We start from the raw sequence: 123,424 nt of genomic DNA, 5'->3' as shown, positions 1-123,424 counted from the left end.
TCTTTCTCCATGTCACTAAGATCAATGGGGTAGCACCGAACATGCTCTACAAGATTAAAGTTATGAGGATGTCGAAGCCCAAATATTAGTGGTGATCGATGTAACAGAAGTCGTCGCCAATCCAAGGCATCACCAAGGGTGGTCTTGATCCTGGTTCAATTCGGTGAAGGGTGTAAAGATGGGTGTCTTGAGAAAAAAAAAATTCAAAGAAAAGACGGCAAAATCTACCATAGATGGAGGTAAAGAAGTGTGGCTTGGAATCAGAGGTGATTGCAGGACTGGGTCGACAACTTTTTTAATTAATTATTAAATTATTAAACTTGATGCACATAACAGTCTTTGACAGAATTGTGATAGAAATACCACATTGATTTGAGACACCTATTTCTAGGACTACATTGATCGATTTTCAATTTCATGGACCATTTGTGATAAAACGACTTATGGAACCCATTTATATGTCACATCAATACATAACAAAATTTTTTACAAAATTGTGACGGGAGGACCACATGATTTGCAACACCTATTTTCAGGGACTACATTAATCAATTTTTAATTTCAAGAACCATTTTGATGGTATGGGTCAATTTTAATGACCATTTGTTAAAAAAAAAAAAAAACCCTTGTTTTAATAACATTTTGGCACATATTTCTGATAATCTTGCTTCTGTGTTGTGAAGCATGTATTTTCAATTATTGATGTTGTTTCTTCTATAGATGCATGTAACTGTAACATGATCCCAATTATCAAACTTATATGTTAATTCTGGCAATGGAAAATTATTAATTTAAATTTTTTAACAACAATATGTTTACAGTAAAGGTCAGAGGTTTAGGTAAGACGCAGAATGGTCTAGCCATAATAGTTTCGTATCGAATTCATGGAAGTTAATTATATATTAATTGATTAGTTAAGCTCAAGATATTAATTTGGAAATTAAAGATTTGGTGTGAAGAAATGAATCAGTTGAAAGACAAAGAAATCATATGTAGTATGAATATGTTGTTGATTATTTAATTAATATTAAGACTGATGTTGACCATTAAGAAATCAAATTAATTAAAAACTTAAGAGATTAAGACAGATTTGTGTAAATTTCTTAATTTGTCTGAGAGAGATCTAGAATCCAGCATAAAACTTGGTCAATTTAGCCGAACCAACACAAAGATAACAAGAATTCACCTAATCTCTACAATTGTAATTTTATCAGTTTCTTGCAATTGAAGTATCAGTTTCTTGCAATAGAAGTATAACCTGTGTTCACATGCTGATCTGAACATATTGTGATGCTGCAGGAAATGGGGGTTTGAGAAACTTGTGTACAGGGATGTGAAGAGAGGAATACATAGGGACCGGAAATATGCGGTGCAGCCGCGCAATGTGTACGCCGCAGGGGTACACAAGTAGCAGAAATTAGCAGGAAAGACGACACACATGACAAGGATCAAGTACTTCCATCACCGCAGAACCATTAACACCCGGCACGAGCCCTGCATACTGCTTATCAACGCGACCGAGGCTTATGTTGACGACATACCTTATGTTATGGACACAACCATGATAAGTCTTGCTGGCTCTGTGAAGGAGTTTGAGCTCAGGATGATTGGAGACAGATTACAAAAGACCAGACAGTAAGAGGCACACCATTTTCCAACTTTTTTGCATCTCTTTTTTTATTTATTTTAATTTTCTTGTTATTTTTTCATATGTTAATGTTTATTTACAGTTATGGAAAAGAAAATTCTTTGGAGGGTTTACAGTTCTTGATCTTCCTTGTATAATATTTTTTAGTAAAAGGCATATATATAATTGTTTTCAGACATGTCGCATGCTCTGAGGAAAAATACATATATTAGATTGTGTTACATTCTTTTTAGTATTTAATTTTCTTTATTTATTTAATTTTGAGGTTTATGTAGAACTTCTTAAATCTATGGTAGCATCGAACATGCAGAAATCAAAGAGAAACATATGGTACATAGGAAAATGAAAAGAGGAACCCTGTTGCGAGCTTGATTTCAGGTGAACTCCGCCGACCACCATCGCTGATCCAAGTCCAAAGTTCGAAGCCGCTCGCGCTTTGTGATCTGTGGAAGCTACAAACTCTCACAGTTACAGGTTTATCTCCTCTCTATGTACCCCATCCTTGTTTTATGACGAAACCCTAATGAGATCCCGCTTTAGGGCTCGAAACTGCCGCTCGCTCTTTGTGATCTTGTGGGCTTCAAATCTTTATACTTCTTTTCTTCTTTTGTGTTCCGTTGGGTTAGATTGGTCTTTGAGTGGTTCTTTATACACTCATTTTTTTATTTTCTTAAATAAAGGAGGACAACTGGTGGCAAGTTACGTTTATCCACTTCTTCAAGGGATACGAAGACTCACAAAGACATTTTAGCCTCTTCCTGATCACAAGTCTAGCTTTCACACCAACAGCAGATTTTTAAATAATTATGATACCAGAAAGTCTTTTCAGATCCCCTAAAATGATACAAGCCTGAAGAAGGCCCAAAGAAGTAAAGGAATACAAAATCATGCGGGTTTATACGCCAGCCCAATAGAACCAAAAGAAAGAGGCTCGACTGCTCTAGACGACAGGTCTGGTCGGGGTTGACCATCAACAAAGAAGTCGAGCATCGAGTAAGAAAACTACTTTACTACACAAAGCCCAAGGGACAAGCCTCTTAGACATCAATGCCAAGCTGCGTTTTGGTCATCCACAAAGGAGGAAACTTAAGAAGGGACATAAAGGTTGTCAGACCAATCGTTCGGGGTAGCGTTCCTTCGACACCTCAGGACCGAGCAAGGTGCTTGACACAGGTTGGACCAGGAAACATTGCAATTGGACTTGAGCAAACATCACTTCAATTCCGTGTGTTACTTAAGAGAGTGGAAGAATAATTGGCTGGTCAGGTATGTCTGCTCAAACCATTTAATGCGAGGACAGTGGAATACTTAAAGCTTGTTTGGTACTCTACTTGAATCCAACTTTTTAAATTCAAAAACAATTTTCAAGTTTTAGGCCTTAAAAACTTGTTTGGTATGACTATTTTCAAAAACTGAACTCAAGACTAACTAAAAAATATAATATATTCTCTAAAAACATAAAAAGTGAGTTTTTAGAGTTTTTAAACTTAAACTCTCTCATTTCTTTTTTCTCTCTCCTTCCCTCTCACTCCAAACCTATCTCTCTGTTTTCTTCTTTCTCTCCTTTTTTTTTTACCTTTTTCGTCTCTCCTCTAATCCGCTTTCTTCATTTTCTCGGTTCTTTCTCTCAACTCCCCTTCCTCTCTATCTCGTCCCATCATTTCTCTTCTTTTTCTTTCCTTCAATCATCTCTTACTTTATTTCCTCCTCTCTCCTCTTTCTCCCTCTCATGTGACCCCCTCTTTTTAGATTTCTTTGTCTAGTTTAAGTCTTAAGATTTAAAAATTTTAAATCACAAACCAATTAAGTTTTTGAGTCTTAAAGAAAATTGTTTTCAAGAAATGTTCTTAAGAAATGTTTTAAGAAATGATAAAAAATTTCAAATAAGATATCAAACAGGCTCTTAAGTTCCTTGACTTTTTGGCTCACCAACTGCCTATATATAGAAGAACAAGTACCTTACTTACTCATTCGTTCTTCTATATATAGGTCTTTGGTGAGCCAAAAAAGAAAAAGAAAACGATTGCACTATTATCAAGCGCTTCTTATAACCCGTATCATATATATATAGAGCACTGCAGTAGACGTAATTCAGTTTTAAGAGTGGACCCCTTAAATCTTGTTGTCCATAACATTAAATCTTTGTCCAGAGCCCACTAAAGGCTGACCATACAAATTTTTGTTGACCTCGCAATTTTGAGCGTTAACAAATTCTTAAGATTTTAAAATTAGATGAATTCCACCCATTATGTGTGTGCAAATAAAAAAAAATGTAATATATATATATAGAGAGAGAGAGAGGTTTGAGAGAAATATGTAAGAGAGACGGAGGAAGAGAGTACATGAAAAGAGGTTTAATTTTTATTTCTTAAAACATAAAATTAAAGATATAATATGATAACATGTGCGTGAGAGAGAAAAAAAAAAGCAAAATTGGTTTTTGCAAAATTATATTTTTACCCATAATTTTATCTTGTGATAGAAGATTAAATTATTTTTTCACTCTCAAAGAAAATTTTGTTAATAAAAAATGAATTCGCTCTCGAAATTTGAAATACAGAGTTGCTCCGTTGCTATCTCTCTCGTTGGAAGTGTCCAGAAAAACCAGAACGCATAACCCTCTCGGATCCGGCGGTCCTCCCCTGGAACTCACCCCTCCCCCTTTCCCCGGCATGTACCAGAGCATTTGCACAAAATATTCAACATCAATGAGCGAAGCTGCCAAGGTCATATCAATTTCAAATATTTACATTATTTCAAGTACATTTTTGCCAATTTGATGTGAATTTGACATGAAAGTACTTCACATGCTCGTCTAAAAATGTCAATGGTACGATGATACATTTGTTATTAATTATATATTTAGGACTTTGAAATGGATTTTAAATGAATTAGATAAGTGAATTATAATTTTAAAGATAATTGCTTTTATGTTTTTATATGCTCTGCAAAAAATGAAAGATTTGAAAGAGTTTGATTATTTCAAATGGACGTGCATGGCCAGGGTGACCTCTTACCAAAAATACATGCACGCACAAGATTACATAACTATATAGAAAACTGGACAAGGTCGATGTCATCTACTTATATTATACTCTATTTACGAGTCAATTATTCTTGATACACATAAATATTACTTCCGAAGATTAGACAATTGTAATTTGACATGTTCATTATTCATGTTAAGTGGCGTAAAATGAATGTTTAAAATGTATGTAAGGCAACACACGTACATGCAATTTGACAATTGATTTTCTTTACTTTATTCGATCGAAACAGTGAAAAACAAGTGTAGAATGTGTATGTAAAAAAAAAAAAGTGTTAAAATCAGTTTGAAGAAAGAAAATAGGTTGCAATACCAAATTATGGGCGTTGTTTTCCATCTTGAAGAATGAATATGCATTATTGTTCTGATGGTTTGAGTTAGGCTGTCTGGGGTTTTATCCCTCCTTGTTTTACCAAAAAAAAGAATGAATATGCATTGTTTCTTTTCATTCACAAATTGTCTTGCCAAATTAATGACATGACAACTGGTTAATTAGGTCGAATGAATTCATAGTGCGACATTAAGCAAAATCTTTTTCTTAATCTCATACTATATACTAGCAAGTCGTGATTTGTGGAGAATAATTGTGTGTATATTTTTGACACGTTATGGAAGCGGAGAAATCAATGTGAGAGAGGAGACAGAGATAAAACGTTGGATTTAGAGAGAGAGAAGTGAGAACCATCACAAGGTGGTCCAATAGTTGAAGACGAATTTAAGATCGTACACATGACACATTTTGAGTTCAATTTATATTGTTGGTAAATCGCATGATAGTGGTCAGGAGAAGGCTAAAATGATTTTGTGAGTATTTCCGGTTTTTGAAAGGGTTGACTACCACATCGAAGCCACCAGCTAATTCCCTTTTAAAAAGAAAAAAGGAAGAGGGATGAGGTAAATTGCGTTGATGACATGTGATGAGGGAAAAGGCAAAAACTTTTTAAAAAAAAATTGTGCTAAATTACCTTAATGCCCATAATTATGATTTTTCAAATATTTTTATTGAATTGTGATTATAGGACCAAATTATCTTTTCACCATATTTTAATTGACAAAGAAGATTTTGATAATAAAAAGTACAGATTAGTAAACAATTTCACATTGCACCTGATTGATATGTGATATTCGTTGAAACATAACATGGGGGCCTCCAATAACTAGGCCGATGACATCTCAATCATACGTACTCTCTAACTCCTAACTAAAAAAATTGTATGATTGATTTTGTTATGGATATTCACTTACATGATTTTGTTATGGATATTCGCTCACACACGCGAGTCGCGAATGACTCTTAAAGCGTGATTACATACGCGAAAAAGAAATTAGTTGAATGACAGTCATTTCCAAAATACTTTGTTGTTTACTAAATCAAGGAGAACGAATAATAGCGCGTCTGTCTCTGCTACAAAATTCTGTCGAGATCATCTGCATCTGTTGCAAAAATCAAGCGTATGAACAGAGATGAAAACCATACAGATTTCTTCAAACTGAACTTACATATCCGATGGGAACTTGACTAATGATTAGTTAATTTCTACCCCACTCGGATGTCTCATGGCAGTTGGCACCCAGGATTCCAGGAAAGCCATAGAGTTAGAGTGTGAACACTAGTCGTTTTCACAGCCTCAAATACTATTTCATAACACAAGTCGCCTATATATTTTATATACGCAGTTTCTAAATTCACGACCACGAAGGAAAAATCTTTTTCATTTTTAACTTTCTTATGTTTGAGTTAATTATGGACTCGTTTAAAAATTCTTTTAAAATGACTGAAAACGTGTTTGTTGAAATTGATTTTTAATTCTAAAAGCATTTAAAATACTTTTTGAAAGAAGCATCAGATATGTGATTTTTAATGAAACTGATTTAACTAAATTTTTTTTTTTTGTTGAAGATTTGATTAAATATAAATTTCAAAAATATTTTCACGTAAAATATTTTCGATTATTTTAAAAATATTTCTAAACGACATCTTAATTTCTCCAACGCGATTGAGGAAGGGACGTGGTAAATATACCCATGCAATACAACTTTTATTCAGAATAGAAAACACATCAATTGCTTTTGCCACGTGTCAGGCCGCGGTGATAGCGATTTTAGGTAAAAGAACAGTGCGGTCCCACGAGCCGATGTCGTATAAGTGAAGACAGGCCACAAGAATTAGGTGGCTTTTTGACAGCGTCGACATACTTATTCAAATTTAGAGAATCCTACACGTGTCGCTTCCTTACCATCCCTATCAATCCTCCTGCCACCGACGCGCCTGACTTGGATTCTGCTGGGGTGGGGTGGTGATTAACCGCCACCATATTTCTTAAACAATTTTCATGGCGATTAAACGTTTCAAAGTACAGAGTCAGTTCACTGATTAATTCACCATTAATCATACTCATAATTTGGTACAAAAAGGCACTTATTGACTTGCCACGATCTCATGTGAAAATTTGAACTAAAAATATATATATATTTGGATAAAATATATTAACACAACGACATCTTGATATTATAGAGAACGTGAACGTTTTAGAATATGTATAACAGCTCACTATTTCAATGGAAGGAGCATTTAAATTCATTCGGTTTTAAATTTGGGATATGCTTCAACGAAACATTAGCTATTAGGGACATGTTGATAACCATTTTGTTTTTTTTTTCTTTTAAATTTTGCGTTTGATATGTGAAGAAAATATATAGGAAAATGAAGGATGAATAATGGTGATGGGAAATAGATGAAGAATGAATGGAACAAATTTTCGTGAAAAACAACTCAAAATATGTGTTGCTTTTTTGTTTGTAATTTTTAATTTGAATGTCCTTCCTTCTGAATTTCTTTTGCAATTTTTCCAACGTCAATCATCCATTTCTTTTGCATTTTTCATTACATTCTTAATATGAACATCTATATATTGTGAGGTCGTAAAAAAGTGATTATAAAATGAGTTGTAAACTCTAATTCGATTAATATGTGCGGTTTGCGGGTAAATTACATACACATACTTATCTTTTGCTATTAAAATCTGATACACGTTTAAGCCTTTAGGGTGCGTTTGGTACGTGGGACGGGACGGGACGAAACGGGACGAGGCGTTCCGTCCCGCGTTTGGTGCGCCAAAAATGGGTGGAACGGGCTGTTCCACGGGACAGATTTTGAGTGTTTTTACGTTCCACCTCCCCCCCTGGAACGGGTTTGTTCCACGTCTGTGGAACACAATGTTTTACCATTTTAAGACAAATATACCCCATGTCTTTTTCAAAAATTACACCTTCGTTCCGTCCCGTCCCGTTCCGTCCCGTCCTGTCCCGTCCCGTCTGCGTACCAAATGCACCCTTAAGGAGTCATATGTGCAGTTTATTACAATTTGACCGGCTAAGGAGTTTGGATTCTCAGGCTAAAGAATAATGATTGGTAGATCAATTTTTCAAATCACATTTACAAATCATGTGATATGTCACTAATAAGAAATAATCTCGTTAATACACTAAAGTAATAATTTAATCATTAACAATCACGTCATATAATTTACAAAATATGATTTAGATATACGGTCACTCTAGCATTACCACTCACTCAAGTAAAAGCAACTTATAATCCATCGTTAGAGTTGTATTTAGGTTGCAAATTTGGCGAATAGTGTAACATCCCACGTCGACCAACAGAGAGGGGAATATGTGCCTTATATATACATACTCTTTTCCCTATAGTACGAGACCTTTTTGGGAGCTCACTGGCTTCAGGTTCCATCGGAACTCCGAAGTTAAGCGAGTTCGCATGAGAGCAATCTCATGATGGGTGACTTACTGGGAAGTTCTCATATGAGTTCCCATAAACAAAACCATGAGGGCGTGCTCGGGGCCCAAAGCGGATAATATCGTGCGACGGCGAAGTCGAGCCCGGAATGTGATGAGGGCCCTGGCCGGGATGTGACAAATAGGGTGACAATTAAGATAATTTTTATTTAGAAATTTAGTAAATTACACCACATAATTAAATAAATAAATAAATAAAAACATGAGTCCAATAATTAATTAGAGCGCAAGAAAGGCAACAAGTTAGTTTTAGATATTCAATCTAATGCTTGATTTCGGACAAACATACAAACCAAAAACAAAAAATAGATTTTGAGGTTTCTAATATCTTTCATTAGGAACCTTTAGGAATGGATAATTTGGTTTTGCATTCCACAAGGATTTGGTTATTCCATCCTAGTTGATTAATAATTTTGTTCTTAATGCAAACAATATATTTATAATAAAAATGGGGGATCATAATTAAGTGGTATAATAGGTCAATCATAATAATTTTGGAACCGAATGCGCTATTTCTAATTTTTTTTTTTTTTTGAACAAACAATATTATCTATACTAAAGTGGTGGATGAGTGGGTTAAGTCTTGCAATAGACTAATCATAATAATGTAATTCAAATTCGTCTTTAGCGGCAAAAATTTTCCTTAAGACCTCTCACTTACTTACAAGTGAAGAGGAATATCATTAGACCGTAAAACTAAATGATGTTATTTCCAAAATTAAATTTAAAACTGTTCACTTACAAATAAAAATAAATTCTTTCAGACTATAATGATAAGTGATTATTCTCCTAGTTGATTAATTAGACTTTTTTACCTTATTGATTAATTGGAATTTTGTGGCAGAAAGAAAAGATTAATTGGGATTTCATTTCACATGTCTTTAGAATATTCCAATTCACAGTGGCATTGGAACTATGGGCCCCCTAATTATTACATAACTGTCAATTACCCCCTGAAATTAGTTTTTCAGCTAATTTACCCCCAAACTATTAAAAGTGGCCAATTTAATCCTTACCGTTAATTTTTTCAGTTTCCCAAAACTATTCAAAAGCATATAAAACTTCACCAAAGCGGCGAAAACCCAAACCCTCCTTTCCTTCCATCCTTCCCCAAACAATTATTCCCTCAAAAAAATAAAAAATAAAAAATAAAACATGCCACTTAGTATTACGATATAGTAATATTCATATTTACTTATAAGTGAGGGATTTTAGATTCAATTATCGTTAAAAACGAATTTGAACCACATTATTACTAGTCTATTATGAAGCTAAACATATCTACTTCATTTAAGTGTAAATAATATTATTTGTTAAAAAAAATTACAAAGATTCGTTAAATCATAGCTGGAAATAACAGAAGCTCATATATATAACCCAAAACAAAAGAATTGCAAACGACACTCAGAGAGAGAGAATTTTAACTTCTTTCCTTTCTCTCTCTGGTTCAGTAGAAATTAAAGCTCTACCCACATCAATGGCGAAGGAGAAGAAGCTGCCCGTCGGAGTCGTCTGGAACTACGCCGCGGAGCTGAGGCTACTACTCACGGCTCTGTTAATCCTCTGCACGTTAGCTACTCTTCTCCAATTCATCCCTTCCCGCTTCACTTTCTCCACCTCCGACCTCCGCTTCTGCATCTCCAGAGTCATCTCTCCGGCCCAAGTCCAGGCCCTCGCCCAAGCACCGTTCCAGTCAGATATAGCCAACGCAACCGCCGTAGCTGCAGCACTACTCTCTTCGCGAGCACCGTCATCAATACCATCTTCCCCGCTGCCGCCGCCTCCGCCTCCGCCTCCGCCTCCGCCGCCATCTGTTGAGCTCGACAAGGTGCCCAGCAATGGTGTCCTGAAACGGGCGTTCAACCCGTACGGCTCCGCCGCCTACAGCTTCATCACCATGGGAGCTTACAGAGGCGGCATGAACACTTTCGCCATTGTGGGTCTGGCCTCGAAGCCTCTCCACGTCTTCTCCAACCCCAAATACGAGTGCCAGTGGGTCCCCAATCTCAATTCGACCCCACCCATTTCTTCAATCGGGTACAAAATCCTCCCGGATTGGGGCTACGGCCGGGTCTACACCGTCGTGGTCGTGAACTGCACATTCTCCCAGCCCATCAATGCTGACAACTCCGGCGGTAAGCTCCTCCTATTAGCCACCACCGAAAGCGGCGGAGACCGGAATTTCAACACCACTGACACAATACAGACCTTAACCGAAGCCCCCGGAACTCTAAACGCCGGAATCTTCACCGCCAAGCCAAAATACGACTATTTATACTGTGGGTCTTCGTTGTACGGAAATCTGAGTCCCCAGAGAGTGAGGGAGTGGATTGCTTACCACGTCCGGCTGTTCGGGCCGAGATCCCATTTCGTAATCCACGACGCCGGCGGGATCCATGAGGAGGTGCTGGAGGTTCTGAAGCCATGGATGGAGCTCGGATACGTGACGCTGCAGGACATCAGGGAGCAGGAGAGGTTCGATGGGTATTATCACAACCAGTTCATGGTGGTGAATGATTGCTTGCACCGGTATAAATTCATGGCCAAGTGGATGTTCTTCTTTGATGTGGACGAGTATATTTACATGCCTCCCAAGAGCAACATTAAGTCGGTGCTCGATTCCCTGTCGGATTACACCCAGTTCACCATCGAGCAGATGCCGATGAGCAACAAGCTCTGCCTCTTTGAAGATTACCGCAAAACTTACAGGTACCCATCTCATCTTTTGCTATCAAGCTCATTTTCTGAATTGGGTTCGCTTAATTTTTTATCCGAGCGATATTCTAATTAATCTAATTTAAACTACACGAGATTTCGGATTCAAATATTTAGTTCAGATTTTGAAATGTGAGATCTTTGAATTACTGCTGTTGATTGACATCTGGGTTGAATATACTGGTGTGCAAACGAAACCAAAATCCACAATTTCATGCGTTGTTGTGCATTTCAATTGGTCATTGGGCATTGGATTCTGGCAATAATTGCATGAGATTGTTTGTCACATTTGCTGTATATTGCAATGCAGTCATAAATTCATAATTATGGGTGGACTTTTTTGCAACCTTTTGCATTTAGACGTTGAAAATGTAAATTTTGATCAAGTTGTCTGTTGGCATGAAATGTTTTTTCCGGCACATTCCTCTGCTTTTGCTGCAGGGTCCTCCTAGTCCTAGTCGTCCTCCTCATTCATTTTACTAGGGCACGTGGGCGGTGGAGGGGTGGGGGCTTTGAACTTTGTTAAAGTGATTGTTTTTTTTAATTCATGAGGAGGACTCAACTATTCTTTTAGTAACATTTTGACCCTTCTTTCTTGTACTCTTGCTTTTTTGTTGTGAAAGCATATTTCTTCAGTTATTGATGTTCTTTTCTTCTATAAGATGCTGCATGTAACATGATCCCAACTATCAAAATTATATGTTAATTCTGGTAGCAAAGATGCTACTCTTACCACATTTGCACTATCTTTTTAGTAGAAATCGAACCCACATGTGTTGGTGGGACCTATATTTATCAGAGAGACGATACAAATACAAATACGTGGTAAGTGTATGATGCAAACTTTTGAACACAACGATATGTTTTCACTAATTGATTAGTTAAGACGCGCAAAGGGTAGAAGATTTAGGTAAAATGCACAGTGGTCTGGCCATAATAGTTTTAGTATCTGAATTCACCAAAGTTAATTATATATTAGTTTATTAGTTAAGATCTAAATATTAATTTGGAAATGAAAGATTTGGTCAGGGAAGAAATGAATCGGTTGAAAGACAAAGAAGTCATGTATGAATGTATCGTTGATTATTTAAGTAAGATTAAGACTGTTGTTGACCATTAAACAATCAAAATAATTAAAAACTTAAGAGATTAAGACAGTTTTGTTGGGACTTGAGAAATACCAATGGGTAAATTCAGCGGAACCAACAAAAAGAATTTACCTAAGCTCGACACATGAAAATCTTATCGGTTTCTTGCAATAGAAATATAATCTGTGTTCACATGCTGATCTGAACACATTGTGATGCTGCAGGAAATGGGGGTTTGAGAAACTTGTGTACAAAGATGTGAAGAGAGGAATCCGAAGGGACCGGAAATACGCGGTGCAGCCGCGCAATGTGTACGCCACGGGCGTTCACATGTCGCAGAATGTAGCGGGAAAGACGACTCACAAGACGGAGAGAAGGATCAAGTACTTCCATTACCACGGAACCATTGCCACCCGGCGCGAGCCCTGCCGTCAGCTGATCAACGCGACGCAGACCAATGTTGACCAAATACCTTATGTTGTGGACACAACCATGAGAACGGTTGCTGGTTCTGTGAAGAAGTTTGAGCTCAGGATGATTGGAGACAGATTACAAAAGACCAGACAATAAGAGGCACACCATTTTCCCACTTTTTTGTATTTTTTAATTTTTTTAATTTTCTTGTTTTTAATTTTTATATATGTTAATGTTTAATCACAGTTGTACGTAGAACAGAAATTCTTTGGAGGGTTGGGAGTTGTTCCTTGTATAATAGTTTTTAGTAAAAGGTATATAATAGTTTTTTAATTTTTATATTCTGATTCTTTTTATTTATTTATTTATTTATAGTAATAAATTAGTAAAATTAATTAAATTGTTTGGGAGGGGTTGTCGGTACGGAGGGAAGGGACCACAGGGCAGTGAACCCTTTGGAGGTCGGCTTTGGTGGCAAACCTGCTTTTCTAGGGTTCCTTTCCTCCTTTTTTCATTGATACCCCTCAACTTTTAATTCTTGTCCCCTTTGCTGGATTTATGATTTGGATTTTTAGCCTTTCTTTTTCTCTTGACTCTTGAGCAAATGGATAAATCCATAGATTAAAACAAGATTAACAGAGCTTTTTACATTTTCTGAGGCATCCAATGTTTGAAAGCATCATACTGTACAATATTGCGTGGTCCAAGAAGAAAATGGATCATTTCCGGATCTCTTTCTCTTAATCCATCAAGTCCGAAGATTCAAACCATTGAAATTTGATCCAACGGCTACAAACAGAGGCCCGCTTGAAAAGTTATAATAACTTTAGTCAATAGATTAAATTTCAATGATCCGGATCCCTGAACTTATTGAATTAGGAGGAAGAGATCTGATGATCCCTTTCCGTCCACGAAAAAGTTGATTTATCTTTTGGACTGCGTCCAATGTCTACATGCAAAACGTCATGCGTAAGATTATGTATAGATGTTAAATTGTGACTTGTATTCCATGCATGAATTTTTTGTGTCTTTAAAAAAAACCATAATAACATTGGGTTGGAAATCCAACGTCGGAAGTTCAACAAAAGAAGTTACAACTTATAATTACACAGTTCCGTTTCTAATTACATCGATGCTTTTAGGATAAAATTTATTCTTGCTGAACCAGATATTGTTAAGTTGTGAACAATATTGTTGCTCTACGATTTATCCTGTCTTTCTGAAATTTTGACAATTTATCAATGAAGTCTACCAAAGATAATGAATGTAGAAGATGGATTATATATATGGACATTTCCTACCAAGACAAGAATTATGGATGCTTTGGTGACGAGAAAAGAGTGCATATGTGTGTTGTGATTATAAATGTGGACACCGTGTATGATTCAAGACATCACAGAGGGTTAGCTTTATCTAAAACGAATGAAGTCAAAAGGAGGAGGTGGTGGGTGACATGGGGAGCCCTACCTTTAAGGCTTTAAGTAAGAAAGGGACAATAAAAGGAAATAAATAAAGGAGGGAATGATGTATCAATGGTTCGGTGAAAGTGTTTCATCTGTAAACGACTCCTATTAAGTCTATGACTCTTGTGCTGTTTTAGACTTTTTCTTATGTTAGTTTTACTTTTACTAGCCTTCATTTTGAATCATGGTGTGTTACGTACACATTTTAAATGAATAATATTAGATCATGTTAAAAGGCCCTATCAATAGTTCGGTGAAACTGTTTCATAAATGACTCCTAATAAGTCTATGACTTACGCTATTTTAGACTTTTCCTTATGTTAGTTTTACTTTTATAACAATGTTTGGCGAGTTGGATTGTTATAAAATAGAATCGCACTCATATTGAGTCGAAAAATCTGAGTTTAATAGGAATGAGTTTTATTGTTCGTGAAATACACAGGTGTCATGAGTTTGATTATTAAAAGTTACGACTCTCAGGTCTTCTAGCAAAAAAAAGGGAGTGTAATACTAATATATTGAACTCATATAGAAATTATACTTCTATGGTGGGCCGAGCCGAAAAATTTGGGTATGATATAAAAGCATGAGTTCAATATATCAAACTCATAGTGTGGTATCATTATTATTGAACTCACACTAATGTAGCAGTTGCGTTGTATAACTTAAACTCAAAATCCCTGATTCTTATAAATAGGTATCACACTACTTGAATCACTGTAGAAGACTTGACAACTATTAAACTCACACCAAAACATGAACAAAATTGTGTGAATCAAACTCAGACAACCTGATTTCTATATACAACAATCAAACTAATAAATTATATTGTCTAAGACTAAGGCTGGCCAACCTTCACAATCACGTTAATAAGAGGAAGGCTAGTTGTTTTACCTTTTCATTTTCTCTCGATTTATTCTCATCGTGCAATATAATGTAATGATAAAAATGAGTCGAATCATCAAATTATGTTACAAGATAATAATGTAACGAGTAAAAAAGTAAAAGAGAAAGGTAGCTAACATTTTCCTAAATAACAAATAACAAAGACGATGTTAGAAGGAATAATTGAAAGAAGATAACTTGAGAAAGGTCCAACTAGTCGCTTGGATTGAAAAAATATAAAAAAGGTCGTACCCAGTGCACAAGGCTCCCGCTTTACGCAGGGTCTGGGAGAGGTGAATATCGGCTAGCCTTACCCCCATTTTATGGAGAGGCTGCTCCCAAGTGGAATGAAAAAAATATAAACAAAAAAATAGCCAAGCATACTCGTGGAGCCAACATTTGAAGACCCCTTCATCCTCAGTCCGTCCCTGTAATTTAAACAAAAAAAACTAATTAATCAATGCCACATTAACCGAGTATGATGTCCATACGAGTCCAATATGAGAAAGTGCCAGATTTAAAGGGTTTTATTCGCAACTAAAAGAAATTATTAGGGTGGTTGAGGGACTGTGGGGTTGGGTTGGGTTCTTAATTAGACTTGGCAAACGGGTCGTGTTTATCGTATTTATGTTAAATTTATTATCTTAACTAGTTGTGTCGTGTCAAACTCGTTATCTTAATGAATTCTTAACATGTGACTTAATAACAGCCAAATTTATTAACGGTTCGTGTCGTTTCGCTTTGGGTTAACATGTCATGCAAGAAATTTCAATGCCTAACGTCTATCTCTTGTAAAGTATGCTCCCTAGGAAGACATAGACTACGTACATGTTGTACTCCTGGAAAGATAGAATATCACCGCGTGAGATCAAGCAAATGATGTCTTAGCGGTTGACCCCGATTACAACCCAACTTCTTAATGAGTTCTTAATAGTTGACCCAAAACATGTAATTTTCATATCGTTTCGTGCTAAATTAACATATCATGTAAGGAATTGTTTGACTTAGTTCCAATGGCCCAAATGCTTTGCATGCCTTTGAGGATTTTTATTTAAATGCGGTAAGTAGCGTAGTATTTAACATATACTTTATACCATATAGTCTGTCTTGTCTATATATGTGGTGGGGGAATAATGTCCTTTATGAGACGAATGAATTCGTTACTGGTATTTTATATAGATATTTATATCTCATGGGACTGCTGCTTCTGCCTCACTAAATTCAGCAGCTCCAAGAGTTACGCCTATGAAATTGAAAACTCAACGCCTTTTTCCAAAGGACAACCATGCCACGTAATTTTTTTGCAGATTCTCTGGCGTTCTTAACGTTTGTACATTATACTATGATGCAGTTTTATAATCATGCTTTGTTTCCACCGCGAAATGCTCAATCTGCTTTTCATGCAGAATGAGTTATATGAAACAAACCGTGACCTTTTGTTTTTAATAAAACAATGAAATATGAAAGTTTTTCAACATGTGATTTTGTGTTATTAGATCGGGACATCACATGAAGGTAAACTAGTTTCATGTAAGTTGCTCTCCTCCTCTTATGTTGTGTGTGTGTGTGTGTTTTTTTTCTTTAGAATAAACGAGATTTTATTAAATAATCAAACAAAGTGGGCATGTAAAAAAAAAACAAAGGGTCCCAGAGAAAGCCTTGGTGTTTCTTACACCAAAGACTCGAGACCAGCCACTATGTAGAGAAAAAACATAGGATGTACTGATCTATCAATGCCTAGTTGACAATTCTATATAAAAAACGTTTAGGATATGCGTATGAAAGAGAAAGGTCTCATGACTCTTAACTTCTTTTGATTACATTCTCTTCATTACATATTCCTTTTACTTATACTTTAAGCATGTAACATTTAAATAAACAGCTTTAAACAATAAATATTTGCCCTTATATTTAAACTAAAATAATTTTTTTGGATTTTTAATTAATTTTTTACATTTTTATTAATTTTTACATTTTTTATTAATTTTTCAACACAGCTAACGTCATCATGACGTCAACCTTGCATCATCGTGCCTCAGGCGCTTGGCCCGTGAATTCCTGTCTCTCCTCTCCCACAGGCCCCCCTTAACCCAATCGCCCACATGAGCTGGAGCAAACAAGGGAGGGGATTGGATTGAAAAGGTCCCCTGTCCACCTGGCCAAAGCTTCCGCTGGACTTGCTCTAAGCCTCAATGTCAACATGGGATACAAGAGTAGAATAGATATGTTTAGTCATGTCACATGGCAAAAGCTTTGGCTGTGATTGCTTTGTCAAGAAAAAAAAAATTACTAAAATAAATCATAAGATAAGTGAATCATGACTGGGACAACAATCTTGTTATATACATATTGGAACAAGAAACTAGCGGTGGATGTTCTAACACAATTTTTCTATGAACTACGGACTTCAATAACCAGTTTTTGGGGTGATTGCATATGTACTTTTGGGTTGAATATATATTAATTTTTTGTTCTTATTATTTTTGGGCAATTAGTAAAAATAATCAGTTTTTGATATTTGGTTGTAGAAATGATCAATATTTATTATGATTATAATATTATTGTTGAGTAATTGTTAAGTCATCGTTGAGTCATCAATATATAATAACTAATAAGTATATCGTCGTTACTAAAAACTGATCAATTTTGCAACCAATGTGAAAAACTGATAATTCCTGCTAATTGTGTTGTTGTATATAAGAACGTATGAGTATTTTATTGACAATTTTTGTTGTGTAGATTGTAGAAGTATTTGAATTATTTGAGACTGTTTCGGTCTCTCCCCGTGCAATTTGCAAATATGAGGCCCATGAGGAAGCAACGGTGGATGTTTCTTTGTATTGTAGAGCAGCTGGCTCTGGCGGCTTCGCTTTCAACTTTCGTGATGTATTAACCACCGTTAATATATTTATTAATCACGGATTCTTAAACAAGAAACAACAACAACAATTAGATGTTGTGACTTGTGAGTTACGTAATCATAATATCTTGTAACGTTAATTAATACCAAAAATAATCACCAAGGTTTTTTTGTTGACCAGATGATGCCACTACACGGTTTTGAATCTATATTTCCATCCCTAACCTATTCAAAGTATGAAACTGCAAATGACTGGTCCAATCAGTTATAGTTTGTTTGATGGTATTTGCTACTCGGATAACCGTAGCAATTCTAAAGTTAATACGTGCAACAAACCCCAACATTTGGAAGGGTTGCATTTATTAGATTAAAGGTGTGGGCTCTGTCCATTGCTCTGATGATTCACGATAACTCGACTGATCTCACAGCCTTCGTGCTGGTGATGCATCATTCAAATATCTTTCCGGTCAACTTTTGATGATAAGATAGTTTCCTACCTTGATGGTGATAGGAGACGAATGATTAGGGTTTGATTATCGAGAGAGAGCCAGAAAAACGGCTATCCCTAATACCCATTATTTTTGTAGTGAAAATATTCTGAGCAATATCATGAATTGCAACTACGTTTTCTGTATATGGGAAGATATAACGAATTCCTGGTCCAGCTTAAGACTTTACCTACCTTATACATTATAAATGGTAAAAAAGAGCTGGGGGTCATACATGAGATGAACACATGGTGGAATGGAGATGGTGCACGTAGCAAACCCATATCTAGTTTTCCATTTCTGTTGAACTGTTAGGCCTGAGCTGCAATTAAATCCATGCAGCTACGCTAACTGAGAAAAAAATTACGTAGCACGCATTGAACACGGACTATTACTTTACCAAGCCAATGTTTTTTCAGAAGCATGCAGCATTGATATGTGACCATGAAAATTACCAGAGTCCAGGAGTTGTAGGTGCGTGGAGCTAATATTACACCATTGGCCCCGTGTAATCGATGTTGTTGAATGAGCAGAATTCTATGTCGATGAATGAAAGAACCTATTAAGTTAATGTTCGGTTATTGTTAGTAGATAATATTGTGAATTTTTAATCATAATAATTATCTATTAAGAGTATCGGAATTACTTTGACATTTTCAACAATATAAATGGGATGCAAGGTATATAATATGGGAGCAAACAATACATTCCAAAGTAACTCGAGATTTTTTCCATGTGGACGTGTGGATTGGAGCAACATGAGATTATGATATAGTTGGATTGGGAGTCTTTAGCACGTGGTCTGGTTAGGATGGTGGTGAAGAATCTGAAGGTAGGCCTTAGCCTATGGAATTTTATGTGGGGAAAAGCAAGCCTCACAGGTGGTATTTAAATAGTGAGGATCCTCGGCTGATCCTCTTTGTGAGGATTTTGGAGATTCTCAAATCATATTCGTTTATTTATTTTGTGCGGTTAGAAATTATTGTAAATTTTTTTATTTAAAATTAAATATAAACAGTACCTGACGAAAACTGATCGCATGATGTAATATGAACGGATGTGATTGAAGGATCCCCGAGATCCTCACAAAGAGGATCCGGCGAGAATTCTCTCTCGTATTTAAAAAGCAAAATGGTATTTGAAAGAAGCATGGTATGTCAAGGTGATGGACACGCGTGTGCGTCAGTTGATACAGACAAAGCACTTTGGGGATTTAATCCTATAAATGCAAAGCTCTGAACAACAAACAACTCAAACGGTTTATGCGAAAATCCTCACTTTACATGAAACCTTCCCTCAACCTTGAGAAAAACTAATTATCATAACTCTTCCATCAACACTATTCAGTTCGTTGGAACATCACTGGGTTAGTAACCGGCAACATATTCAATTCGTTGGACCATCACTAGTACCATAGAACTAATTGCTCTGGAAGTACCTTCAATTCGGTGGAACATCACTACGACTAGTTCAGTCGATTATCTATCAAAGTCTCAGCCGGCGGAGAATGTTGAATTTCTTTGCCGAAAGAGGTCACTTCATTAGCTTCCCAACGAAGTGAAATGTTTTATGATTGGTTACTCTCATAATGCACTTTGTTTGTACCATACTTGACTAATCCCGAAACTACTGAGCACCGGTCAATATTATACCGTCAAGGACCCAGAAGAGTTTCCCTCTAACCAGGAGGCCAATCACAGCGCGACATATGTCGACATCAAAAGTCAATCATAGCGTGACACGTGTGAACATCAGAAGCCAATCACAACACGACACGTGTCAATGTCAGAATGAAACTATAAACTCTCTTTTATAAATAGAGATCATTCTCTCACAATATTTCCTAATGTCATTTGTACTAAATCATTCACTAGTACTCACTAAATGAGAGCTTGAACCTATGTACTTGTGTAAAGCCTTCACAATTAATGAGAACTCATCTACTCCGTGGACGTAGCCAATCTAGGTGAACTACGTACATCTTGTGTTTGCTTCCCTGTCCCTATCCATTTACTTACTTATCCACACTAGTGATTGGAGCAATCTAGCGAAGGTCACAAACTTAACACTTTCTGTTGTACCAAAGTCCTCGCTGATTTTGTGCATCAACATTTGGCGCCGTCTGTGGGAACGACATTTATTCCCACTCTTTTCAGCTTTGTCAAGCTGGTTTCCACCATTCGTACAGTCTCTTTTGACCAGGCATCCCTCTCCAACATGGGGAGCGAAGGAAGTCATAACATATAGAATGACACCCCTCTTGCACCTAGTGTGAAGCAACGAAAGAATGAAGGAAAAAAGGTTGCTCTTCAAGCTAAAGTCGATGAGCTAGAAGCTCAAAACAACAAGATGACAATGAAGAATGAGGTCTTCCAGGAGCAGTATGAGAAGCTCTTTGAAACGTTCCACGAAACTAGGCGTACTCAAACACGCGAGCTCGTTGGCCATGTGGACATCAACCATCATCTGGGTGCCCCCAACACGAAGGGTCATCTCCCTTCGACATGGGTATCCCTGATGAGAAGCGAGCTAATCATCAAAACATTGATCAACATGAGACTTATCTCAACCCAGATGCTTCGACCTGTAGTAGAAGAAGTGGAGGAAGACACCTCATTGCAGAAGGGTTGGAAGGATCGAAAGCCGTCTATCGTGACTGCCGAGACTTCCTAAAGCAACGTTGAGAGAATCCCCTCCACATATGCTCGAAGATCAATGACCCCAAAGGTTTCTGAAAGACTCGGTCCCCTCCTATGACCCAGGCCAGCTGCCAATCTAGGGAAGAAACGACAGGTCCCAGAGGAACATGAAGGTATGGGGGACTCTGAAGTATTCCGACAGACTCGCCCTAGAAGTCAGTACGGCAAGTCTAAGAAAAAACCACACACCATTACTCCAACTTTTCTACTTCCAAGAGGCGATGGAGACTTATGAAAGAAAATTCCAATGGTACATGACTCCACTCAGTACCCCATTGTCCTACAACTCATTGAGGAAGTAAACAAGTTGAAGGTCGAACGTCAGGCCGAGATACTTAACTGGAACCAACCCAAGCCTGGCCCTCTCACAAGAAGGATCATCGACACCCCTTTCAAGCGAAGACAAAACAAAAGCTTGGTTTACAACTCTATACCTGAAGGGAGGACCCAATTGAACACCTTAACCTCTTTGAGTCCACCATGGCATATCGGATGCACATCGACGAAGAGCGATGTCTTCTCTTCCCTTCCACCCTCTCTGGCGAAGCTCTAAACTGGTATTGCCGTCTTCTACCTGAGACAGTAGACTTATTTGAGGAAACTGTTTATCTCTCAACACATCTTCCAGACCGATCACTTGCATTCTGCAGATGACTTGTACATTATTCGCCAGAAGTTGGACGAGTCACTACGAGAGTATGCCGGTCGATTCAGCCATGAGTATTCTCGCTGCGCTGAGGTAGATGACAAGACCGCCCTCAAGGCCTTCACAGCAGGCCTACGTGATTGTTTCTTCAAGTACATGATCAATGCCAACACTTGGAAGACTTACTCTGAGGTAATGGTACATGCTTACAACCACGCCTCCGCCGAAGCAAGGACATACCAAGGGAACCCCCATATGGTTAACCCCTATCAACAAATGGGAATTGGAAGTCAAATTCTACCAAGTGAGGTGTTATTGGCCATTCAGACACCCATTGCATCATCTCATACCTCATTTAACTACTCACTAAGTCACCAAACGTATTCGTCTCTTGGTAAGAGGAAGGATTTTTACTCTCAGCAAGCCCATTACAACAAGAGGTATAAAAGTTTGTATGAAGACAACCAAGGGTGAACGTACCGTCGACTATTATGACTATGGGGCCAAGCCTCACTCTTTCAAAGTGGAGGACTAGGTACTGAAGGAAATGCTATTATAAGAAGGCATACACATTACAAATGTTTTGACTCTCAACCGCTTGAGATCTTTTGTCACACAAGCCATTCGGTAAATATTTAAAGAAGAGGGAATTCAGACAACTTATTCTGAGTCTTTTGTGTTCCTAGCACTGGAACACTTAGTCTATGCTGACCTACCCTTATACTCCAACTCAGAGCTTCAACATACGTACTTTGACACAAAGTATGTGATACTAAGTGTTACAACCAACATGGTTCACATATCAAAAGCATGGATCCCTTCATGCATAGCAAAACATTCATAAGCATCACTCATATCAATCAATATAAACATTATACATTCCAACACATTCATACATAAACATCATACATTCTAACACATTCATACTTAAACATCATACATTCCAACACATCCATACATAAGCCAACTGTGCTTCGAAAGGGTTCAACATACTTTGTGTCTTTGACACTTGCTACAATGTGCCTCGACACCTTGCCCTTATTCTCACCAACCAGGCGATGAAATGTGAAGAAAGAACTCATCTTCATGCCACCAACCAGGTGATGAAATGTACAAGCCGTACTTTCCTTTATGCCACCAACCAGGTGATGAAATGTACAACCTGTACTCTAATATCATTTGGCAACTTGCCACTCATGCTACCAACCAGGTGAAGAAGGAACTCATCTTCATGCTATAAACCAGGTGATGAAATGTACAACCCATACTCTCCTTCATGCCACCAACCAGGTGATGAAATGTACAACACGTACTCTAATATCATTTGGCAACTTGCCACTCATGCCACCAACCAGGTGAAGAATGAACTCATCTTTATGCCACCAACCAGGTGATGAAATGTACAACCTGTACTCTCTTTCATGCCACCAACCAGGTGATGAAATGTACAACCCGTACTCTAATATCATTTGGCAACTTGCCACTCATGCCACCAACTAGGTGAAGAAGAAACTCATCTTTATGCCACCAACCAGGTGATGAAATGTACAACCTGTACTCTTCTTCATGCCACCAACCAGGTGATGAAATGTACAACCCGTACTCTAGTATCATTTGGCAACTTGCCATTCATGCCACCAACTAGGTGATGAAATGTGATGAAAGGTGATGAAGGAACTCACCTTCGTATCACCAACCAAGTGATGAAAGCAACTCACCATTCATTCCACCTACCAGAAGACGAGTGGTACAACTTGTACATGTGAACTCCTAGCATTCACAAATAATAAAAAACCCTCAAGCTTGACAACTCAACTAGGGGAGCACTTATGCCCAACAAGAGTTATAGTCACCAACAAAGTCTTATTGCAAGCCCACAACAACTTCAGTGCATGGCATACAAAGATCAAGTTATTCAGCCCTCTTGCATCTGCTTTAAACATTTCCCCTCTGTAACAATGCAAACATTACAACTCGTCAAAAGCTTCACACACTCTTAATCAAGACAGTGTGAAGCAAAACCAATTTATGGTGCCAATAAGAGTTTCATCAATGGAGGGCAACCATAATTCTCAAAAGCTTCACACACTCTGGATCAAGACAGTGTGAAGCAAAACCAATTTATGGTGCATACAAAAGCTTCATCAAAGGAGTTCAACAACAATTCTCAAAAGCTTCACACACTCTTGATCAAGACAGTGTGAAGTAAAACCAATTTATGGTGCCAACAAAAGCTTCATTAATAGAGGGCAACTACAATTCTCAAACATTTGAAGCAAATTCAAGACTGTTCGAAGCAAATTCAATTTATATGGTTCATCCAAACCTTCGACTACTACAAGGTGTGGCTTGCATCACAATCTCTTGCTCAACAGTATGGAAGCAAAATTTGTATATGTTGTCTCTCCCACATTTTCAAATTTCTAGTTTCTCAAAAAAAAAAAAAAAAAAAAAAGGAAATTCAACAAAGCTTCATCAATGGAGGACAACCACTAATTCTCAAAAGCTTCACACTATCTTGATCAAGATAGGTGAAGCAAAATCAATTCGTGGTACCCAACAAAGTTTCACCATAAAAGCTTCACCAACAAAAGCTTCATCAATGGAGGACAACTACAAATTCTCAAAAGCTTCACACTATCTTGTTTAAGGTAGTGTGAAGCAAAATCAATTCATGGTACCCAACAAAAACTTCAACTCCAAAGCTTTACCAACAAAAGCTTCATCAATTGAGGACAACTACAAATTCTCAAAAGCTTCACACTATCTTGATTAAGATAGTGTGAAGCAAAATCAATTCATGGTACCCAACAAAAGCTTCAACTCCAAAGCTTCACCTACAAAAGCTTCACCCACAAAAGTTTCACCCACCACAAAAGTTTTACCCACAAAAACTTCACCTACAAAAGCTTCCCACTATCTTGATCAAGATAGTGTGAAGCAAAATCAATTCATGGAACCCAACAAAGCTTCAACACCAAAGCTTCACCTACAAAGCTTTAATATATATATATATATATTTTAGAAATTCGAAAATTTAAAAATTTGAAAATTCGAAAAAAAAATAAAAAAAAATAAAATTTGCCTAGGCCTCCTCTTCTTTGGGCCTAACAACTTTCATAACAAATGTATATGAAGAAGGAGTTTTGGGCTACCACTTAGAAAGGAAATGCCTCATTTGTCAACTCCCTCGACCGGAGACTTGGGGGACTCCTACCATATGTTACTGCACCTTGATACTCGGAAGTCTCACGACCACTCAGTGACTTGGATTTTCAAGTCTCCAAACGAGAAGTTTTCCTCACTCGGAAAATTAAGGGAGCACTACCTCAACCTACATGCTTCACTCACAAAGCTTCAACATACAAGCTTCAACAAAAGAAAAAAATCAAAGAACTTAGTGAAGAAGACATTGGTGTATTTAACACAATACGTTGAAATGAAGCAAAGCTTGTTTATTAATATCTCCGATAAGTTACAAAATATGTACATATACATGAATCAAAATAAACAAACAAGAGGGAGTCTTCACAAAGGTTGCTCAGAAGATGTCTCGGCAATCGGCAGAGCCCCAGAAAGAGGAGGCACTAGAGGGTGATTATTCGGAGCCTCAGTACTAGACAGAACCCCAGAATGAGGAGGCACCGAAGGTTGATCATTTGGAGCTTTATTATGCGGTACAGCCCCAGAAGACGAAAGCAATAAATGCCTTTGGAACAAACCCACAAACCTCTGATGATCAAGTAAAATCTGACCATCAGATTCCTAAAGCTGGTCGAGCTTCCTCTTCATGTTTGTAACATAGTCATGTGCGAGCCTGTGCAACTGTTTATTCTCATGCTTGAGCCCTCTGATCTCATGTTTGAGACTTATCACTTCAGCCGCCAATGATTCAACTTGGCAGGTTCGAGTAAATAGGCGTTGGGCCATATTAGACACAGAACCTACACACTGAACACTGAGAGCCAGAGAATCCTTAACAGCCAACTCATCAGACTGTTTGGAAAGTAGTCTGTTATCTTTGGGAGTGAGAAGGTTTTTGGCCACCACCGCATCGGTCATATCATTCTTCATCATAGAGTCCCCAACGGTAAGATGACCAGTAGGGGATAAGAAGGATGGGCGCCATATGTTGTCTTGAGAAGGCATGGCTGCCTCTTCACCAAAGTTCAAGTCAAAACGACGGTCGGATGGGCCAGACATTCTCAGAAATGATGAAGGAGAAATGAGGTGCAATAAATCTCTGAAGTAAGGGGAAAATTCCTACAAGCAATAACTTTCTGAATGTACTTCTTGCACACAATTGGTGCCCTTATAAAAAAAAAGGGCAACATGGTCGTTGGTTCAAAAATCGAAGAGGCACCACTCTCCAAATTTCGAAGAGGCACCACTTTCCACACGCAACATCAGCTCATCAGGTACCACAGATAACTTTACCAAAGATCTCTGACCAATTTTAGACACATAAATTTTGAAGGTCCAGCTACTCTACTATTACCCACAAGGGTAAAGGAACAGCACCACTGCTTGATAACTAGAAAGTCTCAATGTGTGTCAACCTCCGTGCTCCGTGGCAAGGCAAACTGGCAAAAATGCCCAACCTTTACTCACATTCGAGAAAACACTCTCAACAAGATTGCTTGCTCAAAAATCAAAGAGGCACCGCCCTTCGAATCTCGAGAGCCAGATTCCCAACGGGATTACTTTATAAAAAATCGAATAGACACTACTCTCCGAATCTCAAGAGTCAGACTCCCAACAGGATTGTTTTCTCAAAAATCGAAGAGGCACTGCTCTTCAAATCTCGAGAGTGAGGTCCCCAACATGATTACTTGTTCGAAAACCGAAGAGGCACTGCTCTCCGAACTTCGAGAGCCAAATTTCCTTGGATAAAGCTTGTCCGCAATCTTCACACGCAACATCAGTTTTCCATATACCACATACCATTTTTTCAAAGTGCTCTGACAAAGTTAAAACACGTGAAGCTTGCAGCTCCCACTACATTGTTATGACCAAGAAGGGTAAAGGAATAACACTACTACTTGTTGTTAGAGAGACTCCTATATATGTCGACCTTCATCCTCCACAACCAGGCAGACCTGCAAATAAAAAAATGCTCAACTGTTCTTCACATCCGAGAGGGCACTCTCAGCAGAGTCTCTCGAAATACTCAGCTTCTTTTCCTCCCGATAATACCTCTGCAAACAAACCACACCAGAGCAAGAGTATCTCATATCATCAAGGTTAAAAGCAAGAGTATCCCATATCATGCTTTTTCCCTGTCTTTTCCTTTGGCCTTGTTCTTACCTGCAAGACAAGGAGAAAGAGAGCAATCAGTCAGCACTTGGAATCAAGCTTCCAGTCAGGAACTGACTGCCTGGAACCCCTTGCCTGATTACTTACCTGGCATTGCTCTCGAGTACTCATCTTCAACAGAAGATACCACATCTGCCTGAGGAACAGATAGGGCAAATGAGAAGGATACAAGGAAGCATGTGGAGACAAGCGTCACAGAACACGTGCCGATACATCCACTACTTTGTCAACAGCAAAAGTATCCCATATCATCAGGGTTGAACGTACTTTAGATTTGATGGACTTGTTTTGACCCTCAAATTCTTGAGTTGGCCTTATACTCTGGAAAAAACCAGAAAACCCTCCAGCCCAGTTCAAGAATAAGCATGTGGAAAGTTACTTCTTCAAAAGCAAAAATATCTCATATCATATCTTCTCCATTTGCTTCTCCTTATCCTTGTTGTTGTTTACGACACAAGGAGAATGAGAACAATCAACCAGAAGCCGAAGTCGAACCTCCGATCCAAGTTGCTTGCTTGGAAGTCTGATTGTTTAACCTTGTCTGTTACCTCATTCGGCAAATCTCCTAGCTCAGCGACTTGGGAAACTCTTACTATAGGGTTTGTATCGCACTTGACCAAGCCCGAAACTACAAGTAAGCTTCAAGTGAAATTGATACATTACCTTGTGCATCTTCATCGGTTAAAGATACCACCCCTGGATGGAGGAAAAGTACTTCCAAAGAAGATGCCACATCTACATATGAGACAGAGAAGGCAAGTGAAAATGATACCACACTTCGGTACTTAGAAGTTTCGTGATTACTCAATAACTTGGATCTTGCAAGTCCCCAACCGAGGAGCTTCCCTCACTCGAGAACTTAGGGGAGCACTGTTTATACCATACTTGACCAATCCCGAAACTACTGAGCATCAGTCAACGTTATACCGTCAATGACCCATAAGAGTTTCCCTCTAACCAAGAGGCCAGCGCGACACGTGTCGACATCAAAAGCCAATCATAGCGCGACACGCATCAACATCAGAAGCCAATCACAACACGACACGTGTCGATGTCAGAATGAAACTAGAAACTCTCTTTTATAAATAGAGATCATTCTCTCACAATATTTCCTAATGTCATTTGTACTAAATCATTCACTAGTACTCACTAAAGGAGAGCTTGAACCTATGTACTTGTGTAAACCCTTCACAATTAATGAGAACTCATCTACTCCGTGGACGTAGCCAATTTGGGTGAACCACGTACATCTTGTGTTTGCTTCTCTGTCCCTATCCATTTACTTACTTATCCACACTAGTGACCGGAGCAATCTAGCGAAGGTCACAAACTTAACACTTTATGTTGTACCAAAGTCCTCGCTGATTTTGTGCATCAACACACTTATATTCTCAAGAATATAGTTGAGGTAGCCGAACCTGGTGCAGGAGATCCAAAACTTTGCAGTGAACTACGCAACCTTGTTTTCAAGTTTTAGAACCCTAGGCCGAAAGGTGCTCTTTTGCTCAAGTGCATAAGTCAACAAGCACATTCAACAACATCACCACATCAATTCCACTCGCCTAATCAAGCTCAGCTATGAGTTGGTGCGCCCGCTTCACAAGAAGGATGTAGTTGACTCATAATTACTTGGCATGTGCGCCACGTAGACTTTGTAATTTTTAGAGTTAACAATATTAATTTTTGACACTTGGTTCTTATTATTTATGGGCAATTAGTAAAAATAATCAGTTTTTGAAATTTGGTTGTAGAAATGATCAATATTTATTATGTGATTATAATATTATTGTTAAGTGATTGTTACGTCATTGTTGAGTCATCAATATATAATAACTAATAAGTATATCGTCGTTACTAAAAACTGATCAATTTTGCAACCAATGTGAAAAATTGATCATTCCTGCTAATTGTGTTGTTGTATATAAGAACATATGAGTATTTTATTGACAATTTTTGTTGTGTAGATTGTAGTATTTGAATTATTTGAGACTGTTTCGGTCTCTCCCCGTGCAATTTGCAAATATGAGGCCCATGAGGAAGCAACGGTGGATGTTTCTTTGTATTGTAGAGCAGCTGGCTCTGCCGGCTTCGCTTTCAACTTTCGTGATGTTTTAACCACCGTTAATATATTTATTAATCATGGATTCTTAAACAAGAAACAACAACAACAATTAGATGTTGTGACTTGTGAGTCACGTAATCATAATATCTTGTAATGTTAATTAATACCAAAAATAATCACCAAGATTTTTTTGTTGACCAAATGACGCCACTACAGGGTTTTGGATATATATTTCCATCCCTAACCTATTCAAACTATGAAACTGCAAATGACTCGTTAAATCAGTTATAGTTTGTTTGATAGTATTTGCTATTCGGATAACCGTAGCAATTCTAAAGTTAATATGTGCAACAAACCCCAACTTTTGGAAATGATGCATTTATTAGATTAAAGGTGCGGGCTCTGCCCATTGCTCTGATGATTCATGATAACTCGACGGATCTCACAGCCTTCGTGCTGGTGATGCATCATTCAAATATCTTTCTTGTCAACTTTTAATGATAAGATAGTTCTCTACCTTGATGATGATAGGTGACAGATGATTAGGGTTCGATCATCGAGAGAGAGCCTGAAAAACAGCTCTCCCTAATACCCATTATTTTTGCAGTGAAAATCTTCTGAGCCATATCATGAATTTCAACTACGTTTTATGTATATGGGAAGATATAACGAATTCCTGGTCCAGCTTAAGACTATACCTACCTTATACATTAGAAATGGTCAAAAAGAGAGGGGGTCATACATCAGATGAACACATGGTGGAATTGAAATGGTGTACGTACCAAACCCATATCTAGTTTTCCATTAGGAGACTTTGGATGCGGTCCTTAGTTATGAATATTCTTTGATTAAAACCTTGTTGGTTTTTAATTTTTTATCAAGATCCTTGAAATTAATGTGATAATTTATTTCTATGTACGTTACTATATTTTTTAAATTAAAAATTAGAAATTTTAGTTGTTTATATAAATGAGATTTTAAATTAAAAAACCATAATTTGTGAGATTAAAAATATTAAAAAATAAATATGCTTGTGTGTGTGTGTGTGTGTGTGTGTGTGTGTGTATAAGTATGGGTACATTCATCAAAATTAACCAAAAAAATTATTGTATCAAAACATGGGTACATTCTTCAAAAAAAAAAAAAAAAAAAGAAGAAGATATTAGGCTTAATAACATTAGTAAATTTCTTCGATTAAACTTGACATGGATACATTTTAAAATTTAAAAAAAAAAAAGAATGTACCCATATAAGTTTAAACATGGATTAGAAAAAAATTGAATAGATTTTATATAAAAAAAGGGTAAATTTTACATATAACAAATTGGTATATTTAAGAATGAGTACATTTCAAGATTAAAAAGTTTTACATGAATGGGTACATTTAGCATAATAAAAAGTACAAATACAAAAAAATATATGGGTACAAATACAAATAAACTTTAAAAAAATATGGGCACAAAAAGAAATTAATATATGGGTACAAATTAAAACTGAAAAGAAAATTGGTACAAGTTAAAAAAGAATTACAAATTAAAAATGGGTACAAACTAAAACTAAAAATATATGATAAAAAAAAATTAGTCATAAATATAAATATACTAATTGTAACATTTTTAACATTAAATGAATATATTTAGAAATAAAAAATATTTTATTCTTGAAATAATTAATGATGTTATTAATACGCAAGGGCCTTGATAAAAAATTGAAAAAAAAATAGGATTTTAATCAATGAAGTAGCAAAAAGAATAATGATAACCTAATTTCTCCTTTTCCATTTCTGTTGACCTGTTAGGCTTGAACTGTAATTAAACCCATGCAGCTACGCTAACTGAGAAAAAAATTACGTAGCACGAATTGAACAGGGACCATTACTGTACCAAGCCAATGTTTTTTTCAGAAGCATGCAGCATTGATATGTGAACATGAAATTTACCAGAGTCCAGGATTTGTAGGTGCGTGGAGCTAATATTACACCATTGGCCCCATGTAGTAGATGTTGTTGAATGAGCAGAATTCTATGTCGATGAATGAAAGAACCTGTTAAGTTAATGCTCAATTATTGTTAGTAGATAATATAGTGAATTTTTAATCATAATAATTATCTATTAAGCGTATCGGAATTACTTTGACATTTTCAACAATATAAATGGGATGCAAGGTATATCTTCAATATGGGAGCAAACAATACATTCCAAAGTAACTCGAGATGTTTTTCCATGTGGACGTGTGGATTGGAGCAACATGAGATTATGATATAGTTGGATTGGGAGTCTTTAGCACGTGGTCTGGTTAGGATGGTGGTGAAGAATCTGAAGGTAGGACTTAGCCTATGGAATTTATGTGGGGAAAAGCAAGTCTCACAGGTGGTATTTAAATAGTGAGGATCCTCGGCTAATCCTCTTTGTGAGGATTTTGGAGATTCTCAAATCACATTCGTTTATTGTATATTGTGCGGTTAGAAATCATTATAAATTTTTTTTATTTAAAATTAAATATAAACAGTACCTGACGAAAACTGATCGCATGATGTAATATGAACGGATGTGATTGGAGGATCCCCGAGATCCTCACAAAGAGGATCCGGCGAGAATTCTCTCTCGTATTTAAAAAGCAAAATGGTATTTGAAAGAAGCATGGTATGTCAAGGTGATGGACACGCGTGTGCGTCAGTTCATACAGACAGAGGACTTTGGGGATTTAGTCCTATAAATGCAAAGCTCTGAACAACAAACAACTCAAACGGTTTATGCGAAAATCCTCACTTTACATGAAACCTTCCCTCAACCTTGAGAAAAACTAATTATCATAACTCTTCCGTCAACACTATTCAGTTCGTTGGAACATCACTGGGTTAGTAACCGGCAACATATTCAATTCGTTGGACCATCACTAGTACCATAGAACTAATCGCTCTGGAAGTACCTTCAATTCGGTGGAACATCACTACAACTAGTTCAGTCGATTATCTATCAAAGTCTCAGCCGGCGGAGAATGTTGAATTTCTTTGCCGAAAGAGGTCACTTCATTAGCTTCCCAACGAAGTGAAGTGTTTTATGATTGGTTACTCTCATAATGCACTTATATTCTCAAGAATATAGTTGAGGTAGCCGAACCTGGTTCAGGAGATTCAAAACTTTGCAGTGAACTACGCAACCTTGTTTTCAAGTTTTAGAACCCTAGGCCGAAAGGTGTTCTTTTGCTCAAGTGCAGAAGTCAACAAGCGAATTCGACACCATCACCACATCAATTCCACTCGCCTAATCGAGCTCAGCTATGAGTTGGTGCGCCCGCTTCACAAGAAGAACGTAGTTAACTCATAATTATTTAGCATGTGCGCCACGTAGACTTTGTAATTTTTAGAGTTAACAATATGTGTAACGTTAAATGTAGCAACGTGATGAGTGCTAAACTCATACATGAATATGTACTCTGGCTGAGACCCAAGGTTTTTTTACGGGTAAGAAAAGTGCTTGAGACAGTCGCCCAAATGCTGCACATAAGAGTAAGAGTAGAGGGATGGATTACGTACAATTAACAAACAGAGTAGGTTAGAGTCATGTCACTCAACAAAATCTACGTACAATTAACAAAATGTTGCTTGTCCCAACTTTTTTCCCAACTTATGTGACACATTATAACCGTAACAATCATCCAAAAACCACCCACACCACAAAGAAAATTGGCAAATATGTAGGGTTGTAGAGTATCATCCTCTTCTTTTTTTCTTTTTTTTTCCTTAAAAATGAGACCGGCGGTTTTGTCATGACAATTCACTTTTTCGAAAGGCTTCCACCACAAAGAAAATTGGCAAATATGTAGGGTTGTAGAGTACCATCCTCTTATTGAATAGCTCGAGACTTGATTTGTTTACTTGATATGAACTCAAACTGAGTTAACCCGAATGAGACACGATGAAAACAATTGACAACAGGACGGGGAAAACCTTGTCGAGTCCAGTTGCCTAGGGCTCAAGCAAAGGCCTTGAGTAGCAAGAGCGACACAGTTTTTGTCTGTTGGGCCAATCCTTGGGGAAATTGGAAATTGTCTTTTGGGTTTAGTAGACTAGAGAACGACCGTGGCCATTACAACATAGCCGGCTTGCACGTCTGCATTTCTGAGTAAATTGTAGCTATAATACTCGAACTATTACCCGGTTTTTTTATCATACCATCAAAACCTGTTAGTTTTCTACCATGTTTAAGTGCAAAAAGGCCTACTCACACCATATAGTTCAAGAACTACAGTTACAAGTTTTGACGATAAGAACAAGCACAAGACCCCTAAATTTAGATAGAAAAACAAACGGACTAAAGAATTGCTTAATTCATGGACAAAAGTGAGAATCGGAGTAATAGGTGAAGGACTATAGCTACAATCTACTCGCATTATTTTGAAACATAGCAAATACACTCAATATACCAAAAAGCAGAGTAAGTTATGTACTCTGTGCTTCTAAGAAAGCTTTGAAATCATCCCTTGCTTTGCGCAAGCGAGGCGTAACGCAAGCAGTTGGTGATGTAGCATCTGATGATGTAGAAAACCGAACGTGGCGTGACGAGTCGTGCGATTTCCAGCCTTGTGCTCTCGTTGATGCGTTCTTCAGGGCACCCTTTCGATCCGTGCCAAACACAAAAGACGTTGAAATTGGCGATTCTGCCTCGTTGACGCTGCTCCGTATCAGCTCCAATGGCAGATCAAAGTAGTGACCGGTGGTGTCATCTTCCTGCTCATTTATCATAGCTGAAGCCCAAGAGCCACATTCAAACTTTTCCAAGGAAACTGTCCTGGATATGACATTTCCCAATTCATCAGGCTCTACCTTTCTTGCTCTCACTGGCTTTGCCTTGCCACCAAAGCCAGGAATGAACAAGCACAGGGCCCCACACGTGAATCCGTCATCATGTGGGTCCCTGTTCTTTCCATTTTTATCAGCACCTCTGTTGGACCTAGCTCTGGAGAGGCTGCTGTGGTACGTGGTGACTTTATCAGCGGCATTCGGTTTGAACAACCAGAGATCAAAGTCATCTGATGGGGCAAGTGCTCGTTGACCACATGACTTGGTCCGCCAGAACTCAATTTCCTGCTGCAGGTGGCTCAGATTCTCCAGCCGGGGAGACGCTTGGCTTTCTTCTTTCCATTTCTTCTTCACTCGCGGCGATGAGGTTGCTGAGTTTGGGAGGCTGAAGCTTAAGAACTTGGGCTTTGAGGGCGGCAACAGGGGCGGTAGTTGGTCAAGTGCATTCGGCTTTGGAGCAGCAACACCAGGCACCACCGCTACTGGGGCAGCACTCACCTCTCTATAAGATTCTTTCAGTGATATTGGATCTACAGAAATTTGCTTTTCTAGGTCTCCAAGAGTAAAATAGTCACTCATTTCGCCCGAAAACGGATAATCCATGGTAGAGAAAAGCAGAAATCCTGAGGATCAAGTCTGGGATTTGGACTACTTAAAAGGGAGGGAAAACAGACTTATGAGAACCTAGACGTGAGCAGCATATTCTCCACTAATCCAAACCAAGTAGTGATATCCATGTTCTCTAATTGCTCCATATAAACAAAGGGTCAGCAAAATTTAATATTGTATGAAGAATAGTTTAGCTGCTAATCTATATGATAACTCGCTTTTAATAACGTAAATCTTCATAGAAGAGTTGACTTGCAACGGGTTTAAGTGGTTAACTAGAATAAAATAAAACTATACTATAAGATCTGATGTGCTTGCATAACACCATATGCAAGATTCATACATGATATTTGATATTTCTAACTAGCATTTAGATGAACAGAACTCATGGGAAGATCAGAACGATATTCGGTATATTGCAAGGAATAAGATATCTTTACAGTGAAGTATGACAACGAGAAAGATTTCTACTGGAGCGAATTGTAAAACAAAATTAATACCACTGATACACCAATAATGACGGGGAAAGCTGTGACTAAGTACAGCGCGCCATAGCCCTGCAAGATAAGAAACCGCGTATTAGGAACTCGAGGATTAGCTAAACCAGTGCATATATGACAGCAGGAACTTGATAAAATCATTTTATCACAAGAAAGCCAAGGAAACAAACCAAAACCGACGGCACTTCGTTTTCATCTTTAAGATCACCATCATCAATCTCAGCAGCCGTATCCCAATCAATCTTCAGTCTCTTTGCAGCCTCTTGAAGATCAATACCAGTGTCTGTCACTCTTGCATATAGGGACTTACCAGGCTTTTTCTTCGCTGGTGTAATCTGAACCTGTACCATAAACAAAAGATAGGAACAGATTGTTAGGATGCTGTTAGAATGCCAAATGGCAGCAGCTAATTGTGACAGATGTAAGGTTGTGATAAAGGAATTAGTTGATGAGGTTGAGTTGTTAAGATTGTTAGAAGTTGTTGGAGGGTAGCTTAAGGAGTAAGCTAGCAAGTGACTATAAATAGTAGTTGTTGTAATAATTGACAGGTGATGTAATAATTCTCTTAATAATACTAGTTACGGTACAATTTGGGAAGACGTAAAGTAGGTGTATCGTAATACAGATTAGCAAATTGATATCCAGAGTTAGTTAGAAACATAGATAAAGGTGAAAAATCTGTGGTATTGTTTGTTATATATGCTATCAAAACTGGAAAATAAAGGATGAAATAGAACAAAAGTTCAGACCACCAAAATTTGAGACACCAAAACTGGATTTACAAACTATTTAATTGTAATTCAGAGCTTGGCTCTTTATCCTAGTATCCTTTGGTAGAGCTTCATGTTCTTTTTCCGTTTACACATAAATAATCATCTCTCAAATCGATCATTTTATACTTGAATTACAATAATACCTCTAGATTAGGCCATTGATTCATTTCCGCTGCCAGCAGTTTAAGAGCAAGTCGATTTTTTGGGATTTTTCCTTCATTCACCTAAATCACAGAATCACAAATTAGTGTCACAATAAATAGAATAACTTTTTCCGATGATTACCAATTTACAGATGCTAAAGAAATTTTTTCCACTCTCATGATTTGAGAAGGGTATAAGTATCGAAGCAAAGAGTTGTAATGGCATAACGTACAAATTAATCAAATTCAGGACACTCTGCAAATCATAAAGAAGCATATCCAGTGAAGAAGGAATTTCCAAAGTATCACCTATGTGAATAATCATAGGAATTTCCAAAGGGTTACTCCGCAAATCATTTTGTCTAGCATAAAGAGAGGGTCACTGATGGAGAAGCAAAAGTAGGATCTGTAAAGAAGCATATCAAATCAGGGTCTACCTATGTGAATAATCAAACTTGGAAGTTCCAACACTCTGTAGCTGGGTGCATCTAAGGATCAAGAATTGTAAATTTCATGACTTGCGCAAACCAGTGAGGATGGAGAGATTTTCTCCTACGACATGCGTGCTTTTGAGTTAGTAAAGATGCATATCTAGTTAATGGTCACCATCATAAGGTTTTCTGAAAATTTTCATGGCTGACATCTAACAGTAATGGAAGAAATGCATCTACTAGAGGTTGTTCTATTATAATGATCAACTAATTTGCTGAAAGGTTGCAGTTTGTGCTTGTCAAACCAATTGAAGATCCTTCAATTGATCTTGCTAGCTACTTTGCATTCATGAATTCATTGTGTGAAGGTGTGATACCACCCAAACAATGGAAATACATGCTAAATTCACTGTTTCACGAATCACATCATCAAAATTCGCCTAACATAGCATAATGTAGCAAGGGAATTAAAATGAAGGGCTTACTTCCTCAAGAACATCGGCCAATTCCTCCCTAGTAGGGGCATCAGGATCTTCGATTCCGAGGAGTCTCCTGCGCTCAACTTCTCGCAGGTCCTCAATCATAACAGTGAGCTTAACCTATCACATTGCACACCAACCCAAACTCGATCAAGACTCAAACTTCTGAACTTTAAAGCAAATGGAGAATGGAAGAATTACACCACACCTCACTGAAAATCATGTCTCTGTTCTTCCGCAGAAGCTCCAACACCTAACCAACAATAACACTGAGTGAAATACTGAAACGAAAAGAAACCCATCAAAGAATGGAAGAAAGCAAGATACCCTTTTGATTTGGCCAACGTATTCGAGGTCTTCCGGGTCAGGGTCCAATTCATCTTCCTCATATCCTTCGTCGTCTTGATATTCTTCTTCGTCATCCTGGTCTTGTTGGGTAGTTGAAGAAGATGATGAAGAAGCTTGCAATTTCCTATCTTTCCTACCGAGGAGCGAGAGTGCGGTTCTTTTGTACGAGCTGCGGGGCGGGAGAGCAAGCTGAGGCCGCGAGTGGCGGCAGTGGCAGTTGCGTTGGTTGAGCCAGAGTGGGAGGGTCTGGACCCGACAAGAAGATGAGGAGGAGGAAGTGAGTGGCGGCAGTGGCGCCACTTGGAGAATTTGCAAACCCATCGCCACTTCCAAAACTAAAATGGCAGTTGAAATCCTACATAAGCTTCTATCCCTCATTCTCCTGCTCTACTACTGGGTCTTGTCAATGGGCCGGGCTGGGCTTCAACAAGATTAAGGTGAATGCAACGATAAACACGCACTTTTTCTATCTTTTCACTTGTTTAATTTTGTTTATTATTTTCATTAGATTTATTTAATTTAATGATCTTAAATTAAAGAAGATGTGTAAGAAGTTAGACAGAGTGTGTGAAAATCAACGCCCATAAAACTACATGGTTTTTTCACATGTAAAAATGTTCAATTATAAGGATTTTGACAAAGGGAGCCAAAAAAAAAATTCTCAGTTTATTTTCTAGAAAATGACATTTTCCCGAATGTCAATTGAAGTGCTCATAGCCAATAACTAGCTTTACTAGGATAATGAAAATTACATCTGATCAAATGTTGGACGGTATTCTAAGTTTGAATCTCTTGTTTTCATTAAAAATAAGAAACATAGTAAATGTAGATGCGCATAATCAATTATTTAAGTGCTTTTTTTTTTGGTAAAAAGAAAGTATGGTAGCAGTAAATCGTAAAGATAATTACGAGTAACTATCACCTTTTTTTATTTCAAAAGAATTAGATGTAATGCACTTGAAATGATATAAAATGATGTAGAAACCTGAAAACAAGTCCCAAATTCAATTGAAGAATCATGAGCAATGAGAACTAAGCAAATGTTTTGAATGCAACGATAAACACACACTTTTTTTTATCTTCTCACTTGTTTAATTTTGTTTATAATTTTCGTTAGATTTATTTAATATGATGAGCATAAATTAAGAAAATGTGTAAGAAGTTAAACAAGGTGTATGAAAATCAACGTTCATAAAACTACATGGTTTTTTGGCATGTAAAAATGTTCAATTATAAGGATTTTGACAAGGGGAGCAAAAAAAAATATCTCAGTTTACCTTCTAGAAAACGACATTTGCCCAAATGTCAATTGAAGTGCTCATAGCCAATAACTAGCTTTACTAGGATAATGGAAATTACATCTAATCAAATGTTGGATAGTATTCTAAGTTCGAATCTCTGACTTTCTTTAAAAATAAGAAACACAGTAAATATTGACGTGCATAATCAATTATTTAAGTGTTTTTTTCTTGTAAGGAAAAAGTATGGTAGCAGTAAATCATAAAGAGAATTGCCGAGTAACTATCACCTTTTTTTTATTTCAAAATAATTAGATGTAATGTACTTGAAATGATATAAAAATAAAATGATGTAGAAAACTGAAAACCAGTCCCAAATTCAATTGAAGAATCATGAGCAATGAGATGTTTTGAATGCAACAATAAACACGCACCTTTTCTATCTTCTCACTCGTTTCATTTTGTTTATTATTTTTGTTAAGATTTATTTAATTTGATGATCATAAATTAAGATGATATGTAAGAAGTTAAACAGAATGTGTGAAAATCAATACCCATAAAAAAATGTTCAATTATAAGGATTTTGAGAAAGGGAGCAAAAAAAAATTCTCAGTTTACTTTCTAGAAATGACATTTTCCCCAATGTCAATTGAAGTGTTCATAGCAAAAAACAAAAAAAAAAAAATCTAAGTTTACTTTCTGGAAAATGACATTTTCCCAAATGTCAATTGAAGTGCTCATAGCCAATAACTAGCTTTACTAGGATAAAATGTTGGATGATATTCTGAGTTCGAATCTCTCGCTTTCATTAAAAATAAGAAACACAGTAAATGTAGACGCGCATAATCAATTATTTGAGTGCCTTTTTTTGGTAAAAAGAAAGTATGGTAGCAATAAATCCTAAAGATAATTAACAAGTAACTATCACCTTTTTTAATTTCCAAAGAATTAGATGTAATGTACTTGAAATGATATAAAATGATGTAGAAAACTGAAAACCAGTCCCAAATTCAATTGAAGAATCATGAGCAATGATAACTAAGAAATGTTTTGAATGCAACGATAAACACGCACCGTTTCATCTTCTCACTTGTTTAATTTTGTTTATTATTTTTGTTAAAATTATTTAATTTGATGATCATAAATTAAAATGATGTGTAAGAAGTTAAACAAAGTACGTGAAAATCAAAGCCCATAAAACTACATGATTTTTTCGCATGTAAAAATGTTCAATTATAAGGATTTTGACAAAGGGAGGAAAAAAAATTCTCAGTTTACTTTCTAGAAAATGACATTTTCCCAAATGTCAATTGAAGTGCTCATATAGCCTATAACTAGCTTTAAAAGGATAATGGAAATTACATCTAATCAAATGTTCGAAGATATTCTAAGTTCGAATCTCTTACTTTCATTAAAAATAAGAAACACAATAAATGTAGATGCGCATAATCAACTATTTAAGTGCGTTTTTTTTGTAAAGAGAAAGTATGGTACCAATAAATCGTAAAGATAATTAACGAGTAACTATCACCTTTTCTTTATTTCAAAAGAATTAGATATAATGTACTTGAAATGATATAAAATGATGTAATATGAAATGAACACAGTAACCAATTTTAATGGAGTAATAATGCTCTCGGATCAAACAGGTGATGATGATAATGATGATCCCTGAGTTGAGCCACTAGTCTTAGTCCACTGCAACCAGTGGCTGATGTCTCATGGTGTTGGCCAGACATTGCTGCTTCCATGACATGGTACGGGCATAGTTCCCCATCATTCTCCAAGAACGACTTGACCCCAGGCTTTGTACACGGCACCGGCGACGGCGTAGACCTGAAACCGGACATACCCCAAAACACTAACTGTGGTACCACATCGCCGTACCCTTTCTCCTTGAATTATTGCTTCCATGGAAACGTTATGAGTCATATATATCTCCTTAGACCATCTCCAATATCTTTGTGGATAAGGCTTAAAAATTTAAGTAATAAAATTTTAAGTCATAACTCAGAACTACTTTTCTCCTCCAACTGTTATGGCTTCATTTTAGCCCGATATTATTAAATAATGATTTTAGCCATTTTCTTGGTAACTTTTTTGAAAAAAAAAATTTATGTAGATTATCTTAATTTGTTTTTATGAACATACTATCGTTTGTTAAAAAAAATATTTAAATTCCTATAAGTAATTTAAAATCATACATATACATAGGTATTTATACAGTTTTAAGTGAAATTTGATTTAAATAATTTTTAAAAATTATTTTAAACATTTGATTTAATTTTGGGCCGTCAAATCTTTCTTTTGTACCGTTAGATTTGATTTCATTTTATCACAGCCGTTGGATTATAAGTAAAAAACAAAATAAAAAGTTTGAAATATGACAGTTTGGTGGGTCCAGAATAATTTAAGTCAGGCTTAACTCCTAGAAAAATTTAGCCCAAAGATATATTTTCTTTTCAGAACTTATTTTAGCCCAATGATTGGATATGGTTTGAGGGGGTTTTAAAACTTATATTTTAAACTTTATCCCATAAATTAGAGATAATCTTACAAGATTTTGCAAACATCATACGTGGATCTTTCTTTCTATTTCTCTCTCTCTCGCGCGCGCGCACAAACTTAGTTGTTTGGTGTCTATAAATAATGCGTTCAAGAGAAATAAAAATGCAAAGACATCGATCATATCATGCCACAAAGCAACGTGAAAATTCATAAGAGATTCACATTTTGGAAAAAGGGACAAGGATGCTTTCGTTGACCTTTTGGTTGTCATTGGCTTCTTGTAAGTATATATAACTTTGTTAATCAACAAAAGTAGACGTACACGGATCACCTCTCCATTAAATCATGCTTCTTCTTTGTTTATAACATATATATTGTTTGGAACGGAAAAGAAAAGCGAATGATATGTAAAAGCAGATCGAAGAGGTGCCGCTCTTTGTTTTGTTTATAAAATCAGTCGTTTATATATAAATAATAGATACAAGGAGGAATCAAAGCATCAAGCCATAGATACATTCCATGACGTGATCTATCTTTGTTTTCTCAAATTAGTGAACGAAAAATATGTGCATGCTAATATTTACGTCATATGTTATGACAAATTTTGCATTTTTATAGGTAATGACAATTTTTTGAGAAAATAATGTAAGTGCTTAAAGCGTCAAATTGGATTTGTTTTTTGGGTGGTACTATTCACACATTATTTTTTACCTCCTCACACCATTTTTAATTTCCGGTCATCTATTGAATGAATTAAAGAATGTCAAATGACAGAAATTAACAAGAAATATGTGAAAAATAAAAATGAGTATGTGGATAACACTAACTTTTTTTTTTTGGGTGGCGATTTTCACCCTCCTATTTTGTCCACTTGGACTTCAATTATCAAAACATAAACATGAAAGAGAAGAATGCAAATGGATAAAATAGGATGTGCAAATGCCGAACTTTTTTTCTTGGATGGAAGGATATTATATATACGAGAGATGCATATATGTTTGGAGGAATGGTTTTGAAAAGAGGATAAATATATTTGAAATGACTAATGCTGGGTAGACCAACTTATTAGATTTTATTTGGAAACCATGTGATATGTCATCAATATAAAATAAGCATGTTAATCAATACTAAATAATAATACAATCATCAACTATCATGTCATACAATTTACAAAATACAATATAAATAAATGGTCTTCCTAGCTTACCCCCAATGAAAGTATTGACAGTCCTTCTGAGTTCACTTGAAAACTATAATTAAAATTGTGTTATAGGTCTGATTAAACTATAAGAAAATGGGAGATCCACCTCTATGATCTCTGCCTCTCTTTATCATTGTTTTTTCTCAAAGTAATTTTTCTAGTTTGTAGTGTTTTTTACTTTTATTATTTATGACTCACCACTTACCAATAAGAAAGGACTCTAAAAGCCATGAGGAACAAAAACCAGACTAATGAGAGGGACTAACTTGTTTTCACTTGAAAAAATTTAGACAAGTCAATTACACCAATAGTAATGTCCAGCAATATACCATTAAATTGTAGTCTAGTAGATTAGATAGTCATTACTAGGCAAAATAAAACTTGTACCTTTTGCTAAATTTCAAGCTATCTTATCAGAAATTCTTATATGTCTAGTTTAAGGATTTTAGTTAAAGTTTAATTTCATTATTTACATGGGAAAAAATATACTTATGAATCCAATTGTTTTTTGTTCTATTTTTTAAAAGGAGGATAACTGGTGGCGAACCACGGTTATTCACTCATTGCGTGGTCAGAGGAGGCTATTTAGGAATTGCACCCTACCTGTGGCCACGATTAGGTAGATTTTACAGCTACAAAGTATCAAACTCATGGCTTTTTGTTATATAGACCTAATCAAAATGGTAAATGATACACAGTCATTTCAAAAACATTGTTTTTTGTAGGTCATTTCAATTACATTTTTCTTTGAATGAATGAAAAAATCACCTAATTCTTTGAAATGAAAAAAAAAAAAGGTGAAACACACTCCTTAAATATCTTTATGAATTATTTATAGAAATGGAGTGGTGATAAGGATTAATTTGGATTCAGATTGTGACAGCATTTACTGCTACCAATGCTTTCTCTTTACAAAAAAAAAAAGACACAAACATAATTGATTTTGTTTTTTTATTAATATCAAACATCCTTTTCTAATGTATATCTGCAAAAATTTACAACTAATAGGCTTCAACATTTTCTTTGGCAAGTGGATGTCCCTGCTAAAAGCCGATCGAGTCGTCCAACAAGAAATCTCTTTCATGCAAACAAACGATGCCAGATTTCAGAAAAGACATTTCTCAGCTCCAACAGGCTGAGAGCATGCAAAGACTTTTAAGAAGGTTAGTGAAAATCTCAACTCACATGACCTTTTTCAACTTATAGTTTAATCCCGCGTGTACTTATAAAGATTGCACCATTTTTTGCCCTTCACTATACTTGAAAAGCAACCACAATATTTTATGTGGACAGAATGAACAAGCTTTGTATCTATCCAAATTGCAACAGTACTTACTACATATAGATTGCTTAAGATTTCCTGAATCGATGTTTACCTGGATATCAGTAATAATTTAAGATAACTTTTATCGGTGATAGTTACGTATTATGTACTCATTTTCTTTTTAAAATTGGAGAAGAGTACATATGATTATTACGGTACGAATAATATCCTAATTCAAATCTAATAACACAATTATGACATATGCCATAACTTTTGATCCGTTTGCATGTCTATACACTACGTTGTTTTTGAATAATAAATGAGAGATTCGAACTTGAGATATCGTCCAATATTATTGGTCAAATTTAGTACTATCTTAGTAACTAGTTAGTTATCAGCACTAAAATTATACAGATATTTGTAGTTTATTATCATCAACTTCTAAGAGTTTCGTATAATAGGATCAATCACATTTCATCTTGTGATCACTGCCAATTATTTTAAAATTAACTATATAAGCAGCATAAATATATTCAGATTATAAAAATATTAAGAAACAAAAGGGAACAATTATGCTTCATGATAGATCCTTCCATTTTTCGAAAAGGTGTGTGTGATGAGGTGATCAACTTAGTGCCCCATTAAGATTCTTAATCGCTCTAATTAGGGTATGTGCAATGAGTGAATCCCACCATTTATGTTTGTTTTGATATAATTAATCAATTATCCCAACCATATAATATTATCAGCAGTAGGGCAATACTTAATATATTGTCCTACATCATACATGATAACGTGAGATTGGGTGAACCAAATTAACAATGTCCTCACTTGCACCATGGCATTTAATCGTTCTATATTCCTAGTGTAACGTTTGGCTCTGCATACTCCCAGTCTGCTACTGGTTATATGTTTGATATTCAGATTTAAGTTTTCCTTTATGTGGAAATTAAGAACGCAACTGTTTTGAGTGCAAAGAGTAGTGGGGGAATATATGCATAAAAAGCAATGAATGTACAACCATCATCCATCCTAACTTTTGTATGAGATCACCTTTAAATTTTGTTTTTTCTAGATTTTGTGAGAATAATCCTATCTAAATCAAACTTTTGAAATAGTTTATTGTAAACGGAACTTTATTATATCCAACCATATGGTTGATGAAATTGTAGAGTTTAATTGTTGGTAGGTAGTCGATTTGTGTAGATTGTAAGATGGATTTTAATAATGTATGCTTGTGTATAAGCGATTGTCGATAACTGATGTAATGTTAGCTAAAAAATTCAATAGATAAAACTTAAATGAAATGTGGTTTAGTGGAGTTTAGTGTTAAAGTGACGAGACTAATTGACAATGATAGCAACCAATTATGTACTTAAGCAATTAAGCCATGATTTCACACATCCAAATTTGTCTCAAAAAAAAACAAAACTCAATTCCAATTTTCACCAAAAGCATCATAAAAGTTTTAAATCAAACACTACTATCATTTAATTTATGCACATCCATCTCTATCTCTTGGTGGGTTCCTTCTTTGTCTCCATCTCCTTCACCACCATCTTCTTCCCCAATATCTCTAGCCTTCATGTAAAGGCCGTACACATAAGAACAGAAACCCCACCCACACAAGAAAGTGGAAACCGCCTTCACACCCCCAAACGAATCCCCATACACCAGAACCCCTCCCAACACGTTCATCCCTATCAGCGCCGTCATACAAATCCCACCCGTCAACGAAGAGGTCAAGAACACCATGCCAGCTGTCCCCATGAAGCAAAGCTGCCACGTCACAACGTTGCACCACAGAGTCACCCAATACACGTTTTCTCCTTTGTCATACACCCTCGCGCTCTCTGCCTTCATCTCACGAAACCCGCCGTTCAAGGCCATCCCTGCCATGGCGAACACCGTGGCCGCAGCCTCCATTACCAGCTGCATTTCGATCACCATGGCGTAGCAGTAAACCTTGCTGTATATCTTCTCCATGACCGGGAGGTACAGAGCAAACAACAAGCCTGCCCCGATTGTTGAGAAGAACCCTAGGAAATACTTGCTACGTGTAAGGCCATGTGGCTTGTCATGGTGGGACCCCAAGGCCAGAAGGACTGAGCTTACGGTTAGGAGGATAACACAGTTGAGATTTGAGAAAGTTACTTTTTGCTTGACAATAATCACAGAGAGGATGAGATTAAAAACGAGTTGTGAGGAGAGGAGGAGGGAGGAGGTTGAGACTGGTAAATAGGAGTTACCCCAAGAGAAGAGGAGGTTGTTTAGACCCAGCATAAGACCTATGAGAACTGATAGGACTAAGATTTTGGGGGTGAAGTGAGAGAAGGGTTTTCTTTGTGTGCAATGGAGGAGATAATAAGGAATGAAAATAAATGGAAGGAGGAGAGGGAAGCCGGAGCATTGAACCCAGGTGGACACCCAAATGCTTGAGCCTTTGTGGATGAAATAGTACTTTGAGAGGAGGCTTGAAGAGACTGATCCAATGAAGAGGCACAAGTAGTTGATCACCAGGAGAGGCATGGAGCGCTTGTTGCGTTTGATCATCGAGCCTTTGTTACTCAGTTGGGTTGCTGTGGTCTTATTGATGAATAATGATGATGAATTGGTTCTGGTTTGTTGGAGGTGGTGGTTGGTGGTGGTGGTGAGGGTGGGGCTGTCGTGATCATGGTGGTGGTGGTGTTGGTGGTTATGGGGTTTGGGGGAGTTTTGGGGTGAAGATTGGACTAAACTCTCCATTAATTATAATTAGCTGAAGAGGTATGAGGAGGTGAGGAGGTGAATCTCTTTTAAATGAGAATGAGATATTTATAGTGTGGACTTAGAGTTTCAGTGCTATTTATCCTTGCACTCAATATCCGGATGTCTACTACATTCAGAGTGAGGGTATTTTATATAGAAGGTTAGTAAAACAAAAAACTTAGTTGTGCTTTTCGGATTTTGGATGTAATTTCCAAATATGTTAATATTAATTGCTAAATGATATAGATCTATTCAATTAGAATTTTAAAAAGGTTTACAAAAAATTTAAGAGTATTCAATAGTACTCTTTTTTTTTTTTTGTTTTTTAGAAAACTTTGACGATATGAGGAAAATTTATTGATATGAAAAAAGAAGTTAAACCTTATCAGGAGCACATAAACTTTTTCCCTCATAGAGCAAGAAAAACAAAATACAAGAAAAGAGGGGTGACATACACCTTACCTCTTTTGAAAAAAAATAATTAACCACTTGTTATCTGAGAGTATTCAATACGTATTTTTAAGAAATTTATATTACACTATCTTTTTTGTTCAAATCATATTGCGGGATTTAAAAGTGAAGAAGTTTATTGGATTTAGAGGAATTTAATAGTGTATTTTAGACTTCTTTTTTTTGTCAAACAATAAATTTTATTAAATTAGATGTTAGATTAGCCGCTGAGGAGATTTGAACTCACGCCATCATATGCATTCAGTTACAAAGTAGAATTGTTGTGGAAGTTTTTTAAATCAAATATTTTATTTAACACACAACGTTTTCTTCCATATTTTCTTCCACTATCTCTTCTCCTAGTCAAAAGTGTTTTACGTAATATGTTGAACTAATTGTTGCAATTTCTTCATTTCGCTGTCAATCTCTACAACAATCTGAGAAGAAAAAAAATGACTCGGTCACACTTTCAACACCCCATTTTTTCTATATTAGAGAGACCGAATTTCTCAACCAAATTTTGTAAATTAAATTATGTGCTTATATATTGATGATTTGATTATCTCTTAAGTATTGATAAACGTATTTATTTTTTAAAAATTTGGTCTCTCTAGCATTATTTTTTCCTATCGCATCCTCACTGTTTATTTATGTCCTTGTAATTTATATAAAAAATCGTAAATAAATAAATTAAAACAAAAAGGGCGAGAGAGATAATTAATGTGCTTTTGTTATGACTTGAAGTCTTAAAACGGCTACGTTTGTATGCTTCCAGTTCTCCTCGTGGCCTCCACTTAGCACATCCTCATGCATGCAATGCCAAATATGAGTCACGATGAACAAGAGGTGGCATTCATTATGTTTCTACTAATTGCACTAATATTGTTTTGCTCAACAATATGTGGAATTATGTTTATGTATTTTAGTGTATGTTTGATTTCCACCGACTTCCTTTTCTTCTAATAATTAATTATCTAACTCACTAATTTTATCATTGTACTTAAAAAAAAAAAATGCGTGCAATCAATGTGTACTTTTTCTATATAGAATTTTCTTCTGATTTACACAATCCAAAAATTATAATATAATTAGAAATATGCATATGAAAAAAAGTATGCGGAAATCATTCTTGAGAAACGAAGGAGCTGGAAAGAGAGCTTGTGCCTTTGTTATGACTTGGAGTCTTCAAACGGTTATTGACAAAACAAAAACAAAAAAAGTCTTGCAACGGCTAAATTTGAGCCACGATGAACAAGAGGCTGTATTGCCAAATGCCCAGACTTTCAGATTTCCAGTTGTAGGGGTTGGTGGGTTTTCAACACGTGTCTTTACCGTTAAGCATGCTTTACTTTCTTGCTTGCCTAAGATGGATGATGCCCTAGCTAGCTAACCCCAACTTCGGACGGGGATTTGCCAAGATCGGTGGTTAACTGGGGATTTTTGTGCGACTACGATTGAATTTATAATTTGAATTGGATGTGGTTAGCAGTTACGTATCACTGAACATTAAACGTTTTCTCATCATGAATCACGATGCTTTGGCCAAAACGGTGATGGATAATGCACACCGTCGAGTGATGAACTGCGGGCGGCATTATACGTTATTGAGTAAGATTCTCTTCCTTCTACATTTTTTATTCTTCAGTTTCTTCTTTTTTCATTTTCCTCTTTTTATGTTTTTATAAAGATATTAACATAAGATGTTAATGTAGCTTAATCGTGATTGTTCAAAAATGAGAGGAGTGGAGCATGGATGAAGCCAAAGATTTGTATGGAAGGGAGCATCCTCAAACAACAAAGTCACAAATTAAAATGCTAAAAAATTTATTAAACAAAATACTTATATGCTAATCTATAAGATTTTTCACAACATATTACAATATTTCTCGATGCGTTTTCGTGTTTTGAAACCGTTACATGAAAAATTCATTACCAATACCATCAAATATCTTTCTCTCTAAAAATAATCATCCATTGATCTCCCATTCAATTTTTCAATCGATTCTTCATAAATTTTATGGTCGAAAATATTCTTTTAACGTTGGCAATAGCAACAAGACGAGTTAATGCTAATGCCACAAACAAGTAAACTAGTAATACACTTTGCTAATGTCACAAGCATGTACAGTTTTTCACCAAAAAAAAACATGAGTGGGGACGGATGCCCCTGCTGGGCCCTAGGTGGCTCTGTCCTTGAACCGGAGGGAAAAGAAATTCAAAAAGAAAAGAATCTTACACCATACGTTACAGTAGATCTAGATTATATAAAAGTTTAGAACATAAGAGTAAATGTTTCATCAAGGAGCTTAAAAATAAATTAATATAATTAAATTAGTTAGCAATGACTGATAATCTTTTGCCAACTTCAGAAGTAGGTCATAGCAATATTGATAAGGTTCATAATAAAACCTCTACGTATATCAATATGGTCGGCAGACCTATAATTGCATATTTTGATTGAGAAATGTAAGGGAACTCTTTTAAAGTCTGATTTTTCATAGATTCTCTATTCCTTTATATTTTTGACAAAATGTTTTATAATGTTGGCACGATAATTGACGTTAAACTGTGAGGCGGCAAATAGTCCATGATAGAGGGTCATTAAAAATTCATTTTCTTATACATTCATTCATATTTGGTGACTAATTCAGGAATTCCAATTGCGGGCAAGTCATCCTTTAGTGCATGCTTGGATTGTAAGTAAACTCATCCTCCATTCTTATATTAACTTTCTTTTATTTTATTGTTTAATTACATTTACATGAGAATAGCATTAGCAACACGTACCAATTAGAAAGATGTTCGCTCAGGACGCGTGTGCTACTGAGAGTCGTTAATTAGAATGATAAATAAAATTTTAGGTACATAATGACATACACGCTATTTTGATGAGTTTGATCAATGAATTAACATAACTCACATATAGGCTAAAATGCTTATGTGAATCTTCTCGGCCTTCGAAAATGGTGGATAACCGTGACTTGCCACTAGTTGTCCCCTTTTTAAAAGAAAAAAAAGAAGTCACATATATAAATAATTTTGATGTTGTAAGTGGTGGATTGTTCTCGTGGTTAAGGTATTCTCTTCAACCCACTACGTTTCGGATTCAAAATCTTTCTCTTTTCTTTAGTGTAGTTTAGATTTTTTTTGGGTTTTTATCACAAATTGTCCCTGAAATTGACATTCATCATCAAGATGGTCCCTAAAATTGAAAATCAATCAATGTAGTCCTTAAAAATAGGTGTTGCAAATCAATGTGGTCCTTCCGTCACAATTCTGTTAAAAAATCTGTTAAGTACTAATGTGGCATATAAGTGGGCTCCATAAGTCATTTTTTCTCACAAATAGTCATTGAAATTGACCCGTGACATCAAAATGGTCCATGAAATTGAAAATTGATCAATGTAGTCCAGCAAGTAAGTGTCTCGAATCAATGCATTCCTTCCATCACAATTCTGTCAAAAATTTTGTTGTGCTAATGTGACACATAAATGGCTCACACAAATCTAATTAAATTTTAAAAAAAATTACAAATAGGCTTGATAATTTAATAGTTAATAAAAAAATTGTCAACCCAAAAACCCAGTCTTGCAATCACCTCCGATCCTAGTCCACATTTCTATACCTCATTCGCTCTCTATTCTCTAAAAAATAATCTCAATACACCAATCTTTACACACTTCGACACTCTTCACCTAATTGAACCTAGATCGAGATTACCTTTGGTGACGGCTTGGCCTATTGACAATGACTTTTGGGCCATCATCGTTAACATTTAGGCGATCAACATCCTCACAACCTTAATCTTAGAGAGCTTGTTCGGGGCTTCCCTGGTAGTTTGGTGATGCAAAGAACGACGAGGTTTGCCTTGAGATAATGAGGTTATAACCGAGGTGCATCCATTGTTGGTTGAAAACTATTTCCACACCCCCTCTTAGGCCTTGGTTAAGCCTTGTGCATTTGAGAATTTGTGGAAGGGATCTCTCCCTACTATAAGAAGAAGAAAAAAAATTCATTGTGCAAACAGGTATTTAGACAATTTTTTAAATTAATTATTAAACCCACATCAGCACATAACAAATTTTTTTTACAGAATTGTGGCGAGATGATCATATTTATTTGCGACACCTATTTTCAAGGACTACATTGATTGATTTTCAATTTCAGGGACCATATTGATGGTGTGGGTCAATTTCAGGGACCATTGTGATAAAAACCTGTAAATCTTGTGGGGCCTATTTATGTGCCATATCAGCATTTAATATAATTTTAAACAGAATTGTGAGGAAATGACCACATTGATTTGCGATACATATTTTCAGGGACTACATTGATTGATTTTTAATTTCAGAGACTATCTTGATGGTGATGATCAATTTCAAAGACCATTTGTGATAGAAACTTTATTTATTTATTTATTTATTTTATATATTTGGATGCACTAAACAAGGATGAGACTTCAATGCTACGAAATTCAAATTTGTATTGGACTAGTGGTAAATGGTGATGGAGGCCCATTTTATAAAGTTGGCCCAAGTTGTTAGGCGTATTTTGGCGGGAAGGCGTTGTGGTGGCAGACTGGCAGGTCTTATTTTGGCGCCAGAAACCAGAAAGCGGCACGGAGTGAGAAGGGAACTGTAGAGGAAGAGGAGAGAGAGAGAACTCAGAAGTGAGAAAAGAGACTGAGAGACTGCGAGGAAGCAAAAATGGAGGCCTACGGAGGATACTTGGTGGATGAGAAGGCGGTGAGGGTAGAGTCCATCTTCGTGGACTTCCTCAAGAACTTCAGGATCGCAGGTGGAGGAGGAGAGGCGTATTACGAGGCGGAGATCGAAGCCATGGCCGCCAACGAATCCAGCACCATGTTCATTGACTTCTCCCACGTTATGGTCTTCAACAATCTCCTCCAGAAAGCCATTTCCGACGAGTTTCTCAGGTCCATTTTCTGAAAACCCTAAAACCCCCAAATCCCCCAACTTGATTGATTTGTGTATTCACTCAAAATCGATCGACTTTTTGTTTGATTGATTAGGTTTGAGCCCTATTTGAAGAACGCTTGCAAGACATTCGTGACCCAGCTCCGCCCCAACTTCATCTCCGACGATACAAACAAGGACATCAATGTCGCCTTCTTCAACCTCCCCGTCTCCAAGAGGTGTGTTTTTATTGATTTCTTTAGTTAATATTACAGAATTTGATTGAGCTTCCAAATGGGACATGGAAAATAATGGAACTTTTTTTTTTCATTCTAGGTTGAGGGAATTGACCACTGCAGAAATTGGAAAATTGGTATCGGTGAAAGGTGTGGTGACTCGGACCAGTGAGGTTCGACCAGAGCTTCTCCACGGGACATTCAAGTGCTTGGAGTGCGGAGGCGTCATCAAGAATGTCGAACAACAATTCAAGTACACCGAGGTCAGCCAGCTTACTTTTAATGGCGCAATTGTTTTTTTATTCCAATAGTTTAATGTTTGTTTTGAGCGTTCTGGTGGGTGATTCTGGTTTTTTGTTTTAATTGTGGGTTCAAAGCCAACAATCTGTGTCAATGCCACCTGCTCCAATAGAGCAAGGTGGGCGTTGCTTCGGCAAGAGAGCAAATTTGCAGACTGGCAGAGGGTACGAATGCAGGAGACGTCCAAAGAGATACCTGCAGGCTCCCTTCCTAGATCACTGGATGTTATTATCCGCCACGAGATTGTTGAGAAGGCCAGGGCCGGTGACACGTAAGCAAAGTCACCCCCTTTGCTTGATTCCAACTAGTGTTTTTTTTTTTTCAGCATACTAGTAGCATGTATCTAAGCTCCATGTCTGTTTCATTTTGTGCACTCATAGGGTCATTTTCACGGGCACAGTGGTTGTCATACCAGACATAATGGCATTGGCCTCCCCTGGAGACAGAGCAGAGTGTTCTCGACAAGCATCCCAGCGCAATGGTTCTATGGCTGGACATGAAGGAGTGAGGGGTCTAAAAGCATTGGGAGTGAGAGACCTCTCCTATCGCCTTGCCTTTATTGCCAACTCAGTTCAGGTTTGCCATTGAGTAGATTTGATTAGTGTTTCTGGTTATGTGATTGGTTTTTTTCTATGATCCTTTCTTTACAATTGCATTTTTGGTTCTTTTCCTCCAGATTTCTGATGGTAGACAGGATACTGATGTCCGGAATAGAAAGAAGGATGCTGACGACGATGACAACCAGCAGTTCACTGTTAGTTCCTGATACAACCTTCTGTGCTTTTTTTCCCATCTGCTAGTCTCTAGTTGTTGTTGTTCCTTGTCATTTCGGATTTCACTTTTGATCCTTCACTTGTTTTCTTCTCATCTGGCTATTGTTCGAAACTAAGACTTCGCTATGTTTTGGAACTCTGCATGCATATTTATTATTTTTGGGCAACAATTTTCTGACCCACTATTATTGTTCATTAATTTGGCAGGAAGAAGAGAAAGACGAAGTTCAAAGAATGAGGAATACCCCTGATTTCTTCAATAAGCTTGTTGATAGCATTGCCCCAACTGTATTTGGCCATCAAGATATCAAGCGTGCAATTCTGCTTATGCTCCTGGGTGGTGTCCACAAGTTTACTCATGAAGGCATCAACTTGAGAGGAGACATCAATGTTTGTATAGTTGGAGACCCCAGTTGTGCAAAATCTCAGTTCCTCAAGTATGTCCGTTCTGCTGCTTATCATTTCAGTTCCCCTAGTTTGTAGACACATCCACATTTTTATGTTGTTCAATCAACTGTAGGTATACGGCAGGAATAGTTCCAAGATCTGTTTACACTTCTGGGAAATCCTCCTCTGCTGCTGGTTTAACTGCAACTGTTGCCAAAGAACCAGAAACAGGAGAATTTTGTATTGAGGTAGCATCTAAATTTATGGACGCTTATTAACGATTTTGCACATATTTATTTGTTTCTATGGAATTATAGCTCACTTAATAGATTTTCAGTGCTGCATTTTCAGGTTGATTTTGTCATATTTTTGTGAATTGTGAGGGAGTACATACCTCTGCTTCCTATTTCTTTTGGCAATCTCTTTGCCGGTCTGTTTCCAGAAATGCTGATTTGTCACCTGTGATTTCATTTCAGGCAGGCGCGTTAATGCTTGCTGACAATGGTATTTGTTGCATTGATGAATTTGACAAAATGGACATTAGGGATCAGGTAACTGTCTTATTGTTTGGTACAATTAGATGGTGTGAGCTAGATGCATAAACTATCATTAACTGGTATGTAATGGACTTTAGGTTGCGATTCATGAGGCCATGGAACAACAGACAATAAGCATTACAAAAGCAGGGATACAGGCAACACTGAATGCTCGAACATCAATTCTCGCTGCTGCTAACCCCACAGGCGGCCGTTATGATAAATCTAAACCACTCAAGGTATATATATGCTTGAAACTTAAACTTTAAGAACTGTTTTAATAAGTGCGGGGTTATTCCCCTGGGCGACGTTCCGTAGGGAAAAACTATTTTGAAATGGAAATGTTTTATAGATTTTCTGTATGGAGGCTATGGACTTATCACCTTTTTGTTTGTGTTTTTCAGTATAATGTGGCTCTTCCTCCTCCTATCCTCTCAAGGTTTGATCTGGTATATGTTATGATTGATGACCCAGATGATCAAACTGATTACCACATTGCCCACCACATTGTAAGAGTACATCAAAAGCGCGAAGAGGCACTCACTCCTGAATTCACTACTGCACAGCTGAAACGTTATATTGCATTTGCTAAAACTCTGAAACCTAAGGTATTCTCTCTGCACTTCCAAAACCATAACCTCACCCCCTCTCTATCTGTATCTGACCGAGCAGAATAAATCACGCAGTTAAACTCCGATGCTAGAAAGCTGTTGGTGGAATCTTATGTTGCTCTCAGAAGAGGTGATACTGCTCCTGGTAGTAGAGTTGCTTATCGCATGACAGTTAGGCAACTAGAGGCGTTGATTAGACTATCCGAAGCCATTGCTCGAAGTCATTTAGACCTTCAGGTGCCTAATATTGTGGCAAGTTATTTATCGGGGTTTAAGATAAGATACATGTTTTTCAACTCTTAACAAATTCTTGCAGGTAAAACCAGCCCATGTCCGTTTAGCAGTGAGATTGCTGAAAACATCAGTGATCAGGTAGGAAATCTATGAGACGATGTTGAATATCCTCCCTCCTCTCGTATCATCTCTCTCTCTCTATCTCACACACACACACACACACACACACACTCTCCAAATTCTGAGGCTTTGTGTCAATAACGTGCGTTTTCTTTTGTCATTCAGTGTGGAGTCTAGTGAGATTGATCTGTCCGATTTTGATCAAGGTGATGATGCCAAAGCTGAGCCAGCCTCTGAGGATGCTGGCATTATTATAAGACCCTTTTTTTTTTTTTTGGGTGCCTTCTTCAAACTTGATCTTAACATGATCACTTTATGTGGGTAATAGGTGTAGCAAATGATGATGGTGCAGCTGACCAAGGAAAGATTAAAGTAAGTGATGAATACTTTCAGAGGATTGCCCAGGCCCTTGTCATGCGTCTTAGACAGCATGAAGAAGATGTTAGGCAAAGCGGTAAGCCATCTACTCTTTTTTTTTTTTATTCTTGTTAACATGTAGATAATGATGAAATGTTAGATCAGTTTTCCTTTAGAATGTTGGTTCCAATTCTGTATAAATCACTAAATAGTAAAGATAGATGTTTATGCATTGTGATAGTCCCGTCAAGCAATCCAACTGTAGAATCTTAGCTAATTCTCTAGTTTTGAAACCACTTCTTCCAAATGGACTCCAACCTTTATTTGTAATTATTACCATGTAATTTGTATTCATTTTCTGGAAAGTTCTTAAAATAATTAACGGGTTCCTTGTTTCAGGGACAGGGCTGGCTGGAATGAGGCAGAGGGATTTGATTGAATGGTATGTGAGACAGCAGGACGAGAAAAATGCTTACAGTTCCAAGGAGGAGGCGGAGCGTGAAGTCACCATAATCAGTGCCATAATAGAGGTAAGAGTACCGTTACCTTGCACCCGCAATGTTAGTGTAAATGTTGCTATATTATCTGGACGTAATAGCAGTTATCTTTTACTAAAAGAGAAAAATAAACACGTGAAATGCAGTGGTTGATAACAAGAGAAGGACATCTGATAGTACTACATGACGGTAGTCAAGCAGCAGAAGGCGAGGGTGAAGGCGAAGGTGGAGGTCAAGGTGAAGGCGAAGGTGTAGGGCAACAGTCAAAAAAATCTAGAAAAGAAAGAATATTGACTGTGAATCCCAACTATGTTATAGATTAATCTGGTGATACTCTTTAAGTAGGAAACCGTCAAACCATCAATTGTTGGTAAGTTCACAATCCCCCGAATATAATTTGTTGCTCAGTTTTGAGCTTAGTTTGGCTCTGCCGTGTTGCGGCAAAATTTGTTGCAGAAAGAGAGATCGGTAATTTATTAGAGCTGAAACGTTCTTAATGTAGTTTAACGCGATTTACTAATGAAATGAACTACTTTATAACTTGGATTATGGTCTTTGCGGACGAAGACTGATTAACAGTTTCATGTTTGCTTTAATAAATGAATTAGAGGCTTTCTTTTGAGGTGAAATTCTACTGTGCTGGCTGTTGGATAAGATAACACACTAATAACGTGAGACCCTCTGCATGTGGGTCTCACCCGTTTATGAGTGTTGTTGTACGTACTGAAGAATTTCTCCTCTTTCGGGAAGACATTATAAGTTGGAAATACCTCAGGGTTGGATAAGGCAAATATTAATTAGTGAAGGTTCATAATGTTAAAAGCTAAACACCTTCTTTGTCAGAGTGACATAGAGTTGTTGGTATAATGTTATGTTATTTTCAATAGAGTTTTGCACTCAAACGTTACCTTCCACTTCATCCTTTGTCTTCTTGAATATTTTTGCTTCTCATGTTTAAGCTTGCCCAAGCCATCGACGAAGACTACTTAACCTTTTCCTTTCAATCGAAATGACAAAAAAATTCAATAGATAAACTTCGGATTACAATAAAAACGTCTACAAGACAAAAAATTATCACACTTAATAGAGTAACAAAACAACTGGCATAAAATTGCAAAACGCAAAGTTATAGCAGACAAAAACAACCCAGACAACTATGTCACTCACAAACATAACTTCATCCAATTCAAATTAGTGAACATCCGTTTTATTATTTATTTTTACAGTGAATTGGTCCAAATTCTCATTTGGAGACAAAATAGTTGAGGTTGTAATTTTTTTTTTCGGACAAAATATTATTTTAATTCAAGTATGACAAATTTAATTCACTAATTATCCTTTTTATATAAATATTTTAATGTGGCCTCGGTCGTGGTCTTTGAGGCTTTATCTTGAAGGAGAATAATTCTATAACTCCACCTACTTCATAAGATACCTCATAAACAACAACACTACAGCTTATGATACTCAAAATAATTAGCTTGCTTTGGTTTGTTTTAATTCTTATAAATTTATAATTAGCCGACTACTGTTAATTGGCTTATTCATTTATTTTTCAAGTCCAATCTAATTAAAAATTGTTAGAAGATTCAAAAAAAAAAAAAAAAAAAACATGGGCTTAGCCAAGTCGTTGTGCAATACGCTTCTCCTTTTAAAGTATTTGCTTTTTTCTTAACAATCGTCAAGCGACAGTTAAAGAGAGTTGAACTCGGAACGTCAGATGCAATGATCAATATGATTGACCAAACGAACTATAAATTCTTTAGAAAACACAACCGTTAGCTCATATTTAAGTGAGAGGATTACTTGCATGATGATATAAATAAACAACAAGATGCTGGAGAATTTTCCAACAGTCAGATTAAACTTCAATATTAATTCTCTGAGGAAAATGGGTGGCTGACAGATTAGCAAAAGATGGATGTTTCACAGATAAATAAATATTTTTTCTATGAAAAATATATAATATCAAAATTGTAAAACAAACTCAGGAGGCAAATTAGTCCAACTACTATGCATGATACACAGAATCTTTTTTTGGTAAAACCAAAAATGCTGTTTCAGTTAGAGTTCAACTTGAATATCAATTTTTATCTTCGAACAACAAATTACGGTTTGACATATGTGTGAAAGCTCTTTCTTTGATTTGTTGAGTTATGTTTGCGTACATTTTGAGTGTAATTTGCAAGGGAATTAGTTGGTCTTCGGACAAAAATACAATTATTCTTACAGCAAAAGCCAGAACGTTGTCATCAATTCAAAATTAATGTATATGATGTCTCGTACCAGCAGCACTTACCTTCGTAGTACCAAAACCAAATCATATGCAGCTAATTAAACCTGTCTTAGCCCCACTTCAAAACTAATAGAAAGTTTTCTCGTCTCCCACCCCTTGTTATGGCCTAAACCTTAAAAGGGTGATCCAAGTTACCTAGGCTTCCCACTTTGCAAAGGTCGGAAAAGAAACATCTATCGCACTCCTTGTTATGGCCAAAACCCTAAAAAAGAAAAATATATAAAATTATAATCAACCTCCATGTGGTAGGCTAGGCAGCCATCTGTATATATTTTTGCATTTTTTTTTGTATTTTGTTATTGGTTTTTTGTATACACATACAATCAAACGAAGAGTAACATGGCTTGACAAAAAAAAAAGAAAAAGCAGAGAGTAACATGGCATGAATTTTTGTCTGCATTGTTTGCAAATGAGGCCATGGGGGGTTGGTTTGTTTCGAAGAACTTTTCTCAGTCATTGACGGCGTGATTGCTAAATATCCAGCGAAGCCACGTGACAAGTATTTTCCGTCAAGTCAAAGGAAGAAGAAGAAGAAGATGGATATACTGATACACGTACAATTAAATTTACAGATCAACATCCAAAATTGGCAAAACCCTTCAAGGGTCCCACGTTTCTCTACTCCCCCTTGATGTGATTGCCAGCTGTCACCTCACCCAACAAGGCTCACCATAATTCCATCTGCATTTTCATAGAGAAACTTACAAACACTCCTAGTATGCAACCGTATGGATATTTCAAACTAATCTTTCACGTCAAGAATTCGTAATTCGATTGGTTAAGATCATTTTCATTGCGTTTGAAGTATTGAGTTCGAATCCTACCTCCTGTAAAAATACACACACCACCACATATAGAAAAAAAATTTATGTTCAAACTACAATTGTGACAATATTTTAAACCAATAACGTATTGTTATATGTTTTAGCTTTTTCACTAACAATGTGTTATTGATTTGAGATACAACACGATAATGTATCAAAGTGTAGGTGAGTCTCTCTCTCCCATATACCCCGCTAATTTACAACCACGCCACTGACCACCCTGGCCTTGAATCACATCGAATTGTGAAATAATAGCCAAACCTATCTGTGAATTTTTGTGCTGTCATAGCCCTTGGAATTTAATTATATAAGCCGACGGTGGAGGGTAGTTTAGGCAATTTGCATGGGGAGGTTGGCTGCTATCAGTGAATAACTAGGTATTTGGGCAATTAAAATCGAACCATAGGGGTATTTATGTGTGTGAAGCATATGTCTATATGTTAATGTGCCAGGTTCTCAAGCTTTTTGTGGTATTAGTTTGGAGAGACAGTTGGCTGCTACAGTCGTAGAGAATAGAGGTGGACCTTGAGAGTTTGATTGGAGGAGAAAGAGAGAGAAAGAGAGAGAAAGAGAAAGGAAGAGAGTTGATCACCCAAGTAAGTAGGTAAGATTATAGAGATGATTATTAGCTTAGTTTATCAATCTCTTTGTGCTCTTCAAAGTTTCAGTACTTGATTTCAGTTTTTTGTTACGTAACTTTAAAAACTCATTTGATAACCATTTCATTCTTATACTTGAGTTTTTTTTATTCTCGGTTTGTTTTTTTTTTATTTTTCGGTTTTAGACTTAAAGGGATATTTGAGTTGAGAAGTGAGATGGGTTATTGGCAAACAAAGGTGCTTCCAAAGATCAAGAAGGTGTTTGAGACCAAAACCAGTACAAAAAAGGCTGCTGCTGCTGAGGCTTGCAAGTCCTTTGATGACTCCAAGGTTTGTTATATTTCTTCCTTTTTTTTATCTCTTGTTTTTATGGTTAGGTCAAATTATATTATTTTCGGCAGAAGATCATCCAAACAGAACAGTTTATGATTATAAATATATGTGGGATATAACTATATATGCATCTGTTTTCAGGAGGAAATAACCAAGGAGTTTGAAGAAAAGAAGGCTGAACTTCAAGCAAAAGTAATTGAATTATATGAAGCTTGCTCAGCTGAAATCAAGGTAAGATATTTACAAAGTTGTCGTATAGGACGAGAAAATATGTCCTATCTATACAAAATGTGTCCGTCTTTCCCGTCACACCAAAAATCTCGTTCATAAGACAAACTAAGAGATAAACAACGAAAGAGTGAATTACTAGACCAATTATTAAGTATTAATTAGCTCTTTTTACACAACTTAATTTCATCTTAAACAGACTTTGGTTAAGGAGCGCAAGGAGTCAGGGTTGAAGAAGTATTCAGCTGCTGTCCTCAAGTTCCTTGAAGAGTTGGCTAAAATTGGTATGCAATTTATTTAAATCATATTCAACGATTTTTGGGTTTAATTCTTCAAAATTGTCGTGTGTTTAATTGGGTTATATCTTTATATGCATGAACAGAATTCCCAGGATCCAAACCAGTATCAGACGCCTCTTCAAAATATGGGCCAGCCTATGTTTCAGGTCCAGTTTTCTTTGTGTTTGAGAAGGTGTCAACATTCACTGTGACTGAGGAGAAGGTGGAGCCGCCACCGCTGCCAGCAGAAGCAGCAAAAACGGAGGAGGAAACAAGTGGTAGTGTAAAAGAAAAGGAGATAGTGATTGAAGAAGAGAAGAAAGAAGAGGTGGTGGAGGAGAAGAAAGAAGAGGTAGTGGTGGAGGAGAAAGAGGAGGAGGTTGAGAAACCTAAACCTACCAAGCCAGATGCTGCTGCTGAGGCTCCTCCTCCCAAGGTGGAGGAATCTGCTGCTGCAGAACCACCAAAGCCTTAGGAAGAACATTCAATCAATCATGCATGGATTAAAAAGGTTTAAAAATCTTTAAGTCCTTCCTCCCCAAGTCAGCGATGACTTCTGCGTAAAAGTGTTATAATTTGGTGAAATATATTTGATTTGTTATTCTTTAATACTTGTAATCTATTTCGGAATATTTGTTTTTTCCAAAATTTTTCATTTATGTGTAATTTTTTGTCTATCAGTTTGTGTATGTATGTATGTATCAGTCTTATTACATTGGAGATAATCAAATTTTGAACCTATTCGATCCGCACCAATCACTTGCCCCTTCCTCACTACATAATCACATTTAGGGTCGGAGCTCAAAATTTTATTTAGCGGGACGACCTTAACCTTCAGACTTGAGACAAAAAAAATTCATGATAGTAGATTTTTTTCTATAATTAAGTTGCTTTTCTTTTCTTCTCAATTTTCATTAAACCAACTTGTAGACATTTTTTTTCTCACAATTATAGCTTGATATACATATTATTTGAAAATTTCAACTAATCATTTAAAGTACTTAAATGTGATAAATAACTAAGCAGTTAAAGTACTTAAATATGATAAATAACTAAGCACTTAAAGTACTTAAATATGATAAATTCAAGTTCTATGATTTTTTTCCTTTGCACAAAACTTCAGCAGTTCAGTGGGGGCACCTGCCCTCGACGGGGCTTAGCTGCCTCTGTCCTTGATTACATTCGAGACCTGAGACTGAGTCCATAGAGTGGAAAATGAGAATCTCCTACCAGAGCAAACGCATATGGGAGGGCATTATCTATTGCAAAAGATCTACTAAAAACACAGAACGTTGACCTAGCACTTGATTAATTGGTCTATCAGCACTTGGTTTTCACTTTAGTTAAGAGGAGGTCTCCAGATCATGCCGATGCACAGACACTAAATTGTTGGTAGATTTACATTATGTTGTAAAGTATCTTTGTGAGCATCACAGGCTCACAGTATTTATAAAAAGCACAAAAAAGTAGGAAAAAAAAAAAAAACAAAGAATGTAAGTGTGCTTGAATAGAAAAATAATAGAGTGAATGAAATATTTTAAATACGGGTTTTTTTTTTATATATTAATTTTATACAAAATCATCTTATCGTTAGATACATTTCACAATCAAAATTATTACTGAAGTACTTATACACTTTAATATGCAATTGTAGTTTCAACCTCAAATCACTTTGGACGCTTATATCTTAAGATTATTTATTTTCTTTAACTTTTAAAGTCATTATCATCCTTCATTGTAAAACAAAATCCTAAACAATAAAACTGCACACACAATGATTACAAAAAAATATTTTTAACGAATAGAACATGAAGTCGACATTTTAAAAGCTTCACGTGAGATAAGTTTCTCATAGTAAAACTAAGGAAGTGATCTCCACACTCCTTTTTTTACCCTTCGGATTTACTCACCTCTGATTATTCACGACGATTAAGTTGAATAAATTAAAAAGCAATCTTGGGCCGTTCAAAACGAGAAAGACAAAAGGCACGAGCCCAATAAGTATAAATAAACAGCCCAATTTCAAAATATTCGAGTTCGTTCGGATCAAATACTGAACAACTGGTGATCGCGCATCGCGTTCTTCTTCAGCTTCTTCCCGTCTCTCTCACTCTGACCTCTCCGACTAAGTTTGCGTCTCTGCTCTTCCAGGTACACCCATATCTATATCCTGAACAACTTTATTCATTTAATTATTTGTTAGCGAAGAGGAAGGCTTTCGCTTGTTGGGTTCAATTCGGTTCTCTCTCTCATCTTTGATTGATGCAACGAAAAGGGGTTTAGAGTTTAACGATCAAGATACAATCTTTAATTGTTTCTTTCCAATGTTCTAGTTAATTTGGATCAAATTCACAATTTTTTTTTATTAATTTCAGCTTTTTCGAATTGTTTTAGTTGAAAAATTCCAGATGGTTAGAAATTGGGAATAAATTCTGGAATGATTTTGCTTAAATTCAATCTTTTTGTTGTCCTAACAGATGGAGCCAGCAAGTTCATCAAACCCAGATTTTACAAGTGTTGATGGTGCAGCTGTAGTGGAGGGATTTGATCATTCTGTTGATGAGATTTCTGCAAAGGTCGATACGGTGAGGCTTCTTTTCACTAATTATAAACGGGTATCTTCTTTATGTAATTCAAGTTCTAGTTTCGTCGTCTAATCTGGTAGGTGTTATATGATTTTCCACTCCAATAGTTTGGTTTTTCGTCGTTAATTATCAATATGTTGGTCAGCTTCTACTATGGATTTTACCTATGGTTTTGTGCAATTTTTTCATTTATGGGAAATCTGTCCAAAATTTTAAAACTTGTGAACAAGATTGGCTAACTTGTCTTTTACTTGCAGCTTGAGAAAAGAGTGAATGAGGTGGAACGGTTTTACTTGACTACGGGAAATCCGCATCTACCCACTTCAAAAGGTGTTGCAGTTGTGAAGGATAAACAGCTAACTGCTTCTAAGAAGCAGCAGCAAGATGCATCACGTAGGGAAGCCGCTGCTACAAAGAGAATGCAAGAGCTTATGCGCCAATTTTCTGCAATGTTCCGTCAGGCAAGCACCAAACGTTTTGCAATGGATGCAAGTACTTGGGTATATTTTAATGAAGATATTTTCTTACATCTAAGGGTTCTTTCTTTCACTAATTCTTCACATGTTTTTTTAACTATTTTCCTTCTTTATAATATTGTTGGATATATGATTTTTTGAAGCAAGTTTAGAAGTAATTTCCTGGGGAAGGGGAAAAGTCAGATGATATAGTGTTGGAAGCGGAGCAAAATCGAATATGTTTGGTCAAATTATAACATCCTAATTAATACCTTCTCTTGGTAAAAGACAGTCATTTGGACTTGTTGTGAGGAACAAATAGCAGCAGTTTTAGAAGAGCTTTTCACATATCGGCCCTTGATAACATGACATTTTAGGGAAAAAGAAATTCAAAGTTAAAACCCAATACTTTAGGGAAAAAGATCCTGTTGATTTTGTAATGGGAGCAGGGCAGCATAAGAATTTCACAACTAAGAATCCACTAGAGCATGACAAGTGGATAGATGAAGTATTTTTTCCTCTCCAATTGAGTTCTTGAACGGTTTATGTAAAAGGGAATTTTAATGAAAAACCCATGGTGCTGTTCACTTTAACAAAAAACCACATTTTTACACTAAAAAGTAAAACCTGGTACTATTCACTTTACCCTTTATTTTGTCCTTATCGTTAAAACTCAAAGTTTTCAAGTCATTTTCATTAGTTTTCCTTATATAAAACTTATAGTTGTCGGGGTGTTTTTTTTTTCTACAACAAAACCTTATAAAATTGCGTGCTCCAAGTACTCTATGTCTTTTCTTAAAGTCTCTTTCCAAGCCTTCCTAGGTCTTGCTCTACCCCTTTTGCTCTGAGCACAATCCAAGTCTTCCTAGGTCTTGCTCTACCCCTTTTGCTTAGAGCACAATCCAGGTCTTCCTAAGTTTTCCTTTACCCTTTTTGCACCTTTTCTAATTTACTACTATAAAATTTCTATAAAAAGCTAGACGCCGTTGTCAATTTTTGTGACCAGATGTTCATGTTGAGTGATACTTCTAATTTCACATACAAGCTAAATGAGAAACTTTAGTTGTTACTTGTTAGAGTCTGGACCCTCTTGCACGGTTTCTTTTAGGTGGATAATGTTTTTCAGAAAAAGCAGAAGCAAGGAGACTCATAAAATGTTGAATTTTTTCTTGCTAGAAGAAAGTTGTCTTTTTTGATGTAGGAAAATATTCTGATATCTGGTATTTATGCTGTATCTACATGGGTGAAGTACCAGCTGCAAATTTGAGTGGACTTTGATTTTTTTCGCATTCACTAACATGTACATGGTTTTTCATTAAAACTTCAATTAGATGCTTTGTTGCTAAAACAGTAATAAAAATGATTTATCTGGGTTAACACTAGTTAATATGGCTTCACTTGGCACTGTTCAGATCACTAAGCTTGAATGGGCGTGGCCCTTTATGAATCCTGTAGATGTTGAAGGTCTGGGATTGCATGACTATTATCAAGTAAAGTTTTCTTCCTTTAGAATTTTCTGATTAGTAATCTCTACCTTTATGGGCAAATGTTATCATCTTCTTCACTTATCAAAAAGACTTTGTACATTTTTAATTGTTTTAAAATTTACTCACTATGCTGATGAGGACACGCTGTACTTTTCTCAAAGGTCCTCATTAAAGTATTAAAAAAGCAAAAAATTGTCGAACTTTTAGTTGTCGATTTGAAGATGCATATATCTAATTGTCTCATACTGATTTCTCTGTTGTTGGTCTGTCGTCTTTCACGTAGTGTTCATTCATTCTTTATTATACATCTTTCTTTTTCAACAAAGAAGAAAATTCTTTTTGATGGTCTGCTAATTTGTTTCATGTCTTACGTTAGGTCATTGAGAAGCCCATGGACCTTGGTACCATAAAAAATAGAATGGAAGCCAAGGATGGTAGTGAGTATAAGAATGTCAGGGAGATATATGCTGATGTGAGGCTGGTTTTCAAGAATGCAATGAAATATAATGATGAAGGTGAGGATGTCTATGTGATGGCCCAATCGTTGTTGCAAAAATTCGAAGAAAAATGGCTAAAGCTTCTGCCTAAAGTTGTTGAAGAGGTAAGTTTCTATTCTTAATGCGAAAATATCTTATGCAGGACTTCATGGACCTTGTTACCAACACTTTTTTTTTAACGAATTCAGTAGCCTTTCATTGTGAATGGATGTGTTTTAGGTTGCCTGTCTTCTTGTTTCAGTATAGTTTTTTAACTTTCAACCTAAGTTTTAACTATTTATAGGAAACAAGACGAGCAGACGAGGAAGCAGAGGCACGGCGAAACATGCAACTATCTCAGGATGCTGCATATGCCAGCACAGCTAAGGATCTAAGCAATGAGGTTTGTCAAATTTCAGAATCCTCGTAGTAATTTGCAACGAAGCTTCTCAATTTTCTCTCGTTATTCTAATTTTTAATAGCAACATGCATTTACATACACAATGCCAGTCAAAAGTTCGATTATTTTTAGGAGTAAATTCTGACGCATGATCTACATTTTTTTTTGACGAAATCATTTTCAGCTTTTTGAGATTGATGTGTATTTGAGGAACCTTAGACAAACAGTGGTTCAGAAGTGCAGGTTTGTTAAGAACCCTTATCCACTCTACAATTAAACTAAATTGCTTGTGTTTTTGCTTGGGTTTATATATAGTTTTAGAAACTTCAAATCAAAGTGCATTTTATTGCCGTGTTGCAACCGACAAAATTGGATGTGTAGCTTCATGTTAGTTGGGTGGTTAAACTGTGAATGGGCCTTACTGAATTGCTGAATCCAGCATTGTTCTTGCAACAACATGGGCATGGTCTTGTTGTGTCTGTTATTTTTCATTGATCATTTTGGCATCTGTGAAGCGTCTAACTGTGGATTGATTTAGGAAAATGTCTTCGGATGATAAAAGAAAACTCGGGACAGCTCTCTCGCAGTTATCTGCCGAAGATCTCAGCAAGGCTCTAGAAATTGTTGCACAGAGTAACCCCAACTTCCAAGCAACTGCGCAAGAAGTGGATCTTGACATTGATGCTCAGGTCATCATCTATTTATCTATTTGTTTTTGCTGTGATCTGGCAGTCATTTAAATTGAATGTAGTAGTGCAATATCAAACCGTCGTATTTCCGTTTAAATTCATTTGGCATGATGCTAATTCAGATGTCTATTCTTTCATTTCTTCCATCCCATCTACACAGAATGAATGCACATTATGGAGGTTAAAGGTTTTTGTAAAGGAGGCACTAAAAGTTCAGGGGAAAAGTCCCGAAGCCATTGGCGGAAAAGTCCAGGGGAAGATTTCTGAAGCCATTGGCGGCAACAAAGTTGCAGGCTCGAAACGGAATAGAGAGATTTGTGATACTCTTGCGAAGACTGCCGTAAGGAGGACCAAAAAGATCTCCAATATGTGATCTCGCTTGAACGTCAAACGACTGTTCATTCAGTGCAGTACCGGAGACTCTGAAACGTAGTTTTGTGCAGGTTTTACCATTGACAGCTCTGTAAATCTCCTTAATGGAAGAACTACTGATCGTTTTTCTGTATAGGTATGTTATATGGATCAACTTGTCGGTTTTCTCTAAAAGGATGCCTGTTCGCAAAAGAATGGATCATATGAATATTATTTCTGTTCTCTAGCAATTGGGGTTTGTTTGGGTTGTAAACCGTACTTGTTACCTTGGCTTTCAAGAAATACCCGTTCAAGAAATTTGCAGCTCTCCATTCGTTACTTTCTGCTATCATTTCGAACCTCGACTAAACCTAAACCTGGAAGGATTGCACCTGACATTCCTAGACAACTTGTAAGAATTACACCCAAATTACTTGGTATAAAACTATGACAATATGATGAAGATGTTCTGCAGATGCTTGTGAAAACATGAATCCGGGACTTACATATTTTCGTAGAAAATGATCGTATAAGCGAAGTCCCCGACGGCACCAAACAGTTCAATTGTGTGCATCTCACATTCAGACAAAGGTTTCCAGAACTCATAAGAATATGAGAATAGAAACCATTTTTCCATCATGTACACACTAGACAACTTATGTTTCCCCTCTTCTCGATTCATCAGCTACTGTCGTCGTGACTGCCTCTCAGAAACGGGAATATATGGAAGTCAGAGAGCAAAGACTCCATGTCCTTTGCAGGAACTGTTTTGTTTTCCTTTTCCGCTACTTGCAAATCGGAATCCCGCCAGAACTTGATGATTTGTAGATTTTCTTCTTCTGTCAATCTCTGGACAAGGATTCTGGAAGCATAGCCTTTCTCTCTCATTTGAAGGCATATCTGCGAGGGATTGTTTTCTGAAAGAGTGACCATGTACAACCAGCCCTTCTTTGACAAAAGAGTGTCAGCAACCGGCAGCATCTTGTCAATCACAGTACGTCCATTCTCCCCGCCAGCCCAAGCAGATGCTATTCCTTCGCGTCCCACTTCATCTTCAGGGGTCGGCACATAAGGTGGGTTCACAACTATTACATCAACCAAACCTTTCAGACGCTCCTCCAGTCCTGATGCAATGTTAGTATTTATCAACTCCGCATGAACCCCATGTGCTTCCAACGTCTCATGAGTCACCTTCACCGCATGGGGGTTAATGTCAGTCGCAATATACTGCGCCTCCTGGCCAACAATAAGAGCTAGAGAAGTAATGACATAGCCACTGCCGCAACCCAGTTCCAGGCACAATGCCGGTTGGTGCTGCAACAGGTTTGTTCGATCAGCTAAAAGCGCATCTACTAGAGCAAACGAATCATCACACGGTTCATAAACCTCGGGGTGAGAACTGACAAGGCGGATTTGGGCGATTCTGGAGGACATCTTGTGTAGAACCTATCATAACAAAGTAATTTCAAGGAAGACGTAAACATTGATGTAACTGGGAACCAAAATCTATGAGTATGATATTTTCTGGGTAGTAGTTTGGACAGAAACTCACAAAGTACCAATATTTTCTGGGTTCCAGCTCTAAGTACCAAAACTCACAAAATTAACTAAATAATTACACCAGAATTTTAATTTAATGATAATAATAATCAAAGAAAAAAACTCAATGTTCAATCAGTGAAGGCACGAATTACTCAAGAAATCAAAAATTAAGCATCTGGGTAATCCAATAAACTGCAATTTATGATCTGAGATAGCATAAGAGTTGGGAAGGAAATTAAAAAAAAAAAAAAAAAAAAAAAGCACAATGGTATGAGAAATTGCAGCCCAACAATAACTGATTGAAATAAAGGAGCCACCTTTAACAAAAAACTCCAACGTACCTTCAGAAATCAAATATTTAGGACTGATTGGGTTGCTTGCTGCGTCCTCTTCTTGCTTGGCAATATTTCTCTAGGGTTTCTGGTGTTTGTTTACTAAGTCCAGGTGAAAGCGGGAACTTGCAGAGGTTGGTGGGCGGCCTCTGTTTTTACCACATTGGGCTGTGCTGACCCAATACAAAGGCCCAAGGACCAAATAGAGAAAGTACAACCGACCCAAAACAGGATCCAGCTTAATATTGCTACCCAGATCAAAGTTTTGACCTTTTCTGATCGAACACGGTTTACAAAGTTGACTTTTCTGGGTTCATGGTCATAATTCGACAGCCGCCCTGAATCCACCCCAAGGTAAGAGAGACCCCATAGTTCTGTTTCTAATCTATCACTCTTGATTTGATTTTTTTTTTTAGCATTTAGATATTTTTAGTAAATCAAACAAATTATATAAATTTTTTTTTAAAAAAAAATTGGTTTTGGCTGGTGAATTCTGCCCAAATTCTGTTTCCTAAAGTTTCCCACGTAAAAAATTTCCAATTTCCTTAGACAATTGTGAGGGACTAGGTTGTTGTACCAGGTTTTTATAAAGTCCTTATATATATAGGTTTCTTGCTGTATAAGTTGTTTGTTTGTGATTTTCTATTGAAAACAAAGGTCTGAATCTGTTGGTTTGGACAAGGCAAGGGTGACAATGGAACAAAAAAATAGCAGTGGTGGTCGGGGATTATATGTTTCAGGGAAGGACAGAGTTGTTTTTAGGCGTCCGGGGAAGAAATCTGTCTTGGGTTTCGATGTCCATGCTAATGCGAAACGGGAAGGGTTTGGGGGCGGTGATGGCGGATTCGAGGCACCGAGAGATTGTGAGGGTAGGTATGATTACGACAGGGAAGAGCATGGTAGTAGGAGGAGAGATTGCAAAGATGGTAGTGGTAGTTATGGTAAGGATTCTTGTCGTCGAAGGAAAGCAAGTGACGGGTATGAACATGATCAATGTGGTGGACAATATGGAAGAAAGCGGAGTAGATGTAATTTTTCTGGTTCTGATGCTTCTCCGTGGGATCTCATCTCATCGTCTCCAGTTCGAATTTGTCCTTCTGGAGACGCGGTTAAATTTTCAAGTTCGAAACATGGTGTGAGTTCTCGTAAAGTTGCCTTTCACTCAGAAAATTCACAATCATTCAAGGATGGAGAAGGAGACATGGCTGATTTGGATGAAGGACAGAAATATGAGATAAGCGAAAGCATGCGTCTAGAGATGGAATACAATTCTGACCGAGCATGGTATGATAGGGAAGAAGGAAACATAATGTTCGATACAGTTGATAGCTTATCTTTGTTTTACGGAGATGATGCTTCTTTTCAAAAGAAGGAAGCAGAGTTGGCGAAAAGATTGGTTCGAAGAGATGGAACTAAGATGACCCTTGCTCAGAGCAAAAAGTTGTCTCAGCTCACTGCTGATACTGCGCGGTGGGAGGATCGTCAACTTATAAGATCTGGTGCTGTTAGAGGGACTGGGTTGCAGACTGAGCTCGATGATGAAGAAGAGCACAAAGTTATTCTTCTTGTACATGATACAAATTTAAAGCCTCCTTTCCTTGAGGACAGTGTAATTGGAAAGGACGGAACTGCTGTTTTTACCAGGCGAGCAGAGACGATAATGCCAATAAAGGATTCCACATCCGATATGGCCATAATTTCTCGCAAAGGGTCTGCTCTCGTTAGGAAAATTCATGAGAAGCAAACTATGAACAAATCGCGTCAACGTTTTTGGGAGCTTGCAGGTTCTAAACTAGGCGATATCCTTGGTGTTGAGAAAACAGCGGAGCAGATTGATGCAGATACTGCTGCTGCTGGTGCAGACGGTGAAATTGATTTCAAAGAAGATGCAAAGTTTGCACAGCATATGAAGGATGGGGAAGCAGCGAGTGAATTCGCAAAGTCAAAAACCATCTCACAGCAACGACAGTTTTTGCCCATATATTCTGTGAGGGATGATTTACTACAGGTAATTCGAGAAAATCAAGTTATTGTTGTTGTTGGAGAAACTGGTTCTGGAAAGACGACTCAACTGACACAGTATCTGCACGAAGAGGGTTACACTGTAAACGGCATTGTGGGTTGCACGCAACCAAGACGTGTGGCAGCCATGAGTGTTGCAAAGAGAGTTAGTGAAGAGATGGAGACTGAGCTTGGTGATAAAGTTGGGTACGCCATTCGTTTTGAGGATGTGACCGGACCAAATACCATAATAAAGTACATGACTGATGGAGTACTTATGCGCGAAACACTTAGAGACTCTGATCTTGACAAGTATCACGTAGTTGTGATGGACGAAGCCCATGAAAGGTCACTGAACACGGATGTGCTGCTTGGGATTTTGAAAACAGTGGTTGCCCGGCGGCGTGATTTTAAGCTTATCGTGACATCTGCAACACTAGATGCTCAGAAGTTTAGAAACCTTTTTGGAAGTGCACCGATTTTTGAAATTCCTGGGAGAACATTTCCAGTAAGTATCAGGTATAGTAAAACCCCATGTGAAGATTATGTTGAAGCTGCAGTGAAGGAAGCCATAACTATTCACATCACTGGCACTCAAGGTGACATCCTCATCTTCATGACCGGCCAGGATGAGATCGAGGCAGCTTGTTATGCCCTTTCAGAGCGGATGGAACAAATTATCTCCACCTCGGTTAAAGAGGTGCCAAAACTCTTGATACTCCCTATATATTCACAGTTGCCTGCTGACTTGCAAGCAAAGATATTCCAAAAAGCTGAAGATGGGGCTCGTAAATGTATTGTGGCAACCAACATTGCTGAGACATCTTTGACGGTAGATGGAATCTCATATGTCATCGACACGGGATATGGTAAAATGAAAGTATACAACCCCAAAATGGGTATGGATGCTCTTCAAGTATTTCCTATTAGTCAGACTGCTGCTAGCCAACGTGCTGGGCGTGCTGGCAGAACTAAGCCTGGAACATGTTATCGGCTGTACACAGAGAATGCGTACTTAAATGAAATGCTGCCAAATCCTGTGCCAGAGATCCAGAGGACCAACCTCGGATATGTGGTCTTGTTGCTCAAATCACTTCAGGTTGATAAGATACTAGATTTTGATTTCGTAGACCCACCGCCCAAGGATAATATTCTCCATTCTATGTACCAGTTGTGGGTGTTGGGTGCTCTTAACAATGAGGGGCGGTTAACTGACCTGGGCTGGAAAATGGTGGAATTGCCGTTGGACCCTCCACTCGCTAAAATGCTATTGATGGGTGAAAAGCTAGGATGTTTAGATGAGGTTTTGACAATTGTGTCCATGCTTTCAGTGCCGTCGGTATTCTTTAGGCCCAAAGATAGGGCAGAGGAGAGTGATGCTGCAAGGGAGAAATTCTCCTTCCCAGAGTCCGACCACTTGACACTGTACAATGTTTATCAGCAGTGGGAACGACACCAGTGTCGTGGGGACTGGTGTGATGACCACTTTTTGCAAGTTAAAGGGCTGCGAAAGGTTAGAGAGGTGAGGTCCCAACTCCTAGAGATACTAAAGACACTCAAGGTCAAAGTCCCACTCACATCCTGTTGGCCTGATACTGATAAGGTGAGACAAGCTATTTGCTCCGCGTACTTTCAGAATGCGGCAAGACTAAAGGGTGTGGGGGAGTATGTTAACTGCCGGACTGGAATGCCATGCTATTTACACCCGAGCAGTGCGCTTTATGGCATGGGCTGCAATCCAGAGTATGTGGTCTATCATGAGTTAGTTTTGACAAGGAAGGAGTATATGCAGTGTGCCACTGCGGTGGAACCGCAATGGTTGGCTGAGTCCGGACCCATGTTCTATTATGTGAAGGAGTCGGATAACTCAATGTTGGAGCACAAGAAGAGACAAAAGGGGGAAAAGACAGCAATGCAGGCGGAAATGGAGAATCTGAGAAGGGCTCGAGCAGAGGCAGAGAAAGCAAGCAAGCAGAAGGAGAGGGAAAAGAGATCCAAGCAGCAGCAGCAGCAAGTCGTCCCAATGCTGGGTTCGCACCAGGGCTCTTCTGCATACTTGAGGCCGAAGAAACTTGGCTTGTAAATATGAATTATTTTGTACAAATGATTGATCAGTTTAGAGTTTATTTGGGTTGTAATCCTACTTGTTTCCTTTGGCATTGCGGACGTTTCTGAACCAAATTGTGTAATTTTGCCTAATTCTGTTCCTTAAATTCACCAAATTTCGTTTTGTACTGCTAGATTTCTGTTTTTAATTAACCCTATATAATGTCATTTATTAACCCTAATTTACCCAATTGTTATTGGATATTCCTGTTTTGGATACTGAATTTTCTCCAAACAGCTAGTATCCGAGTTTTGCTTCACTAATTTTTTTGCAGAGGATCAATGGTTGAAGAAGTCGGGAAGTATGTTAACATGTTCAACGGTACAGACTTTGAGACATGGAAGATTAAGATTAAGGCCTGCCTATGCGTAAATGATCTCAATCTTCTTCCTCTTAAAGGAAAGAAACCGGAAAGTATGGAGGATTTCGAATGGGAACTCCTTGACGCGCAGGCATTAGAAATTATCCGTGCGAGGTTGTCAAAGAAAATTGTGCAAAGAACAGCAAATGAGAACACCGCAGAAGGTCTAATGGCTACTCTGACTGACATGTACGCTCTGAAACCAACTGCGTACAATAAGGTGCAACTGACTCACACGACAGTTACTCAATCTGAAGATGAAAGAAGGCACTAGCGCAACCGAGCATTTGAGCAAGTTCAACTACATTATCTTTCAATTGTCCTCTATCAACGTCAAATTTGACGACGAGATGAACGCTTTCATGCTCTTGGATTCTTTGCCGGACAGTTGGAGTGCTTTGGTGACTGCGTTGACCCTCAATGCTGGAAAGGACAAGCTCGGGTACAATGATGTCTGGAGCGCTATCATAGGCGAAGAGTGGCGCAGGAGATTATCTAGTGAAACCTCAGGTAAAACTTGTGCCTCAAACCTTGACTCAAGCAGTAGAGCATCGGGGAGAAGCTCGAATCATGGTAGGCGAAATTCCAGGAATCACAAGTACTAAGAATGTTGTTCTGTTTTGGATCCTATTAGTGTTAGTTGATGTTGGATCTTACCAAATGTTGTCTCAAATCCTTTTCTTCGTTGATATAGCCTGTTTTACAAGATGTGATGACTGAGACCTTTATATTAATTCACTTGATATTGTTTAATTATATGTTATGCAAATTGATTAGTGTGTAAGTTTACAAGAGTCATTGCAATTGTCGGGCAAGAGTAAATGGCCTATGTTAAAGATCCTAATGGGCACAACAAATTTTTTTTCGGGAAACACACGAAGGTGGGGATTAAGGACTTGCTATGCGTAAATGATCTTGATCTTCCACTTTTAGGAGAAAGACCAGAAGATATGAAGGATGTTGAATGGAGAATCCTTGATAGACAGGCACTAAAAACTACCTGTGCGACATTGTCAACGAGCATTGCCCTAAGAACAGCAAATGAGAAGACCACATAAGGTTTAATGGCTGCTCGGACTGATGTGTATGAGCTGAAATCGACAGTGTGCAATAAGGTGCAACTGCTGCAACAGTTGATGAATCTGAGGATGAAAGAAGGCGCTTCTGCAGTGCATCATATGAGCAAGTTCGAAGCTATTACTATTAAATTTTCGAGACAAGGGCGTGATGATGTCGTGTTCGTTGCCAGACAGTTGGAGTGCTTTGGTTACTGCTTTCACCCTCTCTGCTGGAAAGGACAAGCTCAGATACAACAATGTCATGAGTGTCAGTTTAGCCAAAGACAGGCGCAGGAGATACTCCAGTGAAACCTCGGGTAATACTTCTGCCAAACCTTGAATCAAGGGGTAGAGTACCTGAAGAGAAGCTCGAGTCATGGTAGTAGACGAAAGTCCAGGATCTTGAAAAATGTTGTCTGAAACCTTTATAATTTATCCTCTTCTAAAACATGTGATGATTGTTACCCCATTTTAACTTCTTGTTACTTGATTATATCTAGAGTTTGAGAAGGTTTATAAGAGCCCTTAAATGGTGCTCAACTGGTTGTATATGAACAACGTGCGGTTTTGTGTCGCGTTTATCATTGTATTAGTGTCCCTCGAGTTTTATTTTTTATTCAAAATCTGTAACGAGTTACATTTGTGTATATTTCCTGAAAAACTTACGAAGAAGAAGAAAAGAACGATTAGACTTTGAAATACTTTGGTTTGTAAGTTGCAGAGTTACAATTAGAGGTGCAAATCAACCCATTAAGTTATTAATGGGCACCTATTAAGACCAATTTAGTTTGATTTCACCTTATACCATCATCACCACTATCAAAATCACCTCTATATTATGGTGAGACCAAATTAAACGGGTCTTAACAAGTACCATTACCAACCCAATAAGTCGATTTGACAAGTCTAATTACAACCACATCTAGTGCGTTCCCCAATCAGGCATGATTGAGGGCATCAGTCTAATTAAGTGGGATTTAGCTAATCAGAAAAAGCACAAAACGTTCGAGTACAAAATCTAAAAGTTTAAAACAGTATAATAAAGGCAACCTCAAATCATTTGGTCATACATTTATATGATGACACAATAATACAAACTAACCAGTACCAATATAGCCACCTTTGCCTGCCACTAATCACCACAACAGATCTACCTTCACTTTAACAAATACAACAACAATACCAAACAAAAACCCAAAAATATTGAGAAGAAAAAAAAAACATAAAACATTGTATATACCATGTGGACTGCCTGCCTTCTTCACTTATTACTTTTGGTTCCCAGCCTGGTACTGCTATACCAGTTACTCAACCATGCTCGCTACTTGATCCGAAAATCGTCTTATTATATATGTTCGTGACGTTTTTGTCGCTGGGTCACCAAAATGTTGTTGCTCCATGCGCTGATTCATATATTGAATCATTGCATGTGAAATGTGTTTGGTTGTTTAGCCTGTGCAAGCATTTGAACAACTTCTCTCATGGTCGGTCTCTCCACACTGTGCTCTTGAACGCATAAAACCGCGACGAAAAACACTTGCATTGCTTCGTCCATCGGAACAGTGTCTAGTCGTTTGTCGAGGATCTTTATCACCCCTTCTTTCTGTGAGTTGGTCTGAATCTTGGTCCACTGAACAATGTCCATTCCTTCTTCCCCAAAGCCACCAACTGGCCTTCTTCCTGTGATGAGCTCCAACAGTACAACTCCAAAGCTATACACATCGCTCTTCTCATCAACTTTCAATGTGTACGCATATTCTGTTCCATGAGGCACAGTAAAAAAGTTCAGCTCGTTGTAAAAGTTCATAACATACACGAAACAAGTGAAAAAAGGAAAACTGATTTGTTAAAAATACTTCGGTAAAGCTGTCTGACTATGATAGTTCTCACAAGTGAGACAATATAGAATCAAATGAGACTAAAATACAGACGAGTCTCATGTAAAAAATGACTCATACAGACGTGATATATCCACTGTTCTATTTTGTTTTACTCCTCTGCACAACACAGGTAAGGTAAAGCAATGGGGGTGTGGGTGTAAAAGAAAAAGTTAGGGTTATGCCATATTCTTTACAGTTGTGTCACTTTCTAGGGTTTAGGGAAAGTAAAGCTTGATCCCAAGCAAGATTCTTAATGGGTTGTATGGAGTTTTGTGGATTTTGGGTTCAAATGGGTTTTTGGTCAAAAAGGTGGGTTTGTGATTGGGCTGAAGGAACTTGGAATTTTATGGTTTCAAAACATGCAAAAGCTCATGCTGCATTACACTACACTACACTGTGTGTAGAGAGCAATATAAAAAGCAAAAGGAGAATTTACCTATGTCAGTGGAGCCTTTGCCTATTTTGGACTCCATATGCCACTCCTACTTTGCTACTTTAGTAAAAAGCAAAGTACATACATATGAAAGGAAGCATGTATTTTCTAGAGAAATACGCGCAATAAAACTGATTTGGTGTCTTTTCGTCCACATCTTAGTGCCTTTCGAGTTTTATTTTTAATTAAAAGTTTGTGACCTGTTTTTGTATGTGTTCATTTTATCTTCTATTCATCTATTCATATTTTAATACCAAATTGAAAAAAACAAATCAAGATTTGAAGTAATCATTCTCTCTTTTATTATTGAAAGTGGCCGACTTAATCCACCAAGTCAGAGGAGACACATGGAATATGCTTTAATTACTTTACCTAAGTGCTGCATCAAAGTATATACGTCAATTTGAGCTTATTGCCCCTACTTAGTAGCCTGTTCAATTGCACGATGTTAATATTAAAATAAAAAATCTCAAACAAGAGAATAATTAGGTGTAATCCTTTTATCTCTCACTTATAACGTGACTCACATGACGTCTGAGATGGAAAAATAGTAATGCACGTGATGAATGAAGACACATCCTGGTTACATGCAAGAATCTCCCCTCGAATTGGAGTAATGATGTAGCAAAAGGATTACCTGGAGCAATGTATCCGTATGAGCCAGCAACTGCAGACATGCATTCTGATGTTCCAGTGTCCTGCAAGAACTTGGCAAGCCCAAAATCTGCAACATGAGCCTCAAATTCTGAGTTGAGCAGAATGTTGTTGGACTTCACATCCCTATGAAGAATCAATGGTGAGCAATCATGGTGCAGATAACACAGCCCTTTTGCTGCTTCAATGGCTATGTTCAACCTAGTCTCCCACGTGAGATACCCTCCTCTCTTCCCATGTAAAACTTCACCCAAGCTTCCATTCGGCATGTACTCGTAAACCAGCAGATTGGTCTCTTTATTTGAACAGAACGCCAGCAATCGGACAATGTTCCGGTGCCGGATTTTTCCCAGTGTCTGAATTTCTGCAGAGAGGCCATTGTCGTGTGACGATCCTTTGTTGATCCCCAACAGCTTCTTGACTGCTACTTGCTCGCCGCTCGACATTGTTCCTCTGTAGACAATCCCGGCTCCACCTTTCCCTATCACATTGTTCTCCTTTACGCACTCTAAGATGTCTTCGCTTCCGAATTCAAGCTTTTGGAATGCTGTGAGCTTCCACGAGTTCGAATTTCTTCGCACCTTTCTGGTCTTGATGATTGCGAAAGTTGCAAACACGAACGAGCAAAGCAAAAGTCCTAGAGCAAAGACAAGCTTGAATTTGCCAAGGACATGAGAGCGCGTGCCGGTTTGGTTGTGATCCTTTGATGATGAGGCTGAGGAGTAGTTGCATGGATTCGCAGAAGAATCGCAGAGCTCAGGGTTACCGACAAAGGATGTGGAGTTGAAGAACAAGTATTGCCCTGTTTGTGGGATTGGACCGGAGAAGTTATTGTGCGAAAAATCAGCAGACGTTAGGCTTTTCAAGGAGCCTAGCTCCTTTGGGAGGCTCTGGTTTAACTGGTTCCACGACACGTTGAAGTAATTCAGTATGTGGATTTGAACAATCGGAACTGGGATTGGACCTGAGAGTTGGTTTTGGCTCAAATCTAAGTAGGTTAAAGCGAGACAGTCTCCAATTTCCGGAGGTATTGTGCCCGAAAAATTGTTTCTGCTCATATCCAACTTGAGAACGCTTTGCAACCGGCTTATGTCAGATGGGATTTCTCCAGTGAATTGATTTCCACTCAATAGAAGAATCTGCAGGCTTGAGAAGTTTCCAATAGATGCAGGAAGGTGCCCGGATAAGCGGTTGCTTGACAGATTCAGCTGACTGAGTTTTGAGGGTTGTTTACTTCTTTCCTGCAGAAGCTGTCCGGTGAGATAATTGTTCTGTAGCTCTACTAGTGAGAGCTCTGGCAAGTAAAGAAAGCCCGGCGGGATTGATCCGGTGAGATAATTCTGCCCCATTCGGACTCTTACTAGAGTGTCACATTTTCCAAGGTCATCAGGTAGAGGCCCAAAGAGAAAATTGTTGAGCAGAATTAAGATCTTCAGCCGCCTCCCAAAGCAAAGAGATTTTGGGACAACCCCGGTGAGCTTGTTACTCGAAAGATCAAGCTCAATCAGTTTACCATTCTGACCAAGCTTTGAAGGTATGGCTCCGGTGAAGTTGTTATGCCACAGCTTCAAGACTTCCAAGTTTGGTAGCTCCGCGATAGAGCGAGGAATCTCACCGTGAAACTTGTTGATGAAGAGGTTCAGGAGTGTGAGCTCGCGGAGGCTAGAGAACTCAGCGGGGATATCTCCCGTCAGCGCATTGTTCGAAAGATCAAGAGACCTCAAGCTACTCAAGTTTCCCAGCTGAGCAGGAACCGAACCGCTGAGCTGGTTTGTTTGCAAGAACAAAGTGTCTAGCTTTTTCAGATTGCCTAGCTCCGGAGGGATTGGCCCCTCCAAACCGCAGTTTGCGAGGTCTAAATGAAACAGATTGATCAGCTTGCCAATTTCTGGTGGGATTCCGCCTTCAAATTCGTTGTAATATCCCAACAAAAGCTGCTGTAGGTTAGTGAGGTTTCCGAGCTCGCTCGGTATGTAACCGCTCAGGTCATTTCCCGCAATTGACAGATAATTAAGCTGCACCATGTTTCCATAGCTAGGAGGAATGCTCCCACTGAAGTAGTTCCCGCCAAAGTTCAACCTCTTCAGCCTCGAAAGCTGAGTGACACCTAATGGAAGTGATCCATTGAAATCGTTGTTGTAAGCATCTAGCATTACAAGCTCCTCCAACTTAGAAAACTCCAAATCCAAGCTTCCACCGAACCCGTTGTTGGAGATGTTGAGGTTTTGTAGCCCGGCTAGTTTGTGGATACCGGGAGGAAAAATACCAGAAAATCCATTTCCTGACACCGAAACGTTGACAAGGGTGCGGAGTTCAGTGATCACTGGCGAAAGGGTCCCCGAGAGATTGTAGTTGGATATGTCAAGTGAGACAATTGATCTGTTGCGGCTGTCACACTTGATGCCACCCCAAGAGCAGAGGAACATGTAGTTTGACACATTCCAAGTACTTAAAGCAGGATTTTTCGAGTCTTCAAAATTTTGTTTGAGAGAAACGAGAATTGATGCTTGCCTCCTGAGAGACGGATTAAGTGATGAAACAGAAGAAAAACAAGTGAGGAACAGAAAGAGAGAGCAGAGGAAGACAGACATCATTTCGGAATTCGCCATCGGAGGGTTTCTGGATTATAGAACAACTGCAACCATTTCATTCACGTGTGATCTGAATTTTTTTTTTTTTGGAGAGAGAGAGAGAGAGAGGAGAAGGAGGAGGAGAGAGATGACCTTGGATACTATTAGTATGAAGTTTCAGCTTTGGCTTGGAATTTTGGAGGTCTTTGTAGCACATCATATTTTTGGTTGCATCTTTCAACTTTATAGAAAGGAAAAGCAAAAGCAGCTTCATGCATTTTTTGCATATAAAGAGATTCATAACAACAGCAGACCGTTTGATCAACCAATATTCAAAAATTGCTTTACCTTTCACAGTCCTTTGCTTTTCTTTCCTTATTATTCAATCTAATTTGTCGTACCCAGTGCACAAGGCTTCCGCTTTACGCAAGATCTGAGAGAGGTGAATGTCGGCTAGCCTTACCCCCATTTATGGAGAGGCTGCTCCCAATTATTATTCAATCTAATTGAAAGAAAAAAAAGAAATTAGACCCAAGTGAGAATTTTAAAGTGACAATCATAAGGAGGAAATCATTTCATTAAACCAAATTGATTGGAGGCTTGATATGCATTAATTCCTATTAAGGTTTGTTTGAACCATTGTTCAACCATTGCATTGCAATATAATTTTGGTTTTAGTTGAAAAATGTGAAATGACAGAAAGACGGAAAGACGAAATGAAAACGACGAACTGAAAACAATTATATGTTCTTTTTTACCTTCAAGTTTTTGTTTTCATATATCTACTTCTTTTCTTTTTTATTCCTCCTACCATCGCCCTTCGTCCTTTTTCATTTCTCATTTCTCCATGTATTTCCTTCTAGCTCTAGTACAAATACTGAAACTAAAAGCTAGAAAGTGACGTGGTTATTAAACGATCACTTAATTGTGTTACTGTGATGGATACAATAAACCTAACTTTTCTTCTACGTCTCACTTTGTTCTCTGGTTGGATACTTTGTTTGATACATGTGATATCAGTAAAAGAAACCAAACATATGACTTCGATGTACGGATTAATACTTTTAATCGTTTCAGCTACAAACTCATCATTTTGATCAGAGACCTTAACTTCATGCGTAAACGTTGTTGCATTACATCAACATTTGTACTTATGTATGAAGCCAAGATGATTAATGAGGGGATCTTTTTGGGTTGAACTAATGATGATTAACTAAGAGCCAAAGAAAGATATGATCAAGTTGGGAGAAGAAGCAGATAAAAGCTCCATGATTTCCTGCTTTCAAAGTGGACACATTAATTGGGTTCTTTTAGACCATCTTCCTCCCTTTGGCATTTTGATTGGAATATGTAGCAAAATTACTCGAAAAAAGTTGAGGTTTCATCATAAAATCAAAGGAAAAATAATGAAAAGGGTTTGAAAACTTTGAGTTTTAATGATAAGGACAAAATAAAGGGTAAAGTGAATAGTATCAAAATTGACTTTTTAGTGTAAAAATGTGGTTTTTCGTTAAAGTGAACAGTACCGGGTGCTTTTCGTTAAAGTTCCCTAAAATCAATTGGCTATACAGGGAATAGTCAAATTACTTAAGTACATGTAAGGTCATTTCTTTTCCCGATGTGAGATTATTCAACACGCCACAACACAATTAGGTGACATGGAGCCGTTGAGCTTAACACGTAGAACAACTTGCTCTAATACCATAAAAAAAGTTAAGGTTCCACAATAAAATTAATTGACAATACAACAAGTAGGCCAACTTATACATAAATTTATGCAAAATTCCTTCTTGCGCCAATATAAAATTTATCCTCAACAGTACTCTAGTATATTATTAAGGAGGAGGAGGAGCCCTCCGTCCGTCCTCCTTCCCCTTTTGCTTTAGACCAGAACGTGGAAAAAGAAAAAGCATATAGATTGATTTTGGAGATGTTGGGATTCATCGCCTTAATCTATGTCATTCTACCTCGCTCTCCCTCCCTCTCTTTTTGTGGACCTCTTTTGAATCTTTCTTTATTTTTATTTGGTCAATGGGTTATAATATATAGTTCTCCCCAGGAAGCATAATTATGAATGCAATAAAGGCCAGGTTTGGGAAGCTTAGTACTGTTCGATTTTCTCTTTAAACCAACAACTCTGGTTAGGTTGAGGGATATGAGTTTGGTCAGTTGGTTGTCATATTGTTGCACTTAAGTTTGATTTTTTGTTTTCGTAAATAAGTATTTTTGAATTTAGAAAGAAAAAGAATTTTAGGCAGACAAATTACAGTTTGACGTGTGAGACATAACCTTTTGTTTTTGTGATTCAACAAATTACATTTGTATATGTACCAAGCTATGATTTGTTAGTAAATATGAGTTTCTTTATATAGGCTTAATTATGCCAGTGGCTTTGAAACTCTGTTAAACCTCAAATTGCCCCTTGAAACTCACAATGATTCATTTTACCCTCTCGACCGACATGTTGTGACTCACCTTGTATGTACTTATAAGGAAATGAGTTATTCCTTATGTTGCTAATTGGTTTTATAAGAGAACGTCAACTTTATTTATGGTACAGGGGCAAGTTGTCTCATGTGTGAAGCCCAACACACGTGCTCCATGTCGTCCCGTTTGTATTGTCCACATATTAGGCTTGAAAGTTAACTACACGTGAAAGTATGAATCCCACATCAAAAAAAAAAAGAACCTTGCACGTGCTTATACGTAATTAGACTACTTCTCATATTGTTAATTGGTTTTATATATAGTAGCACTTCAACTTTCTTCAAGTTCACCATAAACCGATCTCTTTCCCCCCTTCCTTCCCTCCCTCCACTTTCCCCCTTCTCCCTCTCTTTGTTGACATGTTTTAATCTTTTTCACCTGAACTGAAGGACTCTAGGCCGATATATACACATATAAATACATACACAAAGTAGATGCCTCAAGTGGAATGAACCCTTGAGATTATTTCATAAGATTGCTTTGGTTTAAAGAGAACACAATAATTGACAATGTCGCCAAACGGGACCCTAAATAAGATAAAAAAAAACTACTGCTTTATATTATGATTCAATTTTTAGAAAGAAAAAAAAAAAGACAAAACACTCGATTGATCCTCCCCAAATGGAAATGGTGTCTCTGAGCTCGTGTAAGGTGATTGCTTGCTTCCATGCCTCTACACACTTTGATGATGATGCTGGTTTATGCACCAATGGTCCATCATCGCAATCATCATCAGCGGCGGAATCTTCCTTGCTAGTTGGCTACTTTTAGCCTTAATAATAAGTATATGGATCATTGGACTGCATAACTAATGACCCTCCTAAAGTCACCAAAATTCAACTCCATCTCCAACATGTTTGAACAAACATTTGGATTCACATTGGGGAGGAAAATTTCTTGCAAACATCTATGGAAGTATGATTTAGGGGGTAGAATACAGGACTTTCGATGCATAGCTACTAGTTGCGGACTCACTAGTTTTTCTTTCTCGGAGCAAGATGAAGCCCACATGCCGCTTTGCCTAGTTGTATTTGGCTACCATGCCTTAACCTCTTTGAAGTATCTTGTCAAATATCTTGCCCCGAAGACATCCATGCTTAATGATAGCATTAAAAACACATTTATTCTCCACCAAAGATTTATGATCACTTCAGGGTTGAAAGTAAAACACTACAAACACGTCTGATTATTCTCTACCATTGAAGTCCAAATTCAACGGTGAATGATCAATGATGATACGTATGTTGATCTCCGAATGAGCACAAAATTGTGGTGGTTAAGTATAAAGAACAAGTCTAGTACGTGCAGAGAGAGAGCATGAAAGTGATGACTGATTCAGTTAGGCTGACTGACTCATCACAACAAGAAAGAAACAAACACTGGTTAGGGTTTGGTGGAGTGTCAATGCAACAGCACTACTACCCTACAATGTTTTACATATGCGTGTCCATATATATATATATATATAGATATATATCTATCCATCTATCTAGCTTTGTAATGATATGGACGAACGTAGTGATATTGGCATCACCAGATCTGCCTTTGAATCACCATATCTGAAAAAAAAGTGGCTTTATGTTAATCATCTCTTTAGCTTTAGTCGAGAAACCAATAGCTTACCTCCTTAGTGCCATAATTTGGTTGATATTGCTGAGGATATCACATCGCTGTACTACTCCCACCACCTAACTACGTTTATTCCCTTATTACCTGTTAACTTTACTAAGAATTTTTAGCTACCATTGATGTAACGTTAGAAATGACATCATGCATACCACATAACATTAGTCATTCTTCGGAATTTTTGGTGAAGGGGTGTGCAAAATACCGCTTAAACCATTCAAACTATCTGAGCATGCGATTTGGTTCAGTTCAGTTTGACCTACTTGTCCGCTTACTCCGAACCAAATCTCTTTAGGAAAAAATGACTTAACCAAACTGACCGCTAATTGAATTGAGTTTGTTCGATTATGCTACTAGTTGGAGGCATCAATCAAATCAAATCAATTTGAGCCGTGATGTTACATTGGTTTTGAGTATTGTATGAGTCCTAAATCGAATTAAACTCACCATGCCCGCCTCTAATTTTTTTATTTTTTTTTAATAACGATATTATCTACACTAAGGGCGAGGGGTAGGCTTAGCTTGACAATGGGTTAACAATAATGTGGTTCAAATTCTCCTTTGACAAGAATCAAATCTAAAACCTCTCACTTACAAGTGAAGAAGAATGCCAACTAATTACAATTGTAATAATCATGTTCTTTGCATAATCTGTTCCCCATTTGGCTTTCTTTTTTGGGTCGGCCGAAGGATTCCTGGAAGGAAAAAGGCCTAAACAAAGGAAAGCTCAAAAGGCCCATACCAATGGAAAGCCCAAACGGCCCACACCAATCTTTTGCTCATTATATATTTGAATTTTGAACCAAAGGAAATAGAAGAGTGTCTCGTCGGACGAAAGTTCCCCAATTCCAGAGAGATCGACAATGAAGCAGCAATCCAAGGACCCATTCGAAGCGGCGTTCGAGGAGCAAGAAGACGACTCACCGCCCGATTCTCCGGCCGTCGCTGAAGCCGCGCGCGCCGCCTTTGGTGCCCTAGAAGAGGACGACCCTCTTCTTGTTCCTGGCCCGTCATCTTCCTCCGCGCCATCAGCTGCAGCGCCGAAAGCAACAGCAGTTACCAGAACAAGAACAACGCCAACTGCTGCTGCGACGGCGCCCTCCGCCTCTGCTCGGCCCGCTGTCAAGAACAAGGATGACGACGACGATGACGACGAAGACAACATGGATGTCGAGCTCGGAAAGTTCTCCGCCACCGGTGATCCTGACAAAATGGCCAAGATGCAGTATGTTGCTTTCGAATTTTTCACTTTTATTTAACAGCATTTCATAATTCAGCTAATTTTTTTTAGTAATTAATCACTTTTTCATAAACCCCAATTCGTAGTTCAGCTTTTTTTTTCTTTCAATAAATTTAGTGTATTTTATCAATTTACTAATTAGGGTTTGTAGATAAAAGTGCTTTGTAACTTGATGGAGCAGATTCATCATACCTTGATTTATAGCAGTAAGGGGAAACACTTCGATCTCAGATATTTAAAGAGAAACCCGACTTACTTTGTAACACCAAGGGATTTCGTAACTAAGAATCGATTAGAGCATGGCTAGTGTACAGATGAGGGTTTTGTTTTCTCCAATTGAGCTGTTGAAGTGTTTTTGATATAGAGCTTATCGTCGTTGGGGTGTTTTTTCGGGTTTAGTAAAACAAGGTGGAAGGTGAGGCAACTCGACTAGGGTATGAAGGGTCCAAGTAGGTTTTGAATGAGAACAGTTTGAAACAAAAGTTGTAAGCTTGATAGATGTACTTTGTAGTATTCTAATTTCTTAGTATGCTTGCTTCCTTGAGCTTGTTCTAACTTTCGTTGTATCTCATGTAATACATCTGGTTGGTGATTATTCTTGTCCTTCTAAACTCCTAGATTTGAATAATCTTTCAGGGCTATTTTATCGCAATTCTCAGAGGAACAGATGAGTAGGTACGAGTCGTTTCGCAGAGCTGGATTTCAGAGAGCCAACATGAAAAGGGTGTGATTCCTTGTTACCTTTCCGTATAGAAGGCATTTCTGGAACCTGTATAGATTTTTCATATTTTCAACAGTAGCCATTTCGCATTAATGTTTGTGTGCATTATTTGTTGCAGTTGTTAACTAGCATCAGTGGAACTCCAAAAATATCTGCGCCAATGAATATTGTAGTGTCAGGGATAGCAAAGATGTTTGTTGGTGAACTTGTTGAGACAGGTATGTTATGAAAAATTTAGTGTAACATGAATTTTAATGGCCCACCATTTATTTGGCTTACCAAGAGCCTCTATGTTATTTTGCAGCCAGAATAGTGATGTCAGAGAGGAAAGAGTCTGGGCCAATCAGGCCATGCCACCTTAGAGAAGCATACAGAAGGTTGAAGCTTGAAGGGAAGGTACCAAAGAGATCACAGTCTAGGCTCTTCCGGTAGATGGGCCAATTTCACGTTCTGGTGCTCATTGGACAGGTTACTACTCATAACCTTGTTAGATGTCATGGAAATCTATTGTGTGTTTGATGGCATTCTCATCCTCTACCTTTTAGGCAGTCAAATTGAGAACGACAAACCCTTCAAAAGGAAAACTGCATATAGAAAACATATGAAAACAAGAGAGAAGCAGGTAGAGAATTTGTTATAGAACGAGGGCGTTTTTCTACCTAGAACAAAAATGCTGGTTTTCATCTTTATGAAGTAAAGTTGCTTCAAAACTCTGCACCATGATGCTGTGATTGTCAAGTTCAAAGTCAGCTAACCTTCATAAGTTAGGTCACTGTTATTCTCTTAAAGTTGTTTTTGAGATCTCCCCGTCTCTTTGGAAGGTAAAAATATCACAAGTGGTGTCTAGTTGTTGGATAGGTTTGTTTTCTGAAGGTTATTTGGAAGACTTAGAAACATCAGCCCATGAGTAAAACATATCTGGATAGTTTGAGCATTGATTAGCTTAGAATACACAGGAACATCGGCCCATGACGGAAATGTGATCTTATGACTAGGCTCGTGATCTCAAGAACAAAGGATGAGATCACGATCCCATTGTTTGTTTATTCCGTGAAGATTTAAAAATGTACGGCTGCCGATGAGCATTCTTTATAATTGGTTTAGCTGTAGCATACTGAAGATAGGAAGTCCTTTCTCATGTTGCTTTTGGCAAACCCCAAACATGGTATATGCATCTATTTGTTTCTTTTTTCGTTTTTCTTTGAGTGGAAGGCTATTTGGTGGCACATTGCTTTACAGTTTACACTTCATTTCATTTTATCCTGACACAAAACTGTGTGAAGAAATCTGTAAAATATACTATCATCTGTTCTAAGTCGGTCTTTCTTCTGCTCATATTTGAAGGTCAACATATCTGTAAGTCGGAGTTGGGATGCAGTACATATACAATACGATTAAAGACCAGACGTATCGCACTTGATCATCACTTGTGGTAGTATCTTCCTCTTCGATCGCGTTTTCCGGGAGACATAGAAGGTGCCGATTTAAATCACAATAACGACGATGTTGCCAGCTTCGTTTGTTGATGCCGTTTTGACTTGTGACCCATGATACTTATGCTAGTTATTTGCCGTCCGTGCTATGTTGGTGCATTTTTTTTTCTCGCAACCAAGCGACTGATTGGATGTATTATAAGATATTGGAGCTGTGTGTAGTCATTGTAATTTGTAATGTTCAGTTGCTGGTGCATGAAAATATTTTGCATGTGGATGAATGAGTTTATATACTGAATGTCACTGGGTCGGGTCAAAAATACATGACTTGGATGGATTTCATGGTTATTTCCGCTGCTATTATTTATTTTTGGAAATACCCAAATCAAAATGCTTACATGCTTTTAATGGAAAAATGGAATTTTTTATTTTTAAAATTTAAAATTTTGTAAACAATGATAACCACCACGGGTGGCCAGTAGTTGGGGATGATTTTTAGGTTTGTATTTTACATGGCACGTTCTGATTTCGATTTATAGAGTTTGTGGATCGCACGATGGTGGTCAAGAGAGCTTATGTTAGTCTTTTTTGACCTGGCCCCTGGTAGGCTGGTTGGTTCCCTTTTTAAAAGGGAAAAAAAATGATATATTTACATTAAGTAGGTAGGGAACTTAGATTAAGCTACACAACGGAAATAACAGTTTGGTTTGAATTTATTTTCGAAGATATTTGAACTTAAGATCTTTTATTTATAAATGAAGAGAAATATTACTCGTACTGAATAGTAGAATTTAATGAACGCTGAAGTTGCTAATAAAAGGGCATTAAATTGTGGTTTATATGATTATATCTCGCTGATTGTTGCTTTAGCTTTATATTTTGTTAAAAAAATATGTAACTCGTTATGTTTGTGTGTGTTTTCCTTGATTTTTATATTTGTTGAATTGAAAAGTTGAAAACTAAATTGCATGATTGCCCTTGGTTTGATGCACCCTCGTTAGCATACCCAACAATGCACCCTCGTTAGCATACCCAACAAATGAGCAAGTGTCACAACATTTTGTATTTCTTTTGGTCGAGGTCACAAATTTGTGTTTTAAGACTTGAGCTTATTTTGTTTGAGGTCAAAATATATTATTATGTTTTAAAATTAAGTCAATCAACGCTTTGTGCTTTAAGGAGTTGTTAACGAAGAGAAAAAGTATTTGTATGTCTATATGTCAAAATATGAAATTATTTGTTGACCTCGTTTATCTATTGAGAAAAGTATGAAATTAATTACGTTAGCAAAGTGTAGTTGGTTACAACAAAAATAAAAATCCACAATTTTCGAGATGTGGAGCTGAGGTTGGTTGTTGAACATAGGGGTGGGTTCGGTTCAAATCGGTTTGGTTTTTTGCCAAAACCGAAACCAAACTGAAATTTCGGTTCGGTTTATTTTTTTTTCGGTTTGGTTTTTTTTCGGTTCGGTTTTTTCCGGTTTGGTTTCGTTTTTTTTTTTTAAATGAAAAACATTGAAATTTTAAATTTTAACATATCCAACACAATCATAACATAAGCATTCTAACTAGAATCAAAGACAATGAAAATAAACATTTAAAGTTGAACTAAAATCATCAATCAAGTCTTCCAAAGTTCAAACTAACAACCTCACAACACAAAAATCGTACAAATGACTTAGAAAAGTTAAATTGTATGATGTTGTTCAAAGATCAGGGTTGTTTGCTTGTAACTGCATGTTGACAACTTGATTAGTAAAAGTAATGCATGGGTGGATTTATTTAGTGTGTGTTGGATTCTTTTCCATCACAAATTATCCAAGTAATATACCCGAAATAAATGTTTATGGATTATGTTACATGTTATATGAGAGTAGATTTGGAAAAGAAAGCTGGGGCAGAAGTAAACAGTGCTATGGAGATGGATGTAGGTACTTCAGTACTTCAGGAGGAGGTTTGGTTCCGGAACCTTATATGGGGGAGAAATAATAGGTTAGGGTTTAGAGTTTTTATAGGCCTTTTTTTAATATTTTAAGCTTAAAGTTTGGCAACACATTGGGTTTAACACATTTTAACTTACAAATTGGGTTTAGAAAATAATACCCAAAACAAATAATTAAATAAAAAATTTAATTTAATTAATTCGGTTCGGTTTGGTTCGATTTTTTCGGTTTCGGTTCGGTTCGGTTTTCAGTTTTTTGAACCCACCCCTGGTTGAACACACCTTTGATGTATTATCAAAGTTTTATTGAAAATTGTAATTGAAAAAAGATTTGTAATCAACAAGTTTAGCAGTTGATCAAGATGATGTACTCGCACCCTACACTTGAGTTTGATTTGTTGCCCGAGAGATCACATTAGTTTAGACTACATCCTCGTCAAAAAGAAAAAATATTCTTCGTGTTTTAATGTTAGAATCTCAACCTCCCCAAACTATGACTCAATTAGATCTTCACCGAATATGCAGTTGGCTAGAGCAGTGTGTGCGCCTGTTCTTTTACCCGAGTAAGTTCATGTCTAAGTAGAGATTAGGCGCAATCCTCAAATGTTTGTATAATGGGCTGTGTGAAGACAGAGAAGCCCAAACCAAGTAAACGTGTCCAGAGTGCCGACCCTGCCATTGCAGCTAGTCTGCTAACGCACTGGTACAAGTGCATAGTGCGTCTTGTTGTTAGCCACCAGCAGCAACCATATTTTAGTCGCGTTGTATAAATTTATGTTATCGCCCACTTGGGTTCTGCCTCTGCCTCCCATCTCTCTCTCTCTCTGATTGTCTCGCCAGACTTTCGACCTGCCTTCTCCTCCTCCTCCTCCTCCTGTCTCTCTCTCTCTCTCTAGCTCTTCAGCCTCCCCGTCCTTGTTCGTGCCATTGTTGATGAACAAATCCTCAGAAACAAACCATTGATTTCTGACAACAATTTTGACTCGGTTCTTCATTGGGGTTGTATCCAAAAAGGAGATGTTAATGCTGTGAGTTGGTAGTCCGAGAGGTCGAATTTTTCACCGGATGATGATGAGGTCTGCCTGCTGCTCCTCTTTTCATGTTTCTTGGTTTTTTGTTTTGCTTCATTGGTGTGCGATTCTCAGCGAATTAGTCCGAACCGTCGATTGGTTTTGTTGGCTGGTTGGTTCTTGGGATCAGGCTTCATCATTTCCTTCCTGTTTCTGTAAATTTAATTTTTATTTTTTTCAATTTTCTGAACAATCGGTCGTTTACTGGATGAGAGATCTTCTCCTTTCTCTCTCTGATTTTTTCACTTGGGTCGAAATCAGTTTCTGGGTCCAATCGGATTCGGTTGCTGATGCAGAAATGCTTCTGCTCCCGCAGATAACAGAGCTCTCTGTCTCGGTTCTTCAGATTCAGCTTTCTGTTGTCAACTGCAGAAAAATGGTGTTAGAAAACTGGTTTCGGTTTCGAATCACTCCTCACCAACATTCAAACCACTCTCACCAATACCCAGCTTCTGTTGGCCAATTTCGATTCCCCGTTTTCAATCAGATTGCAAAATTGTTTCCAAAAATTTCAGCTAAGATCTTGGGTTTTATCATCTCTTCAGTAAAACTGATAATCCTACCCAGAAATTTGATCTTGGAACCAGAAATTCTGAGTTCGTTTTACTTATTTCCTTCTCAATTCGTCCAAATTGATGTCGATTTGTTCTTCGATTTTATGAATTCAGCTGCGGAAACGGATTTGCGTTTAGATTTCTCTAATGGGTTCTTGAATTTTGTTTTTTCAGGTACCTGAGAGTGAGCCCAGATTGCGTTCCTCTGAGCAATGGCAAGAAACCAACCGTGAGAACCATATCCAAAGACGACGGGATTACAGACACCGTGACAACAAACAGTATAGTCACATCTCTAGAACCCACCAAACCCTTCAGATTCCGATCCCAACCCACGCCTCAAGACCCGACCCAATCCCAATTCGGAACCCGACCCACTTCCCCAGACGGCGAAATCCACCACCAGACCCAGCAGCGGCTGGACAAGAGTCCCAGCCGGACTCCCAGCCCAATCCGCGGAGCCGGCGATGTGCTGCTACAGTGGGGCCAGAGAAAGAGGTCGAGAGTCTCCAGGACTGAGATCCGAGCTGTCACCGATGAGTCCTCTTCGTCGGCCCAAGCAAGGCAGGCTTCAAAGCTGCAGAGGAGAGACAAGTCCATGCCGCCTCCGCCGCCCCCGCCGCCCCTTCCGTCTTCTTCCTCCACTACGTCGTCGTTTTCTAATGGCAGCAGACCGAGAAAGGAAGCCTCCGGGTCGCTTCCTAGCAGGTACCCTCCCTATACCAACCTTCCAAGTTCCAACTCCTTTCATTATTTTGTTTTTATTTCTTTCCTTTTTTCTCCCTGTGGATTAATAATATTTACCTCTTTTAATGCAATTTTTACTGCTCCGGATCATTTGGTAGATCTTGCATTATCTCTGTTCTTGTCAAAAATATTTAAAGTCCAGTCCTCCAATCACGTTGGTTTTACTTTTTGGTCCACCCATTTTTTTCCTAATATATGCTATGATTTTATTTGGGGTTTTTGCAGGCTGAGATTTTGTTTTCTCAGAGACTGTTTAGTCCTTTGGTTCAAGATCTAAAATTTACAAACCCTTTGGGTCCTTTTTGGTACAACCAACCCATGTTCTTGTCCAGCTGATCCTGTTCAATCCATCTTCAAAAACTACGCGTTTTTACAATTTTTCATTTATTTGACCCTTTTACCCCTCGATACACCATAAAATTTCCTTCATCATCCACCTCTCTCATGGTCTCTCAGCTGCTTTCTCTCACAGAGACCAAACAGATTCAAATGCTCTGTTTTGCTCTTTCTCTGTTTTTTGCCTTGTTTTTTCACTTTTTGTGAAGTGGATTTATAGAAAATTCATAAAAATCTCATCACCTTCCTTGAAAATCCTCCCTCCCAATTTCCCTTTTTTTCTCATTGGAATTTGTGTTTTTTTTTTTAAAGATTTTCTTGGAGGCAGTGAGAGTATTTATCTAATTAATTAGTATATAATAGAAGGTTAATCTTGCTTTTTCTTCATTTAATTGGGTATCAAATCCTGTCTTTTTCTGTTGTCTTTCCCTCTGATTACTTATCTCTGTTCTGGGACAGTGTAGAAAAAAACCCTCCATCTGATCCCTCCCACTCCCAAAAGTCCCTTCCTTTTTCATCCACCTAAATCTCCCAACTCACCCATTTATTACGATCTCCTCTTCTCTTTGGCCATGACCAGGAATTTGGAAGATCGATCTGCCGAGGTTAATGGGTCGCCATCGAGAAACCCTACTGGTGGCAGCAACGGCCGAGCCGCTTCTAGATCTACGGCGGGTAAACGATCTCCTCCGCCGGAGAAAAATGAGAGAAAGGTGCCAGCTTGCTCAGGCAGGTCATCAGCAGCAGCCAAAAATGACAGCAAGCCAAATGGAGCTCAAGCTGATTCTACTTTGTTGCAATCGGATCAATTAGCGGCTGGTTCGGGAGCGGCGGCTAATTGTGGTGCCGCTGCCGCAGCGGAGAAGGTGAACTACGAAGTGGTGGAGTGGCCGAGAATTTATATTGCTTTGTCGAGGAAGGAGAAGGAAGATGATTTCCTTGCAATGAAAGGCACAAAGCTCCCTCAGAGACCCAAAAAAAGGGCCAAAAATATTGATAGAACTCTGCAGGTATGTTAAAATTTAAAAAATCATTTTTCTTCAATTTTAATTTTAATTTTAATTTTTGGGTTTAATTAAAAACAAAAAAAATTAATTGAAATATATTTGTTTGTTGGCAGTATTGTTTTCCAGGGATGTGGCTATCTGACTTGACAAGGAATCGATATGAGGTCAGGGAGAAGAAATGTGTGAAGAAGGTAATATGCTGCTCTTTCCTGCTGTTTTCCTCTTTTGTCTTTTTCCTCAGATTTTTATAAATTTTAAATATCCACACACCTTCATTAATATGGAAAAGGAAATATATTTTTGCTAGAGAACAAGATCCAACTAGATTTGAGGTCAGGTGTTATGTGAAACGGGTTAAATGCTACCGCTGCGTTCCAGTTCAAAAATGTATTGATATGTGAATAAAAAACATTGACATGATAATGCGTTATTAGACTAACTTCAACGATAGATTCATGAAAGGTATTCGTATATAATTACATTGCTCAAAAGTTTGCGACTAATTGTCATTCACTTTTTGTTTTCTTAGTGGAGGAAATAATTAGGTGCTTAAAGTGGAGAATAATAATATTTAACATTGTCTTTTCATACCAACATTAATAATGTTTCTTATAGTGGTGAAAAGTGAAAAACAGCCTGTATATAATTTATTTATGGAAGTGTATTTTGACATTCCATTTTTTTTAGTGTTAATGACATGTTATTCCTCTTTGGCTTTTTAGTTAAAATGATCTCTGGAATTATTATAACTCTTTATTTTAATTTTTGAGATTTAAAACCGATAAAAGTGGTATTTGAGATTATCTACTGTCAATTATTATGATATTTTAGTAAAAAAAATCTTTGTTAAATTAAAGAAACTACCAGTTCAAGAGAAATAGTTGATTTTTAAAATGGTCTCTGAAATTATAATAACTCCTGATTTTAATCTTTGAGATTTAAAACCGATAAAAGTGGTAGTCTCTGAAATTATAATAACTCCTGATTTTAATCTTTGAGATTTAAAACCGATAAAAGTGGTATTTGAGATTGTCCATCGTTAATTATTTTGGTAATTTAGTAAAATATATTTGTTAAATCAAAGAAACTACCAGTTCAAGAGGAATAATTGATTTGACAAAAATATCCTCAATTTAACAAATATTTATCATGAAACGGTGGGCAATCTTAGGACAATTTATATCAATTTTAAATATCAAGAATGAAAGGGAGAAGTTATGTTAATCTTATAAAGAATTTTGGATTAAAAAAAAAAACATTCCTCTTTTAATTCCAAAAATACAATGCAGGAGCATAACTAGTTCTCAAATTTTGATTTGTTTGTAACGCCTAATAACTTCAAAATTTCTTTTATTTGTTTTATGCCAAGTATACAAAATTTAATATAACAAAGAAGAGGAATTGAAATCACTTGACTCTCGTATTCCACTAGTAAATTAAATTACATAATTAATGCATTGAAATCATAAATTCTACTTTTTCATCTTAAAAATATGAATTACGTAGTTTAATTTATTAGTGAAATACGCATAACAACTGATATAAGAAAAGACAAATGGATATTCTTCAACAAATAAATAGATAAAATAGTAAAGGTTGCATAATATTTTGGTTGGGTTGCATGTGCAGCAAAAGAGAAGGGGACTCAAGGGAATGGACAGCATCGACAGTGATTCCGAGTAGCCATCTTTTTATTTTCATTCCCCTAAATTGTATAATTATTCAAAATTATTATAGAAAAGAAAAACATTAAGTGTGAGAAATTCAAAAATCAAATACTGTTACCCGGGTCTGGGAGTAAGGGCCCACGCACTACCTTTTCGTAGTCCACCTGCCGTCGATGTCGATGATGATGGTTTTTGTCATTTGGAGGATCAACGGCTGAGATGTTCTTCTTGAGCTCTTAGGGGTAGTTATGAGATTTTAGACTTTGGGGTGAGGGCATTTTGGTCAGCAAAGGTCACTGACTGGAAAAGTGAGAAGCGTACGTGCCTTTTTGACTCGGTCTGTCTGTGACTCAGTGGACGCCACCCAACTCGGCAATTAGATAAACTAGAATTTTCTTTTTCTTTCTCAAATGTGTTTTTTATTTTTATCTTTATTTTATTTAAATTTATTGGTTTCTGGCATCGATTAATTGATGTTGGCTATAAATATCTTCTGTATTTCTCCCTTCAATAACAAAGCAGTTTCACTTTTCTTTTTGTTACTAATTCCTCATAAAACACACAATTTTCTTATGCTTCGACGTACGTCTTACATGCCATTGTGTGGAACCAATTCTTGGAACTCAAAATTATTTTCTTTAAAAACGCTTTTAATTATTTTAAAAGCATTTTCAAACGAGTGATGCTCCTTTTGCACCTCAAAACACGAAAAGCAAATGTTGAGATTTAATTAAATTTCATTTGATCAAATTTCAACATTTCATTCGTGAAAAACGGTGCGATATAGACCCAAGTCTAGTCAACCTAAGAGGACTTTGCTAACTTGTAGAATGGGCGGAGGACTTGGAATTTTCGACCCCATCGATTTCCTAACAAGCTTCAGCTTCTTATATATTGACTTGTATCCTCACCTCAGTAGCCAGCCATCTGCAACAAAAAAGAAAAACTTGGTAAAAATGGGTAGGTTCCATGCTTGCTTATTCAACCCTACTTTTCACCTCAACATTTTGCTCTTTCTGGTTTTGGCCTCTTCATATCTTTCAGTCACTGCGAAATCATGCATCGAGGAAGAGAGAGGAGCACTTCTCAGCTTTAAACAACACCTCACCGATCAGTCCCGTCGGCTTTCTTCTTGGGTTGGTCACGATTGCTGTCAATGGGAAGGGATTTCGTGCGACAACCTCACTGGTCACGCTACAAAAATTGACCTCCGTAATACTTATGCAACTCGGTGGTTGGGAGGTGATGTAGGGTGGGACGCTGTTGAAAGGTCTCGCTTGGCAGGTAAGGTAACTTCATCCTTGCTTACCTTGAAACATTTGAGCTACCTAGACCTAAGTTACAATCATTTCCAAGGGATTCACATTGTTTGCCAACTTCCAACTTTGAGATATTTCAACTTCTCATTTGCATCATCTGGGGGAGAATCTGAATTTCCCAAAAGCATTTTCAACCTTACCAACCTCCAAACACTTGACCTAAGTGGAAATTATTTCACCGGTCATTTTCCTCCCCAACTTGCAAGCCTCGAATCTCTTAAACACCTTGATTTATCTGATAATGACCTCAAAGGTAGAATTCCCAAACTCCTTGGAAACTTTTGCAATCTAAAGACCTTAAACCTCGCTCGCAACGAATTTGATGGGGGGTTTCAAGAGCTTTTGAGTGGTTTCTCAAATTGCACAAACAACAGATTAGAGTCACTAGATTTGTCTTCCAATGAGTTTGCAACAGAATTGTCTTGCTCCTTAAGAGTTCCAACAAACTTGCAGCACCTTGAGCTCCACAGCAACTTGTTTTGGGGCTCGTTTCCAACTTCTGTTGGAAACTTGTCATCCTTGAAAAGTCTAAACCTTTGGAACAACAACATGAACGGATCTATTCCCGAAAGTTTGGGCCAACTATCTGAGCTAGTTGACCTGGGTTTGGATGGGAATTCATGGGAAGGCATTTTAACAGAAACTCATTTCATAAATCTCACAAGACTGCAATCTCTTTATCTGTCCACGGATGGAGCTATGCCGCTCATTTTCAATGTGAGTTATGAGTGGATTCCCCCCTTCCAGCTCCACACAATTTACATTACAAATTGTAGTGTAGGTCCTGCATTTCCTGTATGGCTTCAATCTCAAACTGAGCTACTTTATGTCACCCTTAGTAGTACCAGAATCTCAGATTCTATACCAGAGGAATGGTTCTTCAACTTATCTTCCAAAGTTGAATATTTGGTTTTATCTCGCAACCAAATCCGCGGAAAGCTTCAATCCCAACTCAAATTTCCAAATTTACATTATATGGATTTGAGTCGTAATCAATTTGAAGGTCCACTTCCACATTTCTCTTCTGATGCCACTTATCTTCATCTCCAAAGTAATAGTTTTTCCGGGCCTATTCCTTCAAATTTCGGACAACTGATGCCCAAATTAAGATATTTGAATCTTGCGGAGAATCACTTGAATGGTACAATTCCATCCTCTCTATGCGACATGCAGAACTTGACAATCCTGTCCCTAAGGAGCAATCAGTTTTACGGAGAATTCCCAGAAGCATGGAGTGTGTGGCATGATATATGGGTTGTTGATGTGGCAGACAATAACCTCTCTGGTAATATTCCGAGTTCAATGGGGGTCCCGAGTTCTCTACATATATTGAAGATGAACAACAACAATTTTGGTGGCGAAATTCCTTTCGAGTTGAAGAATGCAACTTACTTGAGCAGTATTGATCTTGGGGGCAACAAATTAACCGGAAGTGTTCCTTTATGGATCGGATCAAACAACTCCTATTTGTCTACGCTTCGTTTGCACTCCAACTTTTTAAGTGGACATATCCCGCGCCATCTTTGCAATCTTCCCTTCCTTCACATCCTAGACCTTGGCCATAACAATCTTTCAGGGACCATTCCCAAGTGTTTGAAGAATTTGACGACTTTGACTTTCTCTCCATCCAATAATTATTCAGACACTAGATATGATGAGATCCAAACAACAGTCACGGCGAAAGGAAGCGAACTCGTTTATTACAGCACTGCTTTGAAATGGGTTTATAGCATTGATCTTTCATCAAATAATTTAGAAGGCGAAATTCCTGAAGAAATGACCAGCCTCATTGCATTGGGAACCTTGAACTTGTCAAGAAATCAGTTAAGGGGGAACATTCCCTCAACGATTGGAAATTTGCATTGGTTGGAAACTCTTGATCTCTCACACAATCGCCTTTCGGGACAAATTCCTCAAAGTTACTCCTCTTTATCGCTCTTGGCTCATGTGAACTTGTCTTTCAACAACTTGGCTGGAAGAATTCCTTCGGGCAACCAACTCCAGACGCTTGAGGACTCTTCCATTTATGAAGGCAATCCATTACTCTGTGGGGTTCCTCTTTCAACCAAGTGCCCGGGAGATGAAACACCGCCTTTTCCCTCTAGTGATGCAGGAGATAATAAAGATGATGACGATAATGGAAAGCTTTGGCTCTATGTCAGTATCACACTCGGCTTCATTACAAGCTTTTGGGGAGTTTGTGGCACATTAATCGTAAAGAAGTCATGGAGGTATGCCTATTTTCATTTCTTTGATGATATGAAAGATAAAGTAGCATTAGCAATTGCATTGAAAGTGGCTCGGTTGCAAAGAAAAATTTGATTCGAAAAAATGTACTGAACTCATATAGTATTCTTACCATGCGTGATGCTTTCTGTTGGTCTTTATAATGTGTAATAAGCTACTAGGACACGATGTGTTCTGTTTTAAGTACTTCAGTTGTTTGCGTTGATTAAGATTTAACTTCAATTGTTTGTCGGAAGTTCGAAATTCATATTCGATGCAGATAAAAATAATAATGTTCTAACAACAGTTGCATTCAAGGACTTAATTATCTATTCAAACAAAACAAAAATGTGGATTTACAAAACGCTGAATAAGTTTACAAAGGAACATGTCTTTGATAACATATATCTAAATGAAATCTGAGCCACTCCCAAAACGCTGGAGATCTGGATAAGTGCCCCCCTCCCCCGACCTTGGCAGATTCCGATTAGGCTCAAAACCAGGAACATCTTACGAGCGCCTCGTGGCAATGGCGGATCCAGACTTCTAACATTGGGTGGTCCTAGTATTGGACTTGAAGTATCCAAAATCGGATCAGAACCATCCAAAATTGGAGTTAAAATGAGAAATAATATTGACCAAACTAATCGATAATGTTTTCACGTGTTAATATCGTTCCAAACTTCTAATTTCTACACATATCAATTATTAAAACAAAAAATCATATCAGTTAATGAACGAACATACATACATACATACATACATACATATCAAATAGTAAAAAATCATAAATTACAATCTAATAAGCATAGCAATAACTATAATCTATTAGAAATTCAAAAAATTTCATCCATTATACATCTATTTGAATAGCATCCTGTATTATTAATTTGGGCTAAGATTTGTAAGCTTAGTTAAATTTAAAAATTAGGACATTATCAAAAATGAAAAATAGAAATTAAGAAATTCGTTGGTGGTGGACAGGAGAGAGGTGGAGCAGGTGGTGGATCCGTGGAGAGTTGGTAGGTTGTGGGTGGAAGGAAAAAGGGAATTGGGAATAGGAGGAAAAATAGATTTGGGCTTTGGGCATTACTTGAAAAATGTCCACTCTCTGTATCGGGTTTTCAAACTACAATCGACAACAGTTATGAATAATATCTACAGCAAAATTCAATCAAAAGGCTGCAGCAATACAATCGCATTCTCAAATGCAATAATTAGACAATGCACATTTTACTTGAGTAATTCCCACAAAACCACAAATTAATAGTCATCTCCAAATAATTGAAAAACCAAGAAATAGGTGAATCAATGCGATAAAATAAGCAGTTCAGTTTGCATCAATATTCTATTAAGTTGACATCAAGAATCAATATACAGTCAAAATGGCGAATTCGGAAGTATATGTTAACAAAAGTTGCAATGGCTCCTGTTCGCTTATATGTTTGAGTGTCAGTGAGGATTTTGATGATTTAGAAGATGCACCTCAGATTGATTGATGGGACAAAGTCTATTACATTAACCGGCATGTTGATTTAACCTAAACCTTATTGTTTTTCTTTTGGTTCTTAAAAAAAAAACATGAAAAAGATAAAGCTGATCATTCCAATTGTAATTGGGATAAAATATTCTTCACTTTTTTTTCCAAAGCTTTTCAATAAAGAAGATACTGTTTGTATGGTTAGAGGTTTTTCATGCCAGCAAACCTTCTCCGATATTCCCAATGGTCAACCAGTAGTAAAATTGTAATGAAGATGGAGACTACCCCAGCTGTCTCTGATTAAATGCATGTAGATACTGAATTTTGTCAAGTTTTTACCAAATTGACTACAGCAGATGATACTTAGTATCAATGTCTTATAATATGTGTTATGTATATGCTTTTTGTAACCATCCTTTCCCTACATTTTTTTAGTATAAGAACTCAACTGAATTAGCTATTTCGAAAGAGAGAATGTCAATCATGTGGTTTATTATTTCGTTGAGATTGATTGTGTCTGTTAGATTTGGGAAGACGAGATCAAACACCGTTCTGATTTTATGACAGATTTTCATTTTTAGGAATTAATATGTGGAATAGAATGCACATTGTTGCCCTGCATTTGTTTTGAACTTTGCTCTTATTTGTAGTATCTTACGCATAGATTGAGTCGTACCCAGTGCACAAGGCTCCCGCTTTACGCAGGGTCTGGGAGAGGTGAATGTCGGCTAGCCTTACCCCCATTTATGGAGAGGCTGCTCCCAAGTCTCGAACCCGAGACCTACCGCTCATGGACGAAGGCACTTGCCATCGCACCAAGTAGATTGAGTGCTCGAGAAAAATTTAGGTCACTGATTCATTAAGTATGAAATGTTCTCTTGCATTAAAATTGGTCCTAGCTGTTCCTAAAGTCGTGTTATGCATGAACTCCTCATTAAGTTTCACGTGAACTACTGATTATGTGATTTTTAATATGTCAAAATATTATATCTTCCCTACCATAATAGATCCTTATTTTCAAAGTAAAGCTTCTCCTTCTATTAGGTTTAGTTCTTTGAATTTTACAAATATCAACAGCCTCTGGAAGTCGGTGTGCTTAACTATCCTCATCTCTCACAAAGTGAACGTTTAATATTGCATCAGTTGAAGGTGTAAATATATTGGTGGCGTCATCAATTTATCGATTAAATTGGTACCGCTGAGGATGTCAGATAGATCATGCTAGGGGTCCAATCTTTTAAGTTTTGACTGAGTTCATCTATCTTGCATTTCAGAGAGTGGCCTACATATCTTCTAAGTAGATTCAGTGGTATAGTGTAATAATGCAATGATGCAACTGCAACTAATTTAGTACATTATCAAAAAAAAAAAAAATTAGAAATTAAGAAATTAGGTGGTGGTGGAAAGGAGAGAGGTGGAGCCGTGGAGGGTTGGTAGGTTGTGGATGGAAGGAAAAAGGGGATTGGGAATAGGAGGAAAAAGAGATTTGGGCTTTGAGCTTTGGGCATTACTAGAAAAATGTCCGCTCTCTGTTTCGAGTTTTCAAACTATAATCGACAACAACTATGTATAATACCCACAGCAAAATTCACTCAAAAGGCTGCAGCAATACAATCGCATTCTCAAATGCAGCAATTTAGACAATGCACATTTTACTTGAAAATTTCCCAAAAAACCATAAATTAACAGAGTCATCTTCAAATAATGGAAAATCAAGAGATAGGTGAATCGATGTGATAAAATAAGCAGTTCAGTTTGCATCAATATTCTATTAAGTTGACATCAAGAACCAATATATAATCAAAATGGCAAATTCGGAAGTATCTGTTAACAAAAGTTGCAATGACTCCAGTTGGTTTATAGTTATATGTTTGGAGTGTCAATGAGGATTTTGATGATTTCGAAGATGCACCTCAGATTGATAGTTGGGACAAAGTCTCTTACATTAACCGCATGTTGATTTAACGAAGAAAATTTCAGTACGAATGGCTGATTGGGTCAGCTATAGTGCATCCCTCACAAAAGTATGTGTACTGTGTATTATAGTCTCACTGGACCTCGCACTGATCTAACTTAGTGCTACAATTCTAGTCAGATAGCCCTATTGAGAGCACTACTCTTATTAACTAAACTAACTCACGAGAAAGTTTGAGTAAGGTTCTCGACCACAGCATCCTTAGATAATCTCTCACAATAGCATAAGCACCTTGGATTTTGATCCGATCCAACCCCAACTAATCTCACCCAATGTTAAAGTTGCCCTCGCAAGTCAGCCCCATCAAAGTTTCTCTCCCACCTCCCATTTGCAAATGATAGGGATATTCTAGATAAGCCAATACCAATGAGATCTGATCTGAGTCCCCAAATTCCACTATCCTGCTGGGGACATGCAATTTGTTTATTTATTTATTTATTTTCTTAGCCTGGAGAAAATAGCAAAATCCCATCATCATCATGGCCCCCTCATCCAGTCTTTGGATTTTACATATACCAACAGCCTCTGGAAGTGGGTGGACTTAACTATTGTCATCTCTCACACAAGTGAATGCTTAATATTACATCACTTGAAGGTGTAAATGTTAGGTCCAATCTTTTAAGTTTTGACCGAGTTCATCTATCTTGCATTTCAGATAGTGGTCTACGTATCTTCTAAGTAGATTCAGTGGTAGTGTAATAATGTAATGATGCAACTGCAACTAAAGAGAACATCTGCAGACATGATTTTGCAAAATCATAAAACTCTTTAAGAGTTTGAACCGTACCGGAAAGTTTATATGAGTTGAAGAACGACCGTACTTAAGTCGGCAAGATCATAAGCTCTTGCAGCTTCTCCTCCATATCAGAACCACCTGCAGTCCAAATTAACAAAGATTCAATGCCAAATCAAAGCAAATCAGCGATAATTTAAACAAAAACCCCTAATTATTGTTGTAGAGAGAATTCATATCAAGATAAACTACATTATTTGATTCGAATTGAATCCAAAAGCAGCAAAAAGAAAACGAACAGAGCAAGACAAACCCTAGAAACGAACAGACCAAAATTAAACTCAGCATATCTCTCTCTCTCTCTCCTTGTCTCAGTGCAGCCCATAACGCTGCTTGCTTTGCTGCACCTCTGTCTGTCTGCAAGATTTCTCCTTCTTTCCCTCCCTCTCTTCTTCTCTACCTGCAGGCCGTACCCTTGTCTGCAACAACACTCCCCCCACAATTTTCTCCCCTGTCCGTCCGATCTGAAGTCTAAACGGGTACAAGAGTAACTTTGCTTGTTTCAAGACTGCGCCGTTTTGGTCCAGGCCTTTAGGCCTCTGTCTGGGCCTTTTGAATGCAAGCCGAACCTGGCAAATCCGTAAGGTCATCTCCAACCAAAAGATTCAGGCCTTTAGACCTCTGTCTGGACCGTTTTGGTCCAGGCCTTTAGGCCTCTCTCTCTCCTTGCAAGATTTCTCCTTCTTTCCCTCTCTCTCTCTTCGTCTCTATCTGCAGGCCCCTTGTCCGCAACAACACTCCCTCAATCACATCGAACGAGGCAGTCGGTATCCCCAAATCCCAAATATACAATGACAAAACTACCCCCACAATTTTCTCCCCTGTCCGTCCGATCTGAAATCTATACGGGTACAAGAGTAACTTTGCTTGTTTCAAGACTGGGCCGTTTTGGTCCAGGCCTTTTGAATGCAAGCCGAACCTGGCAAATCCGTAACAGAGCAAATTTTTGTGTACAAAGGCAATTTGGTAAATAAACCAAAATCAGGGTAGTTTTACTGTAGGTTATGAAAAGTGTCAAAATTTCCTCCTCAACTTTAGACTATAGTAACTAGCAAAGGATGCACATGCGATGGTGCGGGACTGAAAATTCTATTACAGTACTATTTACATACAAAAAATAATACATGAATGTATGTACAACTAACTGTACATACTATTTACATATAAAAGGTTAAGCGGATATATATTTACTAGATATGCTAGATGGTATACTAAGAGATGTTCATTCTTCTCACATTGGGTTGTTGAGGTGCCTCATCTTCTTTCTTGGCTATGTTATCTTCTCTAACGTGTTGTTCAAACATAAATGTGTCATGTTCATGAAACTTACGATCGAGAGCCTAATGCAAGATTCCCTTATTACAAACTCAATCATAATACAATGAATGAAATTATATACACAGTATTACAAACATAATTTCAATCTTCTACTAATTCGACGAAGCATGGAAACGTACAAACAAGTGCAACATATAACCAAAATCATGCACCTTTAACTTCAGGTGCTTTTATCAAATTGCCCTTTTCGAGGCCACTAATTTTTCCACAAAAGTTTTAGATATCTCATTTCCAACCATACATCCAAATAAAACAAAAATTAAAACTCCACAGTACCAATACACAATCAAAACTCGAACTCGAAAACTCATATCCAAAGTAATATCAAATGATAGCTTTTACTCAATTTTAAGAAGTTGAACAGAGAAAGGTTAAAATAAAACTAATATGAGTTCGAGATCTAAATACCTAAACAACACCAGTAAAGCTGCATTCTTCCTTTTCAAGTAAATGATGTCACATATCGTGTGTAAGTGTACATTTTGACAAGGATGATGGGATAAGACCGAGTATGCTTTTCCAACTGGATTACAACAAATACTACATATACTAACCTTACGCATGTACGGTATCAGCTTAAACCTTGTATTTCTTTATGCATCACCCCCCTTGCAAAAAATATGTAACTACGGCCATCTTTGTCTCAATTCAATGTGTTTTGTTAGCCCCAAACGTAATGGAACCTAGTCATGAAGGAAAGTTATAACTTCAACATGCCTACTAACCAAATGAGACCTATGCCTATTCGTCATTGACATGTATAAACAGACTATAAAACCCCAACTAAGATATAGCAACTACATATTGCTTAACAAATAGTAGGAAATTAAATCTTACATACTGTTATATATCACACCACAAATTTTATCATCGTATTAAGTGTATAATTATAAACCCCTTTAATTAATACATCTAAACTATACCTCTCAGGTATTATACGGGTCCATTCCAACCTTGACTTTTTGTTCAATAATATATTGCTATGTGAAAAAATGTACATATGCTAATGCATTATTGGACTGTAATAACTCTACGTGACGGTAAACACGATACATTCAATTCATTCCTCCAGTGGCAGAGCCACATGGAGCTGAGGTTGGCTAAGGCTCATCCTGGAATCGCAATCTTATACATGTTGTCCACAAAATATAACAATGATGAGTACGTGGTGTAATGGGGAAGTTGTAACGATCCGTCCCAAAATTTTACGATTTTTATAATATTAAAACGTGAAGTTACGAAAATGCCCTTCGAAATAAAATGTTGACTTTTGTTGACCACCTTGTCATGTCATGTGAGATTCCTTTTCTTGGCGTATACTTGTACTACTCGTCGCTACGAATGCGTGGACACAAGCGGAATTGAATTTGGAGCTAGAATGGAGATTTTACAAAATTCAAAACGATAGGGGCATTTCGGTAATTTTACGTTCTGCGGGATATTTTTCCGTTTCGTCTTTTCTTGATTTGTTTGGTGTGCCAATGGGGCGCACCCCTGTTTTGTTGTCTCTCGGCCCACTCTCTTTCTTCTCTCCCTTTTTCTTTCTTCTTTTTCTTCTCCGTGTGGGCTTCTCTCTCTAGAACCTTCTCTTCACTTTTCTCTCCCTTTCATCTTTGCACTCTTCTCTCCTCTCCGAGGCACGGACGCACACACAAACAATCAAACAATGATGGCAACACCTCCACCACGACTCACGTCGGCGAACCACTATCACCATTATCTAAATCTCGTCGTCTTGACCCCAGGCCAAGGCCTTAGATCTTCGGTAGTGGCAGAGATCACTGTACATCGTCTTCCCTGATAAACCCAAGGTGAGTTCTCACCATCCTCGACGTAGGTAAGTGCCTATAACCCTTTAGATTGTGTTTTAAGGTTATATTATGGTAGTTTTTAAGTTATACTCGCATGTTGGACGCAGAAACAGCTCGGATGAACCTTCCCAAGTTTTTCGACGAATGAACCTACTTTTGGAGGTGTTTTCCCGCCAACTCTGGCCATCACTCGACCTCTTTTTGGTACGAATCTATTCTCCTCATTCCCAGCTTCATTTTCATAGGTAAAACATCATTTTTGGTAGAGAAATGAGCTCGAATGGAGCTCTGGAAAAATAGCCTAGAATTTGGCCAGTTTCAGGCCTCGTGAGGAAGGCAAGTACACATGTACTCGCGGGCGCATGGGGCAGCTCGTGGAGCACACGTGGCTCCACCGAAGGTACTGTGCTCGCCGGTATCCATGGCGGCGCCAACGACTTTTCTGGCCAATTTTCCAACTACCCATCTTAGCAGGTGGTGACCCGGGCCTCCACACATTGGCGGCGCATGCGGCGGCCCGTGGGGGAACCCGATGTCCCTCCTTAGGTTTTCAACTTGCCGAATTCAAATCCGCCATCCGTTTCCTCAAATTCGATTATTTTAGTAGAGTTTTAATAAATGGTCCCTATTTGTGTTTAGGTGTGTTGGTTGGAAGTGATCCCATCCTCCCTAGTTCGATCGGCTCTCCAGTAGCAGAATATTTGTGAATGGACCTTTTCTCAAAATGCATGTTTTTATAAAATATTAGGCTTGCATGCATTTCATATTTCATGACTTGAGTATGTTTTATATTATGTTTTACAAATTTCTATATTTATAGTTTATAGAGAATATATAATTTATTTAAATTGTTTTTATGAAATATTTATGGTTATCTATTTATGGTTTATAAAAAGGCATGTTTATAGAAATCACTTTTATGATGATGAGGTTTTAGTATTCTACACTTGGTATGAGATTTTGGTTACGTTTTTCGGTGTTTATCTAGTGGGTAATCATACATCATGTACACACAACCGGAGTATATATATGTCTATGGCCATAAGACACAGTTGAAGATATTTATGACATACTCCCAGCTTCACTGGCGAAACCAGTGTCGGTGTGTTATGTATATGTTTCTTCTCTGGCATAACCCAAAGTCGTACAACTTCACCTTTGGGTGATGAGATCTACCATATTTCTTCATTGGCGTAACCCAGTATCGTACAACTTCACCTTCGGGTTATGGTTGTGAGACCCCGAAATTTTAAGGTAATTAGAAAGTGTTGTTATAAATTTTGGAGTGTTTTCGAATTTTACGAGTTATAGTTCATTTTAAATGGGCGATAATTTTACTTGAGTTCAAAGATTAAGCACTCAAGTTGGTGAGTATTGTTGACTAGAGTTAATGACGTGGGTGATGTTAAGAGAAGGTGTAAAGCTACATTTGGGATGTGGCGTTCACCCTAAGCACTTTAGGTGCTGACTATGTTAACCTATCAATGGATGTGTGCTCTATATTAGCCATGCAATTGACAGCCACCTTGAGAACACTTGAGATGCACTTGCCTTGCCACATGTTTTAAGCGCCACGTGCTAGACTCTCTCCACAAAGAAAGAAACAAAGTGGGGAATTAGAGCACGTTAGGTGCTAACCTATAAATTGGTTATCTTTTCAACCTTTTCCCCAGACTATGCTAGAAGTGACTAATAAGCACCCTAGTTGTTGACTAAGGGAAGCTATAACTTGGACGTGGCTTCAATTAGCCTTGGGGGGTGGCTGCCCCGTATCATTTTTCTCCTTATTTGGTTGACACCTTGCATGCCACCATTGTCTAGCCGCCAAACTAACCAATTAGAGGTTATTGTTGGCCGCCTCACACTCGTATAAATAGTAGCTTTCCTGCTCCATTGTTTTTGGAAATGACGAAGCATGCAGCATGTGAGCTCTTGTAGGACAGAGAGATGGAGATAGATGCATGTTAAGCCTTTGCCGAGAGATATTATGAGAGTTTGACATGCAAGTGCATGCAGTTCTGAACTTATGCTATATACTTAGGTTTAGTTCTTATACATTATATATTTATATATAGTGAGAGAGATTAGAAAAGATATGTGTGGTAGAAATACTTAGTATTTGGACGTGATCAAGGAATTTATTCAAGTACGTGGAGTCTAGTTATTGCGGTAGTGACGCGGATCTTCGTTTTAGCTTTGGGATCGAGGTATTGGTGAGGAATATTGCTTGCTTGGCTTGGAGACCAGGTAGGGGGATCCTCACTTACCCTAGTTATGGAATTTTGTGAATGTACGTATATGTAAATATACGAATGCCTGTGAAAGTTGCATATATTTTGTTGTGATAGAACCATGAGGAAAAATGGTTTGTTTTATATCATGATATGCATGTTGTTTTATGCTACAAATTAATTGATGACTTGAGAGTGAAAGGGGCATAGCGACCGCCTTGGGTTTCGATCCCCTAAACCTCCGGAGGGGCTACTACGAAGGGATTAGTACCGCTACCTTTCTAGGAGAGGTACTTGGATATCTAAGGGTAGAGCATTAAAGGACACTCTTGCTACACCTTACCATAAGTATATTCGTTAAGAGTTTGTCCAAGTAAGGGGGTAGTTAGTCATTGGACCGGTCATCAGGCATGTAGTGATTTATAGGGATCCCTGTTTTCTTTTTAAAAGGAAATTGTGTGAGCATACAATCTATTTTCAAAACTAAACAAAGCTTTTGTTGTGCATCAAACATTTTTCTATAGTATATATAGTGTTGTATACTATTTTCAAACCTAGCTAGGGTGGATTCCTTGAGGGGGAGCGATGAACGTTTGTGATGCTCACCCCTACTTTATTACAGGACCGGTGCACCTACAAATAGACGATCTGGACTAAGGTCGGGACAAGCGTTGTTTGTTACTTGTCAACTTCTTAATCGCTCATTGACTTTCCACAGGTTTTTGTTTGTACATATGCTTGATTCCCTTCGTCTTGAAGGAATTTTTTGTAACTAAACTTAGCACTTTGTACTCTCCAAATTGTGCCTAAGAGTTGGTTAGTATATTTACTTATTTTAAACTCTTTGGTTTTGTTGTAAGTTTTAAACTTCATCTTTGATGTAAAAATCTTATCCAAATTCCGTTGCCTTGTATTCTTCATTTTGCCAAAATGATTTCCGCTTCCGTATTGTTCAAAAATAAATTATTTTACTTCCCCTTAAATAGCCTTACGTCCTATTGGGAATGTATTGCTAGAGTGTTGGAATTTAAAACTATAGTATTGTGTTACTAATAGAGCGTGGCACTATTACATGCCCGTTTTTGGGGCGTGACAATGGTTATGTTCAGGTGACTATGATACCCCTAGTTGAGTACTTTATTATTTTGAGTTTACGAGCTTTCTCGGATTTGCCTTTGGGAGATTTCAGTACCACTTTTAGATATGGTTTTATTATCTACTGCACATTAGGGTTTTCAGAAAAACCCAGTATGTAGTATTATATATGTGTTTTCAAAACAAAGGGTTAGTATGTTCAAAAGAAAATGGATTTTACTTAGTATTATTATTATTATAAACTTTGGTCCACTCACCTTTTCGTTTTGCGCTCCCTTCAGGATTTAGAATTGAAGCATATAATCCCGACGCTAGGGCACTCCCACATTGGTATCTTCGAGTCTTCTCAGTGTAAGACCTCTCTCCCTTGTTCGTACCCTTTTATAATAATTTTATTGCAGTATTATTGATTAGTTGTATGATCTGAACATGTTTCCGTATTGGTATATTCCTTTTTTTTATTACGTATTTTATTTGTATGCATATTTAAATGGCTTCGTCATTCTTGGGTGTCGGCCAGCACGTGCCCATCATAGTATTTGGGATATCAAGGTTAAAGCGTGTCAGAAGCAGAGTTTGGTTATACACCAGATCCTCTGTTCAAAACTTGCTGATGCCAGCTACCTTTCTTCTAATTTTCAAAACTCCCAACAATAGATAATCATAGTCAAAAACCTTCTTATTTCTTTAAATTAGATAACCATAGCCAAAAACCTTCTTATTTCTTTAAATCAAATTTCTTTTATCAGTTCATATAAAATAAGGTCTATATATTTGAAAGTAAGATCCAGTTATGTTGAAAGAAATATCTTATGATATTTTTGAACTAGTCATAACCTTAAATTTTTACTTGAATACGTATTAAATCCCTTTTATTACCAAAGCTTGTAAATAAGCTCTATTTCTATAACATAATCATCTCAATACTAAATTTTTCATCTAAATTTTAAAGCTCTGACTTTAACAGAAATGCCAGGATTGTTTTGGTCTATATTTAACTAAATTTTAAGGTGGAAAGTTTATATGAGTTGAAGAACGACAGTACTTAAGTCGACAAGATCATAAGCTCTTGCAGCTTCTCCTCCGTATCAGAACCACCCGCAGTCCAAATTAACAAAGATTCAATGCCAAATCAAAGCAAATCATTGATAATTTAAACAAAAACCCCTAATTATTGTTGTAGAGAGAATTGATATCAAGATAAACTACATTATTTGATTCGAATTGAATCCAAAACAGCAAAAAGAAAACGAACAGACCAAAATTAAACTCAGCATATCTCTCCCTCTCCCTCTATCTTCCTCTCTCGTCTGCAACAACACTCCCTCAATGGCTCAATCCCATCCAACGAAGCAGACAACATGCCCCCCAAACTCCAAACGTGCAATGACAAAACTACCCCCATAATCTTCACCCTTGCCCGTCCCGTCTCAAATCTAAACGGGCAAGAGTAATTTTACTTGTTTCAATACTGCGCCGTTTTGGTCCAGCCCTCTAGGCCTCTGTCTGGCCCTTTGAATGCGAAAGCCGAACCTGGCAAATCCATCACAAAGCAAAATTTTGGCCTGCAAATCCGTAACAAAGCAAAAATTTGGGTAGAATGGCAACTTGGTAAATAAATCAAAATCAAAGTATTTTTACTGTAGCTTATGTATGGTGTCAATTTCCTCCTCAACTTTAGACTATAGTGACTAGCAAAGAGTGTACGCACGATGTTGCATGATTGAAAATTGTATAAATTTTTTATGTACAATACTATTTACGTACAAATGATAATACTTGAGCGTATGTACATGGTGTTCACTATTCTCACATTAGGTGCCTTATCTTCTTTCTTGTCTATGTAGTCTTCTCTACCATATTGTTCAAACATAAATTTGTCATGTTCAATAAAAAAATCCGATATACAAAACATTATGTATTTACACAATCCCATATTTATGAAACTTACAATCGGAAGCCTAAGCTGCAAGATTTTCCAATTACAAACTCAATCATAATACAACGAATGAAATTATATTCATAGTATTACAGACATAATTTTAATCTTCTACTAATTTGATGAAATATGGAAATGTGCAAACAACATATAACCAATCATCTTGACAATAAATTCTTCAAAACATAACTTTTATGACCCGCCAAACTGTGAAATAAAAAATAATAATAATTCATTACAAAAGATTTACAAAACACAGGGAAAGTAAAAACATTGGTAACTAATTAGACATGAAAATGCAGAATAAGCCAATTAAGCCATCGAAACTAATACAACCATAGTAGTATTAAGACTCATATCGTCGTAGTAGTACTCTTTGACCATATTAAAACTCATATCGAAAAATATGAAATTTGCATACCCATTTGACCATATTAGGACTCATATCGTCGCAGTAATACGCTTTGACAACAAATGGGAAAAATTAGAGGCTATGGGTATTCCTTAAATCCCGTCATGTTATCAATTTCCAAAATTTTTGGGCATTCCGGAAAATCACAGAGACTATCTACCCTACACTCTGTACAATTCCATGTTGAATAAGACACATCAAAAGTAACCAAAATCATGCACCTTAACTTCAGGAGAGATTTACCAAAAAAATAATAATAATAACTTCATGATAGATGTTTCTGTGTGATCGGAATACAGAATGATACATCACGTGTCATTATATAAATGGTAAAATATTTGTGTTAAAAAAATTAATAACTAAAAAAAAATATTTTCACCGTTTATATAAAAACATATAGTATATCACCCATATTCCGATCACAATGAAAATTTTCTCTAACTTCAGGTGCTTGTATCATTAGTATTTGTCATCATTGTTGTTATTTTACTAACATAATTATCATCACCCCAAGTAATATCAAATGATAGCATTTACTCAATTTTAATTTTATATTGAAGAAATCGCCAATTCAAGATGAGGGGTTCATTTAACAAAATTACTCTTAATTTAACAAAGATTTCTCATGGAATGGTGAATAACATGAGAACCATTTTTATCGATTTTAAATATCAGGGATGAAGGTGATGAGTTATATTAATCTCATGGACCATTTTAAATAAAAACTTTCTCTTTTAATTCCAAATCTCTGTGCAATTTTGTTAAAGAGTAAATGTATTAAATAAATGCATGAGCATGACTAGTTCTCAAATTTTGATTTGTTTGTAACGCCTAATGACTCCAAAATTTCTTTTATTTGATTGATGCGTACAAAATTTAATATGACAAATAAATAGATAAAATAGTAAACATTACATAATTTTTGGGTCGACCTTTGTGGTGATTGTTCTTCAATTTTAATTTTAATTTTTGGGTTTAATTAAAAACAAAATTTTTTAATTTAAATATATTTATTTGTTGGCAATATTGTTTTCCAGGGATGTGGCTATCTGACTTGACAAGGAATAGATATGAGGTTAGGGAGAAGAAATGTGTGAAGAAGGTAAGACCATCTCCAACCGAATGGTCCAGAGGGCCAAATGGCCGAAAATAGCTCGAAAATTGTCTCCAACCGAGGGCTAGGCCAAATGGCTCGTGGGCCCCACCGGACAAAAAAGGACCAAAGGATCAACCGGCTGGCCCAAAGCAGTCAGCCCCGTGCTGGGCCATAATTTTCATTATTCATGTCAGTTATATTCGAAAGCATTGTACTTATTCCTGTCGGTTATATCCAACAGGAATGGTAGGCCAAAATTTCAAATACAACGGCTAGTTACCGTTGGATTCAATTTTTTTTTTTTAATGAATTTAAGTTGTAGTTTTAAAATTTAAGTTGTATAGTTTTTAAATTCAAATAATAAATTATGTTTGGTTCTATGACTCTCGGTTGGAGACGATTTTTTGTGACATGGCTAAAACGAGCCCTATGGCCCTCGGTTGGAGATGGAGGCAAATATGACCATGTATTAAAATATTAATATCTTGGAAGGCCAGAGAGCTCAAACGAGCCATCTGGCCAGCCTTCGATTGGAGATGGCCTGGTCTAGAGGGCCAAATGGCCGAAAATAGCACGAAAACCGTCTTCAACCGAGGGCTAGAACAAATGTTAGATCCCACATCACTCAGGGGCCTCTATGCCTTCAATATACATGCCCACCTCCATATAGCACGAGGCCTTTTGGGAGCTCACTAGCTTCGGGTTCCATAAGAACTCTGAAGTTAAGCGAGATCGCGCAAGAGCAATCCCAAGATGGGTGACCCACTAGGAAGTTCTCGTGTGAGTTCCCAGAAACAAAACCATGATGGCGTGATCGGGGCCCAAAACAGACAATATCCTGCTACGACAGAGGTGGGGCCTGGGATGTGGTGGAGCTCAGGTCGGGATATGACAACAAAGGGATCGTGGACCCCACTGGACAAAAAAAAAGGCCAAAGGGCCAACTGGCTGGCCTAAAGTAGCCAACCTCGGGTCGGGCCAGAATTTTCATTATTCATGTCGGTTATATCCGACAAAAATGATAGACCAAAATTTCAAATACAACCGCTAGTTATAGTTGGATTCATTTTTTTTTTTGGGCCAAATTTTTTTTATTTATTTATGAATTTAATTTGTAGTTTTTAAATTTAATTTGTAGTTTTTAAATTTAAGTTGTAGTTTTAAATTTAAGTTGTTATAGTTTTAAAATTTATATTATAAATTATGTTTGGCCCTATAGCCATTTGACCCTCGGTTGGAGACAGTGTTTTGTGACAGGGTTAAAACGAGCCATATGACCTTTTGACCCTTGGTTGGAGATGGAGACAAATATGGTCATGTATTGTTCATTAAAATATTAATTTCTTGGAGGGCCAGAGGGCTAAAACAAGCCCTCTGCCCAGCTTTCGGTTGGAGATGGACTAATATGTTGCTCTTTCCTGCTGTTTTCCTCTCTTTGTCATTTTCCTCAGTTTTTATTTATATGTATATATATATATTTTTTAAATTTCCACACACACCGTCATTAATATTGAAAAGGAAATATATTTTTACTAGAGAACAAGATCCAACTAGATTTGAGGTCAGGTGTTATCTGAAACGGATTCAATGCTACCGTTGAGTTTCAGTTCAAAAATGTATTGATGTGTGAAGAAAAAACTTACACATGATAATCCATTATTGGACTGTAAGTTCACGTGATGGCAAACACGATCCATATAATTCATTCCTCTATAATTAACATGCTCAAAACATGGTGATGAATTGTCATTCAGTAGAGCGAATAATGAGGTGCTTAAAGTGGAGAATAATAATAATAATATTTAATGTTGTCTTTTCATGCCAACAATAATAATAAGGGAGTTTTAATGAAAAATCTACGGTAGTTTTTCACTTTAACGAAAAACCATATTTTTACACTAAAAAGTCAAACCTGGTACTATTCACTTTACTCTTTATTTTGTCCTTATCATTCAAACTCAAAGTTTTCAAACATTTTTCATTAGTTTTCCTTAATAATATTTCATATAGTGGTGAAAAGTGAAACACAACCAGTATTTAATTTATTTATGGAAGTGTATTTTGACATTCCATTTTTTAGTGTCAATTACATGTTTTTTCTCTGGTTTTTTTTTTTATAACTAAAATGGTCTCTAAGATTGTCGTAAGTCTTCATTTTCTTTTCTGAGATTCAAAACCGATAGAAGTGGTCTTTAAGATTTTCCACCGTCAATTATTTTGGTTTTTTAGTGAAAAATCTTTGTTAAATTGAAGAAACCACCAATTTAAGAGGAGGGATTGATTTGACAAAAATACACTCAATTTAACAAAGATATCTCATGGAACGGTAGAGAACCACTTCTATCGATTTTAAATATCAAAGATGAAAGTGAGGGAATTATGTCAATTCTTAAGCCGAAAGACTTCCTCTTTTAATTTTAAATCTTTAAATGATAAATGTATTAAATAAAAAGATAAAGATAAATAGTAAACGTCACATAATATTTTGATCGACCTTTGTGCTTGCATATGCAGCAAAAGCAAAGGGGACTCAAGGGAATGGACAGCCTCGACAGTGACTCAGAGTAGCCACCTTATTATTTTATTCCCGAAAATTGTATAATTATTCAAAAAAATTACAGAAAAGAGAAGAAAAAATAAGTGTGAGACTTAAAGAGCCCCCAAGTCTCCGAAAATCAAGCACTGTTACCTGGGTTAGGGTGTGAGGGCCCACTCACCGGCCTTTTCCTAGTCCACTGCCCTTGCTTTGTAGGACACAGTGTTCCTGCCGTCGATGTTGATGATGATGGTTTTATCATTTTGATGATCAACGGCGGAGATGTTCTTGGTCAATCAGGGGTAGTTGTGAGATTTTGGACTTTGGGGTGGCGGCATTTTGGGTCAATAGAGGTCACCAACTGAGAAAATAAGAAGCAAGCGTATGCACGGGGCTAATTAAAGGGCAGCTTTCAGCCTTATGACTCGGTCTGAGTCGTTGGACTCTGGACGCCACCCAACTCCGGCGATTAGATAAAATTAATATTGACTAGAATTTTCTTTTTCTTTCCCAATAATGTTTTTTATTTTTATTTTATTTAAATTTATTGCTTTCTGGCATCGATTAATTATGGGTAAATTACATAGTAACCCCTCAGGTTTGAAGTCTATTACAACTCCATACAACATCTTTAAAATATTTTACTTTCATACATCATGTACCATTTTATTTCAAAATAATACCTCCGTTAGATTTTCCGTCCATTGATCCGTTAAGTGCTGACGTGGTTGCCACATTTGTACCACGTGGCAAAAAAAATTAATTTTTTAATTTTTTTTTTAAATCTGAATCTTCTAAATTAAAAAAAAAAGGTTAGAAAATCCAAAATCCCATCACCCCACCCACCCCGCCACCCCATACCTGCACCTTTGAAGGAAAAAAAAAAAACCAGAGAACAACCCATATCCCATACCCCCCCCCCCGAAAGCCATACCCCATACGACCACCCCTCAACCCAGATCCCATTACCACCCCCCGGCGCGAAACCCATATCCCCCCCGAACCGCAAGGACCTCCATGAGGAGCAGAGAGATCGGAGAGAGAGCTCTGCGGTGGTGATGGGGAAAGGGCGGCGTTGATCTGTGAAGATAGAAGGAAGAGGAGGTGAAGAGAGGTGGGCCGCGGGTCGCGGCGGGGTGGGGGTGGGGGGAAGGGTTCTGGGCTTTTTTTTTTCCCTCTTCTTCTTCTTCTTCTAGATTGCAGGTTTTTTGCGGGTGGGGGACGAACTGGGTTTGAGGTTTTTTTTTCTTCTTCTTCCTCCCTCTTCTTCTTCTTCTTCTTGTTCCAGGTTTTTGGGTTCTGGGTTAGGTGGGTAGTCAGGGAGGGAGGGTGTCCTTTCCAGATCCGGTTTTGTGTGGGGGGGGGGGTTGGGACTTTTCTAGAATCCGGTTTGGGGGGGGGGGACTTTTCTGGGTTTGGATGATTGGATTTGTTGGTTTTTTGGTTTGTGGGGTTACGGGGTTTGGGGGGGGACTTTTCTGGGTTTGGATTGGATTCGTTGGTTTTTTGGTTTGTGGGGTTACGGGGGTGGGGTTTTCTTTCAACTTTTGATTTTGATTTTGAATTTGGTATAGGCGAAAGAGAGATGAGATTTTTGTGCGGGAGAGGAGAAGTGTTGCAGCCGGCGACGTGGTGTGGTTAACAGGATTACACCGGAAGTGAGGAAGATGAGGGTTGGGCAGAGGTTGATGTCTGGGCAGCGAGGAAGATGAGGGACGGGATTACTCCGGCGTGATGGTGGTTGATGGGTCGGTGTAAAACTGGGTTTGGGGAAGGAAGATGAAGATTGAAGGAGGGGCTCTTTCTCCTACAGCTGGGTTTTTTAGGGTTTTGGGTGGGGTGGGGGGGAGGCCAAGAGAAGAAAGACAGTACGGAAAGGGTGGGCTGGAGAAGGAGAAAGAAGGATATGAAGTTGGGTGGAGATGAAGACGATGACTTTTAATGGTTTTTTTTTTTTAATAAGGTTAATATTATAATATTTTTAATGTATAAAAATTATTATTTTTCCACATGGCAGCCACATCAGCACAAATGTGGCAGCCACATCAGCATTTAACAGACTAGTGGATGGAAAATCTAACGGAGGTGTTATTTTGAAATAAAATGGTACTTGATGTATGAAAGTGAAATGTTTTAAAGTTGTTGTATGAGATTGTAATAGACCTCAAACCTGAGAGGCTACTATGTAATTTACCCATTAATTATTGTTGGCTACAAATATCTTTTGGTCTTTTTTCACCTTTCTGTTTGTTACTAATTCCTCATAAAACAGAAAATTTTACTATAACTTTGATGTATGTATTGCACGCCATGAGTAAAACATTGTGCTGAAGAGAATTAGAACATACTAAAAACGATGTGCGGACTTTTGATATAAATGTTTTTTGAACCAATCTTTAATAAAAATGCAAATTCTGAAAAAGTACTTCAAGTGCTTCCTACCAATTGGTGCTTCTTGCATAAAATACTTTTAAGTGTTTTTGAACTCAAAATCATTTTCTTTGAAAGTGCTTTCAATTATTTTAAAAGCACTTTTAAACGAGTAATGTTGCTCTTGCACATCAAAACACAAAAAGCGAAGGTATTTCTCAACAGTTCACTAGTGAAAAACGGTGTGGGAAAGAGAATTAGCCCCAATTCTAGTCAACCGGAGTGGAATTTGCTAACTTGTAGAATGGGCTGAGGACTTGGAATTTTTGATCCCATCGATATCCTAAAGCTCCAGCTTCTTACCAGAAGTATGTCTTACACGCCATGAGTAAAAATTGTACGGAAGAGAATTAGAGCATACTAAAAAAAATGTGAGGACTTTTGATGAAAATATTTTTAAAACTAATTCTTAATAAAAATGCAAAGTGAATTTTGAAAAAATACTTCAAGTGCTTTCTACCAGAAGTACATAACTGATACTTTTTTCAGGAAGCACTTTAAGTGCTTTTGGAACTTAAAATCATTTTTTTTAAAAGTGTTTTTCAATCAGTTTAGAAGCGTTTCCAAACGAGTGATGCTTTTATTGCACACCAAAACACGAAAAGCAAAGGTTGAGATTTAACTAAATTTCGTTTGGCCAAATCTCAACAATTCATTTGTGAAAAATGGTGCATGAAAGAGAATTAGAAGTGCTTTTGGAACTTAAAATCATTTTCTCTAAAAGTGTTTTTCAATCATTTTAAAAACGTTTCCAAGCAAGTGATGCTTTTACTGCACACCAAAACACGAAAAGCAAGGGTTAAGATTTAACTAAATTTCGTTTGGTCAAATCTCAACAATTCATTCGTGAAAAATGGTGTGGAAAAGAGAATTAGACACAAGTTTATTCAACCTGAGAGGACTTTGCTAACTTGTAGAATGGGTCGAGGACCTGGAATTTTCGACCTCATCGATTTCCTAGCAAGCTTCAACTTCGTAAAAATGGATAGGTTTAATGCTTGCTTATTCAGCCCTACTTTTCACCTCAACATTTTGCTCTTTCTCGTTTGATCAAATTTCAACGGCTACAAACAAGGCATATTTTAAAAATTATAATAAATTTAACCGTTTGATCAAATTTCAACGGTTCAAATCTCTGAACTTGATGGATTAAAAGGAAGGGATCTGAAAAGAATCCCTTTCCAATAGAAGATTTTGATCTCAAGGGATTATGATTTCTTTCCAACACTTTCGCAGTTGTTTCCGGGGTAGTTTGTTTTTTGCGTGGGAACGGTCCAACGTCTAGAACCCGAAACAAAACACTATAAGTCACGAGAAAGGAAAGTCCAAGCTCATACCGGTTGGGTCTTTTCAGAAGCCGAGGTAGGTAATGTTAAAAATCCTACATCGGCAAGAGAAAGAAAAAAAGAAAAGTAAATACTTAATGTTACTTTAACTAATACCGATATCTTTTATGTTGAAATCTTACCCCTAATAAGTTGAAGACAATATCAATATTGTTGGAAATGAACATTTGATCTATTTCTTTGATAATTTAATATGATATCAAAGTCAAACAACAGACCCGTACCCCACGTGATGGGTGGGGGTTTCCTGGCCCCGCTAGATGATGCCGGGTCCCCTGGCCTGTGTACCCACACATAATTGTTTATGTAATACAATCAATAATCATAACTCCAAAAGTCAAGAAATTGTAAACAATTCGACTACCTTTGAGGGGATACAGACTTGCTTTGGCAACCGAAGTCGAGAAAAATGTGCTGAGGATTTGGATTATCTGTGCACCATTGACTTCAATATTTGTCTTTGAGCTGATTGCTGCCTTCCTACAATTTCACTTTGCATGCTTTCAGCAACCATCGGCAGCAAAGAAATCTTCCTACAATGGGTAGCTGCTATCCAAATTTCAGTGTTGTTTACTATTTTCTCTTTCTGTTTACGGTCACTTCCTACATGCGGATGGGTGACGGACTTCCAAGCGGTGGGGACTCATGCATTGAGGAAGAGAGAGGAGCACTGCTCAGCTTCAAACAAAATGTTACTGATCCTTCGGGAAGGCTTTCTTCTTGGGTAGGACGCGACTGCTGTCAATGGAAAGGAATTTTGTGCAACAACCGCACGGGTCATGTTGCAAAGGTGGACCTTCGGAATACTTATCCATCTCCAGTATGGTCTGATCCCGAAGATCACTACGACAAGTTGGCTTATGAACGCTCTTTATTGTCGGGTAAGATAAATCCTTCTTTGCTTAGCTTGAAGCATTTAAATTACCTAGATTTGAGCGGGAACAGTTTCGAACTCCCTAAGTTCAATGGTCTGCTTGAAAATTTGAGGTGTCTCAACTTCTCCTCTGCTTTATCATCTGAGGGAGCTGAGATTCCAGAGTTTATTGGAAACTTGTCGTCTTTGGAAACACTCGATCTTTCTAATAATTATTTCGAAGAGAATGCAATTCCTAAGTCTTTTGGCCAGCTTAAGAGTTTGAATTATCTTGATATCTCCAACTCAGGTTTTGGGGGAGAAATTCCCCCTAACCTTGGAAACCTGTCAAACCTGAACCATCTTGACCTAGGGGGGAATTTCTTCTTGAAAATATCTTCCGAAAGATTGAATTGGCTTCCTCGCCTCTCCTCCTTAACATACCTCAATCTCGACTTTCTCAATCTTCGCAGCGCGGGAGCAAGTTGGCTATCTGTAGTTAACATGCTTCCTTCGCTGTTAGAGTTACATTTGTTTGAATGTGCAATTGAAAGAATTCCACTCTCAATCCAAAAGGTAAATATGACTTCACTTTTGGTACTTGATATGTCAATGAATTCTATCATTTATCCACTACCTAGCTGGTTTTCTAATCTTACTAGTCTTCGAAATCTCTATCTGAGTGGAGATTATTTCAATGGAAACTATTTCACTGGTCCGATTCCTCGAGAGTTTGCAAGCCTCGAATATCTGCAAGGCCTTGATTTTTCTGGTAATAGACTCGAAGGTCATATTCCTAAACTAAACTTTTGCAAGCTAAAGACCCTAAACTTTCAAGGAAACAAATTTGATGGGGGAATTCAAGGGCTTTTGAGTGGTTTGTTAAACTGTACAGACAGTGTATTGGAATCACTGGATTTGTCCTCTAATAAGCTGGAAGACGAGTTGCCTGACTCCCTTGGGATGCTACACAACTTGCAATATGTCAACCTTGAGTTCAACAATTTTTCGGGTAAAATCCCGGAATCTATTGGAAAGTTGTCATCCTTGAAAACTCTAAACCTCAGTTACAACAATATGATTGGACCGATTCCCGATACTTTGGGACAATTGCCTGAGCTAGTTCACCTAGATTTGTCCGGGAATTCATGGGAAGGCATTTTAACAGAATCCCATTTCGCAAATCTCACAAAATTACGATCTATTGATGTGTCTACATATCGACCTATGTTGCTCATTGTCAATCTGACTTATGAGTGGATTCCTCCCTTCAAGCTCTACACAGTTGGCATTACAAATTGCAATGTAGGTCCTAATTTTCCTGCATGGCTTCTGTTGCAAACTGAACTTTCTGATGTCACCCTTCATGGTACTGGAATCTCGGGTATCATACCAGAAGAGTGGTTCTTGAAGATATTGTCGCAGCTCAAATATTTGGATTTATCGTACAATCATCTCAGCGGAAGGCTTCCACTCCAATTGAAATGTCCAAAACTATATCATATAGATTTGAGCTATAACAGATTCGATGGTCCACTCCCACTTCTGTCCGCCAATGTTACCATCTTTAATCTTGAAAGCAATTCATTTTCGGGGCCAGTTCCTTTGAACATTGACCAATTGATGCTGACATTACAAGGATTGTATCTTTCTGATTATCAGTTGAAAGGCACAATTCCACCCTCCATTTGCAACTTGCAGAGCTTGTCAATCCTTTCTCTGAGAAATAATCAGTTATTCGGAGAATTTCCGCAAGAATGGAGTATGTGGCCCTTAATGTTGATTGTCGATGTTGGATACAACAATCTCTCAGGTAATATCCCAAGTTCAATGGGTGTCCCAAGCTCACTTCTTGTATTAAAGATGAATGACAACAATCTTGGGGGCACAATTCCTTCTTCTGTATGGCGAAATTGCACTTCTTTGAGGAGTATCAATCTTGGAGGCAACAAATTTACAGGAAACATGACTTTATGGATAGGATCAAATGCGCCCGGGTTGTTTTTCATATGATTGCGATCCAACTTATTAAGCGGACATATCTCCGACCACTTGTGCAATCTTCCGTTGCTTGACATCCTAGACCTTAGTCACAACAACTTCTCAGGGCCCATTCCAAGTGTTTGAAGAATATGATGTCTTTGGTGGAAGGTTTTTCCAATGCCACTTTACTGTGAAAGCTATATTGAGCAAACCACATTGACGTTGAAGGGAAGAGAACTCGTATATAACAAAACTCTGTTCTTGGTGAAAAGCATCGACCTTTCATCGAATAATTTAGAAGGTGAAATCCCTGAAGAAATAACAAGCCTCATAGCGTTAAGTACCTTAAACTTGTCAAGAAATCAACTAAGGGGAAACATTCCTTTGAAGATCGGAAACCTGCATTGGCTGGAAACTCTTGATCTCTCACACAATCACCTTTCGGGACAAATTCCTCAAAGTTTGTCTTCTTTAACCTCCTTATCTTACTTGAACTTGTCTTACAACAACTTGGGTGGAAGGATTCCTTCTGGGAACCAACTCCAGACGCTCGAAGATCCCTCCATTTACGAGGGCAACCTTTTACTGTGTGGAGTTCCTCCTTCAACTAAGTGCCTAGGAGATGATACTTTTACTGCTACAGATGCGAAAGACAGCAACGAAGATGGAAATTATAAGTTGTGGTTCTATGTTAGCATGGTACTGGGTTTCACCGTAGGCTTTTGGGGTGTTTGTGGTACATTGCTTGTGAAGAAGTCATGGAGGTATGCTTATTTTCGATTGTTCGATGACATCAAAGATAAGGTAATGCTAGCAATTGCAGTCAAAGTGGCTCATTTTCAAAGGAAACTTTGATTCGAGAAGAAATCTCTCAAGATTAAAATACGACAAGCCAAGTGCTAACTACCAAGTTCATGTACTACGTATTTAGTTTATCTATGACTATCATGTATGTGTAATCACTGTAATGTACTGCAAGCTACTAAATAAATCATGTTTTTCCATATTTTCCTGAAATTTCCAATAAGTATTCGAATACAAGTTCTCACATAGAAAGCAAACATCGTGACTACATTTCTTTGGCGATATTTGGGAAGAAGTATGAGAAATTACAAGAATTGTAGTGTCTGCAAGTTTGTTAGAAAGAGTAAATTAAATTTAATACTGGAACAATGCCATTGAACCATGAACCTATAGTGTGGAGAAATTGAAAGTTGAAATAAGTGGAAGACGACATAGGAAAGAGAAGAAAGTTTAAAGAATATTACTCAGTTGAAAGGTCAATAGAAAGATGAGTCGAACTGGAAAATGCACACCCAGACCAACTTTAAAGAATGCACCAAAAATGTCAACTTGGCATGCAATTCCTTTCTTTTTTTTCTGTTTAGATAATTTGCACAAATTTTCCAACAAGAATACAAGTGTTCACATATAAAAAATGCAGATGCCCCCACCAAAATATTCGGTAATCTGTAGAGAAAGTGGGAAAAAGGCAGAAGAAAGAGAGGCAAGTTCATTGAATGAGAAGCACACAGGAAAATGCACACAGAAAGACCAACTTGAAAAGCGATATACTCTAAAGTGTGAGGGAAAGGTTTGAATCTGAGATACAGAGAGTTGAAATGACTACTTTATCCGACTATTAAGGCAATCCACCACGAGCAAGATTAAATTATACTTTATTCCTAAATTTCCAAACATAATAATTATTTTTTTACTACAAAGATTCTGTTATGATTAACTATTAGGGATATGCCATTTACCAAGACTTTAAATCAATAGGTCCTGATTAGTGCTAATTAAAAATGGTTACTCGTTTCTCTTTCAGAAACCCACCAACCCACCAAAGACTTTGATGCCAAAACTTCACATGGTCGACTCTTTATCTGTTTTAATCCCTATTTGCTAATCTAGTCAAATTCAGTGGACTAGCAAGTGGCAAACATGCAAGTGGATTGAACACTTGAAATCCGGCGGCTAATAATTTCGACCTCTCCTTAAAAATTCGGTTCTTATGCTCAGTAGCCATCTGCATTCTGCACCAAACAAAGCAAAGAAAACTTGATTCTTACAACAATGTATATCTTTGCAAATTTATGCAATCCCACCTATCACCTCAATATTGCTCACTGTTTTCTCCTTTTGCTTTTGGCCTCTTCATATCTACACACTACTAAAGTCTGTCTTGGT

At 37.5% G+C, this 123,424-nt stretch overlaps 16 protein-coding genes and 1 long non-coding RNA gene across 22 annotated transcripts in view; 11 read left to right on the top strand and 6 right to left on the bottom strand.

The window, feature by feature from the left end:
- The first annotated feature begins 9,791 nt into the window (after positions 1 to 9,791).
- LOC103445969 (galactan beta-1,4-galactosyltransferase GALS3) lies at positions 9,792 to 13,063 on the top strand. The gene is made up of 2 exons (XM_008385024.4): positions 9,792 to 11,216; positions 12,535 to 13,063. Exons 1-2 carry the CDS (start codon positions 9,985 to 9,987, stop codon positions 12,878 to 12,880), a joined length of 1,578 nt encoding a protein of 525 aa, XP_008383246.1. The 5' UTR covers positions 9,792 to 9,984; the 3' UTR covers positions 12,881 to 13,063.
- Positions 13,064 to 33,454: 20,391 nt separating this feature from the next.
- On the bottom strand, positions 33,455 to 34,547 carry LOC103445968 (uncharacterized). The gene has a single exon (XM_008385023.4). It carries the CDS (start codon positions 34,545 to 34,547, stop codon positions 33,585 to 33,587), a length of 963 nt encoding a protein of 320 aa, XP_008383245.1. The 3' UTR covers positions 33,455 to 33,584.
- A 400-nt stretch (positions 34,548 to 34,947) lies between these two features.
- On the bottom strand, positions 34,948 to 37,633 carry LOC103445967 (ycf3-interacting protein 1, chloroplastic). Its single transcript, XM_008385022.4, has 6 exons — positions 37,207 to 37,633; positions 37,088 to 37,132; positions 36,886 to 36,999; positions 35,970 to 36,050; positions 35,224 to 35,394; positions 34,948 to 35,110 (listed from the first exon to the last, which is right to left on the bottom strand). Exons 1-6 carry the CDS (start codon positions 37,603 to 37,605, stop codon positions 35,021 to 35,023), a joined length of 900 nt encoding a protein of 299 aa, XP_008383244.2. The 5' UTR covers positions 37,606 to 37,633; the 3' UTR covers positions 34,948 to 35,020.
- A 7,159-nt stretch (positions 37,634 to 44,792) lies between these two features.
- LOC103445966 (probable purine permease 4) lies at positions 44,793 to 46,303 on the bottom strand. The gene has a single exon (XM_008385021.4). The coding sequence runs from the start codon at positions 46,181 to 46,183 to the stop codon at positions 44,912 to 44,914; it is 1,272 nt and encodes a 423-aa protein (XP_008383243.1). The 5' UTR covers positions 46,184 to 46,303; the 3' UTR covers positions 44,793 to 44,911.
- Positions 46,304 to 51,207: 4,904 nt separating this feature from the next.
- Positions 51,208 to 56,145, top strand: LOC103445965 (DNA replication licensing factor MCM6). The gene is made up of 17 exons (XM_008385020.4): positions 51,208 to 51,572; positions 51,669 to 51,791; positions 51,889 to 52,051; positions 52,166 to 52,359; positions 52,469 to 52,664; positions 52,765 to 52,842; positions 53,069 to 53,298; positions 53,382 to 53,496; positions 53,725 to 53,799; positions 53,883 to 54,023; positions 54,189 to 54,392; positions 54,471 to 54,632; positions 54,712 to 54,767; positions 54,915 to 54,955; positions 55,078 to 55,203; positions 55,506 to 55,636; positions 55,750 to 56,145. The coding sequence occupies exons 1-17, from the start codon at positions 51,343 to 51,345 to the stop codon at positions 55,924 to 55,926; spliced, it is 2,442 nt and encodes an 813-aa protein (XP_008383242.1). The 5' UTR covers positions 51,208 to 51,342; the 3' UTR covers positions 55,927 to 56,145.
- A 2,998-nt stretch (positions 56,146 to 59,143) lies between these two features.
- LOC103445964 (plasma membrane-associated cation-binding protein 1) lies at positions 59,144 to 60,917 on the top strand. 2 transcript variants are annotated; one of them, XM_008385018.4, is made up of 5 exons: positions 59,144 to 59,319; positions 59,508 to 59,652; positions 59,797 to 59,886; positions 60,083 to 60,167; positions 60,266 to 60,917. In XM_008385018.4, exons 2-5 carry the CDS (start codon positions 59,539 to 59,541, stop codon positions 60,634 to 60,636), a joined length of 660 nt encoding a protein of 219 aa, XP_008383240.1. In that variant the 5' UTR covers positions 59,144 to 59,319; positions 59,508 to 59,538; the 3' UTR covers positions 60,637 to 60,917. The 2 variants fall into 2 exon arrangements, with proteins under 2 accessions (XP_008383240.1, XP_008383239.1); XM_008385017.4 differs by having other exon boundaries at positions 59,178 to 59,327.
- Positions 60,918 to 62,160: 1,243 nt separating this feature from the next.
- LOC103445962 (transcription factor GTE1) lies at positions 62,161 to 66,922 on the top strand. Of its 2 annotated transcripts, XM_008385014.4 has the most exons (9): positions 62,184 to 62,312; positions 62,639 to 62,746; positions 63,004 to 63,207; positions 64,614 to 64,691; positions 65,065 to 65,289; positions 65,469 to 65,567; positions 65,749 to 65,807; positions 66,103 to 66,253; positions 66,414 to 66,922. In XM_008385014.4, the coding sequence occupies exons 2-9, from the start codon at positions 62,639 to 62,641 to the stop codon at positions 66,624 to 66,626; spliced, it is 1,137 nt and encodes a 378-aa protein (XP_008383236.1). In that variant the 5' UTR covers positions 62,184 to 62,312; the 3' UTR covers positions 66,627 to 66,922. The 2 variants fall into 2 exon arrangements, with proteins under 2 accessions (XP_008383238.1, XP_008383236.1); XM_008385016.4 differs by lacking the exon at positions 64,614 to 64,691 and having other exon boundaries at positions 62,161 to 62,312.
- A 112-nt stretch (positions 66,923 to 67,034) lies between these two features.
- Positions 67,035 to 68,621, bottom strand: LOC103412304 (uncharacterized). The gene is made up of 2 exons (XM_008350885.4): positions 68,488 to 68,621; positions 67,035 to 68,050 (listed from the first exon to the last, which is right to left on the bottom strand). The coding sequence occupies exon 2, from the start codon at positions 68,036 to 68,038 to the stop codon at positions 67,286 to 67,288; it is 753 nt and encodes a 250-aa protein (XP_008349107.1). The 5' UTR covers positions 68,039 to 68,050; positions 68,488 to 68,621; the 3' UTR covers positions 67,035 to 67,285.
- A 79-nt stretch (positions 68,622 to 68,700) lies between these two features.
- On the top strand, positions 68,701 to 72,719 carry LOC103445960 (pre-mRNA-splicing factor ATP-dependent RNA helicase DEAH7-like). Of its 2 annotated transcripts, none has more exons than XM_029109276.2 (2): positions 68,701 to 68,832; positions 69,161 to 72,719. In XM_029109276.2, exon 2 carries the CDS (start codon positions 69,173 to 69,175, stop codon positions 72,560 to 72,562), a length of 3,390 nt encoding a protein of 1,129 aa, XP_028965109.2. In that variant the 5' UTR covers positions 68,701 to 68,832; positions 69,161 to 69,172; the 3' UTR covers positions 72,563 to 72,719. The 2 variants fall into 2 exon arrangements, with proteins under 2 accessions (XP_028965109.2, XP_070662118.1); XM_070806017.1 differs by having other exon boundaries at positions 68,780 to 68,832; positions 69,136 to 72,719.
- Positions 72,720 to 75,045: 2,326 nt separating this feature from the next.
- LOC103412306 (leucine-rich repeat receptor-like serine/threonine-protein kinase BAM3) lies at positions 75,046 to 79,807 on the bottom strand. Its single transcript, XM_008350887.4, has 2 exons — positions 76,956 to 79,807; positions 75,046 to 75,763 (listed from the first exon to the last, which is right to left on the bottom strand). The coding sequence occupies exons 1-2, from the start codon at positions 79,579 to 79,581 to the stop codon at positions 75,426 to 75,428; spliced, it is 2,964 nt and encodes a 987-aa protein (XP_008349109.1). The 5' UTR covers positions 79,582 to 79,807; the 3' UTR covers positions 75,046 to 75,425.
- Positions 79,808 to 84,467: 4,660 nt separating this feature from the next.
- LOC103412307 (transcription initiation factor TFIID subunit 11) lies at positions 84,468 to 87,347 on the top strand. The gene is made up of 5 exons (XM_008350888.4): positions 84,468 to 84,880; positions 85,532 to 85,619; positions 85,735 to 85,834; positions 85,921 to 86,084; positions 86,961 to 87,347. The coding sequence occupies exons 1-4, from the start codon at positions 84,519 to 84,521 to the stop codon at positions 86,046 to 86,048; spliced, it is 678 nt and encodes a 225-aa protein (XP_008349110.1). The 5' UTR covers positions 84,468 to 84,518; the 3' UTR covers positions 86,049 to 86,084; positions 86,961 to 87,347.
- A 2,259-nt stretch (positions 87,348 to 89,606) lies between these two features.
- Positions 89,607 to 94,900, top strand: LOC103445959 (uncharacterized). Of its 3 annotated transcripts, none has more exons than XM_029110099.2 (5): positions 89,607 to 90,018; positions 90,789 to 91,322; positions 92,278 to 92,707; positions 92,818 to 92,895; positions 94,334 to 94,900. In XM_029110099.2, the coding sequence occupies exons 1-5, from the start codon at positions 90,008 to 90,010 to the stop codon at positions 94,385 to 94,387; spliced, it is 1,107 nt and encodes a 368-aa protein (XP_028965932.1). In that variant the 5' UTR covers positions 89,607 to 90,007; the 3' UTR covers positions 94,388 to 94,900. The 3 variants fall into 3 exon arrangements, 2 of the variants coding, with proteins under 2 accessions (XP_028965932.1, XP_028965931.1); XM_029110098.2 differs by having other exon boundaries at positions 89,643 to 90,066; XR_011571930.1 differs by having other exon boundaries at positions 89,709 to 90,066; positions 92,818 to 93,660; positions 93,722 to 94,900.
- A 427-nt stretch (positions 94,901 to 95,327) lies between these two features.
- Positions 95,328 to 98,012, top strand: LOC103422305 (receptor-like protein EIX2). The gene has a single exon (XM_029110097.2). The coding sequence runs from the start codon at positions 95,328 to 95,330 to the stop codon at positions 98,010 to 98,012; it is 2,685 nt and encodes an 894-aa protein (XP_028965930.2).
- A 211-nt stretch (positions 98,013 to 98,223) lies between these two features.
- Positions 98,224 to 102,733, bottom strand: LOC139188475 (uncharacterized). Its single transcript, XR_011571931.1, has 3 exons — positions 102,435 to 102,733; positions 102,159 to 102,245; positions 98,224 to 98,489 (listed from the first exon to the last, which is right to left on the bottom strand). It is a non-coding gene; the product is annotated as an uncharacterized lncRNA (long non-coding RNA).
- A 16,203-nt stretch (positions 102,734 to 118,936) lies between these two features.
- LOC103446032 (receptor-like protein EIX2) lies at positions 118,937 to 121,264 on the top strand. Its single transcript, XM_029109275.1, has one exon. The coding sequence runs from the start codon at positions 118,937 to 118,939 to the stop codon at positions 121,262 to 121,264; it is 2,328 nt and encodes a 775-aa protein (XP_028965108.1).
- A 147-nt stretch (positions 121,265 to 121,411) lies between these two features.
- Positions 121,412 to 122,089, top strand: LOC103412320 (receptor-like protein EIX2). The gene has a single exon (XM_029110096.2). The coding sequence runs from the start codon at positions 121,412 to 121,414 to the stop codon at positions 122,087 to 122,089; it is 678 nt and encodes a 225-aa protein (XP_028965929.1).
- A 1,221-nt stretch (positions 122,090 to 123,310) lies between these two features.
- The window catches only part of LOC103412319 (receptor-like protein EIX2), a 2,958-nt gene continuing 2,844 nt past the window's right edge, over positions 123,311 to 123,424 (top strand). Inside the window, exon 1 of the mRNA XM_008350902.3 lies at positions 123,311 to 123,424. This exon is cut by the window's right edge and continues 2,844 nt beyond it. Coding sequence (XP_008349124.3) covers positions 123,311 to 123,424 — 114 coding nt within the window.

This window comes from Malus domestica, chromosome 10 (assembly GCF_042453785.1).
Source record: "Malus domestica chromosome 10, GDT2T_hap1".
NCBI lineage: Eukaryota > Viridiplantae > Streptophyta > Magnoliopsida > Rosales > Rosaceae > Malus > Malus domestica.
The sequence above is the reverse complement of the archived record's forward strand: the minus strand, read 5'-3'. Positions and strand labels throughout refer to the sequence as shown.

Bases quoted from the DNA above. Each gene is read 5' to 3' on its own strand.
- LOC103445969 (XM_008385024.4), top strand. From the start codon at position 9,985: ATGGCGAAGGAGAAGAAGCTGCCCGTCGGAGTCGTCTGGAACTACGCC. The intron at 11,217-12,534 runs GTACCCATCTCA...GTGATGCTGCAG, and splicing joins GATTACCGCAAAACTTACAG to GAAATGGGGGTTTGAGAAAC.
- LOC103445968 (XM_008385023.4), bottom strand. From the start codon at position 34,547: ATGGATTATCCGTTTTCGGGCGAAATGAGTGACTATTTTACTCTTGGA.
- LOC103445967 (XM_008385022.4), bottom strand. From the start codon at position 37,605: ATGAGGGATAGAAGCTTATGTAGGATTTCAACTGCCATTTTAGTTTTG. The intron at 37,133-37,206 runs GTATCTTGCTTT...ATTGTTGGTTAG, and splicing joins ACGTTGGCCAAATCAAAAGG to GTGTTGGAGCTTCTGCGGAA. The intron at 37,000-37,087 runs GTGTGGTGTAAT...GCAATGTGATAG, and splicing joins GAGACATGATTTTCAGTGAG to GTTAAGCTCACTGTTATGAT.
- LOC103445966 (XM_008385021.4), bottom strand. From the start codon at position 46,183: ATGGAGAGTTTAGTCCAATCTTCACCCCAAAACTCCCCCAAACCCCAT.
- LOC103445965 (XM_008385020.4), top strand. From the start codon at position 51,343: ATGGAGGCCTACGGAGGATACTTGGTGGATGAGAAGGCGGTGAGGGTA. The intron at 52,360-52,468 runs GTAAGCAAAGTC...GTGCACTCATAG, and splicing joins AAGGCCAGGGCCGGTGACAC to GGTCATTTTCACGGGCACAG. The intron at 53,800-53,882 runs GTAACTGTCTTA...AATGGACTTTAG, and splicing joins AAATGGACATTAGGGATCAG to GTTGCGATTCATGAGGCCAT.
- LOC103445964 (XM_008385018.4), top strand. From the start codon at position 59,539: ATGGGTTATTGGCAAACAAAGGTGCTTCCAAAGATCAAGAAGGTGTTT. The intron at 59,653-59,796 runs GTTTGTTATATT...ATCTGTTTTCAG, and splicing joins AGTCCTTTGATGACTCCAAG to GAGGAAATAACCAAGGAGTT. The intron at 60,168-60,265 runs GTATGCAATTTA...ATGCATGAACAG, and splicing joins TGAAGAGTTGGCTAAAATTG to AATTCCCAGGATCCAAACCA.
- LOC103445962 (XM_008385014.4), top strand. From the start codon at position 62,639: ATGGAGCCAGCAAGTTCATCAAACCCAGATTTTACAAGTGTTGATGGT. The intron at 65,568-65,748 runs GTTTGTCAAATT...AATCATTTTCAG, and splicing joins CTAAGGATCTAAGCAATGAG to CTTTTTGAGATTGATGTGTA. The intron at 66,254-66,413 runs GTCATCATCTAT...CCATCTACACAG, and splicing joins ATCTTGACATTGATGCTCAG to AATGAATGCACATTATGGAG.
- LOC103412304 (XM_008350885.4), bottom strand. From the start codon at position 68,038: ATGTCCTCCAGAATCGCCCAAATCCGCCTTGTCAGTTCTCACCCCGAG.
- LOC103445960 (XM_029109276.2), top strand. From the start codon at position 69,173: ATGGAACAAAAAAATAGCAGTGGTGGTCGGGGATTATATGTTTCAGGG.
- LOC103412306 (XM_008350887.4), bottom strand. From the start codon at position 79,581: ATGGCGAATTCCGAAATGATGTCTGTCTTCCTCTGCTCTCTCTTTCTG. The intron at 75,764-76,955 runs GTAATCCTTTTG...CTCATGGAACAG, and splicing joins ATACGGATACATTGCTCCAG to AATATGCGTACACATTGAAA.
- LOC103412307 (XM_008350888.4), top strand. From the start codon at position 84,519: ATGAAGCAGCAATCCAAGGACCCATTCGAAGCGGCGTTCGAGGAGCAA. The intron at 84,881-85,531 runs GTATGTTGCTTT...ATAATCTTTCAG, and splicing joins GACAAAATGGCCAAGATGCA to GGCTATTTTATCGCAATTCT. The intron at 85,835-85,920 runs GTATGTTATGAA...GTTATTTTGCAG, and splicing joins TGGTGAACTTGTTGAGACAG to CCAGAATAGTGATGTCAGAG.
- LOC103445959 (XM_029110099.2), top strand. The intron at 91,323-92,277 runs GTACCCTCCCTA...GGCCATGACCAG, and splicing joins TCCGGGTCGCTTCCTAGCAG to GAATTTGGAAGATCGATCTG. The intron at 92,708-92,817 runs GTATGTTAAAAT...GTTTGTTGGCAG, and splicing joins ATATTGATAGAACTCTGCAG to TATTGTTTTCCAGGGATGTG.
- LOC103422305 (XM_029110097.2), top strand. From the start codon at position 95,328: ATGGGTAGGTTCCATGCTTGCTTATTCAACCCTACTTTTCACCTCAAC.
- LOC103446032 (XM_029109275.1), top strand. From the start codon at position 118,937: ATGGGTAGCTGCTATCCAAATTTCAGTGTTGTTTACTATTTTCTCTTT.
- LOC103412320 (XM_029110096.2), top strand. From the start codon at position 121,412: ATGCCACTTTACTGTGAAAGCTATATTGAGCAAACCACATTGACGTTG.